The sequence below is a fragment of the Cinclus cinclus genome, chromosome 1, assembly GCF_963662255.1.
Source record: "Cinclus cinclus chromosome 1, bCinCin1.1, whole genome shotgun sequence".
In the NCBI taxonomy this organism is placed as follows: domain Eukaryota; kingdom Metazoa; phylum Chordata; class Aves; order Passeriformes; family Cinclidae; genus Cinclus; species Cinclus cinclus.
Genome location: NC_085046.1, coordinates 40,998,496 through 41,142,674, shown reverse-complemented (window position 1 = coordinate 41,142,674; position 144,179 = coordinate 40,998,496). Strand labels below are relative to the sequence as shown.

Below are 144,179 nucleotides of genomic sequence, written 5' to 3'. Positions count from 1 at the left end.
TTGAGATCAAATTGCATGATTAAACTTTCTAAGTCTGAAGTTGCACTCTATCTGGTACATTCTTAAGCAATGAGTGCTTTTGCTAATTTAGAAATGCAGGTTGTAGCTGTGCTGTGATATAGTGGAATGTAAGGTGACAGTTGTAGATACTCTGGAATGAGGTATGGGGAATATTAGTTGTTTTGTTTGTCCCTTTAAGAGAGAGATTCTTCTAAGGGAAGTATCATCCTGGAGAATCCTATCTTCCACAAGAAGTTGTTTAGGTGGGAGGAGCTGAGTTCTTTTGCATGTGTTTTTTGGTTTGGTTTTGGATGTTAGTGCTTATGTATTAAACATCCCTTCAAAACTTTCAGGATAGGATTTTGCTGGCTGAAACTATGGATACAGCATCTAGGTTATCAGAGGCGTATAGCTGATAGTTTTGGTTCTTTACAGACTGAATGAACAGGATAAAGAAATTCTACAAAATCCAGAAAATGTAAGCAATGAAATGAGTCAGAAAAGAATGCTACTCCAATTCGTTTTGTCTGTTTTGGTTTTCTGTCGTCTGGTCTAATTCTTACAGGTCTAAGTTGTCTGAACAGTGGTTATAACAGAGGCCCTGGACACAGTCCAGGTGTGACTGTAAGCTGGTTTTTGTTTTGATCCTGTTGTGAAGTGACTTCATACATTGCTAGGTGGGCAGGGGCTTGACACTGCCAAAAGGAGGAGGCAACATTGCTTGCCTGACTTTTGGCTATGAGATCCCACTAGATTCTTGTGTCAGGCTCAGTGTTCCTGAGAGCTGATTTAACTTGCTACTGGGACTCAAATCTACTGAGGATTTGTGTGTGTGGTTTTCTGGAGGCATGCTGCTGTGTTTGTCTTCAGTTCTAGCAGCTTAACTCCACTCAAAGACAGACCCTGGAGGACTAGAACTGGTACAAAAAGGCATTTGGGGATACATAGCAGCTGTGTGTGAAGGGTTGAAATAGCTCTTCCTCTTCACTGAATTAATCTGTGTTTAGTAAAATAGTGTTTCTAAGGAAGACCTGAGATAGTATTCCACAGCTTTGGAGCTGCGATATACTAAATTAATTTTCCTTTTTGCTGCTTTCCCTACTTACATAAAGACTAGTGCGTTATGATCACACGCTGGGAATTTTAGGAATCCACTGGAGGATTTATGCAGTGATCCCAGAACAGGATACTCTACAGGAAAGACACTGTAGAATGACAGGCATATTGTGGTGAGAGCTCTAGGTTTCACATATATTCAGTTAATCTCAGAAGCTCTTCGGACCAGACTTGAATTAGCAGCATTCCCTGAATTAGAGCTTGGGTTGACAGTTTGAGATGATAACCTGTGCACGTGCTTTTTGTTATTGTGCTGCTGAAAAATTGAATAATCTTGACCTAATATAATTTTTCCTCTAGGGTGTTGAAATAAGTCCTGCTTTGTTAATTGCACAGATGTTTTTCTATGTATGAACTCAGAGGGCTTCAGTCAGTTTAGTGAAAGTATCAGTGGATTAACACAGAAGTGAGGCTGTTCTGGTGTAGTTCACTGTGCATGATGCAGCTGATTTGCCTTGCTGCCTCACTTCTTGTGCTGAATCAGGATGTGCTACTCATGGAATAGTAGGCAGTGGTTTGGTTTGGCAGAGCCTTGTTTCTGCTGTGTGGAACAGGATATGTGATGTGGAAAATTACAGACATTTTGTGCCTCACATTGCATCCCTGACTATAGGAATAGTAAGTGACTGTGTAATTAGAGGCTTGGTATGTGCAGCAGAACATGACAAGGACTTGCACTGAGAATTAGAAAAAATGAAAGTTAGATTGTAACTTACCCTGCTTGCTACATTTTAAAGTAATGTCTGATAATTTTAAAGCATACCAAATGTTTAATATGCTATTAACTAGTTATAAAGCTAGTTTAAACTAGTGTTTATGTATTCTATTATTTTTTGTTTATACTATTGCTGAGTCACTGTAGAGAGAGTGAAATATGGAAAAAAGGGTCTGTAGGTGAAACCTGGTGTACAGTAGCAGCGAAGCAGTTTGTGTGAGGCTTAATTCTGTTTATTCTGACAAACTGTTCCATTAACTTTGCCAAGAAATGTGGAAGGAAACATGTCCTTTAGGAAGCAGATCAAACAGTAATCCCTAGTAGCAACTGCCTAGTGGTTTCACAATGATTAAAAAAAATTAATGTTGTCCTTATAGGCAGTTTTATCTGATCACATTCTTTTGGCTGCTGATCCAGCAGATCTCAGACTTGCTAGTTCTCCCTTGTGCTGCACAGAGCCAAGAGCTAGCTAGGTGCATGCTCTCTTTTTTCAACATCAAGATGCAGAAGTACTGTACAGTCAACAGTGCTAGAGATCAATGGCAGTGGAAATCATTGTTGAAATAATAAAGCAGCTGATGTTTTAATGTAACTTTTTTTACTTTCAGTGGTAAGAGACTTCCAGGAGTATATAGAACCAGGCGAGGATTTTCCAGCTTCTCCACAGAGACGAAATACTTCATTACAGGAAGACAAAGATGACAGTGTGATTTTACCCCTGGGTGCAGATACACTAACATGTAACTTAGGCATTCCAGTAGTAGTAGTTTGTACAAAGGTTTGTTTCATATTTTAGGTTTCTTGCATATTTTATTGAAGTAACTCTGTCAATTGTGGATTGGGGTGGGAAGCACATGGTTATTAAATTATTCTGAATACCTCACTTAAGAACTCTTTAAAAGTCTTTCATATTCAAGGTTGGTTATCTTCTAGAACCCATTCTTTACTGTTATTTTGGAATTAGCTTTTCCTTTAGTTCTTCCAGTTTTCAAGGTATTGAGAATACTTCAGACCTGGTTTTGCTCACAGAAATGAGCTAGACAATAAGCAGCTAGAATTCCCCTTGATTTCCACAGTCTTCCGTATTCTGAGAATTGTGAGGTTTTTTTAAAATGTTTCTGATATTTTTTGAAGATTAACTTATTTGGGAATTGTAGGGAGTGAAGTGCTGCACTTCTAACTTGTCTCAGTTCTTAGGGTGTTTATGTGATCTGTTTTGGTTTCTGTTGAATATGTAACCATATTAAAGAAAACAATGGCGTGGTTCTCCTGTGGCTATTTTTTATCTGGTTTTGTTGTTTTTTCCCCCCTTATTCTCAGTTCTCATTGGCATAAAGCATACTGCATCTGCAGCCTCTGCTGGCCCCCAGGGAAGGCATAAACCTTTTGATGCATGTGCTGTCCCTTCTCTGGAAGGCTAACCCTCTCATTTGAACAACTTTTTTTTTTCCCCACCTGCCAGTTTCCTTCTATTCTTTTCTCCACCCCCACATCTTTTTTTCTTTTTCTGCTTCCATATTCCTTGCTTTTGCCTCCCTTTGCAAAGAGCTAGTTAGTAATGGAATTAAAAACGCTGTCTTTTAATGCCACAGTGTGTAAAAAAACATTGGGTAAAAAATGATGATATCTAGTGGTAAGCTTTCAACAGAGATTTTGAGTGAGGAGTGCATTGGAGTGGGGAGGGAGAGTAAATGAAAAGTTCCAGTCACTTGAACTCCCAAGTTATGCTGACTCCAGTACATGTACATCCAGTTACATATTGTTAAAACCAAAATGGCTCAGATGTGCTTCCAAACTATCTTAGCAGGTTTTTGTTTTCCTCTGTGCTACCCCAGCCCACTCCATCTCCCTTTCCCCTTGTGAACTGGATGTGTAGCAGCAGTGCTATTCCTGCAGATGACTGAAAGCAGTATATTCATTTTGTGTTTATTTTGACAGTGTGATGCCATCAGTGTTCTGGAAAAAGAGCATGACTACAGAGATGAACACTTCGACTTCATTCAGTCACATATCAGACGGTTTTGCTTACAATGTATCCTTTAACACATTATAAAGATGATATAATTACTCAATGTTTATATTAATTATGACAAGCTTAAAAGAATATTTGTGTCTGTACCAAAAAATAATGCAACTCTTACTGTAGCTTGCAGTCTGCTTCAGCTACCCTGATGGGAAACAATGAATTAACTTTTCTGTTTTCTCGTATTTTTTCTTAACAGAGCTGCAAGATTTTCTATCATGGCCCCTTACCATGAATTTCCTTATTGCCTCCATTGCCATATTTAGGAAATCAGTTCTCAGAACAGCACATCTTAGCTGACAAGCTCCCTAAAATAACAAGATAATTCATTTTAAGTATGGTCTTGCTCCAGATGCACATAAGGCGTGTTATTAATTTTGTCCCAAATATGCAGTCTCCCCCATGCTCAGTAATTCCACAGAATGAGGTTAGGAAGGAAGGAAAGAAGTGTGAATTGCTGTAGGCAAAGTCCACTGACTTCCCTTGCATCAGTACAGAGACAATGTACCGAAATTGTTGTTGTGCTATTATTCTTTTTAAACTTCATTTTTTTAGAAGTGTATAAACTATGGTCTAGTGTTGTTTAGTCAGATAGACATGCTGAGATCTAGATTTTAGGTGCCAGTAACATGCCTACATTGTGGCATCATATGTGCTGTGCTAAAGGGAAGTTTAAATCCTATTGGATTTAGGTGATAAATGGAAAAAATAGTTCAAGAGCCAGAGACCTCAGCTGAAATGGCACTTCCTTCAAAGGGCTTCCAAGACCTAATTTTTCAAAATGGAATTATGTAGTAACTCTTGTGTGTGGTGGAAGAACATAAAATAGTAGGGATTAGCCTCCGTGATTGCATATGCCATGTACAACTTGAAATTCCATTCTAAATTTCACAGAGGAGGAGTTATACCCCATTATGTAACTTTCTTCTAGGATTTGAATTGCAGGCGTGTGGAAAATAAATAGGGAAATTGGTATTTTTATAATCCCAAAGTAAAAATTACTCCTTTATTAATCCTGTGCATAAAATGTGCTAATTTGATACTGAACCATGCTAGAATACTAAGCACTCTCCTGGTGTTTTAGTAACTGATATATAGTAAATACATTCGCCTTCATTTCCTTTAAAAGCTGATCACTCTATAATGTAAGAGTTTGTTCCCCTAATTAAAAAAACCCAGATGGGAAAGTGGAAGATCTTTGGTGTTTTTGAAGCTGCTAGTGTTAGTGCTGCAGTGATTGCAGGGTGGAATAATGAGAAGATATAAGGATATGGCATGAAAATATTTGCTCACTGAAAGCAGAAGACTGTTTTCAAGGCATTGTAATGAAACCATTGATACTGGGGGGCTTTGAAAGCAAGAAGAGCCTTTACTTGAAAATCAGTAGCTGTGTTGGCCTAAAACAAATGCAGAAAAAAAATATTTAAATTACTTAATAGCTTTTTGCAAAATGAAGTGTTGGAAGTTATTTGACCTGTTCTGCTTTGGTTATGTATTCCCTTTCAGAATTCTACAAAGTAGCTGACTCTTTTTTGATAGTTTAAAGGTTATTTTAGTTTGTCTTACTAGCTACTAAGCTAAGTTTTCTTTAACATGTTTATTCAGATGGGGCAGCACTTATTTACACTTCAGTAAAAGAAAACAAAAACATTGATTTAGTGTATAAATATATAGTCCAGAAGTTGTATGGATTTCCTTTCAATGTTCCAGCTGTTGTTGTGGAAAAAGATGCGGTATTTATGTAAGTCATCTGCACTATTATGTGTGTGTGACTGCAAAAATGAATCTCTGCATTACTGTAAAGCAGCACATTTAAAGCCTTTTTTTGGTTTATGCTTTTTAAAGTTACATGTAACCTTCTCATGAGTTGGAATTTGGTGAGTGCTGGTGGATGAAGATTACAAACACTCACTCATCCAAAGGGAAATGTTTAGCCTGAGATTTTCCTCTTCTCTGTTACAGTGAACCAGTTTCTACCTACTTGTACTGATCAATAATCAGCTTGCATAGGAGAATGGGCACTGTGACAGCTTTCCTGGCTTTCAGTTGTGTGCAGTTCAGGAGTGCATGCAAGAATAGCCTGAAGCAGCAATAGAATTTTAAGCCAAATAATCCTTTCTCTAGTCCTGCAGGTTGGGATAATGACAAGAAGATAGGAATATTGCATGAGAACTTTCAGACACTAAAAGCAGATGACAGTTTTGAAGATATCATAACAAAACCACCAGTCAGAAAGGTACGCTGGGATGCCTTCACATTTAACTGCTTTGCTATTTATTTGCCTGTCAGATTTTTTTCTCTTTTATTGAGGCTATTCTTCCAGCTTACCAAAAGTGTGATGTACTGGGGGGGGGGGGGGGGGGGGGAGAGGGGTGTCCTTATTTTTTTTTAATTAACAAAAAAGATCATGATGTGTTTTTGTTCTGTAGCTCTTCTTCAGCTTACACTTTTTTTCTGCCACTGTTACAATGTTGAAGGCTGCAAATACACTTGTTTTGCCTTTAAGACATATTTGGTATTGAAAAAATAAAAAAATACTAAATAATTATTTACCTGTTTCTCAGGTTCAGTTGGGTATTTTTTAAGAATGTTTCATTTTGCTCTGAGTTGTTTAACTTCATAATGCTTTATTTTTGAGTATTTAAAATAAAAGAAAGCTTGAGACAGTGTAAAATCAAAAATAAACATGTGCAAACAGCTTCTACATATATTCAGTGTATTTTCATATTTTTCTTGTACTAACAAAAGGCCTTGAGAGAATGACCTGTGTCATGTAAATATGTGTGAGGTTGTTGAACAAAATGCCTGCAGCAGTGTACTCCCATGCACTCAGAGTTTATCGAAGGCAAATATTTCTATGGCTTTTTTCTAACAAAGCTGTGATTTTGTGACTGATGTTATTTTCAATTGTGAATTATTTTAGTAGAGAAGACTAATACCATAACCTTTCTGAAATCTTTAGGGAAAATATCAAGACATGTTAAATAGGTATCCAAGGAAAATATACCTTGACAATATTTCCTTTTGCATGCTTATAAACTTCAGGCCTGGTTTATAAACTTGGATACTGATATTTGCCGTGCTTGCTTGGGCAAAATTTTTGATGAGCTTATTTGGAAGGAGAGTGTTTGTGATTTGATGCATAGGACTGGAATCTGAGATGTCTGTGTCCAGTTCCTACACCAGTGTGATGCAACACAGGTGAAGAGTGTGACATAATTACCTATAAATACTGAGGTGAGGCCTCAATGAATTAACAGAGACATGGGCTTTATGCAGACTGTGTGCGTGCATGAATGTTTCCTACTGATCCTTGAATGTGCCTTGTAGCCAGTTACTTAATTCCTTTTTACTGAACAATCAAATGAACTTTTTAGTGGGTTTCTCTACAAATGTATCTATACAGCTTTATGCCTGACAGGTCAAAGGAGTTAATGATAGTTCTATTTCATTTCTAATTAACTCGGCCTAGATGGAATCATGAGGCAGCAGTCTTGAATATGAAAAGCATGATATGCAGCAATCGTAGTATTTTATACAGGTACTTCATTATTGAATGTTTTGGTCATGTTCACGAGCAGATATAAAAGAAAATACCTTTTTTTTTTCCTTTCTTATAGTCAAATTTATTCTAATGTTTTTGTATTGCAGTTTGTTCATGAAAAAGAAATTGTAGCAGAGGATGACCAAGTGTTTCTTATGAAGCAGCAGGTAATTTTCTGACTATAAAACAAGCAACAGGAGTTTTATTTAACAACATTCCTGATACAAATTTGGGGTTATATTCTTAGTCACTGTAATATCTTAACACTTCTGTGTATGTTTGGTTTTTTGCAGTCACAGTTGGCGAAACAACCACCTACTGCTGCAGGAAGGCCAGTGGTTAGTAACAAAAATTTTAAATATCATCACATGAAAATCATTAACTTTATATATTTAGATGGTTGCATTTATCTGCACTGTCAAATATTGTTGGATCTAATTGTTTTAAACTACATAGTATTTAAAGACTCAGAGTGCTCTAAAATTGACATTCCACAGTAAGCCATGACAACTTGTATTGACAGCAGGGGCTAAAGGTCCTGGCTTTCCTTTTTGTATGTTAGAAAGTGTTTATGGTCAGAGGCACTACAGAATAACAGATGGATTTTCAGGTATCTCATGGGGATGAAATTAAAAGCTTCTCACTAAAGTTAGTAGTTTTAACAATGCTCTATGAGTGTGAAAAAACTTGTATGCAATCACCAAAATCTAATCCTGCGTCATTTCAGTTGCATGAGATACTACATTTAAAATACAAAAGTTTAGGAGCTGTAAGAAATAACAAAATGCTTCATTTAATCAATTCTTACACTTTGGGTTTGTTGGCTTGTTGTTTTTTGGTTTTGTTTTATTTTTTTCTTAATAGGATGCCTCACCAAGAGTTCCTGGGGGATCTCCTAGGACACCAAATAGATCTGTAACATCAAATGTTGCCAGTGTTACACCTATCCCCACTGGGTCAAAAAAGATTGATCCCAATATGAAAGGTATCTTTTCTTATGAGGGCACAAATGCAGCTGGAGAACTAAAATAGTTGTTTTTCCTGCTTGCTTTAATGTGCTTATTTAAACTTGTTAACCCACTAAATCAGTATTTACTTTAAAAAATCTGTGTTGGTTTTGTGTTGTGGTTTTTCTTTCTTTTTTCCCTTTGTAGCTGGAGCTACATCTGAAGGAGTCCTGGCTAACTTCTTCAATAGTCTCCTGAGCAAGAAAACTGGTTCTCCTGGTGGCCCTGGTGGTGTTGGTGGCAGTCCAGGAGGAGGTGGCACTGGAGGTGCTGGCAGCAACTTACCACCATCAGCAAAAAAGTCAGGTATGATTAATGGCAAAAGATTGACTCAATCTAAATTGAGGGATGGATTGTTCCTGTCAGTGTAGTTTATCAGATGTATGAATGCTATTATATTTAACTGAATGTTTATATATATATATATATATATATATATATATATGCTTTTGTATTATATGTGGCTTTTTGATTTTGTTTCCACAGCACTTTAGTATTGCCTTTTTGTGGCTTTCAGAGGAGCAAAGAAAAACTTTTCACGTGGTTGTTTAAGCATGAATCTTGTCTACATGAGTTCCTTGTTTTTTCCCTTTGTTTCCATCATCCCAATAAAATGGCTTATGGCATAAGTCTTATTTAAATAAGCTAGGACTGTATTTCAAGTTGATTCTTTTGGTAATACTGTCAATATTAAAATAGCTTTAAATTTTCTTTTGCTAGTGTTCTAGCTCTGATGTGATGAGCACTTTGAGTTTGGTGACAGCCTGTAAAAATACTTAAGTGTTTTCTTTTGACAGCTGTTTATATATGAGGTGATTAATAATTAGTATTATTAATCTAGAAATGTTTAATAGTGATTGTGCTAAAGCTAGATGCAGGACTATACTGGCATTCCTTGCTATTCCAATTTAAAATGTTTCTGTATTACTTAAGAGCATGGTGTACACAGACACCTTCCCTCCCTTCCTTCCCCAGAGGTTAATAATGCTGCACGTGGGGGAGCATGCTGGTGTTTCATCAGTACTTCACACTTCCCACTAACATTTTGTGTAGGTGAATCCAGAATGTTTTTTTCACCTGTGCACTTTTCTAAGTGCAAAGCTCAGTTGTCTAAGCAAAGTTTGAGTGCTTCCTGATGGAAGGTAAAGTCAGCAGTGCCAGTTTGAACAACATATGGAGATTGTTCAAACAAACGCAGCTGACGCAGTATGAGGCACAGAGAGCACCCACTGAAAAATCCTCTGGGGTGTGGCTGGCAGCAGGTTTGGGTGATGCCAAGCAAACAGAGGCAGCACTCCAGAAAAGTGTTCTGTCTGGGGCTGTGGCAGAAACTTCAAGGACAGAATTTATTTAAGGAGCAAAACAGTTCTCAGAAATTTCCTATTATGCAACAAATGCCAGTTTAACATCAGAAAGAACTATGTTTTGAAGGAATTACCATAAATACTAATAAATCTGGCTTAGATGTGGCCTCTTTGCCTTCCTCAGCGTTTGGTGTCTTGTATTTAGTAATATCTGTGGCACTCACTCTTGAAATCTGAAAACTCTCTGTTAAGACAGTAGTTTGGGATTTGAGAATTACTTTTTCCTCAGCAGCTTTGCGAAATTCCTCTGCTCATTAGTTGGAACATTATCTGCTTTGATTCCAATACAGTATTATCTTTTGTGAAATAATTTGAAGAGCTGCAAAGTACAACGGGCCAAAATTACCTTTATGGATGGTTCCTGTTAATTTGCATCTTGAGGAAGGATGCTGGGACTCTGCTACAACTGCACATGTGCCAGAACATTCTTTTACAGATTCTGTGCACACTTGTCATAGTGTTGGAGTCCTAATATTGCACTGCCTTTTCCCATATTGTCTCCTCCATTCTTGCTATAGAACATAGTGGGATAGAAACCTAGACTGAGGAGGAGTTAAAAGGGTGGGGGGAAATGGTGTGTTTTGAGCTTGAATCAGGTTAGAGTGTGGCTGCACAAATGCTTGTGCCATTCCAAATTAGGAAGGAGATAAGTGGGTGAGGAAAGAGATTTGCCATCTGCAGGTCTGTGTGCACCCATGAGCAGTGGTGTCAGGCTTATGCTGACCAAGTACACAAAACTGACATTGCTGGGCTTGGTGAAACCTCTGATTTTTATATTCAGCATTATTTCAAATATAAATTATACAGAAAATTGTATAAAAGTAGTCATAACTGCTAGTCTTACCAATTTTCTGTGTTTTATGCTTTAACTCTTCTCAAATACAGAAGGGTATGACTTTCTCTCTACTGTTTCCTTTTAGTTTCTTTTGGGCTTTGGCCTTATGCCTTAATTTTGCACCCAATGCATGCAGTAACAATTACTAGGATTTATCTGATTTGAGAATTGAAGATACTATAGGCTTTTCGTAAACATGACTGAATGATACACATTTATTTTGTAGGTCAGAAGCCAGTTTTAACAGATGTTCAGGCAGAATTGGACAGAATTTCACGAAAACCTGAAATGGTCTCTCCTACATCATCTACATCTCCCACAGAAGGTGAAGCATCTTGAAGACACCAAATAAAACCAATTGTTAAGTTTTCTGGGATAATTCAAACTTGCCTCTGCCTCTTCCTTCAGTGACTGGAACTAAAGAACTGAAATATCTTTCAGAACACAAACCATTGATGTCTGTCTTTCTTTTTTATGTGTTGCCCAACTTTACAAAAGGGAGCTGTATGGATGGAAAATGGTTATCACATTGTGTAGGAATACTGCTCACAGTGCAAAAACAGTAAATTAATTTCTTTTTTTCTGGGTTTTGTTGAAAAGTCAGTGTAATTCTGTAAAATTGCAAGTATGTCCACTTAAGTGATAGGGATTGCTTAGAGCAGGAAAACTGATACACACCACAGGCACTTAATTTATATTGATTTCCCAATCTGTTAGGTAAGTTTAATACTACCTTAAATAGATTAACCTCTACATGAGAGAACTACTGCTAATGTTTGAAAAAGAGAAATAATTGCACAAATCTATAATAGCAACAAACTCCACTTAAACACTTAATTGGGAATATGGTTAAAAAAATCTGTTTCGTCTCTACTCAAATTTACACTGCATTCAAAAACCCATGCAAAAATTCATTCTAGGTGTAAGACTAAATTAGTGGCCAGGGTTGGTTTATTTTCCCTCTGATTAAATGCAGACAATATGTATAAAGAAAAAAGCAGAGGTTAAATGTACAGAATATCAGTATCCAGATTTGTCTATATATATATGGCTCAGCCTTAATGTCCCCCACTATGTTTCCCACACTACTTATGGTTTAAAATTGGTCATCAAAACTGTACTCAGTTAATAAAGTATTCTCTGCATTCAAATTTAAATAACTTTCATTGAAGCCGTGGTGTTCTTCTTCATTTACAGTTACATCTAAGGATGTGGTGTAAAACATCTTAAAAACGTGCTTTTGTATTTTTACCTCTTGGTGCATAGCATCACTGCCATACTTAAACTTCCTTAAAACATTGTTTCTGGAAGGAAAGGGATAAGTCTGAAGTGTTTATTCCTAGGAGGGAAACTAGTTTATCTGACTTGGGTGGTTTGTGCTGCAGCATTTTCAAAGCACACTCGTTAGAGAAAGGATCCTGCTGTGTTGACTAAGTAGTAGTTGGCCAAGGTTAGGACTTGACTTAAGCTTTCAGAATACAAATATTGAACATCTTTTTCTCCTCTCTGAAATTTGAGGTTACTTTCTACTTACATCCTCAGACTAGAAAATGTAAAAGGTATATCCTGATCAAATGATTGCCAAGATAATTTAAAGATCCCACGTTTTCTAGGGTTTTTTTAATCAGTCTTGTATTAGTTTCTCTGATTAGCTAGAAATCTCTCTTGTTTTGTACACAGTGGTACTCTTCTTCCACAGTTCCTGCATTCTCTAGTGGTTCTAGGGAGTTCACTGAATGGGTCAGGTTGGAAGGGACCACAGTGGGATCACCTGGTCCAACCTCCCTGCTCAAGCAGGGCCATCCCAGAGCACATGACACAGGACTGTGTCCAGAGAGTCCTTGAATGTCTCCAGTGAGGGAGACTCAGCAATCTCTCAGGGCTGTCACTTCCAGTGCGTAGTCACCTGCACTGTGAAGTTCTTCCTTGTATTCATTCCAGTGGAGCTTCCTGTGCTTCCTTTCTGGCTGTTGCCTCTTGCCCTATTGCTGGGCACCATCAAGAAGAGGCCTGGCTCCATTGGTACCTCCCCTTTTGGATATTGGCAGACATTGATGAAGTGCCCTCTCAGTCACCTCTTCTGGAGGCTGAACAGGCCCTGGTCCCTTAGCCTTTCCATTTGAGAGAGATGTTTCCATCCCTTAATCATCTTTTTCTCCTCCATGGGACCTGATCAGGAGTTATATGTCTCTCTTGTTCTGAGGAGCCCAAAACTGGACACAGCACTCCAGGTGTGGCCTCACTAGGGCTGAGTAGAGGGGCAGGATCACCTCCCTTGACCTCAGTTACCTCCATATTTTACAAATACCTACATTTATTTAAGAACAACATATATTTAGCTGTGCACTTAAGTCCTTCAAGTTAAGCACACTTGTTAAAATAGAAGATTGAATTGTGGACTGAGAGGTTTCAGTGGATATTCTTAACTATGTCTTTAACTACAGTCCTTAAAATTTTGCTTATGTCAACAATTCAGTAAAGGTGACACATGGGAAAATGCATGACCTACTCATGAACATCTGTATAGAATAAATTGTCCAGAAGAAAAAAATCAGGCTCCTCATTATGGATGCATGGCACACATCAGTATAAGAACAGTTGTCTAGGTTCTGTATGTAAATTTGAAACTGATTTTGAAATGTGCTTGAGAGAAAGGATCCTCTGATGATGAAAGCAGGACCCATTCTCACACAGCTGTAGTGGTATGTGTCATTAGGATGAAACTGGATTTTAGGGCAACATTTTAAACTAGTGGATACTGTCCATATTTTTAAAAAACAACTCCTGCAGTCTCTAAGTTATTAATTTCACCATCTGTCAAAGCACAAAACCGTTTATGAAGCTGGAAAATTTGCCACATAATGCATTAGTAGCTATCATACCAGGTGCCCTTATTTGGGGAGGCTGGGACAGGGGAAAACCTTACAAATTACTCATTATAATTTCACTTCTTAGAACAGGTATCACTTCTGTGTATTTGAAGCTTCCAAATGTGTTTTTTCCCGAAGCCCCCATAGCTTTGGAGTTTTTTGGTGGTTTTGATTTTTAAATTAATATTTACAAATGCTTATTTACACAAAGACTGTTCCCTATCATGCCTTTTCATTCTAAAAGACTAAATTAGCCTGATTCCCTGCTTCAAATTCTCTTAATGTTGCTGTCACTTCCTATCTCCAGCCTACTCATGCTGTTTGGGGGGAAAATTTACCGCAAAGGAAAATATCTCAGAATATTTCTGTGTAACCTGATGTTTTTGGTTTCTTGTTTCCCTCTGATGAAACCAAGGCTCCTGGGCTGGTTGCTTTGTCTTCTTGAGCTGCAGTTCCCCCAACAACTGTTTTGCAGACACTAGACAATTAAGATGGGATTTACTACAACTATCAAGCAAAGCTAGTCTCTGACAGATGGCCCTTTCCACAAAAGGTAGTGCCAGTAAACCCTACTCCTGTTCTCCTTTCACCACCAAACTAAATAAATAGGGTAAAACACTGAAGATAATTTGGCAAGAATACTTCCTTGCTCTAGGCTGAGAATGGGTTAGGTTTAGGATTAGTCCAATTTTTAAAAGAGTAACAACAGAAATCATATTAATTTTGCACTCAATCACTCTTCTGTGCCTTCAGTGCTGTTGGGTAAAGTTTCAGACTAGCACATAAGATGCACAAATCAAAGAGGTAATACAAGAATGACAGGGTACAGTTTTAATAACAATACTTCTAAAATACTTTTCAGTATGATCACTGGAGAAATGCTACAATATAAATCAACTAAATTCCTTTAGACTTTCAGGGCTAGTTCAATGTAGACAAGCTGCTGATTAGACTGAAACGAAACTGTTTCAGGGGAATTTTGTAAATCTTCTCTTCCTCCTTCTCTACCCTGTTCCTACATCAGTTCTTTTGAGTATACTGTTCTAATAAAGCTGCTCTGCAAATTTTAAGCTTGAAATTTTTGAGTAAATGTCCACTTTATTTCCAGGCAGGTCATATTTTGCAGTTGAAAATTACAATCTCTGAAATGCGCACAGGGCTTTTAGGTTTTATGGACTAGCTACTATATAGACCTTACATTTCTAGTCATACTTCTGAAATGCAAGAATTGCTGTCTGTTGGGCTGCAGTCTCTTCTTGGGGAGCAGTTTGCAGTGGGACACCTGCAGCAGCAGAACTGTTGCCTATGAAATATCTCATTTGATACTTCATACCGCTTAATGCTTCTCTGTGGTGTGCAGATGCATGCAAAAAAACACTGAGAAGAGTTGGCCTGAGCTTGCATTTGGGAAGTGTGGGGATTTAATCTCTAATGCCATAAGGGATGCTTAGTAATAGCTGTTAAAAATGCTAATTCTTCATCTTCAGCTGTTTAAAAATCACACATTCGAGCCTGTTTAGTGTGGTGTCACAGTTTGTGAAGTTCAGCTGCAATACTGAGCAAAAAATAGAGCCTCAAGAGCTAAAGAAAGTTTAGCAGATGCAACACATTCAAGTATTTTCTGAGCTCATTGTTGCAGTACTTGGAATATTCCATTTGCTAGCTAATCATCCTGTATTTACTTCATGTAATACATGGGGATAGTCTTGAACAGAAGATGTTGAGATGCCCATGTAAGAACAAAAGAAATGAAGGAGGGAGATGTGCATCAGACAGGCTGTGTTCAGTGGAGCTCCTTGAATTGTGCAGTAACACACACTTCTTCCTCTTCCTCAACACTCTTCCAATGAAACAGTCTGTCTCCTTCAGTGGTTTGGGCTTCCAAGCTGCTTTCCCATTCCTCTACTTCCTTCTCCCTTACCTTCTGGCAAGTAAAGCAAAAAACCCTCTAACTGCGTGTATGAAAGTGCGCAAAGGAGAACATGAATTTGTGAGGCCAGTGCTGCCAGTTCCGAGTGTGAGGGACTCAGGCTTTTGTGTCATACTGTAACACAGCACACAGAGAGTGCCAAAGAGCCACTGGGGCTGGCTTGATGAAAACAGTGATGCAGCTGTGGCTTGATGCCCCCCTATTGCAATAGCTGGCATTTACCCAACTGCTTCAAGGAAGTCCAGGTCACCGTTTTTGAAATTATTTCAACATGGGGGCAAGAAGTGGACACTGTCATACAGCTATACTGTGTACCCTGCAATCTCCTCTAGATGGGGGGCTTTCTCTGTTGTTACTGCTTTTTGGTCACTATGGAGACTGTGTTGGAGGAGACATAATGAGGGAGAAAACTACGTCACTCATCCCTAATCTGCTTCCACTGATGTCCCTCTCTGTGCCTGGCTGACTGGAGATGTTACCACAGCTCAGCATCTAACTGTGGGGTTGTTTCTCTGCCACCATGTCCTGCCTTTAGCTCTGTTCCTGCCATTCCAGCAGAGGTTGTGGCAGGGTAAGAAAGACTTCTTTTTCTGGAAAACTATCAGGTGTAGCACATAACCAAAAGGAAATCAGTAGCTGTATACCTGGAATGGGATTTGTGATGGAAATCATCACATCACTGTCAGCCAGTTACTGTTATTTGCATTAAATCCTTTTGTTACTTACAGTAAGTACTTAGAGTACTTATAGTTTTTATTCCCTCTTTAAAGAAAAAATACCATATTGGAAAGTTAGTGCGATATAAAGAGTGAAGAACATCTGCTGTACCTCTGTGAAGAGCAGCATAATGTAATGCTTTAGTCTTTTCAAGATATCAACTCCTATGCTGTTATCTAGTTTTCATTCATTCTCTGTCACATGACCTTACAGGTCCCTAGCTTTGCTGTCATTTCACTTTTCCTGAGCCTCTCATAAACAAATAAATAAATTGACCTCAATAAGTTAGGCTTTAAATGGCAAGCTAACCTTTATCATACATGCATCATTGATCTGTATTTCCTGGAAAGGGCCTGAAGAGGAAAACCAGCTTAAAGGCAGTAGAAACTGGAAAGAGGTCACCATCTATTTTGTCTTTTCTAGTCTTGCTTTGTGTTTCTGTGACTCCTTGAAAAGCAGTCTGTCCTCAAGACAGTTGTCTTCAGTACTAAGATCTGTATTCATAATCCAGCAATGCTGCATGAAGGCATTCCAAAGACAAATAGGGGAAAGGCTACAAAATAACCTTAGATGCTACTGAACACCTTAAAAGAACTGATAGCTGCTTCTATCTCGGTAAAGTCTGTCTCTGTCAGACCACAGTATAGCCCAGATGCATGCTTTGTGGCTTTGGAATTATTCAGCCAGTTGTGAAATATTATCAAGGATGAAAAGAAAACGAGAAGGAAATTTCCTTCAGAAGAGAGAGGCCAGCCTCTGTAATGTAATCTAATTTATAATGTACTGTGAAAAAAGGTAGTGAAGGCACTGGGGTAACAGAAATAATATTAATAAGCAATAATAGTAATAAGCAAACAGCAAATGTTCCTGACTACACCTACCTGCTCTGTCCTGTAGTCTGGGATGCTGCCAACAGAGCCATGTAAAACTCATCCCAATCCCAGGCAGAAGCTAGGGCACACCCATGGTGATACCTCATTTGTTTTAGCGGAAATGCCCACGCCTTGGGAATCACAGGACTTGGCCTACTCTTTTACCTCCCAAGCCAATTGCTGCAGCCAAACGCTTATGGCAGAGACAGGTCTGTATGATCCTGCCTAGGGACACTGAGTATTCCCCTGGATTGTGTTTTCTTACCAGGAGGAGTTAGGCACATGGCCTGCTGGTACACACCCAGCAGGGAGCATGGCCCAGCTGCTTTGGTCTAGCCCATACTTCTGCATCTGCCCAGTTAAGAGAGTGTCCTGGCAGAGCTAAAACTAGCCCCAGCTTCATGGGGCTCTGTAACACACACACTCCCACTGCACTGTGTGGTTCCCAAAGAGAAGCAGTGTCCAAACAGCCTGATCTGTTCCCTAAGCAGGGAGTCTGTTCCTATACAGCTAATGTTAAGCAAGCAAGTCTCTTTTCCAACCTGCATAAATCTTCAATTTCCTTGAATTCAAACAAGTATTACTGAACTTGACTATGAAGGAGCATAATAGTTCTGTGGGTAATACATCAATAATATAGACACGAACATAACACACCTTTGCTTACATATAAAAGGTTCCATCTACTCTTAGTAGGCAACAAAAACTATAGTTTCTTTTAAAAGCTGATCTGGGCAAAGGTGTGGGAATATATTAGAAGACGCTTGGGGATATGAGTGTTTTCTCTCATTGACAACAAGGAATGTCTTCAAAGACAATGATTCTTTTCCTGTGCTCAGCAGTGGTGAGGCCATACCCTGGGTGCTCTGTGCAGTTCTGTGCTCTCAGTTCAGGAAGGACATTGAGGAGTGAGTCCAGAGAAGGGCAGTGGAGCTGGTGAAGGGTCTGGAGCCCGAGTCCTACCAGAGTGGCTCAGTGAGCTGCGGTGTTTAGCCTGGAGAAAAGGAGACCCAGGGGTAATCTTACTGATCTCTAGAACTACCTGAGAGGAGGTTGTAGGCAAGTGGGGGTCGGGATATTCCCTCAGACAACTCAGGACAGGACAAGAGAACACAGTCTCAAACAGTACCCAGGGGAGGTTTAGGTTGGCCACTAGGAGGAATTTCCTCACAGAAAGAGTGATTAGACACTGGAATGGGCTGTCCAGGGAGGTGGTGGAGTCACCTTTCCTGAAGGTGTTGAAGGCTGGACTGACTGCACTGGGTGCAATGGTGCTGGTGTACAGTCACAGGCCAGACTCGATGATCTCAGGGGATTTTTCCAAACTAACCGATTCTGTGAATGTAAGCAGGGAAAGCTTTGGCCTAAACCCCTCTTCTGATACCGTGATCTCGTGCGACAAGTGAATAATCTTGCACACTTTACTTACCAAGCCCCGCATAGCGAACCGAGCCCAGACCGGGCCTCAGGCGGCCCCGCGCTCCCTCACGGGCCGCTCCCGCCCGCGGCCGCCAGGGGGAGCGCCTTTGTCCCGCCGGGACCAACCGCCCGCGTAACCGCCACACCCCGGGCCTGCGGGGCCTGGCGGCCATGCCGGGCCTCCCGCCCCGCCCCGCCGCGCCCCGCCTACCGCCCTTTTGCTTTCGCTTTTTCCGAGCTGAGAGCCGACGGCCCGGCCCGGCCATGGAGAACGGCACCGTCTATAACGAGACCACGGAACCGGAGGCGAAGGCGCCCCGCCGCCGCCCTTTCGGCTTCACCCTGCGGCACCTGTGGGGATGGAAGCTGCCGGTCAAGGTGGTCCAGACGGTGAGTGCCCTCCTTCCCTCGTCGTGCGGGACGTGCCGGGCCTGACGCGGAGGGACCATCCCTGGTAGGTCCCGGGGAGAGAAGGAGAATATCCCGGGGTTGAGCCCGGCGGGGCGCGGTTGTCTCGCTCTGGGATGGAAACGAGCGTGTTGTGATGACCTTCGGCTTCAGGGCGGTCCCCCGCCGCTTAAAAGTTAAACTCGGTGATCCGGTGCAGGCTTGGGAGATGGCCGCACGCAGGCTTTGAGGGAATGGATTCTGCCGGTCGGAAAGGTGTCCTGACCGGGGACGTGACACTGGGGTCACTAAAGTTGTGCAGACCTGTAACTCAGGAGGCAAGCTGGCATAAAGGTGCCTTATAATGCAGGTTCAAAGTGGTTTATGGTGGGGAGGTGGCGGGAGTGCTCCTTCTTCACGTCCGAGCCGCAGCAGTGGGTGCGGACATGGGATGGGTGCCGGCGTCGTGCGCCCGAGGCTCGGAGCTGCAGCCGCCCTGCTCCAGCTGCTGCTGGCCTTAAACACCACCCGCCCTGGCTCAGAATCAGAGGGGAGCCTCGCAGGACGTTTAGGGCTGTCTTCCGAGCGCCAGATTGGAAGAAAACAGGAGGAAGAAGCCTTTGGTTGAACCTCACCATAGGGCAGTAAAACTGGGAAAGGCAGTGCTAGGTCATGAGCTCCAGATGTTCCTCTCTTGCTGCTTCTGCAGCCCGTTCTAAGCCTGACAGTCTGTGCTGTCCATGCTAAAATTAAGAAGCCTATTTCTCCCATGGTTTGTAGTAGAAAACTGCACCAGAAATCAGTAATCATGGTGGCCCATTGCATGAGGCTTCACTTCGTGTCAGGCAGGCCTGGGCCCAGCAGGAAATAAAAGGTTTATTTTCTGCTGGCTTTTTTACTACATATTGTTACTTCTGAATCAAGCAGTTGGGCTCCTGGTACAAGGTCCTGTTCATTAGTGACAGGCTCTTCCAAAAGGTACCAGTGTGACTGCTAATAAGGGTGTGAGGAGCATCATTCTTACATACTGGCAGAGAATGGGTGAAACCCATGGTGGTAAAGGGCAGCTGACTGCTAATGTGTGTCAGCATGTATTTTGCAGCCAACACAGTGGCTTTTTAGTCAGATTTGTCATGCTTATGTAGGGAATTGTAGGTGATTTCCAGCCCTTTCTCATTACTAAACCATTGCAGAAGAGAGGACATTTGAGTTTTAAGCTTTATCTCACACACAGTCAAAGTCCTCAATCAGAAATGTAATATTCTTTACTGTTCATAAAGTGGTAACACTGCCAAGTTTTCTAAGAGTGTTTAAAAAAAACACACTCAAGAATGCTTTAAATAAATATAATGGAACATAAACTTTTAATTCATCTGCTGGAGATTATTAAAACAAGATTTGGTGGGTTCTGCTCCATGACAAGCAGAATGTTTATGTAAGTAGGTTCATTGACTAAAATAAAGTAAGTGATTATGTAGGCAAATTCATTGATGTACCAAAGCCTTAAACTGTTTAATTATTTAAAATGCTTTCTAAGTAGAAAAAAAAAGTCATTTTCCTAAACAGGAAGAATAGCTGCTTGACATGTTCTTTAAAAAGTAGCAGTTTATGGTCTGCACCCATTTGTCAGTGAGAGGAAAAAGAAAATGGAGCTATAGTTGTTCACCCTCCTAATTTCGAACACTTTTCCCTCCTTTTTTGTGACCTATATCAAAATGCACAGATCTTGAAGTCTCAGTTAAAACACTTTAAACAAGCCCCAAAAAGTCCTGAAGGTGGAAGCCTCAGTCTCTACAATAAGAAGGTTCCTGTTCTGGGAAAGGCCAGTGATGGTCATTAACATCTGTTTGCCTTGTGTTACAGTAGTGGTTGTTACTGGGATTGTGCCCTGACAGGACTGCTAAACAGGCTGTTGCAATCAGAAATTGAGCTCTCTTCATTGCAGAGGTGATCAAGGGTTTTATAAAATACTCTGAAATCACCTGCAGAAAACTGGCTTCTAGACCTAAGAAATACTTTCCTTCAGATGAACAATGGCATACGCTGTAACCTTAGCCAGTTCTTTTGAGTAAATGAAACAAGGAAAATGTGACTGCCAAAAGTCACAAATGTGAGTGTCAAAAGTATGCTGGGAGGCATGTTATTGCACAGGTTTCTAGGATGTCGTTTTATTTAGTTGTTGGTTTGTTTGTTTTTTTTTAATAGGTGGAATGTTTTTGTTAATCCACGACTGGTTTAAATTCTGCACAAAGGTAAATGGCACAGTGTGTATTGTGCCAAGACTGATAGAGACTAATTCTTACCTAAAGTAGGACAAGTTGTCATCAACTATTGTTTAACTTTTGTCAAAATGCCCTAGCTGGAAAGGAAAATTGTAATTCAGGCCTAAAAATCAGCTCCTTTTTGAGCTGTAGTAGCCTGAATTGTGCAGACTTAATAGAGAATTAAAATGTGCACCCTTCTGACCTAGAAGATTTTGTACTGGGAATCTCACTGCTGAGCATCTTCACCTTCATCTTCTGGCTGGTTGGAAAGTTATTTTTTTATTTTTGTAGCAATTAACTTGTTAAATTCTTTTGTAGTAATTCACTTGTTAAGTCTTCTTTACAAAATTGACATTTGTTTAGGAACTTCCAACAGTAATGTCAGTATCAATGAATAATTTCTTGCTGGTAAGAGACAGGCGAAGATATTTAATTTCTGGTGTACATACAGACAGGGCTAATAACAAAATAAAATCCAAAACAACTGCTTTTCCAACAATGCTTTTGGTGTTTAAAACCATTATTTTCTTTTTGTGGTAGTAGGACAACAGAGGAATCCCTTTTTTTTTTCCTGACAGTGATATCAAAGAGCAAGTTAAGAAACCTAAGCAGAGCTCTCTGGCATCTTATAAATATGCTGTTGATACATTAACTTAATCAAAGCACTTATTCAAAGTTGTTCAAGCCAACTTTTTTAAAAAATTGATGTATTCTATTTTATTACACAACTTATTAATAAAAAAGATTGAGTATTGACTTGGACAAGTCCCACACAGGATTTTACTTGGTAAATCTCAGTTATTTGACACTGAAACCTTTGTAACTGCTCTTTAAGTGGGATTTTTTCCGACTTGTTTGTACACTCAGTGAAGAAGCTTTTTTCAGTTATTTAGATCATATTATGGTTATCTGGACATATACTTTCTTTTAAGGACAGGTTTATTTTCTTTCTGTTCTGTTTCAGCCCAGGTGAAAGGGATGGTGTTCAGTTTCCAGTGCTTATAAAAAGAGATAAGTTTTCATGTACCGTGCTATCTCACAGCCTGTGAAAAATGTGAAATTGAAAGTCACTGTTAGCACATGTTGAGAAATAATAATAAAAAAACAATCCAAACCATAAAAACTGGAAAGTCAGAGTTTAAAACATTCCTGGACTGACATTGTAGTTTACTGGTTTAGGTGCAGGGACTGCTGAGAAGTTTGTGTTGCCAGCCACTGTGGGAGAGAAGTGAAACATGTGGAGGCCTGATAGTAATACTGAAGTTTCCCAGCTCCCATTCTTCCCCTTTCTGAGCTCCTTTTTACTTTATATTTTTGCATTTCCAAAACATGGTTCTCTGAAATGCTCTTCTGAGACTGGGCTTAGTAAGGGGAATTTATGTTTCCTACTGCTAAATTGTTGTTCTGTTTTTACTGTGAGAAAACTGAAATTGAAGACTAGTGGTTATTTTCCAAGAACAATTCTGAATCTTAAATTTAGATTTTTTTTTTTTTAACCAAGAACTGTTAACCTCTTTATTGCCCACATAATCTTATTAAAAATATGATTGCCATTCTCATATCAATCTCAATTTTATTACCCAGTCTGATTCTTGCTCATGGTTTTAATTTGGTGAACTCCTTACTATGAAGATCTGTAATGCAATGCTGGGTTTATGGGATGAAGGAGACTAGCATGAAGTGGCCAAAACAAGCCCACAGTTATATAAAGCAGTATTTTTTCTTGTACAATGAAATAGTAGAAAATCCAGCAGTGGGGATATGGTGACTGTACAAGAACTGAGTCACATTCTTTTCTCAGAGAAACACTGTGGCAGAAAGGTGAAGATAAACCTCTGCATAGATTAAGCATTGTCCAGCATAGCTTGAACGTAGTCTAAGGTTTCAGGACCTACAAAGAGGGTTGAACTTCGATCATTACTGGGTCACAAGCATGAGTGTTGTGTTCCTGAACTTTCTCTGAAGTTTTATCAAGCGAGGTGGCATCAGTTTTGAATTTCTAGGGAGATAGCTGAAGGTGTCAGTGCTGTCCAGTTTCCCTTACTGCCCTGAACCCAAATGCATTCAGAACTGAGTGCAGCTGCATGTAGTAAGCAGTAGCATTTTTGCAGGATGTGTGTTCTCCACGCTGCCTTGTCTGCTTCCAACTGGAAATTGCATGAAACCACAAAACAGGAATCTTGTCTGTCTAATCAAGAAGCCTCTGTTTGCCTGTGTGCTCAGCTTACCTGAGTGTTCTTTATCAACAGCCTTTAGCAGCCAAGTGTAAACTGTGTCATTGTGTAATTATTTCTGTCTGTAAGAAAATACTGCAGAATCAAACTCTTTGTACATTGAGGATTTTTGTCATAGCTACCTTTATTAATCTTCAGATCAAAGATGTCTGTTTGTTGAAGATGTTAGAGACTTGATCCAACTCAAACATGTTATTTGTTTGCAGATTTTCTCTTTTGTGGCGGTTGTTTGTGAAGAAATTGTGGACAATTGCATTTCTTGTAGTGGACTTTATTTCTTTGAATTCATCAGCTGCAGTGCCTTTCTTTTGAGCCTCCTGATTCTGTGTGCATATTGCACTGATTTATATGAATCACTGGGGCAAGATAAAGTGCAGAAAGTGGTAAGAAAACTTTTTTTTTAAACAAACCATTTCTTCTAAGAGCATAAAGTCTGCTGTGTAGTGAAAAGCCTAATGCAAAATGAATCTACTTTCTTTCTCCATGTAAAAGGGAGATTAAAGTATCTTGTAGTTTACAAATGAGCAAACTTTGAGAGTTTATATTGGCATCTTTTTAAAAGTTGGCTACCAGCAGGATCTTAGGACTTGTGTGGAAAAGTAATTCTGCGTTAATGCTATTAATACTACAGCATAGCCATTGCATATGTGTATGTATATGGAATACAGTTTACTGCCATCATGATGCTTGCAATTTTTCAGTTTATCCTGTCTGTTTTCCTGCTGGGTGTAGATTACCTCCTTTTTGGCAATAATCATAACTCATTACAGTTTATGGCTTTATACTTCAGAAGATCCAGCAGTGCGAAAGTTGCTCTGTGAAGTCAGTAGGAACATTATTCTATCTCACAAATGTCCCTTCCTGTTTGCTGTCAGAGCAAACAGCAGGGTCTTTATGTGAGGGTACAGATAAGGGAGTGTAGTAAAAGGTTTGAATGAGCACATCTGCATACGGTGTTTTAATTTCCCGAAAAATTTTACACAGGGAATAGAGCTAACATGGTTATCCTGAGCTTGAATTTGATTGTGAAAAAAGATTAGATGAAATTAAGTACTTAAAAAATACAAAAACATGGCAGACTCCTTTAAATAGCTGCTAATGCTGTTTAAATAGCTGATAATGTTGAATGTCACTTGGAATGTAGTTGTAAAATATATTTTCTGAAGCTTCTACTAGCATCGAAGTATCAAAACAGAAATTCACAGGCAGGTTAACTCAGCTGTTGTTATGATGTTTTTTTCTTTTTAGGTAATCTGTATACAGTTAAATTACATATATTTTTTTTAATATGTATTTGCAGAATTTTTGGGCTGTGCCAGTCATAGGTGCATCATTTCTGCTAGCGTCAATAGTATTTTCTGCAACGTGCTCTGGCTCTGCTGTTGAAAGTGCTGCATGTGTAAGTCTTAAGATGGCAAGATTTTCTTTGTATTTATCTGGCATGTTAATTTTTCTGCCCTCTAAACTTCACTCGATTTGCAGAGAAGAAACGAGGCAGGGAATAGAACTCAGTGCATTGTGATGTTTCAGGAGGAATTAGCTTCTTTCAGACCTTCCAGAATCTTACCATAGGAAATCCAAGGAGCTGGCATTCTCAGGATTGCTGGAACACACTGTGTGCACTTGCAATTCCCCACCTTTTGCCTGCTGCCTCAGATTTGTATTATTTCCTGTCATCTCTTGCTGTTCAACATTATCATCTCTTGAAAGTTGCCCAGTTCTTTGATACCCTACTTCTGAAATTTCTGTTTTTCCTCAACTGTCCTTTCATATTGTCACCCCCTCATAAAGTCATCAAGAAATCCTCTCGCTTTTACAGAGCACATGTGGGCAACACTGACTTGCTGCAGTAAGAGAAGCAGCTTCCTCAGTGGCAGAAATAGTAGAGCAACAGGGCATTCATCTCCTAGAGAACACTGAGGAGGCTCAGGGCAAGACACTGAAGGGCTTTTGGGATGCTGTAGATGTCATAATTACTTAGTCATTTGAATACTTCTTTTGATTAACCTTGGAACTGTGAACATATGAGTCTAAAAGATCAAAGTCTTGAATGAGAAAAAATTACTTGGAAAAGAAAGCAAGATAATTCTGTTCAATGGGCAGCATCAGCTATTAGAGATACACTCTTTTGTATAGTCATCTTATGTGATGTAGATATATTTAGACCTAATTGTTTGGGCATAAATCAAGTTTCACCTTTGCTTTTTTTTTCTGGTGTAGGAAAAGTAGAAACTACTGTTATTTAATACTTATTAATGTCAAATTATTTTGGTCCAAACCAGCTGTGTAAAATTTACATAGAGTTAGAATAATGTATATGTTTGTTTCCTTGTTTGAAAAAAGCTTCCTTCTCTTTACCACTTCTCATCTTGCCATGACTAGTAACGAAATGTTGTTCACAAAATGTCATTTCATTCTCCCTTGCTCACCCAGGCTCTGCAGATCTCTTCCTTCATTTTCCACATGCTATTCTTCTTAATTTACTCTCATTAATCAGCAGCTCTCTCTTGGATAAATACTCTGCTATATGCTATGCTACTTTAATAGCTGATTTTGGCAATGAAACTAATATACTTTTACTATTGAAGGTTGATTAGAACACAGTATAAGGTTCACTCTTGATCAAAAGAATGAAAACTAAAAACTTCAGCAATGAATGTGCTAGAATTATGATTTCTGATCTGTGTCTAATTTAAATTGAACTGTCGATTTAAGGAGGACTGTCATCTTAATATATGTGTTATTAATGTATATTAAATGGTACAGCAGATCTTTCCAAATGTTAGATAGTATCCAACAGTTGGATACTATTACTGTTTATGCATTTAAAAATAATGTATTTCTGTCACTTTCACAGGTATTTGGATTTTTTGCAACTTTTGCATTTGCAGCTGAGTTTGGTGGAGAGCTCTTTCTCAGGCGAAAACAAAAACACACCAATGAACGCTCTGAAAATCCTGGTAACACTCCAAGTGCCACAGAAAATCAGCCATTGAATAAACAAAGCTAACTTTCTGGAATTGTTTTTTGTTTTGTTTTGGTTTTTTTTTTTTGTTTTGTTTGATTGGGTTTTGTTTGTTTGTTTGTTTTTTGCGTTTTTTGTTTGTTTTTTTAATGGGAGCAAACTAAAATGAACTGTCAGTGCACTGTAGGTAACAACTTCTGTTTTGTTGTTTTAATCAATTTTGTATGCAATGCTCATCACAAATTTCTTATGGATTCTTGGGTCAAGTAATGGCATCTTGAGCATCACATTCTAAGGAAACTGGTCCTGCCACCTGTTGGGATGACAGGCACTAAAAAACCTGGGGTCTAAACAGAATCACTTCAGGACAGCAGTGTGCTGATTTGATTTTGACAAAGGTGACTAATAAAGGTTAATGTCTGAGGCATGAATTCCTAGCTATAACCTAAAGATATTTCCTGGTTAAATGGACCAGATGCTTCTGTTGTGAGTTATAGATTAGCACAGCAGAATTTATTTTTGTACTTCAGTTTTGTACAAACTGAATGTAAAAGGGATACTTAACTGGAATCTTACAGGAATGTTTATCCTTAAGTAAGGGGTTTTGGGTTTTTTTTTTTACTACTTCTATGTCTCAGTTCTGTCTGGAGATCAGTTTAATGGTACAGTGACTGTAGGGGGCTTATGGGGAAGGTAATGTAAGTGTAAGTATTAAGGAGACAGTTTTGCACCCCATGATTGTCAAAGTTTGGACTTGTATGTCAGAATCTTCTTTCAGATGGTTTTGAGAGCTGTAACAGTTGCAGGAAGAATCTTGAAAAGCCAGCAGTGAGAGGAGTCAGATAAAGTATTTACATGAAGCAACTCCAGAAGTAGCAATCTGAATATCAACAGGAAAAACCTTACAGCACGTTGGTTCTACCCTGGTAAATATTACTTGCAAGGTTAATACTGTATGCATCTTGTTTATGTATAGATAATGCTAAGTTTTGCCAGAATGGTTTTGAACCTCACCATTTTCTGTGTTTATAAATATGGCAGTGGCTTGAGACTCCTTGTTGCTGACTAGCTCAGTTGGTAAACAGGTAAATAAGCACTTGTCCCCTAGATTTGTTTTGCAAGCGACAGTCGGTAGGACTGCAAGGAACACTACTGATGGGACACCTGTTGGACAAGTGATCCATGTGTCAGACCAGATGTTGATGGCTGTAAAAGAAATGAAGTGCTGCAAAAGCATTTTTCTGATGTCTGAGGTAAATGCAAGACTGCTACGCCTCTCTTAAGAGGAAAGCCTTCAAAAGCAGAACAAATTACTGTAAGCCAGGAGATGTTCCAAAATACCACAGCAAATGAGAAAAAGCTGATTATGCAAAAACAATTCTTGTTTGAGTGCTTGAGACATTTGCCATGTCTCCCAGGTATTAACTGCATTTCATCAATATCCCAATTCGGGGTGTTCCCAGTCCTGTAACCTGTTATGGCAACATTGAGAACAAGCCCTCCAGAAACTGGCTAAGCTGTGTTTGGGAAAGGAAGAGGAAGCTGTTTTAAGACAAAGGACTATAATAGCAAGTCAAAGTTGGGTTTTTTTTTCCATTGCTGCCACTTTCTGATAAGTGTGAGTTTGTGCTGTTCTCTCTCTCTATGTCCTGAGACTTAAGCCTAACACAACACTTTGCTTGGAGGATGTAAAGTTTTGCCGGGTGGTGTGAAGCACTAAGTTAAAGCCGTAGCTTGGTTTTAGAGCTATGTTGTAAAGAAGAAATGCTCTTTGGACTGTCCTTTTTTTTTTTTTTTTTTTTTTTTTTGTCTTTTATTTATTAGTGTCTGTTTGCACTAACACCTGATTTCAGTCAGCACTCTGATAACTGGGTGGATTAGAGATGTTTGGTTTACAAGCGGTGTTACCGGTGATACAGAGTATCCATAATGAGAAATATTTCCTCTGTGATCTGCAAAGTCCTACTCTGGGGACTGTGCCCATATAAGTAACATTCCCACAGTCTTGTTTTGGTTTATTTTTATTGCCCAGAGTCCTACTGAATTTTTTTCACACCAAAATGTCTACAGTCTTTAAATCTTCATCTGTAATTGGTAGCTGTAAATATAGTGCAAGAGCAACACGGTGCTGCTAAGTATTTATTAAGCAATGCGGCACCATGAATACCCTTTTATCTTGAGGTAATTTTTTTTCTGTTATTTTTCTCAGCCTGAAGAGAAGTTAATTGAGGTCTGAGTTTTGGTTGCTTTTGTTCTAGGCTTTTCACCACCTAAGTGATATATTACTGATGTCTATTTCTGCAGATACAGAAAGGGATCTCTAAAGTCATCTCCTGGCCTTGGCAGTTTACCTGGCAATAGTCTGTCGCATAGTAGTTAAATACTAGGAGCAAGTCACATAACGGTTATAGGTTTAAGGCAGTTGCCTAAAATGTTGCTTCCAAACCAGTTGTTGGCTAACATATATGATGGTGCTGTTAATCCTTACACCTCATAAGGTGTTTTTGCTCTGTTTTAAAATAGTTGAGAAGCAGATTTGCATGTGTATGCATTTTCTGCTTCTGTGAGGTTATTTTTTTAACTGCTGTATCAGCTTCCTATATCCTAGCTTCCCTTATCACTCTGAGCTCCTCTGCCCTCCCAGTCTAGGTGGGGGAAAGGCTTCCTTGGTGCAGTGACTGAGCAGTCTTGCCATGCCCCTTTGATGCCTCTGGTGTCAGGTACTGGCTTTAAATGTCTGTCTCTTAATTAGACTGATCCTAGAGAATGCTGTTGGAGCTGGATTAAATGTCTGGTTCTGCAGGAGCTCTGTGTGTATGACTGGATGCCTCTTATCCCTCATGCTCTGTCAGTAAAGCCCTTTGCTTGTTTCCCAGCCTGCTTCTGATGAAATCAGCCAACCTTTTTTAAACCATCTATTTATATTGCTTCCATTTAGGTGGTTGATTTTATCTGAAGTGGATTAGGGATTGTTCAGGAGAATGATGGGAGCTCTGGCAGATGTGCTGTTAGATATAACTGCCTCGGTTTTCTTCTGTTGGCAAAGTGAACATCTCTGTACATCATAACTGGTAGTAAAGCCTGTTGGAAAGAAGCAGCTGGCCCAGTACATCTGTCTGGAGATTGTCTTCTTCATTCTTCACCACAGTGCTTGGCAGTGGTGTTGAAGCCTGCTTGGACACTCAGCTTTGGTGTTTTCCAGGTGAACCTGTCAAACTTAAGGCGCTGCCGCTATTTTCAAGGCTTTTTTGCAGTGCCCTGAGGATCGGTGGAGAGGATTTTTCAGGATATGTGAGGACTTGTCCAGTGGGCTGTGAGCTTCTGCTGTGAAGATCTGTATTGGGCATTGTGTAGATTGTGAATGTTAATTTTTGTTTGGCATTTAGCCCACATAAAATCACAGTGCTACCAGTGCCCTTTGGTTTTGAGTATGGGAAGGAATTGTGCCTTACTGCCTGTACCCTGTGCTTTAAAAGAGCAGGGAAGGGTCTGTTACAGGTGAGTTCTACCTTTGCACCTTCCAACCTGAAAGAGCAGTGAGCAATCTCACGCAATTCTCAGAGCTCAGCACAAGATGGTTTTGCATAATGGCTGTCACAGTCATCCTCGTTCAAATTTGTGCAATAAAATACCAAGCTTTATACACAGAGGGGAAATTCTTAGTGAAATTTTTCAAAGGTTCCATAAAATTGTAGCAAATCAAGATGCTGATAGTGCCTTTAAGATGGAAATTCATCTCTTTTTTTAGTCTATTGCTGTAAACATATTAAATGTTTTTCTGGACAGAGCTATAATATCACTTTTAATACCATTAAGAATTTAAGTGATTTTTAATTATTATTAGATCAGGATGACAATACATTAATTTTATATATATAAAGTAAGAATTTTATAGTTTTGTTTCCAGTGTTGCCTTGAATTTCCATTTAAATAATTTTTAAATGTTTAAATGTTTTTTAGAATTCTAAACCTGTGATCTTTTTTAATGTGTTATGTTTTCTCGCTCTAAGGAATTTGATAAAATATTTTGTAATCATTTTTTAAAATAAAGGTTTAGTAAATAAGTGTTTCTTGTTTCTGTTATGATTTGGTGCTGCTATGTAGTTTTCCCAAAGCCAGCCATAGGAAATAACATCATTCTTTGTTCCTGGTTTGGAGGAAAGAACTTGCATTGTGTTCGCCTGTTCTTGGGGAAGAGGGTCCAACTGGCTGGATATTCTCACTGGAAGTTCCCAGGAAAAAAGATCTGATAAGGTTAGTATTGCTCCTGACCTCAGGGTCCAGCCAAAGTAGTTTTCAGTAGCCTTTACATATGGTAAGTTACTGTGAGGAGCAGAATCCAGATGCTGCTTCATATTGTCTTGATTACGTGGAACTGAAAAAAATAAAGGGGCAGATTTGCTAAAGGAAGGAGTGCAACCTAGCAAAAGGTGTTGAGAGCAAATAATTTATTCTGGTGTAGAAAAATGCAGGTCACTGACTTTCTTGGCTGAGGGAGAGCCACTTGATCTTTAAAAAATTCTTTGGCTGATTGTCAGTGGTAGGGGGTGAGGAAAAGGAATCAAACTTGCGTGTTTTGCTTTTTGGCAGGGAAGCACTTTTTTGTTTCATAATCCTACAGATTACTTATTACCTGGTGGCCATCTTGCACACAGGAGGAGAATGATGCTTCCTTCATTATTGGCATAGAAACTGGAATGCCACAGTATGCTTTTCTTTATTTTGTAGCATGAAAAGACAAAATAATTCTAAAGATTGTCTCTTCGATGAAGTTGCCAGAGATGAGTGTAATCATAAGGAATCAAAAGGTCTCAAATACTTTCAACTACATAGATGCAAGAAAACAATCAAGGCAAAATGTTGTATTAGAAAGGTACGTCAGTGGTGGATTTTACACCATGAGAAAATAACTCAGAAATACTAGATTTAATAATTTGAAGCATCACCACAGTTTAAATCATGTTATTGCTTCACTGTAAATGACCAGAGTGTAGTGCAGCAGGGCAGAATATGGGCTGGTAGCATGCAGCTTTCCTTTGTGAGTGCACAGGAAACACCTGGTCATTCTGTTTGTCCATCCCTCGGTCAAGGCACAGATGTGTTTCCTTGTTTTGGGATGGCTTTTCTCCTTACATCGAGGAGCAGGACCAGCCACCTGCTTTCTCACATAGCTGCTGTCATGCAGGAGCCAAGCAAGGGTCACTGCTTGGCTGGGCTTTGGTGTGGCTGCCCCTTGGATTCGGAATGGCTATTCTTAGCCCACTGAAGGAAGCACAGGGAAGGGCAGAAATGTATTTTGCATTGCTCCTGCCGTCTGCACAGGAACCTGTCGCGAAGCTGCAGGAGGGAAGGTTGTCCACAAGAGGGCAAAGATGATCCTGTGATTGAAATTATTTAGTCTGAAGGACTCAGTCTTCTTCCCACCTGTGTTTCCTCTTGGGATTGAAGCACCCATGTCCCTCTGTTGCCAGTGTGGCTATAAATTCAACTGTGTGTTTTAGGGATACTCTTTCCATTAATTTTCTTATTTTTCAATATGTAGTTTGAAGGATTTTTGGCAATATAATCTCATCAGTGTTGTCTCAAGGAGATACTTTATCTGAGCAGTTTGAGAGGGTTTTACTTGCATTATTTGTATTTTGTAACCTGCCAATAAATCCAAGTTGAGCTTCAGCTGCATGACAACACCTGCACTTAAAACACTGCACTGCAGTCTTTGAGAACTTTGTGGTCTGTACTTTGCTGTGGTTTTCAATGAAGGTCTGTGGATCACAGGTGGGAGAGGAATGGAGTGAGACGTACCTGTGCATTTCCCGGACTCCTGAGAAGTTAAATGAGGGAAGCTTATTATCCAAAAATGCAAATTATGCATGCTGGAAAAAAAATCAGGGCTTACAAACAGAAATGTTGGCAACCATAGCTGTAAAGTGTGCCAGCCGGGACTTCTTGCAATTCCAGTCCTCTCCAGGCATCTCAGTGAAACTTGCTTTGACCAGCCCACATGCCCTGATCACTTACTCAGTTTGTTTCTTATGACCCATTATCTCTTGGCTGAATTATTGGTGGGAAAAGAAACCAGACTTGGCTGTTTTGAAGTTGGCAAGTCCTGAGGTGAGAGTCAGGCTTCATGAGGAGGTGACAGCACAAACACATTCTTCTGCAGCATGATGCATATGCAGCCAGATGGGGACAGCAAATCCCCAGTCAGGTATGCACTGCTAGATGTGCTGCACAGAAGCAGGCACTATTCTGCAGTGCTAAGATTGGGATGTATCTTTTTAATCCTCAGTTGGACTTATAGGAAGCATAACATGGTAAGACAAAAAGGATGACAAGTTTTCTGTTACCATATGCTCTATCCTTGCTTAGAGAATGGAGCAACGTTGCTCAAAATAATGCCAGGTCTGTCTGCACTACAGCCCTCCTTTTAGCTATTTCCTTTGCACCAGCTGTTCTCCCAGAAATATCAGTACAGACAGGTTTCTGAAATCCTTGCTCATGTTAAGCTCTAGGTGAGGAAGGGACAGTTACTTAATTGTTCTGTGGTCTCTGCACTCCACTAACAAAGGTGTGGAGCTGCTATCCTGATGTGAGCATCAAGGTATCCTCAGCAAGGGGATCACTCCTATTTTTATTAACATCCATTTTCAGTCTCCTTTGCCTGCCTGCTCAGTTTCAAATGCTTCAGAGCACTGGGTTTTGATGCTTACATTGCTAAAGCCCTGCTTCCCATTCCTGTACCTCAAAGTAAACCTCCCTATAGTGCAACTTATAGCAACAAGAACTTTGGCTCAATCTCTGCCTGCTAATTTCTCAAAACAGCTGGGATAAAGAGGCTGTGGAGGTCTTTCTTAGGGTACAGTACAGCTCTAGAAACAACTGGCTTGTTAATGTAAGCCTGTTTTCTGCCTCATCATCCTTTTTCTCAGAAAGGCTTGTTTTATGAATGAACCAATGTTGTCCTTGACTTGATACAGGTTTTGTATTTTTTTTAATTGTAAATGCTTGTTTCTGACAATTGTGCCTCTTATTTGAGGGTAACAAGGGCATAATTATTCAGCTCTCATGCATCACAAACTGCTGAGCATGAGGTATTAATGGAGTGCTTTGCTGCCACCATAGCTTAATAGCTACAGCTGCAGCATTGTGTTCTTGTTTGGCAGGGGTTCATGGAAAAGGGGGATGCAGATCATTAAGCTTTATGTTAAGAGTGATTTACACAAGCAGCAATAACAGTAGACTATGCTGGGCAGACAAAGCACTTCTGATGTAAAAGGAGCTATTACACCAGCAGAACTGTAATTCATACTAGTGGTGGTACAAAGACCCCAGCACCAGTCCACCCCCAATAATGATAATAAAGGAGAGTTGTGTTAGTGTAACTGTGAGTGTGCTGGAGGGGGGAGGAGGGGCATCATACCCTACCATCATAGCTGGCTTGCAGATGTAATAGAAGGAAGCTGCAAACGGGTGCTTTTGGCTAGCTACAGGCTTTGAGATTATATAAAACCTCTAGCCTGGTCTCTTCCCGTCCACCCCACTACAGCACCAGCTCTGTTATGTGCTGAGATACAAATGCTAGCATTAAAAGGTGAGTGTTGCCCCAGCACATGGGAAGGTAAAAGCAGTGTCTCCTCAGCACTACCCTGAGATGTTCCAGCTGAGAGGCCAAGCTGCCCGGTAGCTGATGGGGGAAGAGGCACATCTAGAGGGTGAATCAGAGGGGAAGGGTAACTCCTGCACTCTGACTCACTGCTATGATTCACTCTTGCCCTTCTCTTCCTTCATCAGATGTGCAGGGGAGAGTGGCTGACTATGAAGGCTAGTCCAATGCAAATAGTCTCCAAAATACATGCTTTTTCCTGGGAAAATGATATTTATTCTCTTTGAGCTGTAGAAGTAGTGCAGAATGAGTGCTGTCTCTAATTTCCTAGTCTGACCTTTGATGCTGAAGGGTTATATGCCTCAAGTCTTATACCTGTGGAGTTTTTTTCCCCACATTTCAATTATTTCTTGTTATAATTCCTCTTCTGCTAAGAAGATTGCCTGTCTGTGTTGCTCTTCCTACACAAGTGCAAACATGTAAGAAAAGAACAAGTGGTTCAGACATACTTAATTTAGAAGTGACTCTCCATTAGTGGCCTGGGGCTATTCCCCTCTGCAGGAAGAAATGCCCGACCACCCTGTGTAGCTGCCATGTCATTCACACACGTGCCAGCTCTGCCTCAAGAACTGGTGTGTTCTCCTTGTCTTTCTGGAAGCCCCTTCAGTGCCTACAGAAACACACAGGTGCTTCCTTCACCCCCACACAGGAGTGATTTTCTACGCATAGCACACACACAAGCACAGAGCACTCAGCCTGATCCTTTTCCTCTGTGCTATTCCCTCCTTCCCAGGTGATTGGCTTGCTGCACAGTTGCCTGCCCACCTTTGCATAGCCCCAGCTGTCTGGAGTCCCCTGGGAGAATGGCTCTGAAGTGACAGATGTGACAAAGCCTCTGTGCACCAGGCAGGGCCAAAACCATTGTAGGGCCAGGCAGAGTAACCTGGGAGCTTTGCAGCACCAAGTGTTGGCACCAGGACACCTGGGCATTCCTGGGTTACATCGCACTGCAGGCAGGACTGCTGCTCTTTGGCTTAGGCTTTAGAGGTTGCAGTTTATTCCTTTTGAATGGTTGCTTTGTGTATTGCTCTTATTCTATGTCTGTAATCATCTAAAGAGCAATACATGAAATTTACACTATTTTGGGCACTCTGAATTCAACTCTGACTCAACTCAGTCCAAGCCAGGATTATAAAAATTAATTTTAATTGAAGAATATTTATCTATGCCCTAATCCTTTTTTTTTCTGTTTCAAAAGTTCAGGCCCTTATGGCTGGCTAGTGCTCTGAAGGACATACTTCAAACACATCTCACCTGAAAGCCAGAATTTACCTAGTGACAAAACTGCTTTTGAAAATACTAATGTGCTTTTCTGTAAGGCTGCAGTTCAGCAATATGGAAAAACCAGGTGCTGCTGGAGGAGGTGTTATGCTCAGGAAGCAATATAAAAATATTAATCCAAGGAACTGTTCTGAGCTGTTCCCTCAGGAAAGTTCGGGTAGTGCTGCTACTCTGCAGTGACCCCTTGCCTTTAGCTCCTTCATCTGCCCTCATTCCTCACCATCACCACGCAAAAAGCCAAGGTCCCTCACAGCTTCCTTTTCATGAGCCCTCCCTGTCATACTGCTGTCCCCTGCAGCACATTACAAGCAGCCACAGTCACACTGGGCCTTTGACTATTCAGTGCTGGAATCTTAAAGCCAAGCTTTCACAGCACTAAGTCAGAACAATGCCAAGAATTTTGGTACCTAAATTCTGCCTCCCTATAAAACTGAAAGCTCATCTTAGCAGCCACCTCATCCCTGAGGCAGGAAACGCCTGTGATGCTGCAACTCTTTTAATCATTGTTTTCTTCTTGTTCCCCCGCTTCCCTCCACCCCCCTAAATTTCAGTCTTTCTACCTGTGAAGTGCTGCTTCTGGGCATGGCCAGACAGCTTCACTTTCACTGTTAGCACCCGCTCAGGCAGAGGTTTGGTAAAGGGCAAAAAGCAGAGGGGTTTTTTTGTTTGTTCTTTCTTTTTTTTTTTTTTTCCCAACTGCCCCAAGACAGAGGGACTGGTTCAGGCAGGTGATGAGAGCTTGTTTGATCCTTAATAAATTGGCAAGTCATTTACACAGTAGAACAGTGCAGATATGAGATAAAAAGAGGATAAACCATCAGTTAATTAGAAATATGGCCCCTTTATTTTATGAAAGCTCTGGGATGGTGGGAACCTGCTGTATGTTGATCAGTCCCTAGTTACAAACACAGATGTGTACTTGTCATATTGGCTGTGAGAAACCAGTGTGCTGATCCACAGGACCAGGTGAGGCTGGTGGACTGGGATCAGGGACAGGCAGAACAGAAATAAACTCTGGAGTAGCCTGCTGTGGGTAATCAGTGACTTTTAAAAAGGACATAATTCTTTTCCTGTTTTCCAGCTGCTGTTGTGCTGGAAAAAAGTAATTGTCCTTCTCCAGGAGAGGATAACAAGCACTAGTGCCACTTTCTGACCTGCTCCCATGTAGCAGGGTTAAACAAGCCTTGGGACCAGGGACTGGAACCAAGAGCCACCTGTTCCCAACAGGATGGTTTCCCAAGTGTGCAGCTCTGTGTGTCTGAAGAGGAAAGGTAAGCCAAGGGCATGGCACTTGCACTTGCTCTAGTGCGAAACTTGAAACAGCTCAAACAGGTGGGTTACTTTAGAGCACCCTAGAGCTTTGTGGTGAGGGTTCTCTCCTGCCACCTGGGTGTAAATCTCTGCAGGCAGAAAGAACAGGATGTAGGCTTCCCTTTCTCTGGTACCCACTTCTCCCTGGCTCACACAACCAGCAGCACCTCCAGGATGCCCAGCAGGGCTCAGTGATAGATAAATCCAGCTTTCCTCGGCTTTCTGATGGCACTCAGTCTAAAAGCATATCCATACTTTGCCCAAGCTGCAGGAATGGCCAAGGCCCCTGGTCAGCACACAGCCTCAGCAGCACCACGTGGCTCCAGGCTGTCTCTAAGCACAGTGGAGCCCACAGCAATTTTAAATTAAACAGGGCAGAGCATATGGCAACTTGATGCCACATTCCACAGCCTGTTGTCAGGTCTTGTGCACCCCCCGCCCCCAGCTTTAGCAGAACAGGAAAATCCCAGATACAAGGTATAAAGTACAGGAAAGCAGTAAAAAGATTTTGCTGTCACTCCAGGCAGATGTGCCTTTTAATAACCAGCACAGCCAGAAACTGTTAATATCTGCCACCACTTCTGTTAGCGCACAAGGCATTCACATTAGTTCCTCCCCTCATAAACTTTCTATTGATTTTTCCACCTGATCTTCCTTCTCTCCTGCTTGTTTTTGTCCTAGTAAGCTCCTAGTCCTCTTCCATGGAGTAGCACTCAACAGCCCACCACCACACACACACACTTCCTTACAAGTTATCATTATCCTGATGTCCTGCTACCCCCTTTAAACCCCACATAGTGAACTGTTTCCAAACAGTGCAAACAATTCTCAGCATAAGTGTGCAAGTTATGCAGGTCACATAACCTGCAGTGTCTCCATCCAGCACAGTGGAAGCCACTCTTCCTCTTTTTTAAAATGTTTCATTTCCCCTTCTCATTTTCCCGGTTTCTACCTGACAAAAGCACTATTCACTCTCTAAGTTTATCTCAAGCCCCCAGAGCTCAAACATTAGGTTTTGTTTTTTTTCACAGTATGAAACAGGTTGTACTACCAATTTTCTTCTCCCAACATTTACATTTTAATTTTTCAATAAAAACTGAACCCCAAATTCTGTGTTAGCTCAAAGGATAAACTACACTCATCTTGGAGCTGAAGAGGATGGACAACTTTTGGGTGGGATAGTTGGAAACCAGCACATCCAAATACAACAGCAGGGAACAAGTTTTTCTGTGGCTCTTACCTATTGTCCTCCAGTTGCAGGATGTATTCTGATACTCCCCTGAGAGGAAGCCACTGCTGTAGTAGAGGAAGAAAAAAAATGACCCAGACAACAGTCCAAATTTCACCCAAATAGCTAACAGAGTTTATTTCTAAAACAGCTGGAATCCCATATTTGACAAAGTTGCAGACAGATGGAGCTTTCAGAACCAGGTTGACACTGAAGGAAACTTAAAACACTTTCGCTGGCAGAGGTACAGCAGAGAGGTGTCAAATTTCCTGCCAGACGGAGCTGTCATTCAAAGACCCCCCGGTGGAGCTGGTGATAACAGAAAATCTGTGCTTTTCTTGGTAGATATGCTTCACAAGGAAAATCTGGGGAAAGCAAGGAAACTTTGGCAGCAGAGATGTCAGTCTTCCAGCCTGAGAGCATTCTGATTAGGAGCATCTGGTGAGTCTATGGACCCAGCACTGTCACAACAGCCAAAGCTGCAAGAATATGTGCCCCGTCAGTAGGCACAAAACCCAAAAGGGAACTAGTAACTTACATCTCTTGATCGAGTATAAGTAAGTGCACTTAGAGCAAAACATATTCTTTGGATGATCACAGAACATAGTTCAGAAATTCTTTGGTTGTTAGACTGCATTAAATTCCCCTTGACTTTTTTTTTCTCCATATGGTGACAAGTGACAGAGTGATGTGAGAGGCTGAAAAAAAAAGCATAGTATAGTGCCAGGAGATGTGGGCATGGTTCCAGGAGAAAGTGGAAGCAGCCTTTTTTGCAGAGCAAGCTCAGGCTCCAGCCCCAGTCCTTAGCAGGTGCTTCTCCCCACTTCCACTGCAGCACTGAGGTCTCAGCTGCATTCACACTGTCTGCAGCAGAACACTGGCTTGCCACAGGATTGCCAAGTGGGCTTAAAGCTTGTGGGAAGGTTCCTACTGTCAGTCTGAGGTGATACCTCAGGAGGTGAAGGAGAAATAACACAGTCTTTTTCTTCTAGGGAAACAGGAGAGGTTGTATCCTTAAACATCTGTCATATCAGTCCAAATTAAACTCAGAGCACTGATTTTCGAAAACTGTAAATTCAGTCTTGGCAGGAGGGCTGGTGATCAAGCACCCCTGTTGCAAAAAATTAGACACACACACACGTGTGTGTGTGTGTTTGTGTGTGAGAGTACCTTCTTCTGCAGGTATTTTAACTCAAAGTGCCCAGAACAAAGTCCCTTGTCACATAAAGCCATTTGACTGGTCCTGTGCTGGCAGCGCAAGGAAGGTTGAGCTATCACTGACACTGCTGACAATGGAGTCCCAGTTGAGAATGTTTGTTCTCTTAAGCCAGAGAGCCTTTGAGCCATGCTCAGTTCTGGTTGTTAAAAAGAAGAAGGCTCATTCCTGGCTGAACAAAAAACATATAATCTGAAGGTAGGGGGCAGAAGTTGAACATTGTAGAAAAATACGAAATAGCCAATATGAAACTAGTAACAATATACCTGCCTGTTATATGGTTTATTTGAATAAACCTCTGTATTAATGTTGAACTTTATCTTGGAGCAAATGTATGTACCTTCATCCACTAAAAACAGAATTTTGTGCTTTCAAATTGTTTCCTGCTCTGTGTTGCTCTAAATAGGGCACATTTGAAAAGGAATAGCAAAAAGAACCACAGAAACTGTGCACCATGAGGGGGTTTCTTACCTCTCCAAGTTATCTGCTCAGTTATTTCCATTTACTTACTCAAAATCTTTGACACTTTAGCAGTTGGCCAATTTTCTGTTGTCAGAGTTAAAAATAAATTCCAAGTAAAGATACATATATTAGAATGGGAAAAAAAAAAAGGTGGCAACAAATAGCAATGTATGTTGACCTGCCATGAGGCACAAAACGAATTTTCTGAGAGAACCATTATATTACTTAGCAGTATTGATGAAGAATTTCAGACAAATAGAAAAATATATAGCAGGCCAGAAAATGCTTTTTTTCCAGACTGTTTTCCCTGGTAAACTGTATAAACCCAACTTCTGCTGCACCATCATGAAGTTATCTTGACAGAATAAACCAAGTTCTGTTTCACAGCTAGGCATGAAAGGAGAAGCACCATGGAGGAAGACAGGCCCACGCTTCCATTTTTCCTGCAAAGAATTCCCAACTCACCAGAGATGGATTGCAAAAGGAAAGACAAAGGTGCCAAGAAGGCATTGTCTCAGCACTGAAGTTATATAGAATTTCATGATGATACCAGGTTAGACAAAACTGAACTGTTCTGTCTGTCCAGGCTCTGGGCAGAGTCCCCAGGAGCACAGATTCCAGCTGAGGCAGAGGAAGTGACAAAACCACATGTAAGAGAGAGAAAGAAGCACATTGCTCTGTTCACAATGGGCTTTTATAAACGCTGTTAGATTACAAAGTGAATAATTTATAGCAAAAGCTTAGAAATTTTCTACAGAAGTGGTCTTACTATGAAAAGGAGAAAAAAAAAAAGACCCCATAAAATATTAAATATATGTTCTTGGGTACATATTTTCCTGTATTTGGCAAGGGAATTTTTTAAGAATAATCTTTGATTGCTAAAAATTCATGGAGAAAATCCCCAGTTTCCTCGTGTACTGTGGGGGCTAGGAGGAAGTGTTTGCAGTGATGTTTTCAAGTTGCAGTTCATAATTTTTGATGCTGGCTGAGCTGATGTTAGAAAAAGTCCACAGCTGTGATAGAAAGAGGTAACAAAGACTTGGGTCAGCTTATCCAGGCACAAATTAGTTTGTAACTGTTCCTTTGTTAAACATATAATCCTTGGAAGTTAAGAATCAGGTAGGAATTTGCAGGATTTCCCTTGTGTAAACAGATGGAGGAAATCTGAAGGAATTTTTCCATCTCTCTGAAAGGAGAACCAAAAGACTGTCCAAATGAGTTTTAAATACACTTATTGCAAATAGCTGGAAATGGCCACAGCCCAGCTTGAGAGACCGAAGTTATCTTTCTCAGAAACAAGCAGGTTCTCCATTATAAACTTCTTTTGGTGGGGGGAGGTGGGGGCAGAAAAAAAACACTTTGGTTCACAACATTGTTTTGCATAGGCATTCAAGTAGATCTTCCAAAGGCTACCAGCTTGTCCAGGCTAGTAACAAAATACCCTCGGCTCTCTCCTCAGTAGTGGACGCTCCTCTTTGGTATCCTGTTTTGTAAGGCAGACGTCTTGCACAGGTGATGGAGTCACACAGATGCACCTTTGAGAAGGAACACAGTGTCACTTGTGTTGCCACAAACAAATTAATCCAATTTATTAAGCAACACACTGGAAACCTTTTGGTAAGGGGTGGGGGAGGGAGAAAAGAAAGCGTTGCTATGTTCAGTATTTGCTAGAATCAAGTTATTTTGCTCTTATAGTTATTTGTTAACAGCTATCAGTAGCTGTGATAACATCTGTGATGACAGAAAATTGGGAATTATTGCTTTTTGAGTAATTTTGGGTCACAACAACGAGGGCGTTAATAAATCCTTCCAGGTAGACACAGCCCTGTGTCAGAAAATACAAATATTAATTTTGGGAAGCATTCTGGTGGTTACTAAGCACGATACCTACTTGTTGACTGTGTGATACATGAAACCTTGTAGGATGACCACATGCTTATAACACAAAGTATTGTAGCCAGGAACCCGAAAGTCTGGATGAGAAAACAAACAAACCACAAATATTTATGGAGCTTTAGATGACACATAGTCCATGCATGTATGGGCACTTTTATATATTCACCTACACATTTTATGGGATTAACAGACCCAAAAAGAAGTGGGTTTTTTTCACTCCATTCTGTCAAAAGACTAAAAAACCCCAACTTTTCTGTGGTATAATAACAGCTTATATCTTGTCAAAACTGAAAGATGACTGAAAGTCATACACACAGGGAGGGAGAAGAAGATGAACAGCAGCATGGAGTGTCAATTTCTAAACCTCTCACTAGGATTCTGCAACAAAGAAAAGACTGTTTCTAGCACCTCTGATTACTGCTCTTTTACTGCCCCATTCAAACAAGTCTTTCCCTGCTGTCTGCCAAATAAACAAGTCAGGTAGGTCTACTAGTCTGTTTGCATCATCAGGACTACATTTCTGAGAGTAATTCTTTATTCTGGAGGAGTTGTATTTCAGGTCCTGCTGCTGTGAAAATACTGTCACCCACACTTGGAGGTCATGCCTTTCTCTGTAAAGCCTTCCAGCCAAGAGAGACAGAGAGGACCTGTGAGAAGTGCTCAGAACCCCAGTGGGTTTTAGCTCAGGAGAAATTATTTTGATTAGGGCTCTGTTCAGAAGCAGGAAGCATTGAAAGACAAACAGGGGGGTGAAATCCTTTAGGTAACTTCCAGCTGCTACAACAATCTTTTGTCAAAAAATATTTGTCTTAATTCTTCACCTAAACACATTAGTTCCTATGAGTTAAAGCAGAAGCCTTTGGTTTCAACGCTCTGGCAGGACAAGTACCAACTTTAGTGGTGAGTCCAGCATCTGACAACAAAATATTTTTGTTGGCACTGTGTTACAGAACATTCACTGAAATGTGCTAGAAGGTCGTTCACCCAACCAAGACACAAATAAGGCAAGTCTGTAAGAAAACAGAGGTACAAGTGATAGATTTCCAATGCCCTACTTAATATATATTGCAATTTTTAAAAGGTCAACACTAATAAACATAGTCTTACCGCTCCAGCCACAAGTCCAGTTATATTGTAACTCTTGGCTGCTGCTACAATAGATCCAATAAGAAGCAGAATTGTACCAATTAAGTAATGAAGAAACTCCTGAAAAGACAAGCACAGCATGCATCAGAAGGGAAACTTATCTGGAAAGCATTTTGATGTCTCAGAAAGAAAATAAGTTGGCAGAGATGACTCAAACCCTCAAACTCATAAGACAAAAGACAGTCAAAAAGAAAAAAAAAAGCAAAACAAAACAAAAATCAAAACCCGAAACCCAGGAACTCACCTTGTGAGTGATTTTTATAGCAAACCTCAGTTTCTGTTCCAAAAAGACTAGTTTGGGTCTACTAATGTTACTGGAATAGGATTTACTTACTGAGTATGGATATAATCCTTTCAATTCAGCATGGTACATTACTTCATGGCACCTTGATTTAAGAGACGGTTCTGAAGGAAGGAAGGAGCCTCAAAGATAGACTTCTCTAGCCTATATGAAATGGCATAAGTGGAAAATCAAATGCTCCTACTTCTGATAATCTAGAAAGTAAGCACTGGATCTACTGCTGCATTTACTAAAAACTTTCATCAACTGAGACTGGAAACCACAGGGAAGGGAAGGAAGCCATGAAAAGCTCAGCTGCAGTAAAACATGGCCATGGGGTTTTCTGAGAGAGGACCAAGGCACCACATTTAAACTCTTCTCTGGTGTGATAAGTATCAATCCAGGAGTTAATTTTACCTTGTTACAAGCAGGCGGTATCTGTGGATTTCAATGTTGAATCCTTACAAAACCTATGACAAGCAGAACAGTTGTTTGCACACTGAACATGGGTTGTTTCTTATGCATGGTGGGGTGGGGGAGGTGGATATCTGCTTATTTTATCTGCATTGCACTACCAACATGAACCAACCAAATACAAAGGAGAGGAGAGATTCTGTCTCAAACCAGAGATAGAATATAATTGCAAAAGGAAATTGTCCAAGGAAAGCCGAGAAGATGAACAGCCTACCATACCAGTTTCATTCTGCTCAGGTGTTAAAAAGAGCTGAGGAGGATTTTTCCTGTAAAGCAGGCTCTGAGACCACAAGTTACTTTCCTAATTTATAAACTTGTTTCGGGTAATCAAAATCCCAACCCTCACATTTGCCAGAATAAATTAGATGCATAAGGAGGCTTCTCTGACTAGCCCATGACGCAGCAGGCAAATGGGACATGCCATTGCCTCCTTAGAGACATCAAATAAAGCAGTGTACACAGGCTTCTACTTTAGAGGAATCCAAGGGATGGGCAAAGCTGCAGCAGAGTCATCAAATGCCACATTAGGTGGAGAACCAACCCCTGGCAAGGCTGGAAGAGTGCCCCTCTGGAGAAATACTTCCAAGCTTTAAAAGCTGTCAGCAATGAACAACCTCTTGAACCACTTCAGCTTTACTGGCTGCAAATCACGCCCCTGATTGCAATGTAAAGATCCTGCCAGGAAACTAATCCAAATGTTAGCTGTAGTTTCCCAGACTCTTTCACATGTCTTCCTCTTCTGTTCTAAAGATACTTAAATGTGACTGAAAATGAGGTTGCTTGTTTTGTAACAGAGCAGCAATGTTCAAGCATCACATCCTGTAAAGCTTTCTGAAACTGAGCAGCCACAAACTTCTGCCTTAAACTCCTGAACGTTGAGGAATAATTAAACAGACAAAACAAAAAACAAACAAACAAACAAAACAAAACAAACAAACAAACAAAAAAACACAACCAAAAGCAGCCCACGCAGAGGCAAAAACAGCATAGTCCTGTTACAACAATGCACACGTTAAATGCTTCTCTGCAAAACTGCCATTTATTAGCTTACTTCACTCCTTTATTTCAATCCCTGCATCTATATTATCTCCAGATAAGTAAGTACCTTTAGAAACAGATAGTGGTGGAACACATTTTAAAAAAAAGTCTAACCATATTCTTCAGGTAAAAAGAAAATTAAATTTTTCTCTCTGGTTATAAGTGGATGGATGGACAAACTGTTATCTTAGATCTGTAAATTACTGACATAGCTTCCATTAACCACCACCCAACCACTTCTTGGGATTCAGAATTCCTCTCTATCTCTCCAGTTGGCTTTCCCTACTTCTTCAGTCCTTCTTCAGTGGAACTAACACATAGAAGAGAGGTATGTTCTAGGAGGTTGTTAAAATCCATCATCCCACACTAGGATGCAGAACTCTTCTGTTAGCTGACCTGAGGCAGAGCTACTGAGGAAGTTCAGGTCTCACATTTTTGGTGCTGCCTGTTGGTTCTCTGCCAGATTATGAGAGATGGATGTGTATGGGAAATGCAGGAATGAGGCAGGAACATCCTGCAGGATATCCCAGGAATGGCCAGGCTATGGCAGTGAGGTTGAGGCTCCTATTTTTTGCTATTGTTTAAGTTATCTAAAACCATACTATAAAGAGGCATATCTGATTTAAATAGCACTCACAGACTTTATTTTGGGACAGGATGTAGTACATGAATTGTAATGCTATGATTTGGTACTTTAGCAATCCCTTAACTGCTATAAATGACCTGAGCTAAGATCCATCTGCTGAAGGCCTGATGATCAGTAGCTTCCTTTTGATTGTCTCTTAATAAAATTATTGCCTTCCACATAGTAAATCTAGATTTATGTCTGTGTACAGGAGGGCAGATCAACTGGAAATCTTTACAGAATCTGCTGAACAGAATGCAAGTAACAAAAGGATTTGCATATGAGGCAAAGAAGAATTGAGTGAAAGACAGCCTAGTTTTGTGAGGCAGCACAAGGGAATGGACTGAGAAAGTGAGACTTCAACCCCCAGTAGAGGAGAGGAACCCAGGCTTACCGCGAGTGGCCAGCTAACACAAGTCAGCTTCCTGTAGACTCTGAAAATGTGCATGATGTAGAAGAACAAAATCATAACCAAGTCGCACATGGTGACAATCTGAAAGAAGCTGTATGCACTGTAATCTGTCCATGGAGAATTATTTACGCTGATGAATCCAATCAGCAGTGAGATCTGGAAGACAAAAAAAAAAGGCACATTCAAGGTTTTCACTATGGTGCTCAGAGGGTCATGGAGATGATTTTAAGCACAACAAAATGGCACTTAGAAGACAATATCTAACGTTAAGTGGGATGGTCCCAACAGAGTAATAAAAATTATAATAAGGTTTTATTATTGGCTGATGAATGAGCTGAAGCAACCATTAGGACTGGGGAAAGGGGCAATGGCCAGAAGGAAAGCAGCAGTTTTAGTCTGAAGAATTCAACTTGAAGATGTCTCTGTGTACAACAGAAGAGGTCACAAACAGAGGAATGGAACTGAATGGCTGGAGCTGCACCACTGACTGAAGCATCTGAACCCCAAAGACTTTCAGAAGGAGGTCACTGAAAGCTGAAAAGTGAAAATGGAGGTGTCCATTAACACATGCACCTTCACTTTCATTTAGTGACATTTCTCATATGCAAAATCAGAGGACCTGAGCTAACAGTTTTACTCTTCCTTTTTTGCCACCTATAGAGCAGAAGTACTAGCAGACTGTAAGGCAGTAAAGGAGTAAACAATATAAACATTTGGAGGAACTGATTCAATTCACCTCACCCCCAAAACCTTTTTAAGTTAACACTGCCACATAAAACTGTAAAGCATTATTTGACAACTTCTTTCAGCTGTACGCCTGCTAAGGACAAAAGCGATTTCCTTTTTTTTTTAATCTAAAGCCACTTCTTTATTTTACTAATCTTGCTGCTTCCACCAGCCTGGCTAACCTGGGTGATCAAAATAAATCTACAGAGAATATAGTAAAATATTTTTTAAAAACAGACTCAGTCAATGCATGCTTTCAGCCACTGTAATTTTTAGTTCATCCCAAGTCAGCCAGAAGCTGTAATGATTCACATTTTAAGTGTTTCTCCGAGACATTAAAAAACTATCTGAGGAAGCCAGCACTTCAAGACTGCACCATCCTTTCCTGCACACTCATCTTCCAAACTCCTAACCAACTGCATTCATTATCAGAATAATTTCTGTAAGATTAAAAGAGAAAAAAATAAACAACCCAACACCCAAACATCATAGCTTAGATTCTCCTCAAGTGTTAGCCAAGTTCCACCTGCTCAGTTCTAAGTGGACAGGCTAAATATATGCATGTACAAGGGCAACCAAAAGGTCTGTATGTAAAACCTTCACAAGGACCTGTTACCATCACCAAAATCCATCAAAACAGTCACATCAATGTCTTGACAGTGAACCACCTCAAAATGGTGGCTTCAAAGAAAAAAGTCAGTTTCTTTCCCACACAAGTGGTTAAGCTGCTGTCAGACCTGGTCCAGCTCCATTGCTTTTATTGTGACAGTCCAAGGATTTGCTGTTAACCCTGTAAGTGATGCCCAGCTCTCTGAATCTTAATGTCAGTTAAGCAGAGTCATCTGACTTAGCCACTGAATAACCTGAACAATCAGAAGATCATTTACCCTATAGTCTAGGAGAACACTCTAAGTGATGCAAGACACAGCTATTATTTCCATAATTTAAAACTGAATTTAATGAATTTTATTCTATAGGAAGACTCAACAACAAGTCAGAGCAAGCACTGAGTCTTGCTCTTGGATAAAGGTGGGATGATGACAACATTCTCTAGCCACCAAAGGCCAGAAGAAGTTTCCCTTACTCAGGTGTCTTCACAATAATCAGTTCCCAGTTTCAATTACACTGTAAAAATCAAGAAGGAAACGTTAATTCACAGAAATATTACATCTGCCTACCAGCTCATTTCATGCATGAACAATTAACTAGAGCAGGTTTTTTTACAGTGTACAAAGGAAGACTGGACTCTTGAAGTACAACCACCATCCAAATAATAAAAAGCACTGGAAAAAAAACCTTTGTTTAAGCTAGACCCAGTTCTTTCAATTTCATGGAAGCATAGCAGTATTTTTCTTTTCAGTTAAAAGGTACAAAAAATTGAGAAGCATAAAGAAGAATATGAGTCATCTAGGGACAGAAAATACATCTGAGGTGTCATAATCCTCAGAAATGAGAAGATACATGGTACCAATGAAGAATCTGCTCAGCTCCTGACAGGGTAGAACCATGGATTTGAACAAACATGCTTTCCATTCCAACAATTCTTCCTGATTATAACAACTCCAAATCCAATTAGTAAAGATTCTCCCTTCTTTGATTTTAGATGTGCCTCAGCACAAGGATTGGAAGAAACCACTGCTTGGCAAGAGATATTTCTTTCAAAGATTTACTTTCTTAGCATAAATCTTGCAACATGAGATTTACCTGCCATTTCTAAAGAAGATCCTCAGTTCATAGGCACGTGATTCTGTTTCATAGGACAAGTGCAAAGGGACCCTCTCAACAACTTTATATAAAGCTGTAACACATCTGCCTGCAGGTACATTCAGAGTTTAAAACCCACCTGCTGAAAAAAGAATGCTAACAAATACAGATAATAGAGTCACCCAATATCACTTGTTCTTTGAAACTGACAAATATTTAAGTTCTGTGAAGTTCCTTCACCAGATACTGGTTTATCATGATATACAGGGTGATGACTGTACCTCTTTCCCCCTGGGATTCTGGTTTCTAGGGAACTGAGTGATACAGTGATAAATATGTAACTGTCTGGGATGCAGTTGAACATCCATCTCAGAAGTCAGTTTGTGGCACAGAGAGAGAGAGAAATGAATGGTAAAGCACTGAAGTGATCAAATGTTATGAGTGTTCTTTATGCATCTGTGCTCAGGGGAGCAGGTTTATACACCCTGAAAATAAAAAACTGGAGGCACAAAAAAAATCCAGGGCACTGGTATTTCCATCTCAATATAGCATTTCACAGGTCAGAGTAACATAGATGTAACCCATAGCCAGCAAGTCAGTGTGACCAGAAGTACAGGTCAAGTGATGGTCAGTCTCAGAAGATTTCAGTGTGCTCCACAATACACATCTGGACTCCAGACCTGCATTACAAAAAGGGGTGAGGGACACATGTCAGGACATTATTATTTAAGTGCTTTCTGGTTTCTGAGAAGCAAAATAAAGACCGTATGTATTAATCAGCCCCAAGGAAGGATTTCTGGATTTAAATAAAGTTCCATATTTATTCTGTTTCATAGAAGTCAATCTGTTTCAACTAATCCACTTCTTGACTCTCCTTTGGAACAGATCTTTGAAGTGAGTAATGAAGTACATTTATGGACTCTGATATATATAAGGAACTATCTTGCAGTCAAGTCAATGTGAGCTAAAGGCAGTCAGCACTTAGCAGACAGAAAAGACATAACAGAGCCTGAAAACTTTTAGAGAACCTGCATTTTCTTCCCTGCTTGGAGCTGAAGATGAGGTAACCACATCCTCTGCAATGTGACCGCAAAATGCTGCCTCTTGAATGTCACTAACATACCTTCCCAAGTCTAAACCCCATTCTGACTTGAAGTTAACTCAGATCTATCAAAAAAAATGAAACACAATTTGTTCTTTCCTGATGTGGTCTTCTTCCTAAAGGAACCCAGGAAGCTGCTGGCCACCATCACCACAAAAGAACATTGGTGGTTCATGGTCAGCGTGTTGTCCCCCAAGATCCCAAGGTCTTCTCTGGAGAACTGCTTTCCAACCTCCAGCCTGTACTGGTGCAGGTTCTCACCCTCAAATGTCTCCAGATACAGGACTTGGCACTTGCCTGAGCTTATCTTTAAGAGACTCCTCTCTGTCCAGACTGCCAAGGTCCCTCTCCATGGCAGCACACAACCCCCTGGCACATCAACCACTCCTCCCAGGTTCTTCATTAAGAGATGTGGAACAGTGCCAGCCCCAGTATAATCCCCTGGGGTACACCACCAGTGACTGGCCTCCAACTGGACTTTGTACCACTGATCACAACCCTCTGGGCTGGGTTGTTCAGTTTTAGATCCATCTCACTGCCCACTTGTTTAATCCATACCCTGTCAGCTTGTCTGTGAGGATGTTAGGGAAGACTAAAACCGTACCAAGATCAAGGTAAACCACATCCATCACACTTCCCTTGTCCACCAAGCAAGTCACCTCATTACAGAAAGCAGTAAGGCTGGTCATTTCCCCTTTGTAAATTCATGTTGACTACTCCTGATCACTTTCTTGTCCTTCATGTGCTTGGAAATGCTTTCTAAGAGGATTTTCTTCATCATCTCCTAAGGGACTGAGGTGAAGCTGACAAACCTGTAATTCCCTGGATCTTCCTTCCTGCCCATAGATATTATATCAATCTGTTCAGAATGGCACACTTCACTTTTGTACCTCCCAGACTAGAGAAGATAAGGAAGGACTGGACAAGAGGGATACATTCTCCTCTCCTGTGCTGTAAAATGCTTCTGGAAGCGTTCCCTGGAAATGCTGTTTCTTTTGAAAAACCAGCTGGTTTTCCCCTTGTTTCTTCTTGTCCCTGACAAAGAATGAGCATCTGAAATCCACTGGTCATTATCGCACTCAGTAAAAAACAAGGAAAATGTGTATCAAGACTTCAAGTAAATGTATCTTCCACTGCAGGAAAATTCAGCACCTTCTTAGCAAAAAGAAGATGTAGGAAGAAGATACAACTTCCAATCACTCCTAAAGAAAATGCATACTGGAGAAAAGGCCCATGGCATTAGACCCAGATGCTGCTGTACTCCTGATTTCAGATGGTTTGAATTCGACCTTTAACTCCCCGTGCTCACTCTTGGGTGGCTATAGTCCCACAAATGCAATTAGGTTACAGAGAAAGCTTGGCTCCAAACACCCTGTCAACAATAGGAGTGGGCTGGGCATGATGCTGAGAGCCAGAGCCAGCCAAACAACCCTCATCCTCTCTGCTGGCTGGATCCTCCTGTGGCTTCCAGTCCTGCCACCAGTCACAGGGGCCACCAGTAAAACTGCTCAAGAGCTGCCTGCCCCTCAGGACTAATGGGCTGGGCTGACCTGCGCTCACACATGGTGCTGGAGTGCACCAACACACATGGAAAAGCCCAGGCCAAGCCAGGAAGTTCAAAGAAGTTTAAGAGCTTCTTAAGAGCTTCTTCACCTGCTCCAAGGAAGGGGCAGGCAGGAGTGCATGCCCACCAGTCCAGAGATTACACGTACAATTTTCTTCACTAGTGCCCTGGGGATAACAAAGGAAAGGACTTGTTTTGCTCTGCATGTACCTACAAGCCAGCTGGCACCACAAAGCATTTTCTGCTCATGTGGTAGAAGATTGTAGTTTATCTGACCACAGAACAATTTTATAACCCAGAAATCATTCTGTGCGAGTGCTCTGTATCTTTTTTCTACTGTCCTGCTATAATGGATGTCATAAATAAAGCTCTGGCTTTTATTGCCAATACCTAATTCTTCTGTAACATTTGGAGAGAACTAAATTTTCCACAGACACAGCTACCTACACAAACATAAAACCTGCATGATCTCCAATACTGACAAGAACCTACTCTTAAAGAAAGCCTAATGTTCTGAGGATGAGAGGCCCATTTCCACAGGCAAACACTGACACAACAAGGGAGGAATTGTAAGTCACTGACTCTTGAATCCTGACCCCAGTTTTGTAACCCTATTTCTGTCTAAATTTTAGTAAATCATGTATTTCACCACTTCAGCTCCTCCAGTCACCAAATGAGAACTAATAAAGACTTCACATGCATTGCGCTAAAGTTTTGCACCTTCAAAACACTTCAGACATGTAAAATAAAGGCAAAGATTAAGGACTACTAATAATTGTCTAGGGCAAGATGACTTATTTTCCTTCACAGAGTGAACGAAAATGCTCACCAAAAATACCCCAACAAAGAAACAAAAAAGACAAGACAAAATCCCCCAAAAAACATACCAAAATACCCATATCCTTTTCCTCCCTGCTCCCCTCTAGCCCAAATGGATAATCAACAGATCACAGATGTAACAGGCAAGCAGGTGTGCAAATCATCCAAAGTGGAAGCCACACCACAAGCAAAAGGAGGAAAAGGTTCACTTCTGAGAGTTGCTTTGAGTTGCTACCTCAGCATATAAGATAAACAAAAATGAGAGTCCTAGCTCACTGTAAAATGGAAATTGGTATTTATTTCCTGTCTGTCATTTACTTATAAATGACTGTGAGCTGTGATTCAAAAAGCACGCCATGCACAAGACATTGAAAATAAACTATTCTCTAATCTTTAATGCTAGGACTACTTTACTACTCATCCTCTTGACCATCCCTGACTGTTCAGAACTGCACATTTTCAGTCACCCCTGTGCAGCAAAGTCACAGTCACTACTCTGCTAGTGACTGTGGAGCACAGGTTACCCTTTCCCACTGTGGCTGTGCAAGCCTCTGCACAGTGGTGATGTTCTGGTGTGGATGTGACACAAGCTGCCTTCACAGCAGCTCACAGGAGCTGGGCTTTCTGTGGTTAAAACATGTTGATAACGTATCAGGGTTTCAGATGCTGCTGAACTGGGCTCACACAGCAACAAGGCTTTCTGCCTCTCTTCTCCCTCCCCTCATCCCAAAGCAGGTTCACAAGTGGGAAAGACATTGGCAATGGCAGCTGGCTCCAGCTGACCAATGGGATTTCCCATCCCATATGATGTTGTGTTCAGTGATAAAAAGCTCAAGACAAGGAGGTTTAAAGGGGAATATTTTAGGTTATGGCATTTCTTTTCCCAAGCAACCACTACATACAGAATCATAGACTCACAGGATGTTTCGGGCTGGAAGGGACCTTATAGACCATCTATTCCCAATCTCCTGCCATGGGAAGAGACACCTTCAACTAGACCACCTATCCAGCCTGGCCTTGAATGGAGTAGTAGAAAAAATTACAGCTTTGTTTGTGTGTGCAGCTTTTGCTTTCCTTATAAAACTGTCATTACCTTGATCCATGGGTCTTTCTCCTTTCTTTCTATTTTCTCCCCATCCTGCAGTGGAGGGCAGTGAGTGAGAGGCTGGCTGGGTGTTTGGCTGCTGGCTGGGTTTAACTCACTGCATGTAGCCTACCCCTTATCTGGATTTCTAGCTGCTGTGGTAGTATAAAGAACAATATTAAAGCACTTCATTACAGAAAGACACGGACTATGGTTTTTACAAATCCCAAGATGATGTACTGAATTGCCAGGCTGAAATTGCTATCTTACCATGTAACTTTAAGCTACATGGATAATAATTTTCATTGTGTATATAGAAATAAGATGTGAAATGCTAACCTAACTGCAGGACAAAAGATAGCATTAATAAGAAGAAAAATTGCCTCAAGGTGCCCAGTTACAGAGAAACACTATAACTCTTATCTCAAAGTTTTACCATAATACCATGACATACACTTCCTTGTATAATCCACCCAGCTCTGTGTTATCTTTTCATTTAATTACTTTGCCATGCAATGGACAACCACATCCTTGTGTTTCTCAGAGTACTTTTTTCTTGACTTTCCCCCTCTACTACATCCTCCCCTAAGCAGAAATAATTTTTTGTCTCCAGTGTTTCCTTTACTTTTTTTTCCTGCTCCTTATTCCCCATTCCTCTTGTTTCCTTCCATTACACTCCATATTTCTTCTCCTTTTGTATCTCTCATTCTCTCCCATCCAAATTTCCCTCTATACATGACAATGACAATGCACCCCAATTCCCTCTTTTAATGTTTCTTATCTATCTTCCATCAGGGCATGTACTGAAACTAGCTAACCAAAAATTAGCACCATTCACGGGAAAAATGTCAGGGGACAGGATTCAGCATACTGCTACACCTGTAGCATCTGCACAAACACAGTAGGCAGCAGCTCTGGCTCACCAGAGCTATTAGTAATCCTGTTATTATAGTATAGTTATGTATGTTATTATAGTATATATTCATAATACTTTAAGGTGCTTTTCTTTCTCATCCACTGTACTTGCTGGAGAACTGATGAGCCTTTGTGCTGCTTTAATGTCCCTCCTCCTGAATCTGAAAAGAGAAGGACCCTGAGAACTATTCATAAAATTGATAAAACCAGTTTGATTTCAACTATCTTAAAACTTACCCAAGTTTTAATGCAAATAATTGTACAGAAACTGTGTCTGCAAATTTGGAGCAAGGGACAGCACTGTCTGTCATGCAGTTTCATCACAGCCTTTTTTTTAAAAAAAATAAGAAGAACTAAATGCTTTTTGTATTTGAACAAAAAAAAAGAAGTCAAAGTTTCCAGGTTGTGACACCAGCCAAGATAGTAAATGGAATTTTCCATCCCTATGAGAGCCAATCAGGATAACTGTGCCCTAGAGAAATGTCACTGACTACAGCTGTACATTTCCAAATGTTAACACCTCAGCACAGTGAAGCTACATATTATTAAGCACATATTCCTCTATGGAGTAAAATAATTTTTAACAGCTTCCCAAATCAGAAAGATGAGCAAAGCACAGACCAAGGTTACAACTGCAGCTCATGCAAGACTGGTTCAGCTAATTTAAGCAGCAATGTTGACTGCTGCTGTAATCAAGATTTCCTTCGTCCAGGGCAGTGTTGGAAATGTGAGCTGTAAAGCCCTACTAGAAAAAGAAGATAAAAGGCACAGTTCATTTGAAACTTCATTAATGACAGATGAAATCAGCTGCCTGCAAGTGCATGGTTCTGTGAAGCAGTCAGTCTTTGGTTGCACAATCATCTCTCAGCCCCTGCGTCTGGGCAGATTTCCTTCTTGTCTGGCTGCTTTGCTAAAATAAGGAGGCTGCCTGGCCTCTGATAAGTCACTTCTCTTGTGCACCACCATCCACAGGCTATTTATTGAAGATAAAAATGGTGGGAGGGTGAGAAAAGGCAAAATAATCTTATTCAGACCTTCTACAAAACAGATAAGAGGACAATCCTAAGTACAAGCAAGTGGTGTTCTATATCTATGAATAAGAAGTTATCTATCTGCTCAGGCCCAGGCTGCAGTGGCAGAAAAGGGTGTGGGGTAATCCAAGAACCAGCATATGAAGGACATTATTAAAGAGCCCTTGTTGCAGGGTGTTAGCCATGATCATTAAAAAGTCAATTCTTCGTAATGACTACCTGCAATTAAATCCTGCCTGCCACTGATCACAGTGCATGTTTCCATCCTGCTCCTGCCAGGTGAACTAGCTCCCTGCCTCAATCCCACAGCTGCCTGCACACACTGAAAGGCACCATACAATCCTGCATGTTATCTACTGAAAGCTGAGGACTTTATAGTTACATGGCAAACAATATGCTACATTCTTGACAGGTGGTGAATTAGTTAAAAAAAGAAAAGCTTGTTACCCAAAACAACCTGGTAATTTTACTTCTTCTCTCCAATTTGTTTAAAAATAAACTTGAATTTAAAACATTCCAACTGTAAGTTTTTTCAATCTACACAGAAAGCTGCACACACAACCCTCAAAGTATTGCAGCAACTGAGTAACATTGCACAAGTGGCATAATGCAAGTTACAAAAAATTCCCCAAACACACAAAATCCACTGCAAAACACTATTAATGGCACAGCTGACTGTTAGCATGTCTGCAAAGGATAGGAGCAGAATTTTTAATACAGCAAATGCCCTAGAAAGGTTCCAACTCTTGGAAACACAGCTGCTTTCTCTCTAACTTTCAAAGAGGTGCCACCTGCAACAACTGAAAATACTACTGTGGACATAGCCAGGAGAACCCTGTACTTTGTAGCTGGTTCTTTTATTAATAAGGAATTAATTCACTGTGCAGGCAACAGCCCCCATGTAACAGCTAGCCGGCCACCCACTCCAGTGGTCTCTCCTACCACGTAATAATCCCCAAATTATGGACGAGCCTGATCTTTCAGGTAAGAGCAGAGACACACCCTCTGCATAACTGTGTTATTCTTCTGTAGATGCAAAGATACAATCACTCAGCCTCTGCTCTCTGCCCTCCTCCCAGTCGTGGCGCTTGTTGGGAACCTGCGTCACACACAGACGAGCCCATTTAGAAGAATACTACCTTACTGCTGCAAAAAAACACATATATGCACGTGCCTCCTGCTGTAGTTCACCCCACTGCAGAAGATCATTTACCTTGCATAGAAGGCAGAATCTCTAAATCACATCTCAAAAGACTACGGGAAGTAAAAAACATTGTAAGGGGCTTGAATCTCCAGACTTCCCTAGGAGAAATTGCAGTATCTGGTGATAGCAACCAAAAATGAGAGGAATTAGTATAACCAAATCTCTTCAGATTCAAAAATTGCACAGCAAGCTGTGATTGATACTTTTCTGCAAGTCATGCACTCCCAACACCTAGATACTCCTGGAGAGCCATGTCAACCTTTCTCTCCATCTGGTAAACCTGAAAGTCAGACAGAATGACAGTGGAAGACAGTCCAGTGTGAGTAGGTTTGTATAAATGAAGAATGACTGCAGGAGACTGCCCACCTCACCTGCCATACTTCCTTCTACCTGGCTGGGAAGATAAACTGCTTGCAGGAGCCAGGCACTCCGAGACTGCCACTCTGAACCATTCTTGGATATATTGTTTGGCTTTTTTGTATTGCTTGCCCACTAAAAAGCCAGTGAAGTCCCATATTACCAGTGATATACAACATAGAAAGAGCTTAATCCATACTTGTGAGCTATAGAGCTCTTATAGATAAATTTCATGGCCATCTAAAAATGGATCCACCAACCATACATGGCAACACCACCTACAGAGGAGGAGCCCACATTGGCTAGCCAACCAAGCCTGGTTCAGACTGGCTGGCTTCTAGAAGCCCAGGGTACCTTGTGTATTTACAGGCAGCAAAGTTTCCATCATGTTCTGGGTATCCAGTATGTATCTAGCAGCACAGAGCCAGTTAAAACTAAGACAAGAACATACAACACAAAAACCAGCCACCCCAGGCTGACAATCATTCTTGTTAAGATATCAAATTAGAAGAATGAAAAAATAAAAAGCAATCTCATCTTGCTGGAAGTTGTTGCTGAGATCAAGGGATACCATGTGAACTGCTCAGTGATGTCTCATGCCTCCGCCTGCCAACCCTCAGCGAGCGATCTGCTCATCACCAGCCCCTGCGGATGCTGCTCACAACACAACCCCTTCTCACTGTGAGGCATTTAGCGCTTGACTGATTCAGATCTTCAGTTGACACCTGCCATATCTCTCCCTGCCTCAGAGATCACCACACTGACATCTGGCAATCACAAAGACAGCAGTTGAGAAGTTCTTATATCCAGCAAGGGCTTTGCTAAGCTATGGAAACAGAGCCTTGAGCAAGGCCTCCTTGAATAAGAGGAGGATTCATTTACATCACCCAAGTCCACATTGTTAGCTGGCATATAGTGATTTTCATCAGGAAAACATAGGTGAGAGTTCCTGAAAACATCATGACAATCCCCAGATGAACTGTAATTATCACAGCCTGGATGCTGGATCAGGGTGGGTCTTTGCACACCTTTTCTGAGTGTGAATACTCCATGCTTAGCAAGGTGCCAGAGAAAGGAAAGGCACATGAAAGGGGGGAAAAATGAGAATAGATGAGATCCCCGTGGCAGTGTTGCGGCTGACAGCTTTCAGTGAGCACCCGGAGACTGACAGGCTGTCCCAACAGGCTTGGACAGCACTCCTGTGTATGCTAGGAGGTTGGATACTCAAGCAATTGCCAAAAGGCTCAACAAGCCAGCAGGTGAGCAGCAACAAAGTGGGGAGTGTGCTTTTCCCAAACAAAGAAAAGAGCTCTTGCAGAGCATGATTACAGACTCAAGGAAAATAGGCCAAGTCAGTCTGCAGTTCTGCAGCTGCTGATGGTCATCTCACTTCTTGCCCAGCTGTCAGCACTTGTGTCTTGAACTCATTAGTGGTACTCCTAAAAAATAAAGAAAACAACACAACAAACTGCCGAAAATATTATAAGAAAATTCCCCCTGAAGCAGCTTCTCAATTCTGTCATCATCACACTTCCATTTTCCTTAAGGGAAGCTGTGAGCAGATGAGGAAGCTCTAAGCATTGCAGCTGCTGCTGTAGGAACAGCAGCCAAGTTTGTTTTGGCTTTGAAAGCTGCAGACACCTAGCCTTGACCAGGCAGGCACATCTGTCCTTGCCATTACATTCATCAAATGACCATCATCACAGTGCAGGGAGGTGTTTCAGCCACAATGACCCCCTTAAGAATCTCAGTTATGCAAAGGAGAGGAAGCTCACAGGTGGGTGAAGGGAAATCACAGCAACTTCAGAGCCTGAACTCTGTGTACAGAAAACAGCAATTTCTGCCTCCTGTATACTTTACATATCACCACAAAATAGGAGGACAAAGCCACAGCACATATGATGTGACAATAACACAAAGGGGACAGCTCAGCCACAGGACTGAGTGAATACCTCAAAGGGACTCCCCAGGGAGGGGAGAGGAGGAAACACTTACTCATAGAAGGAAACACTGTCTGGCTTTGGGGGACAATACCCCAGTAATGCACAGCAGGTACCAGAGCCTCAGGGTCAGGTGTGATTCTCTCACTGATGGCTTCTACTGGATCACAGTGAGACACAACAAATTGTTCTAGCCACTGCAATCCTGGAACCCAGTGAAGGATGCTTGGCAAGATGCTCTTTGTCGTATACAGGCTCTGAGCAGATGGAGACTGAACTTACAAACAAGGGATCCACTGGTTTCTGTCACTCTATGGCAGGAGAGGAGGACGTTCAAAGGGACACCATCCCCAAAGTGAAGGACAGGGAACACACTGCTCTTGTACCTCTTAAAATGAAGTCACAGAGCAGTAAGAATCCACACTTTTCACCACATCTAATTATCCACAGACACCATGTGACCTAATATTTTTAAACAGTGCCTTAAAATTTAACTTCCCATAAAACAAATATGCCAGGAAAACACTGCCAATACTTCATTCTGCTCTTTCAGGCATACTAAACATATCTCAGGTGATGTGGTAAATTTCTATGCTTCATTTCCCTTTTTTTTTTTTTTTATTATTTCAGAAAATGTATTTGTTGACCCCTGTTCAATCGACTCTACAGAAAGGATTACCTCTACATGCACAGAGATTGCTAACGAATGTATTGCAACAAATCCTAATGGATGCACCACATGAGCAATGAAAGATGGCTCCAACTTTGAGCTTTTAGAAAGCCTCTTTTAATAAGTAACAAATAGAACATTCACTGACCAATTCAGAGCAGAGATATTCTATTGTTTAATAATGACCATAATTGCCTTTTTACAAAATATACTGGAGTTGATTTTTTTAGCCCTCTAGAGCAGTTTGAACATCAGAAAATTGCAAGTTTCTTTTTTTTTCCCTGAAAGAGGTAGAAAGAAATTAAAACAGATGGTACAAAACCTTCCCATGCCCAAGAGAAAGAGCAAAAGGACTACATTCTCATCTGTGGCTTGAAACACATGGAACCACTTCAAGCTTATGTATTTTCTGCCCTTCCATGCCAGACACTTGTTCTTGCCCACAGTAGCCTCTATGGCTGCACTGTTCCGTAAAAACACTGATGGAAAAAGAAAACCAGAGAGCTGAAGTAAAGCTCCATTAGTTCCCTGGTACTGTATAACCTGATGGACATCTGCATCGCTGCAGCTGAGAACAGCTGCATGGAGACAAGACTGCAGGGGAAAATTCCTTAAAATGGTGTTGCTTGTGAAATTTCACCTCATCATATAAAAGTGTGTCAGCCTACTAGCAAGCACTCCTTGCTTAACATGCAGAGAACACAGTGTTTGCTTCCAGCTCTTACTCAAACACCTGGACAGAGAAAATGGCCACCCAGAGCAGTGGCATGGAAAAAACATCACTGGCTGAGGCAGCCGGCTTTGGTGTTCTCAGAGGGGAAATAACAGGACCTCCCAGTCCCATCGGGCTTAATTACTAAGCTTGGATGTTCCTTACTCGAGTGCTCCAGCTTACTTTGGAGCCATCTAAGATAATTTTTTGTTTTCTCTTAGTTCAGAATGCCCAGCAAGGTCCTTTTACTGCAGTTTCCAGCAGAGCAACAAAAATAATGAGCAGCTACAACAGCTCTGACCTTGGCCTCAGAAAATGCGTCTCATTGCTTAGCCAGTAGTTTATCTTGCGTATTTTTGGGGTGATTTTCCTCAACCCCTCAGAAAGCACAGTTTATAGAGGACTCACAGACAGGCTTACAGTTTCAGCACCTCTCGCATCACCGGAATGCCTCTCTTCTGACTGAGCAGCTTTATTACCACAGAGGCAAAATCATGTCACCGACACACTGCTGCACAGAATTAGATGTTTTACTTCAATCACCCCCATGGACAGAAAGATGTTTCAGCATCAAGATCAAGATAAAAGATTGAGTAGCTCACAAATAACTCCAAGCAGCACTTGCCTTTGTGAATCTTTTTTTCTTGCATCAATGATTTTGATTAGGAATTGTTTCCCTGCACTAACAGATTTTTCTTTCTTTTCATATTTTAACTTCTTCTGAATATAGCTCCCCAGTAAATTTGTCTGATATAATACAGCACACTGAGAAATGGAACTTGGCTTCAGCAACCTAACTACCAGCATTCTCTAGCCTTCAGTGTTAGATGAATGAATATTCTCTTGAATATTACTATGCAACTATATGTTAATATACAAATAACCCAGAGAGGTTTCAGCACACTTCAAAGCTGCTCAGAATTACAGACTGTCTTGTTGGCCATTCACTTGTCAAGTATGTCATTGCTTTTGTCAAGGCATACTTTGGAAATTAAATAGATAGTCTGCAGAGAAGCTTTAGATACTGCCTTAGCATTTTAAGAAGCTAAAATGACATTGTTAAGTCAATCTTATTGAGTTTATCCTTTTTTTACATTACAATTGCTTGTAAATCTTTTCTTCAGCCTTGAGAAGGTAATTTTGATTTTTTAGTTTTCTGTCTTGTGAAACTGATGGCTCATATTGAGCTGACAGAATCAGCAGTGGTTTTAGCTTAAAACACCCTGTTCTGAGGCTGTGCTTACTCTGACAGATCTGTAATACTGGTGTCACTGTGGGAACGATGGCCTTCAGTCTGAACTGTGACCGGAGTCAGCTCGGCCCAACCTGGGGGAGGCAAGAGAGAGGCAAAGAAGGCCATGGGTCACTCTGCACCTCTCAGGAAAAAGAAGTGGTTGGAGAACAGCCTGAGAACCCTGAAAGACCTGCACAAGCATGTGCTGTGCCTTGATGACTCTCCTGCACGTGAGCTCTCAGTTCTTCTTTTCTGTCCTCACTCTGTACGGTCACACTCCTGCAAAGCTCTGCACCAGGCACTTTGGACAGGTGATATAATCACTCCTACCAAGTGCCTAAGAGAGGAGACACCTACACCTACACCTGTCTAACATGGGCTGTGCTGAAAGTAGGACCTCGTCCAACACAGCGTCAATGGCATCCTCCAGACTTCAGCTGTAAAAATATAAAAAGCACATGAGGGATCCAGGACTAATTCAGGGAAACAAACTTGTTTCACTCTATCAACGCTGACACTTGAGTCACCCTGGTGACAATACAAGTGCACATTCACACCACTGACCATAATGGCAGAGGATTCCTCAAAAAACTCCCAAGAATCCTTCCACTGAGAACTTGCGAAGCTAAGCCACAGAGGTTCCCACAAAATAAAACAACCCAGCAGTAGAATGGACACAAAGCAAATGTGCCTCAACCAAACCAGCACAGCTCATGCAGAATGCTGAAGAGTGCCACCTGTGTCAATTTTGGCAAGCTGGCTAAAATTCAAATCATTCAGGTCAGTTTCTCTGGTCTAAGTGTATTTTGCACACTGATACACACACCCACTCACACACTTGCTTAGTACAGTGCTGCTCCAGAACCAAGGTGGCCATAGCAGGATCCTGCACGTATCCCTACGAGATCTTGGCAAAACAGCAAATACCATGAAAAAGAGAAGGAAAGGAAAGAAAAAGCAAAAGCTGTATTAACAACATCAAGTTAAACAAGCTGGAGTAAGTTAGATACTGAAATACTTTGTAATTTCCTGTTAAAATCGGAGTGTCAGTTCAGACTGGATTTTGAAAAGAGCCCCATCTAAGGTTAGTAACAGTCACACATGGAAAAGCAGCTTTCAAATTATCTTACTGCCACACAAAATACACAAGTCTGCATTACTGTGTTTTCTCCTCTATTTTATTTTCAACATATTTATAGACTACTCCCTAGGCCATGAAGTCAGTGCATAAAATACACTGTCTTTTCAAAGCCATAACCATTCTGCAAGGTTAAAGAAATTCTCTAGCAAAAAAAAAGTAAAGGAATTTGTGTAGGCTTACAGGCAAGAAACACTTTTTTCTTCTTAATTTCGTTCTCTGCTAGACAACACAGCACCCAGAATTTCAAGAGAAAGTACTGGTAACACCCAAAATTTGCAACAATTCAGGATGCACAATCTCTTCAATACTCCTGAGTTTCAGTCCTTTTGTCTTTCAGCAGGACAGCTGTAACATTATCTTCTATTTCCTTCTTATGATTTCCATAGCATGCTGTTGTCATCTATTAGGTTCGTAACTCACACATACATACAATCATTGGGTTTTTTTAGCTTGGAAGCACAGCAAACAGCCCTAAACATTACAGTAAATGATCAAATGTTTCTTTCTTCCTCTCTGTCACATCCTCTACTTCTTGGTAAGGAGGACTGAGGAAGAAAGAGAACAAAACTTGTAACATTTCCTCTTCACAACCACAACCACTCAGAGGTCCAGTACACAATTTAGTGTGATATCTATCTAACCCAAGTGACCTTGCCTTTACCCTTTGCCAGCACAAGGGTTCTTCTCAGTAAGACTACAGCCACCAGCCACACCAGCACTAGCGCAGGAATGTTTACAGATTTAGCATAAAGAAATCTTTACCAAAAGAAGTTACTGCCAACATTTTGTACTAGGAGAACTTAATGCTCACACAAATGGACCTGTGGGTATAAATACTGTCTGAGAAGAGATAATAGAGAATTGTAAAAATATTTAGCTCTCCCTATTTTATTTGGTGCAGGAGTAAATCTAGAACTAATGTATCATAGTTATTTCTACATGCTACAGCACAAACATTTGGTTTTCTTATGGAATTATTTGAGAAGAAATTTGTGATATGTGATACTGCAAGAAGTTAATTTGCCCAAAGTTCCTTGAATACCTGAGCTAACTCCTACTGATGATTACAGGCAAGATGAAAAGCAGAAAAATATAAGAAGGTGAAGCTGAAAGAGTGCAAAGAAAAAATAATTTAGATTATTTTAACTTCTGTTAAAGTCACCACAGAAAGCCACTTGCTTAAATTTGGATGAATTTTAGATTGAATGGCATTGATAAAATATGATTTTATGCAAAGTATGTGAAACATTACATAAAATTAATAGATTTACATCCAGCACATGAAAATATGAAAAGCATGTAAAGAATGCACTCAATACATGCACCAGAAACTGACATTACAGCACAAATAACCACGCTGTGGTAGCTTTAGGAGTCACACCTCAGAGCTGTAGAGACACCACAGCAGGATGGAGGGCAGAGAGGATTAGTTATTTCTAGTCCATAAAAGGAACTGTTCTCTCCACAGTGGTGAAAGCAAACAGACTTTCATCTCATCAGCAGAGCACAAGTTTACTGTTTTAGGGCTACAGGTTCAGTTGCAATGTAGACACACGCTCACTCCTGAAAATATTCCACTCAACGGTTTGGGAACAACCCAATCCAGAAGAAGGAGCAGACAACTCTTTGAGCTCCTACTGTACAGAATTCATCGTAAGGGACAGCTCCAGGGTCTCGGGGTGCAGGACAGATGTTCAGCAGGTGGAGGCAGCCATGACCAGTCACAGTCAGCTTCACCTCTTGCTACTGAGGGTCATTTCTAAGGGCAGCCAACAGCTAATAAAATACTCGAAGAAACTGGGCAGCTTTCAAGGAGAAATTTGAGGATTCTATATTACTACTCAGTAACTTAGAGCATAATGAATCCTAACTTCGAAAGTCACTTTAGAAATCTGGGTGCTAATAACCTACACAACTTTAAAAAAATGACTGGACGAATACAGGCAGAGGGGATAGAAGGCACTGAGAGCTTACAAAAGATGAAGGCAACAACTCCAGGATAAAACACTATCAAGGCACGAGTTTTTCCAGGATGAAAACATAAGTGTGGAGGTATCTGTACATGATGTCTTTCATGATCTTTCCTGGGCATCATCCCTGCCACTACTGTAATTAAGCTGACAAATCACCCCACAGATAATTACGGGCCATAAAAATGAGAAAGAGCTTATCCATCTGTTAATCTTCTCCACATCTACATGGAGCTGAATTTCACGGCTGACTTACGGCATCAGCTCAAATCCTGGCAGCGTTCCACCATCGACTGCTGAATTTCAGCCGTACATCTCCCACATCCCTCCCTGTGTCACCGGGTCACTGCTGGAGGTCTGTGGCAGACAGGACACGGAGCCAGCTGGAGCTACAGCCTCAGCTGTGGTGCCCACCCGGACCAGACCGCTGTGGGCACTGGCACTCGGCCCCGCTGTCTCCTAAAAAACTTACCCACGCCACGGAACGAGGTGCTGCACTACAGCACGATGTGCCATCGGATCACGGTGCCCTCGCTGTTAATGCCAAAAAAGTTACCACTGCTACTTTGGGCCCGTACACATCCGTCTGGTCAGAAGTGCTCATCGCTGCTTTAGGAAGGGGCAAAGGCAGCGTCCGACAGACGGCAGAGGAACGCGGGCTTTCCGTCCTGCTGGGAGCTACGAGAGCTGAGGGGCCAAACCCTCACGGAGCCGCGGCCCCAGCGCTGCCCGACGGCGCTCCCGGACCGTCCGGCAGGGATGAGCGCGATTCCCGCGGGCTCCGAGGGTCCCAGCAGGAGCCCCGGCAGCGTCCCCCGCCCCGCTCGCCCCTTACCATCTGGGCCACCTTCAGCATGCCGGCGCAGGAGCGGAAATAGCCGCCGTCCATGAGCTCCGCGTCCGAGCCCGCCGAGGAGGAGGCGACGGTGACGGGCGGCGGGGCCGCGGGGCCCCCGCTGCTCACCCCGGTGCGGATCACTCGCGCTCCGTGAGACATGGCTGCGTCCGCGCTGCCCTCGCCCGGCACGGGGAACGGAACGGGACGGGATGGGACGGGACGGGATGGGTTGGGACGGGACGGGACGGGACGGGGCGGGGCGGGGCGGGGCGGGGCGGGCAGCGGCGCCCCGGGGCTGGCAGGGCCGGGCGGAGCGCGGCGCTTCCCCGCCCGCCCGGGCTGTTCCCGCCCGGTCCCGGCCCAAGCCCCGGTCCCGGCCCAAGCCCCGGCCCCGGCCGGGCGGGGGAGCCGAGGGGGTTTCCCTGCCGCGGGGGAGACGCCGCCGCACCCAGCCGGGCAGCGGGGTCCAGGACAGCCCGGAGCGGGACGCCCGCCCTGCGCAGCTGGATTACATGGACGCAGGCCGGAGGGAGGCTTTCCAGCAGGGAGCGGGACGCCAGGCGGGAGGGAGCTCCGCACGGGCCGGCCGGGAGCAGCTTTGGCGGGGACAGTGACAAACTCCGCAGCGCCTCAAAGTTTGTCGGCGGAGCGCTGGGAGGGGAGCGACTGCGGTGCTTTGCTGCGGAGGTACAGCTGCAAACGGCGTCTTCACACACGGCACTCACTCTTGCCAAACCCCCCCTCCCCCCGATCCTCTGATTATCGATCTCGTAAAAGATGGAAACCATTTGCGTTAAATGGGCAGCAATGAGCAAAGCTCTAATGACTGTCCAGATGTCTCAGGCCCAGTGTTTGAGTTAAATCATACAGCGATACTAACGAAAGGCAGCAAAGGAAGCGAACGTATTTCCTCAGGTTTAAAAATAACTTGTTCTGCTTTCTGGCAAGTGAGGTAACAGTGGGACTCTGAGCTGGGCATATGCCACTTTTGTACTCGTTGGAGTAGCAGCCCCGTCTCCTGCTGCTTTGTTCTGCAGTTATGATGCAGATTATGTTCATATTTAATATTTAATAAGCTCCTTCAGCAACTAAAATTGTCCTAAGAGGGAAGACATATAAACCCAGATGACCCCCAACACATACAAGGCCCCACGGTAAGCAATTTACTTGAACAAAATGTGTTTGCCAATGTGGGCAATGGTCCTTACTAGATTAAACAGTACGTAGTTCTGGACTGCTATTAAGCCAGTCTGTAGTTGCAATAAAAGCTATTACCTGTCCCACCGCATTTTATCTCATGTCATTAGATATCAAAGCTACAACACTGGCTGCCAGCACAATAGTAAAATGCTAGCTGCTGATTAAAAAAAAAAAAGTTCCACTTTTAAACAGCCGATTTTTTTCCCCTCTTCTCTTCACAGTTCCCACTCAGAAGCATGCATGGCTGTTTCTATAAGCCCTGTGGAGGAAGGTTCTTCTTCACTTCCTATTTAGAAATACAGGGCTTTTACCTGCTGGTTCAGCTTCTTCTTAACTTCTTTTGAAAGTGCATGTGTATGACTGAGGCCCTGCTGATCTGAGTTCAGGCCAGTGAAACAAACAACTTTAAATTAATACAAGTAGAATAACAGATGTACTTTCTACCCAGCAATACGGGCGTCTTGTGTGAGGCACTGGGACGAAGTCAGTCTAACTCTACTGCATTTGAAGTTTTTATTACAGTTCTCATGCTATTTATTTTGTCTTGTTAAGGGCATCGTGAATGACGATAAAAAAGGGACTGGCAACTCCTTAATAAATGAAAATTAATGGCCATAAGTTAATGTTAAGTACCCTTATGTGTGACTTATTTTTCAGAGACTTTTTGTCTGAAACAAGTTATTTATAAGCCAAATACCTTCATTTTACAAGTTGATTAGCAGTTTGTTTATTCTTCTAAGTATCTGTATTAAGAATTTTACTAATGACTTCATCACTTACCAGTTGTTCTTTTAAGGCTTCTTTCAATCTTATGACTACTAACCTACAGCAGATACGAACCTTGTTTTAGTTGTTATATGATAACCACAGCTAGCTTATCTTCTTTATCAATGCTAGAATATACAAATACATCAACTCATAGTTTGCAAATCAGTATTTAAGAGTAGTGAACTGGAAGATAACCTTTTTGGGTGCTTATGCCTTTCTTCAGGCCTGAAATTGGAGGAGCAAATTCCAAAAGGAATGCTCAGCTTGTGCTGATTCCTCCAATTTTAACTAGATATTCAAAACATTTGAAAGACAAGACAGTTGGTATCTGGGCTGGGCAAGAGATGAGAAATGAGAGAGATGAAAAAGAGGATGGGAAATAAGATAATTATCTTTCTGAAAGGAAAGGGCAAGGCAGGTAAGTTATGGTTTGTGAAGGAAAAAAAAACACCAAGTGCAAAGCAAATTTTTGCCTAATATGTATTTTTTTTAATTCAGCATTAAGGATTTAACTCACAGATTTGTCTTTGGAAGTCATTCTGCAGATCTTCCCTTGAGGATCAGCACTGAGGATTCAGAAAGCACTTAGATATTTTGCCAGAATAATTCCTTATCTGGTTTTATCTTACATTAAAGGGCTGACTCTGACATGTAACATGCAGTTGCCATGGCAATTTTAGGTAAACTTGATGAAATAGAACTTCCTCTTAGCTCTACTCCCTCTTACTACCTCTATTCACAAATGAGGTCTGGGTTATGAGTTTAGAGCAGACCTCTGCAGTTTCTACAATATCTTGAAATGTTTGTGCAAACATAGTCACATCCTTTGGAGTTCAAATAGATATGTCAAATATCAATTGAGAAAGAATTTCTATTACTACTGAAGCTTTTTTTACTGATGAGAAATCACTGATGAAATTTTAATTCTTGCTATATTTCTAGTCACACTTTATCAGCTGGCACTTGGATCATTTCAATGCCTTTGATTCTTTTTTTTTTCCCCAGTGATTGAAAAGAACATACGGGTTTTAATGACACATTTTATCTTCGTAGATAAAATGCAGAGTTGGTAGCCATTCTTCCTTCTCACAACTGGATAAATTTAGCAAGCAACAGACAGTCTGACCTGTGTAGTGTAGGCCAAATGCAATTTGCAGACAAGTATAGGTTTTTAAATAATATCTTGGCTTCCCTTGCACTGAAATCTCATGACTGACAGATAATCAAGAATAAAACCATGTGATCAAGCAGGGAATTAGCTGTCTGCTGATAAATCTTCTGCAAGGCACATATGTAAGTAACCACACACCATTTAGTTACAGGGAGAAATAAGGTCTTCTTAAGCAGTAAGGTTTCTCTACTACCATGTATTATCAATCAAATAAGCTTTTGAAGACTAGAAGGGAGTCCAAATCTTCATAATCCAAGAATAAAAGGTTCACCAGTAGTTTTAAATGAGGAAAACTTTAAATAACATCATAAAATAATCACAAATTTTCACTCACCATGTAATTAGTGGAAAAAAATCCTTAGGTAATTTGTATTTGAAAGTAATTTTCAAAGGTATCTGTTTTGAAAGTCATATTCTGTCATACTTCTGCTTGTTTCAAAGTTATTTGAATAGGAGCATCAACTTCATTTGTTAAACTAACAAGTTGCAGATGATGCCAGTAGACAGGAAAGGAGGCAGGAAATCCTTACTTTCAGCACTGATGTCTTGACAATTCTTCTGTGGATTTAATCTTTATATCATTTAATAGGATTTAGAAGCCCAGATTTTAATAAGAGAGATTAACGGCCTAATCTGAGGAGGAGAAAACCCAAACCACCAGAGTCCACTGAGAAGCAGGAAGTGTCACCTGTAGCCAGAAGTTTGTGAAACCCTCAGTAGGTTGAGCACTGAGCACTCAGGGGGTGCTGTCTGGGCTCGTGCTTTGGAGCCTGTTGGATCTGAGAAACCTGCTAAGATAACGTGTTCCAGGCACAACATTTCTTCAGCTTCGGACCTGAGCTTTCAGACCTACAGTTGCAGGTTCCAAATGCAACCTCGTGATGTGAGAAGCTGCCAGAAAATGCACACTGACAGGATCATCAGAATTCTTGGTAGTATATATTACACTCTGAAAAAGAAATTTAAAAAGCAACCTTCTACTCCCAGTTTACAAAACATGTACAGTTGGATTATTTATTTATTTATTTTTTAAACTTTCAGGTGTTTCTTCCTGCACAATGTCACTTTTCATACATAATAATGATACAACATCAATCTTAATTTTGGTAGCATTCAGTATCAAAAGCATACCTATGACATTTAAAAAGTTACATTTACAAAGGTGGCACATTGAGTAAGATTTATTAAAGGTATAGTAGTAACAACTATACAATGTCTAGAAAAATACCATGTTAAGTTTAAAAGAAGCAGTATGCAATTTTATTATATAGTACAAAGTCAGGTTAAAAATGTCTCTAAAGACAGCATTATTATAAATAATCATTTGATTTTGGTTTATGTTGTGTCAATTCTAAGAAAAATGTTCAAAAATACCTCACCCCTCTTCCAAGCTTTTATCAAAAGTGAATAATCCACTACAGAATTCATTTTAACGAAGTATTTACTGCAAAGTTCGTGATCGCCAGGATATAAAGCTAAAATACGTATTTCCAGCATAGCAGGAGGTAACCACGAAGGCAAAGAACTGTTGAGAGAGAGAAAAACATAGATTAGGAAATAAATACATTTGAGAGCACCATAATTTTTAAGGACAAAAAAAAAAAAGTTATGGGACTTGGGGAAGAGGAAAACAGCAAGCTGACAAAAATAGCACACTCTCACCTCCTTGTGCTCATGTGGTCATAGCAGTCAACACTGTGTAAAAATAAGCTGTGTATAGAAATATGGGCTTGAGCAGACAAAATATGACATATTTTAACATTTTTTAATAAATTCCTCATTATACTGCCTCAGTATGGATCTTACAGATTGGACTGCCACCAGTCTAAACACTTGCTGCTTCTAGAGGCTGAGGAATTGTCTGTGGGACAATGTGAGCTCAAGCCAACACTCCTGCCCTGCTGCTGTGTCCCAGATGTTGCCTACAGCCCACCTGTACCTCAGCATTGCTCACAGCGCATCTGTGTGCTTACAGAGAAAGCCTGGATTCAAATGCAGGCCCAGACATGATCTCAAACAGCACTGCTGATGAGGTTACCAATTGCAGAGGTCCTCTACTGATGAATAAAGATATTCCTCAGTGACAGCAACCTGCACTGCCATATTACTACTTTGTCAGAAATTGACAACAGAATAAGCCTCCTATAGCAGACTAGATTTATTTCACTTGTACTGATAAAGTCCAATTCAGCACTACTCCTGTTAATCACTGCATGTTGTTCAAAACAGACAATACTCAACACGGTTTTAACAACAATACCAGAATGTTTTGTGCTAGTAACTGAAGCAAGTAAAGCTCTCACTGCAGTAAGATGAACACCACTTTCCTAAGAGGTGAGCAATGATAGGACAAGAAGGAACAAACACAAGTTACAGGACAGGAAATTTCAATTAGATATTAGGGGAAAAAAAATTATCACCGTGTGAGTAATCAAACAGGCACAGGCATTGTGGGATAGCCATATTTGGAAATACTCAAATTCAAGTGGACAAAGCTCTGGTAGCCTGATATGAGTTAGTCCTGCTGTGGGAGTGGAGAGAGTGGGACCAGATGACCTCCAAGAAGTCCCTTCCAGCCTAAAAATATTTTATGATTTTACAGTTTTTCCTGGCTTACATGCCATCCTTGGCATGGGTAAGCACTGCTGAGCATTCACCCAGGCAGTAAATCTAAGCCTTTCAACAGAGGGCTCTTGGTGAGCATTGTCTAATGCAAATTTAATCTGTAGCACCAAAAAACTACAGATGATGATTTAAAATTTTATTACAATAAAAAACTGTAGCATTCTCCTTTTCCCAATTATTTTGTTTCTTATTAAATAAAAGCTCCATCTACAATCTTTCTAACAGAATTACTATTGGGGATAGATGATTTGCTAAATCCTCTATCCATTAAACCCTTAATAGATTTTGAAAGCAAGAATCCACATTTAATAGTTTATTTAGACACTGTGTTAGATAAACATTATTAGGAAGTATTAGAAGAGAATCCAAACCTCCCATGAGACACTGAACATTCACACATTTTGCATAAAACCTGAATCAGCATGGAAGCTTATCTAGCAGCAAGCAAGATCCTGTCAGCTGCAGTGGCTGAATAACAGATCTGTAGTTACAAACTGCCAAGAGAAGAAGACCCTGAACACCACTGAAATGACAGGGATTTAATGATCCAAATCCCAGGACAGAAACAGAGCAGGTGTTAAGGTTCCTGTGTTCATGGCTATATAAAATAAGCTTCACACAGGATTAGTGAATAGTCAGGAGGACAACTGCAGAAGCATGAACACTCAATAATTTGGAATTCCTGTATACAATTCAATTTGACTCCTGTTGCCACAACATGAAAAAAGTTCTTTTACAACTCCTTCACCTTTGCTAGTGAATGCTTTCACCTAACTCAAAAGGTGACAAGGCTCTTTTCTGTTCCTTTTTTGTTTCATTTTTAATTTTTTTTAATCCACTTTGGCTGTTTTGGATTTCTAAATCTAAGTACTAAGATAGTAATGTCAGACTAGTGATTTCATCACGTTACATGATTTTTCACATGTTGCCCTTGCAACTCAAAGGAAAGACCATCAAAAGTTGAAGCCATAACAGATCATTGTGGAACAGCAATAGCATTCCAGGGCTTTCCCCAAGGTACTGTGTGGGCAATGTAGACAATGGCTCAGCCCACAGAAAGAGTGCATCTTATCCATAAGTATGCAAAAAGTTGGCAGAGTTTAGTTTAAACTGCTTTTCAAATTGTTCAGGTGCATTGACGTGACTCGATGCTCACACAATCTTTTTCTGTCTGCTCTGATGTGCAGGCTCTGCCCTCAGCCAGAGAGCTGGTAATAAATGGGGGCAAGGGAGGAGGAAATCAGTGTGATCTTAAAAACATTACTGCCTTTTCTGCTGTGATTGTCATCTCCTGGTGGAATTTCTAGTCATCTCTAAAAATTATGAACTAAATTGCAACTACTTTGAGGTTTTGTGTGTGACCTCTATCACTCTGCAGCTTTCCAAAATATATAACACCTACAAATTCAACCCACACTTCCAACGAGCCTTCATTTGCTCACATAACTTTATTGGACATAGAACTGATTTAAACAAAAAATGAACTCACTGAAGAAGCTGCCCAGCTGTTGTAATTGTGATTGTCCAGATCTTTGGTAACTGAAGATGCATCTACAATGGCAGCAATGAGATATAAAACAAAGGCACTTCCATTAAAACACAGACCCTGTTGAAAAGAGAAACACACATCATTAATATGCACAGGCATTTGTTTTCCAACATTACAAAACCCTCTTTTGAAATACACTGAACATATGCGGTGTACACTAGAAATGTCATTCTTAACTATTTTTGCCTTCTTCATGTTTCTGTCTGTAAGACTAAAATTTAACTGCTTTGAAAATCCATGAACATTGAACCAGATTTTGGACAAACTGTTCTCTCCATCACACTAAATCCAGAAAAGTCTAAAGTTGGTGTGCTGTGATCTTCCAAAAGTGAAAAGAAGGACTCCATTTGGTTACCACAATCTAAGGGTTAGGCAGTAAGAATATGACACTACGTGATAAAAAAACATTAAAAAAGAAACAACAACACTGCACTTTGATTGCATGTCTAATCTACACAAAAATAGGAATCAACAGCTCCTGGCATACAGAGAATATTTATAAAGCTACCAAAACTTTGTTTTCTACACTACTGAAGGAGATAAAGAGAGCGATTTTTTTTTTCCCCTCAGTTGTATTCTTCCATCTCTCAGTACCTTTCCCTTCTGCCTGTTTTAAGAGGAGAAAGAAACAGGTAAATCCATTGAGGAGAACAGTCTGAATGGACTACATGGGTCATCAAGATCCATGGCAGATGCTGCATTTTCTCTTTCAGGAAGCAAAGTTAATGTCTCAGGGTACTTTTATTTATTACTAAGAAAGAAACAAAGCAGGTAACAGTGACCTCACATAACACTACAGAGAGCAAACAAAAAGTTTGTTTGGTTTTTGCATGTGAGAAAGAACAGCAAAGGAAGAGAGAACAGATGTCTAAGAAGATGAAAGAGAAAAATGTATGAGGGTTTTTTTTTAAAGTACATGATTTTTAAAGCTTTGTCCTTTACTTTCTCACTACTTGGTCATGGAAGTTTCTTCTTATTAAAAAAAAAAAAAAATCCCCTCAAACTCCACTCTTCTACTTGTCTAAGGCATACAAATTTGGTGCCATGTTTAAGTGAAATGCCTGTGACATGCTTTGCATCTAGTTACAATTGCAGGAACTGGTAACCCAATATAGACCTGGTCCTCATGTTGTACATAATCAGCTCCCTCCAGCTTCTGAGTTTTGCACTCAGTGTCACACAAACACAACCTTTAACTTTGTTGCTCTAGTTGTCTAGATGTTGCCATACTGGTGCAGCTCCAACTTACTAATTCACACCATGTGACCCAGTGGATGCTAAGAATTTATGCCAATTTCCCACAATGTAATTCACTTTTCACCAACTTTGTCAAAATCTAAAAAAAAAAAAGCTGCAACTCAAGAAGTTCAGAAGGAACAGTGGAAAATATCCACTTACCCTTCCACAGGGAACTGGGCTGGGCAGTGTCTCAGCACTCAGATGGAATCCAAGGTTTGCACTTAAGATTTGATCACACACTTACAAATGAGTGGGGGCTCATCTCACCTATATCAGTTTGTCTAATAAAAGGTACTATCTCTATCCACAGATGTCATCCCTTGTTTTATCTGGGCATTACAGCAAGAAAATATCAAACTGTCAGTTTTAGGATGTGATGCCAACAATTGGCAGGTTCAGGTGAATTTCTGTAAAGCACTTATTTAGAAACTCCTGATTTGATTACCTAGAATACTCATTTTTATTTTCAGATTTCACATTCCAAAAAGACTCAATTACCCTGGAAATCTACAAATCCCTGCAATATCTTGTCATGTAGAAAAGAAAAAAGCACATAATTTCTGAGAAGTGCTGCTCTGGGAAATAACACTGTTGGGGAAGAATGGAATGCAGTGCAAACTGATTGGGCCTTTACTGCCAATATATTACTCAAACCAAATGGTTCATGCTAAATTACCATCTGCTTCTTAAATTCAAATTCACCAGATTTTAAAAGCTTCCATTGATTGTTTTAGCAAAAAAACTTGCACTATGAAGGAGAGTCAGTTTTGAAGCACGTCTTTTGGGTTAATTTGCAGTAAAAGTAACTGCATCTTAAGCAATTTGGTAATGTGCTTAACCTGCAAAAAGTGAATTTATGACAGAGAGGTCCAGATGTAATTTTGGATACTGCATATAACAGGAACAGTTTGAGCTAACTGTTACCTAAGGAGGCAGAGCAATAACTGGCAGATATTGAAACTCAGGATTCTTCAGAGAATAGGGTAAAGGTGGGTGTAAACTCACACAAAAAGGTGTGTGTCATGCTCTTTCCAAAAATGAGTTTAAAAGCACCTCTCTGAAAAAAGACTCAGTGCTCCTCTTGGCCATACAGGAGCAGCAGAGGACCAATTCAAGGGCTGTTCCCAAAAGCTCTTTTAATATCTTAGGGCAAAACAAGCTGTAATGCAAGCATCTTTTATTTATTTTGTATTTATTTTCTCTTTATATGACCCTTTTATATAAAAGGAGACTACTTTTGGACTTAACACTTATGTACATCCACAATGTATTTGGAAGTCAGAGCAAGAAATACACTCGATATGAAATGGAAACAAATCAAATATTCCAGTTTGTCTGCCACATAGATCATGGGCAACTCATTTATGTACAGTTGTCTCATAATAGCATTCAACTGATGAAAGAAGGGCAAAGACCAAAGCTTTATTCAAATGGATGCTTTCGTCCTGAATGTACTTTACTTACATGTAATGCAATGGGGGAAAAAAAACAACCCCACACCTTTAAATGTACCCAGACACATTACTGCTGTAATTGAAATAATCCAACATTTCTATAGCAGTGTTACAGCCTTAATGGTAATTGCTGGCTATGAAACTTGAAAATAGAGAAGCTATCTGAACATAATCCTGGTTGTTCTTATTAGTAATTGCTATAGCTGGCTATTTATTGCAGCAGCAAATGGGAACACTAAAAGAGAAGAGTATTCTAGTATTCAATTTTAGTCACATATACAATATAGCTGATAACAAGCTGTTAGCACCACAGAAGTCAAGCACATTTCATCATAAAAATAACAGAATTCTAGTCAATAATATTTAGCTGTTTGAAAAAAACAAAAAAACCCAGTATCTTGCTGTAACCAACAAGTGCGAAAATAAAATTTTAGTGATTCTTAGATGGATCACAAATAGCCAGTTGGCTGAAATGACAATGACTTTTAGGATCTACTACCCTGAAGACCAGCCTGTTATGCAAATGAGATAAAAATATACTGTTGGGAGTTAGAGCTGGCCAGGTTTGCTCAAACCATAAAAGCTGGACCTGCATTTTAAGTGCCTGTGAAATTTTTCTGTAATTACAGTAGCTGTTTATCTGATTTGCTTTAACTCTTGAGCTCAAAGAAAAGGATTACATGGTACATATTTTACATATATACAATTTTCAGCACCATTTTCACAGTAGAAGTATGGATTGTCAGAGTGTTGCTACCTCTGAACTATCCTGGCTTTAACTTTAGCAGAGGAAGAGTCATATTTTAAGAGCCCAAGTGCTGCTTCTAATGCATGATGTTGATTCCAGTAGGGATTTCTGCTGTTTAAGCCATATAGCCAGACCTGTTAGCTCAGAGACAGCAACAGACTCATTCTTCATGGGATGTAACCACTACAGAAAGAAAAAGAGGTCACTGTGCATAAGTATCAGTCACACATTAGAAAAAGAGGTCACTGTGCGTAAGTATCAGTCACACACACATTAAAAATCAAGTCACTACATCAACTGCTGAACAAAATGGTGAAACATCATAGAAAAAGTGTTTTGAAAGTGGCTGGGTAGTATGAAAATTAAACACTGCAGGTATGCAGCCACACAGTAATTAGGGAAAAATCTGGAAAGAGTACAAGTAGAGTTGGTTAAATATATACATAGAATGCACCAATATTTTATTGTTTTCAAAACCCAGCAAACCTGAAAGAACAAAGAATGAGTATATTTACCACCATGGTCCATGGCACCTGAGGGATCCTGGTGTAGGTCATTGTCATGTAGATGATCAGAAAGAAGACGGTGAGAACCCAGTAAAACACAGCTACAAACATCACCCAGCCAAAGGCTGGATATAGAAAGTATTCTGTTCCAGCAATCAGGGTCCACACCAGCAGCCCCAATACCTGCAAAAGTTAGGGAGAAGAAGTAGAACAGTTACACAGTTCTAGACCTCATACACTAGTTTGAGGTCAAGGATCTCAAGGTCAAGGAGCCACTGCTGTTCACATGAACCATTCAATGACCTGAATTGGGATGCTTCACTGGCAAAACACCTGTCTAACAAAAAAGAACATATAAAACTGGTTTTACTGTGGCAGGGTGTCACAAAGGGAAAGGCATCTTATCTGTTGATTTAGCTCAACCTTTAACTACTTTGGAGCCATACCTGCAGTGGCTTTACAGATAGCTACCAAAATGATTGATTATTGTAGCTTACTTGCTGATGTGCATAAAGGCAAATACTGCTGTTTAGAAACAACAGCCTGTGAAAGATCACTGGGATCTTCAGGTTCTATCTGCCACAGTCACAGGTAACTTACCAGCTGGAGTCAAGCTCAGAATGGTCCACACCTGCTCTGTGGATTGGCAGGCACCACAGACACAGAACAACTCCTAGACTTACTATAAAAGCTTGCGGTAAAATATCAACATCACTACAACATAGAACTGTAATGTGAGAAGAGGAGGTCAGATTGGGAATGTCATTATATTCCACAGTTCTTAAAACATCTCCCAAGTGACTTGGCCTTAAGTAGTAGACAAGGACTCACACTCAAGCAAAGTTCTTAAGCACACTAGTCCAGGGGAAAAACCTCCCTCCTGATGTGGCAATCTGTTCAGATCTAAGACATGAAGAAATAGGTGAACCAGAGGTTTTAACATACTCTCTCCAGTTTTCTCCACTGTTAGGTGGTCTCCAGTGCATTAAAAGGAACGAGGAACAAGGCAAAAAAAATGCCAAGTCATATGCCACAGGAAAAAAAAGTTGTGTGTTTTGCAAGTTGTCCAGCAATTAGAAAAATCTTAACCATAAAAAGAAAATTATATTCTATACCTTAAACAAACAAACAAAGAATCAAAGCCCACCCCACACATTTTCAGACAGACATGGGAACTAAAATTCCTATATTTGCAACAAGGCTTATTCCTTTCTGCTATCTAGTGAAATTGCCTAGCAGTAAGAAATTGAAGGATTATAAAATTAAAGCAAATAGCAATACATTTAACACATAACAGCCATGGCTGGACAGTCTAAAGAACTTTCCACCCCAATATTCTATCTCCAGCTAGTACCAGACATCTGAGGAAATACATTAAAGAGTAGACCATGCAACAGTAATGTTTCCTTGGACTACCTTCCCCAGTTTTCAGGAATGTGCAGAGAAGGGACTTCCTGAGCTCGTGGTGACATCTTTGTAATCAGCAGACCCTGACAGGAGACGATAGTTTTGCTACAGCTTCATTTGCACAGCTGATCCTATTTCCATGCAAGCTGCTGGCTGTGGTCACATTTACTTCTCTTTTGCAGAGCTGAACATATATATAATGTGTAGAGATTCACCATTCACGTTTACAAGACAAAACTATACTGTTAAAGAAAAGTTTATTGAAATTGGTCCTCCTACCACCTGGAATCTGTTTATTTTGTCTTCAGTTCATCCTCCAAATTGCCACACAAACTTAATTCAGCACTCTACCATGTACTGACAGTAGATTCAATGTATATTATTTGTACACTCATCTACATCTGCATCATGCATACAAAAAAAGCACAGTACAAATGTCTGTTTTGTGGTCTGTTTGGAGTTTTCTTTCTCTCTTAACAGAGAAAGTGTATGGTCTGTTTAAGAGCATTTTCCCCCCACCGTTTTCACCAATCCACCAATTTCTCTTCAACAGGAAGCTCTAGAACTGGCTCGGGGATAAAAATTCCTGCCTTTCACAGCATACCAGGGGAGGGCAGCATTGCCTCGTAAGAACTGTTCAAACAGTGTTAAGTGGATCCTTTAAAACACACAATTTACAATGCAAAGTTATCGGTTCAGCAATGCTTCATAGTTCATTTTAATTTTACTTCCAACAACATTTTACTAATAGTAGCAATTCAGTTAATAGCACCTCAAATTGCATGAACTACCCTCAATCAGATAAAAAACAACTCGATTTTAGTGTAACAAGTGTTTTAAGGCTAAACAATTTTGATAGGCTGTTTAGCTAACATAAGACAATTTTCTTAGGATGCGAAGTTGTTTTTCATTACATCCATCCACTTTAATTCACATTTAAATTTATCATCCAGAAATTATACTGATAAACAATTGATCTTGTGCTTGATAAATAATTATTAAAGGCAGATTTGTCCTAGATCTGAGTATCTTATAAAATACCAAGAAGAGAAATTTCAAAGGTAAGAAAAAGAAGTTAAGCATCATTAAATACTCTGCTTATATGTGTTGGGTTTTGGAACACTTTTAAATACAGATCTTTCATGAAATACACAAGCCTATGAAAAATTTTTACTACTAAATGCAATAAGATTGATAAGGATACCTCAGCTTATATAATGGATTATTCTTATTCGAAAGAGCAAAATCTGCACAAGCAGAAAATTATTAAAATTAAAAAGGAAAATTCTGAGGTTACATGAGACAATCTTATATTATCACACGCTAAAGCTAGCAAGATTTTTCCTAGAGCATGAGGATTCATGCTGGGCCCTGTTTTTTCCAGTAGTATTCTAACCTGGAGTTACCATCCCACTTCAAGATCATTTTAATAATTAGGTGGCTGTACACCTCTCATGTACTCCAAAGAGTTAATTCTAATCCATGTTTTTAGCTAGCTTGTATCAATGGCAGAACAACTCACCCAGGCAATTGAGATGCACCACAGATATTACAGATTTATATTCTTAACTGGTTCCTGCATCGTAACTTTGATGGGTTGCATATTAGAGCACATTTGACATTTTCAGCTAGTTCTAGATACTCTTACAGCATATTACTGCAGCTGACAGGCTAAAATAATATTTCAGATTTCTTGATTAGACCTGAAAAGGTCAGATCAGCTCATGGTCAACAATTCACTCAGTGTAGTTAAATGATATGGCAAATGGTTTCACTGCATATGTAAACATACACAATAAATTGATTTAAAGTTCACATTGGCCATCAACATCTGCAAAATACCTCAGGAGCCAAAGGAATACAGACATCTAGACAAGCCTTCCATGATTAGCCTGTATTCTCAGCATGTTAAATACTGAGATTGCTTCTACAGTGTTAAATGCCCGTCTCCTAATTTTCTGACTGTCCCTTACATGACAGGTTTGCTGTTCAACAGATCAGTACAAACTGGGTGACACTCCTGCATCTGCTGGAGCTGAGAATGCCACTTCTCTCACTGGTTTGGCATCACACCTCCCCACCGGGAAAAACTGGACGACATTCAAATGTCATCTCAATGAACATCCAGTGTACAGAATCTGGCAAGTGACTGATAGGTCAGCAATACTGGAAAGCCAAGATCAGCAACAGCTGGGAGTGCCTGCAGTAATTCAGTGAGCACAGACAGTGCTCAGAAGGTGCACAGCCACCTTCACTGCTCCAGTCAGCTCAAAGGCAAGGGAGAAAGCTCCGCCCAGGGACTGGGAACCGTCTGTATCTCATTAGGACCAGCTAGGCTGGAGTGTATTAGTAACAGCCAAATATTTGATTTCAATTTACAAGCAAGTCAGAATATGCTTAATTAGAATTACAGGAACATACTACTATGCTGGAAAAAATGAGCCCAAGAAAGGGAAAAGGATCAAGAAGGTCCAAGAAAATAATGCATGTGGTAATGGATGGGAAGAGATGCTGGGTCCTAAGACTTTGCTCCACCAACAAGGTCCAGTTTTTCAAGTCAGACGGGAATAGGGATTTCAGTGCAGGATAGAGGCAAGCAGTTTTCTGTTGTTTATGGCAGATCCTGATTTTAACTCAGACATTTTATTCTGTGGCCATTTGGCTGCTGCTTGATCAGGTACCTCCATTCCTAGAACACATTAACATGTCAAATACACTAATGCATACTTCAGCACTTGGCAAATACCATAAAAAGGAAGTAACTTGCTAGCAAAGCCCAACATTATTGAGTGTGCAGGCTTAAAATTAGATGCTTAATTGCATATTCAAACCATTAAATAAATGCCATAACTCTTCTGCAGTGTTGAGAACTTCAAAAGTATCAGATTTTTTAGTCACTTAAAAAAATAAAAAAAAGGGCTTTGTTGTAAGTATACGAGACACATCTTGTCTCATGTCACAAATCAGCAGGTATAAAAGCAGGTGTGAGCTTGAATCTGTGTATCCAGTTTTGCTTTTTAAAGTAGCTTAAGCGCTGCATAAGAAAAATTTTACTTGCAGCCTGCATTTAAAAATGCTACGATGTAACAACTCCTCTCCAGTGATGCCAGGGTTTGGAATTCTGCAGCTTTTCTCCTGAGTGGTTAATTCAGCAACACGGTTAAAAATGTGTATAGATCCTTTCCACAATAAAAGAAGTCTCATTGTAGCAGAACTGACAGGAAGAAAAACCCGTGGCTCATCTACTGAAAAAAAAAAAAAAATGGCATGTTTGCCAGAAGCTTTTTCTATCCTTTATCCAAGAGATGCTTCCTGCGACCATAAGCACTGCAGGATTTATATGGAGTTGCTACTGGCACAGATGAAAAGGATGGCAGATGGATATGAGAAGAGCTGTGCATTTGCAGCACGAATTGCCTCCTGTATGCAAAGCCACCTAAACATGGACACTATCCAGCAAGGAGAAAGCAAGACATCATGCCTGTTCTTCCTAGCAAAGGAGATTTATGACTGGAAGACAGAGAGACCATTCAAAATTATTGCACATCATTATTTCACCACTAAATCACAAGTTAGGAGCTACCTTAGCAGCAGCACAAGCAGTCTGACAATGGCTCAACCTCCATCCTTTTCTCCCTTGGCTACATTTCAGGGTGGTGGTGCGGGTGTGCTTTTTAAGGAGGGGGGAAAAAGAAAAAAGTAAGAAAAAGAGAATTAAGAGAATTCTCACACTACTGTTCCTGCAAAACATGTCCAGGACAGTCAGTCATAGGAACAGGCAGATTTAATTGCATTATTTGCAGCTGTTTTTATTTTACAGATTTATTGATTTTTTGAAGATTATTTACAGATACAGAATAACTTAAAAAAAATGTTTTTCCAGCTCAGGCTAAATTGAGTAAATGTTTTCACTGCACTTGAAGGTATCTTTAAATCAGAATTTTTGTGCTCTCATACATCGTCCATGAAGTAACATACAGCAATTCTGCCTTTCTGCCTTCTGCCACTAGAGTGAGCACAATCATTGCTTTTTTCTTTAGGAAAGGGGCACTTTGCCCAGCAGTAACATGAGGGCAATTTCTATACAATGCAACCCCTGCAAATTGAAAAGACACACTCAAAATAAGTAAGACATATATATACGGGGGGGGTGGGGGGAGGTGGGGTATGTGTGTATATATATATTTATATGTATTTATATATACACAAGTCTTTCACAAGGGTAATTCCAAGTTTGAGTGTCTTCACAAAGCTAATTTAACAGGTTCACTTCCATACCACGTACAACAGCAACATCAACTGTAGGTTTATCCACAAACTAGTCAAAAGAAGAACACTTGATGTATTTCACTTTAAAAATAAAGTACAAGAAAAAATAAGGTGAAAGCCTGCTGGATAAATCAAACATCAATCCAGACTAAAATACAAAATATAAGAATCTTGTTTCTGCTGCAGTCAGAGAAAAGGTGATGAGCATGTTTTTAAATGGAAAGATTTAAATTTAAAATATTTCTATTAACACTGATTAAAGATGCAAAGATGATGAAATTCAAAAATGCTTTTCAGGTCTAGTTTTTAGAGATACAAGAACCTCACTTAACTGTCTTTGAAATTTCAAGGGCCATGTGAATGTGCTCTGCAATAATCTAATCAATACATTGCCTTACCCTACTGCTTCTCTTTCGCAGTCTCAAACATGTTTTTTTTAAACACCAAATGTTACAGTGAGTTGACATCATCCACTCACTACTGTCCCCTCCTCATTAGATTTTTCAGGGCTTTGCCTTGCTAGGAAAAAAAAAAATCCACAGTGCTTGCCAAGGCACACCAGTGGTCACAGTGGACATACCAATTTTATAATTTGCACAGTACAACCCTTAGCATCAAACTTAAGCAGCAGCTACAGGTCTCAAGTCTCTCCTGTCTTTGAAAGCACTTCTGCCTAATTAAAGTCCAAAATTCAGTCTATTCTACTTCCCCAGAATTTCTAAAAATTGTCTGAATATCCGTTTAATTACTTTCAAGCAACAAGTCCCAGTGTTGAATCTTCCCACCAGTCTTCAAAATGTTTGTCATGCTCTTGGCTCTGTGGCAGCACCAGAACACACCCCTCACTACAGGTTAAATGGGCTTGAAATAATGGCAGTACTGACCATCTCTTCAGAGAACCACCCCCACCCCAGAGTTGTTGTTTAGGATAGATTTCCTAAGAAAGAAGACTGTTGGAAGCAGCACATGCCAAAATATGTCCTGGAAGTGTGTCTTCATCTAAGACTGAACTCTCTTAATCCAGAGTTTAGTCCAAATCCTATGACATGTCAGAAAACCTCCTGACCCAGGACTGAAATGGGTCAAAGCCTTCTGGCAGACACCTCATTCAATAGGGAACACACCTATTCCGGAATGAGACTTCAGACAAAGCCCTTCAAGAGCTGACAGACCTCTGCTGCCTTTCCCACAGCTCCACAAAGCAGGGAAGTCCTCCCACACCTACCCCAAACCCCCCAGAAAGAGTCCAGGAGCACCTCTGCCTAAAAAACTGTGGACCAGACCTCCTCATGTGTGAGCCAGTAAACAAAGTCTAGTCCTGGCGTTCAGATCGCAATGCTCATTATCCAGACCAGCCATGCAGTGAGGATGCACTGAATTGGCCACACCATGTGTAAATAAGGGTATCAGCTTGCACTTCCAAAAGGAGTCACACTGGGACGCAGAGCCAGAACTTAGGAGCACCCAAGAAACTCTGGAGTCTCATTGGAAAGAGTGGAGAGAGGAAGGTCTGCAACTGAGAAATATTTTTTTCTGATCAGAATGGGCACTGCCCAGGCATAAGACAACAGCACCTGGGCAAAATGCAGCAGCACACCCAATTTCATGTCTCCTTAGTAATCTACCACCTACTGAGAAGGTGTAAATCATAAAGGTACTCCTTCTCTACTGCAGTCCACGCATCAGGAGTCTTCTGTGATACAGTTCTCCAGCTCACTGTATCTGGCATTCCAGAAAAAGAACTCAGGGGTGGGAGTCAGTAAGGAAATTGTGCTGTCCATGCCAGCAGCGTATTACAGGTTGCTTCACCTGAGAAATATGCATGGAATGTGTGAGACCAGAGCTGACACCAGTAACACAGTAAATTTAAGGAGGTAGCTTACATTAAAAAAGCAAGAGATGTTTTCTGGAAAACACAGACATACCACATTAAAATTATGAAATCACTACAACAGATTTCCTACAGTTTCTCAGGAAGTTCTATTAATAAGTAGAGGCAGAGTAGTGGATATTCAGAAGGAAAATAAGAAATAAAGAGTTTGTTCAGGTTATAAATTTTATTCATGTCATCAAAAATGTTACAATGGAAGATTAGAAACTCTTAGGAAAAATATAAAAGTAATAAAAACCTCTACCAAAGAGAAAATATCAGAGTGCTTTATAAATCAATGGTGTACCCAGACATTGGGTATGTTCTGCTCATTCCTCCCTTCCACTGACAAAATGATTCAGTTGGATTATTCAAGGCTCAGACAACAGCTCCTACAATAAAAGAAAGTTAAAGCTGGAAAAAAAAAAGAAAAAGATCCAATTTTCTGCTGAAGACTGAGGGAGGATATGACAGAAGTCTGCAGAATGTCAGGTGGCATAAAGAGGGGAGCTAGGAGTAGATTTGGACTTGTGACACAAGAAGCATCCTGCTAAATTATCACACAAAAATATGAAAAGCAACCAGAATGAAATGGTCTTTAAAAGCAAAACAGAAAGAAGAAAAAAACCCACAAAACATAACCAAGTCGTATGAGAATGCCATGGGAAACATCATACACTCTCCGGGTCAGCCCTGTCTCTATGTATTATATACATACATGTCAGGATAGTCAGCAATTTTCGGCACTGGAAATCCTAAATGTGCAGTTTGCTAGAAGTTAGAAAACCATAACAGAGAAGAAAAGCTTGCAGTACATGCTCATTCTTACACTCCTCTCTAAGTTTTCAGTATCAGTGACTATTAGAGACTGAACTAAACAGACCACTGACCAGATCCATTACTTCTGGTTTTAACTTGCCTTCCTTTTCTGCAAAAAAACCTGGCAACCAAGGACTGGAAGATGTAAAAGTGTTAATAGAATAGGGTGAGATGATTACATGCCACATCAATATATCATTTGTTTCTAAAGTAGAATTACAAGAAACAATCTCAAGCATCTCTGAAGAATCTGGTTTGAATTACATCATCATGAAATTTATCTTCTCAGTAGAGTGGAGGTTGATCATTAACAGGCCATTAAAATGTGTACAAAGCATAAAGATTGGTCCTTGTCCCAGGGCACTTTCCACATTAAATGCTCTGGAGTTTGAAGGCTGCATTCAGGAGCCCAGCACTGCTTATCCATGCCTGTAAATTCTGACTCAGTCTTGTGTTTTGCCTGGGGATCTGTGCACACAGTCATTCATATAGGTTACTGTACACTATGCATACATTAACTTGGTGTCACAGTGCTACAGTCACAGTGCTAGTGTCATTTCATCTACAAAGAGGCAGCAGAAGACAGCCTTGTCTGTGCCCATCATGTTCTATAGTCTGAAAGAAGTACCTTGATGCAGAATACAGCGAGATGGGCAGCCAGGACAAAGATCTGCAAGCTCAGAGCTGCTGCAGCTGACTGGGACCACACTGGTTACTGCTATCAGTGGCTCCATCAGGGCCACAGTGTAATGTGACAATAAAGAGGGGTGGTACAAAACGCTACTGGGAGACAAGCAGCCTGGCCTAAGCAGCACTTACTCACCTCTCTGGAAGGGCACTTGGTGACACAGTGCAAAGCAATGACCTCCACAGTGCTCAATCTCTAAAGGTCGACAAGTGCATCTAAACACCAAGGAGAGGAGACTGCCTGGCCTCTTATCTAACAATCCCGAGGGATGCTACTGAAAGGAATGCTGCTGCCACTCCCTCTTCCTTCCACTCCAGCAAGGCCTGGCCATGGCAGGGGTTTCTCCCACCACCTAGAATTTCCTAGAGAGAAACACTGTGATATTGTGTACAAATGCTTGTTGATTCCAAATTCACTGCTTCCTCCCAGCCCTGCCAGGAAATTGTGAAGGGGTACTGCAACAGCAGACACTGCAGTATTATGGAGCTGGGAATTACTCACTGGAATTGCTGCTACATTTTGCCCTTCAGCAGCAGATAAAGGAGAAATGTAAAGTAATAGCACATTAGAATCAAATACAAAATAATCTGCCTTTTCAGTTACTTTCTGAGAAAAATTTTCATTTAACCACGCCTCAAGTATGAATTTTAAAGCAGACAATTACAAAACAAAATAGTCATACAGAGATACACAAGGCATAGGATATGTATTTCTTTGTTTCCTAGTGGCTGCTTTTGTGCAGCCTCTGGAAGTGATGGCTTTTGTGAGGAAAAACTTTATGATTCAGTACAAACACCTTCAGATTCAAAAGTAGCAATTCCATATTCCTTCCTTCTCAATTTTTCCTTCTCAAACACCTGCCTATAAATCAAGATTGGTGAAACTACAAGGCTGAATGATTTTTTATTTAACATTCAAATATTAATACATTTTGGACTTCTGAGCAGAAGCTGATTTCTTTGAGAATTAACACTCAAGTTAGTCCTCTAAAAAGTCCTGTCCCCATACAAGCAGTAGAGAAATAAAAATAAGTCCTATGTGACCCACATGAGATGCAGGGGCAATTTAATGAGTTAATTTGTGAAGAGAACTATCATCACACTCATGTAGTGCCATATGATTTAATTAATTTATATTTCCTATCTTCATACTGTAAAATTTTGTAGATTGGAGAGCCCACATTAGTCAGGAACATCAGCTACTTGGTGGAAGGACTTAAAAGAGCTTGCAGTGCTTCTTTGAGACAAATTAAATTAAAAAAAAATAAAGGAAAACTACATTGGCTGGCTTTTTTGAATTCTTGTTCTGAGACATGGAACTGAGACATGGACAAAGGAAGAAGCTTCCTCATACTCACCAAGAATGTCAGCTGATGATGAATTTCACACCTCTTCTCAAGACAGAGGACTTCCAGAGTGCAGCTGCAGTTTAATTCTGGGATAGGGTTGCCCCCTTCCAGCTCAGGAGCTTGGGTGGGGTAGACAAAAAGCTTAACATATCCCTTTTCCTTTACACAAATGCAGTGACTGGCTCTCAAACACATGAGAGCTTTCCTGAGAAGGACCACAGGCTTTCAAGCCAAGTACTAGAGGCGTATTTCTGGAGGTGATGATCACAGTACACTCCTTGAGTTCTGAATACTATTTCTCCTTTATAAAGCACTTATACAAATTAAATGTGCAGGCTTTACCTGCTGTGTTCACTGAATACAATGTTTGTTTCTTAAACTTGAGAAGTCCACTGTGAGGAAATTATTGTCCTGGTACAGAAAAACTGGAAAAAAAATGAAGTAATCTCTGTCTGTAATCTCATTTTACTTTTTCTTTTTTTTTTCCTATTACTACAACTACTACTGTTTCTTAATAGAGCACGATGGCAGGAAGGATTTGTTTCGTTTTTTTTTTTTTATCTAATAAAATCACATACATGAAAAGTCTTCCTCAACCTTGATATTGCCTCTTCTATTGACATACAAACTCTTCATTTGAAAAAAGCTTTGCAACACTCTAACTTCCTTCCTCCCATCTTCCCTGAAGGGATATAGTTCCTAAGAGTAGAAAAATAAAAGCTTCTCAATAAATGGCAATGATTTTGTAAGTTACTTTTAACGTTTGGTGCATGTGTGCACCAAACACACCCACACCAACACACCACACACCCACAAAAAAAAATAAAAAATTTTGCCATCATTTGTACATTAATAAAGTGAACTATTTTAAAAAGAGAATTACTAACAATGGTTACTCATGAATTATGACTGATTATTTATGCAGTTCACTTTGTTTAAATGGTGTCTACATTCTTCAAGAGAACAATGCTGTATACAGCTGCTTTATTAATAATGTCACTGGCTCTTTGTTGCTATTTTTACATCTCCATCTTCCTCTTAGGCCATGTAAATAGAGATGCCTATAATTAGTGGGCACGCAGCATTGTTTCACAAGTCTTAGCTGCTACATTAAAATAGGAAGCTTATTACTTCTTTGGGAATAACTTTTATTTTGCCCTGTAGTTAAGATACAAAGTCATAAAGCCAGATATGATGAAATGGAAAATTCAAAGGGAGCATCTGCTATAAAAAGCTATTGCTGCATTCTTCATCCATTTAAACAGGAGGAGACCCTCAACTGCTTATTCAAAAAAACCTTTAGATTGAAAGTATCTTTTAATTTCCACAGCTGAAAACCACAAAAATTGATTTTGTATAATACAGAATTTTTTCTTGCTGTGAGACAGAATCTTCTAGTCATCAAAAGTTGAAACAATTCCCCTTGCCTAACAAACAGAGGAGAAAATAAGATGTTAAAGAGATAAGAAGTCTGCATTTAGATCTGTGTTGTCTGCCTATTTAGAGATTTATTGTATCTCTTGAATACTTCTATATTAAGTCCCAGGTATAATAATCTAACCCTAGGACTATGAATCACATTTTTAGGTAAAAAGTAAGAATTTTATGAAGACTGATCCACATGTTGTAGAAGCAACTCAATGAAAAATCGTTTTCCTTCTCTGGCAAAATTGCTTTCTTTCCCGAGTACACTATGCAATAACAACACAGAACTGCATGCCTATAAATATTTAAAACTTGCATATGCTGTTCTGGAGGCATTTGTGCTCGAAGACTTCACTGTCAGAAAGGACCATTCTGGCCATGTTGCCAATGGCATAAAGATTTCAACTTACAACATGCTTTTTGGAAAGAGATGACACCTTGGCACAGACGTTGCAATGATAAAATTCATCTTGTCTCTAAAAAAAGCTGCTGTAATGTCTACTGCTTTCATTGGTGAAAAATCCCAGCCCCACCTCACATCTGATTTTTTCTGAAGTCAGTTTCAAGTCATGTCCTTTTCCAAAATGTTCACCTGTCACCAATATATCAAAGACAACTTTGAACTAAGAGCCATATTCAAAATTATTGACAAGACACGACTGAACAAGAGATAATCACAAATACTAGCATTGCTTCTGTCAACAAGCTACATTGGGTTCTTTAATTGTGCTTTATCTTTATTCTTTTTGTGGTAGTAGTAGAAAGGGTTGACTTTGAAGAAATCAAGAACAAATCCAGAATTAAGTTTTCAACAGAGGCCTCTTTAAGTCTTGTTACCGCTGTCACTTTGCAGAGGTGTTTAGGGGTACTAAAGATACTTTAGGATGAAGAATTACATGCAAGTGAAAATATTAATGCCAAATGGAAAAAAAAAAAAATTGGCCAAACGAGTAAAACAACTCTACACATCAGTAATGCTTTTAGAGAACACCATTTTCTCAAGCTCCATAGCTATATTTTCAAGGTTCTGAAGAAAAAAGTCCACAAGCCTGAAGGACTTCCCACAGCCTGTCTGCTCTCCATAATAAATACTCGAGCAATGCAGCATAAAAGAACAAAGTAAAAAGGTCTGTGGGATACCTGACACTCGAAATTCAAATTACCAAAGTCATAAATTAAGTATACATGCCTGTGTGTGAGGCAGGGTATAATGTTCTCCAACTGCTTCAATGGGCCTTACATAAACAAAGAACAGAACAACTGGTGACAAATGTCAGCTTTCTATGGCAATGAAAAAAAGTCTCCAATCATGGAAAAAAAACAAAACCCTCAATCCATTGGCTTATCCAGATTTAAATATGTGAGCAGAAATTATTTAATGTCCCTCAGATGCTTGCTCTGCTGTTGTGCCAGAGGCTGCTGCACTGCAAGGGTGACTGCAGACAAAGCTGCTCCTCAATTACTGCACTCTAATGCTCCGTGTATTTGAGGTAAACAAATCATTGGTTTGTGGTATCACCATAGGCTGGAATGTGGACTGCAGCGAACAGCAAGGCATGGAGACCTTGTCAGCTATCTGCATTTATGAGCTACCTGCCCAAAACCAGGAACTTCTGAGCTTGCCTTGCGTATTGTGCATAAACACAGAAATGCCAAGAGCTGCTGCTCTCACCGCATTCACTCATGCTTCACTTCCCCACAATACAGCTGCTACATTTTGTGTTTGAGTTTTTAAGAATTTTTGATTCCATTTCTCCTCTAAATCTGATTTCCCAATACAGCTCTCAGATGTCAGAATGGCTACGAACTACAGGGTTTACTATGGATTAGTCAATCTCACATGCCTGAAAGTGTTTAGAGCAATTAAACCTTTTAGTGGAAAGGTATTTCCCACATATTCTCCTTCCAGCTGCTCTGTCAGCAGGGCAGCTTCCTATGGGAGACAAGCATGTTGTTGGACTGAAAGCTGGTACAACCCCCAAAACTATCTAGCAAAGTGTGCCCACAGTCCTAGCCCAGGCTAGAACTTGGTTCTAAATTTCAGGGAAATCTCAGCACGACATCAAACTACTGGACTGAGAAAGCACTGCTTGCTCTCCATGCCATCCAACCTCCACCCATCCCCTGCACTACTGAGGCTAGGTGAGCAGAGCAGGACACCAGCTCTGTCTCAGGGCACAGTTTCATGCACAGACTAAGTTCTGAGAAGGGAGGACAAGGCTCCCACAGCAACAATCACTGGATGATGAGAAAGGCAGATAGATGGAGGGCAGTCTCCTTGTCAGACTCCACCACCAAACAGTTTACCAGTCAACCACCTCTGCTGTGCTCAGGTCACAGCTCCTCACAGCTTGAACTGTGACTGGGTCAGCTGCTGGGTCAGTGCAGGCAGCTCAAAGTACCAATATCTAAAAACGCAGTCAATGGCTTTGTCAAAGGCTGTCTGCATCTGAGCTGGGATTAATGAGCAGCAAGTGATGCAGCACACACACCAAGGTTATGAGGAGGAGAGCTCTAGACAAGGTAGAAACAGCCAAGTTGCTGAGGGGTTACAGGCAGAGTGAGGGTGTGCTCTGCACTTGCTTTGGGGGAAAAATGTATCTTTGACTGCATTGACAAGCTTTGACAAGCTTTTTGAATAAAAGTCTCCAGATCACTATGCAACTTTACAGCTTTTCCTTCCCACCCAAATAGTTCTGTAAAAACCCAAGCCTTCTCCTGTAGTGCTGTTTATATTATAGCATCCCAATATAAACAATCAAGTAAATTATATTTACTAGCTAACTTCCACACCTTTTCCCCTTTCTATTTCCTCAGATTGGGATCACAGCTTTCTTCTGCTCAATATTTTCTTCCCTAGAATGACAATAGTGCAGATACAATAAAGAGGTGTTACCAGCCTTTTGTTCAAGTGCTCTTTGTTGAGTATTTCAGCTATTTACTGCCCTCTCAGGAGTTCCTGCTTTCCCACTGAGGGGGAAGGGAAAGCCTGTATAATGACATGGCAGCTTTTTGTTCAAAAAGTCTGTATGCAGTCAGAGGCACTTAGCACATTTTCCCTGCAAAGCCTGATATTACTAGATTCAAATCAAAAAGGGAGAAATCCTAGAATAACTTAAAAAATATATACAAATATATATAAAGTAGTACTAATAAAGTAGTACTTTGCAAATACCCCTTCATTCAACCTATGAATTATTGCTATATCAAAATGCCCACATACATACACACACACTGAAAACTCAGCCCACTATGATGAAAGGTCCACAAACACAGAGGCATAAAGTGTAATTTTCTACTGCCAACAATATTACAGGTCTTAGCACATAACACCAAGAAACCAAAAAGGAATTAGGGCATTGAAAGACATCAGAAGCTGGGAGCTTTGCTAGTTCACACAACGGGAAAAGGAAGAACACAACACACATTTGTCTTTGATACAGGAAAAGGCATATATCATTTGATAATCCAGTGATAAGGCAGGGCAGCTACGGGACAAACCCATTTGTTGTATTGAATAAACACATTTAGACTGATACTTGTGATGCTGAGCTCTTTTGATACATAGGGTTTAATAGAATCACGATATGGATGTAAAAAAATTAACAGTGTTCTGTTACAAAATAAGGTATCTCCTGGTACTCTGGGATACGTGACTATAGGCAGCTTTGAAGAAAAACATAAATTAGACAACTAATAAATGGGTTATAAAAGAGCATGTCCAAGCAATGGATCTGAACAGCTTCCACTTTCATCATCTATCAGCTAGATGTTCAAGCCAAAGAAACTGTGCACAAGAAACAGATAGTATGACAGGGCTTTTAGGAATTTTTGGGGTAATTTTGGCACCAAGTGAGTTATCTGTGCCTTTTATTTTCCCAAAGTCAATTTTAGCACAACAGGTCAGCACAAAAATGGTAAAAGCTGTTAATTAAGCACCTCCTAATCTGAACCTAATTTGACAGTGAGTGCTCCACACAGGGGTATTGGAGAGGAAAGGTCTTAAGGGAGGCGATATCATTCATCAGACTAATCCGTGGCCCTGGCAGAAGAAAGCAGTTGGGAAAATTTCTGGGCATGCCCTTTTCTTCAGCGCTGAACGGAAACAACACCAGAGCCGCCCTTTACCAAACGCTAACAAGTGGATAGGAAACGACTCTCGGGAAGGAGCTGCTGGTCCTTAGGAGTCTGACAAACAATGCCAGCGCTGATTAGAGCACACAGACTTCACGGAAGGTTGGCTTTCACGTTCTTCTGATTTCGTGTGCAGATACATTGGGATGGCTGAAGTCAATGGGAAATTCACAACGGGTTTTAATAGCATCAAGAACTGATTCATTATAACCTTCTCTTCATAACAGTATTGTTTGTGTACATTAGGTCTTAATCTGATTTTGTTCCTATCAGCTCATCCGGACTGCATTAGTACCAGTTCTCAGGGTCATCTTGCTTGTGTACATTGTCCATGTAATCTGTAAATCTACAGAAACAGCAATCAACTCAAGTCAAAATTAAGCGTTCTTTTAAAATTCACTTCTCCACCATTTTTTTAAACTGAAAACTAAATTGAAGAGGCATTTTGAAATGAAGCTCAGTTTTTAGAGTGAAAATTACTTCACACATAGTACAGGGTGGGCTGGGTTTTTCTGGGGGGAGAGGGATTTTTTGTTTGGTTTGTGTTCCCCCCTCCCCCCCCCCCCCAAGACTAGCATTCCACTGTACAGTTTAATAAGAAAGTGAAAATTAGATGTAACCAAGCTTAGAGAATTCCTTCTTATTTAGCACCGTGTACTCAGTTTAATTTTAACTTGAGCTGGTAAAACACTTTACAAGAGACCCCATCTCACCTTTAACACATTATCTTGACTTGCTTACTTCAGGCAAACATTTGTTAGATAGTTGTCTGTTACCGTATAAAGAGAATGTCAAGTTCTTTGTACAAGTGTCTGGTCACGTATCATGATTGCCAAAGTCTAGGAAGAAATCCAGTTCGAAAAAACTGCTTGGAAACCCTCATTCTCCTGGCTAGGACTCCTACCAATTTTGCTGAGAAGTTAAACAGAAAATCCTTTCAATATACCAAATGGAACAATGAAGTTTTATCTAGTAACATACAAGCTATTTATCACTGTTTCACTCATGGCAATTTTCATCATTAAATTGCCATCTCTTCAAGTAGGTCAATGCTTTGCTCTAGCACACTGCCTTTTAACGTTAAGTCCCAGCAATACAGGAATTTACTCAAAAGAGTACTTTTTGAGTCTTTACTCAAGAGTAAAATAAGGATTGTGGGCTTCCAAAACTAAATATAGTAGTTTCCCAATGACAACTGTCTTTCTGTCAAGTATGCATTTTATTTGGCATCCAAGCTCATTCCCATGCATTAGGAGAAATAAGAACACCAATTAATGTATTGATTCATACTGTGGTATATCTTAGTAACAGCATGGGGAAGGGGAAATATTTTCAGTTTGGAGGTCAACTGGCAATCTACAATAACTGTTGTGACTGTATTGCACAGTTCAATGAACATGGCTTATGCATATAGACAGTCTTTGAAGCATCAATCAGAAATTCCAACAGAGATCCTGCTTTTCCATGTATCCTGAATCTCTTATGTTGTAGATCTTTTCAGCCTTTTTCATCTTTCACTGAGATCACCACAAGATTGTGGTTGATCTCAAAAAATCCAGCCCTGTCCAGCCTGTTTTATGCCTTTTGCTTTAAAAAAGTTGCATTCTGGATGAATGCAAGAACTAAATAGGTCATAGTATTCACCAACAACCTCCTAAATCACTGTATCACTATCAGTATTTCTAATACTGTTCTAAAACACTATGGTATTTTTCACAGTTTTGTCCACCTACAGCTTTTTGAAACCATTAAAGATGGATGTCTCATACTGAGCAGAGCCCATTCTTTCAGTTGCCCAACACCTCCTCTCTTAAAACAACATTTTGTCAAATTCTTAGTGTAGGAGCTGCATTGTCTATGTCAATTTTCTCTGTCAAGCCTGAAGAAGAGCAGATGTAAATCATGCAAAGCAGGCCTTTGGCAAGTTGCCCTGAGGTGCTGGACAAGAGAGCTTAAAGAAATGAGGTGGGGTGACAACAAAAACCAAACTCACCACAGAAGAGAGAGGGAAAATTAGGACTTGGGACAGAGGCAGAGGGGTGGACGAGAGAGAGACAAACATGTTGAAATACTTGCAGCTAAGTATGCAACACTTCCAGAAATGAGTTCTTCACACATCTTAATTCTATCCTTGGTTAAGTATACATTATGGCATAGTCTATAATTTTCTGACCACATACTTTCCCCTTCTCCACAGCTTCACCTGCATGCAGCAACAGAATGGAAAGCCTCCTTCAGAACTAATGCCTTCCCTTATTTTGCTTTCTGCCTGTTTACTTGCACAGCCTGCAGAACTGCAACTCAGAGCTTTGCATCTCCTTGGGCTGTTGAAAAACACTGTGTTATCTGTATTGTCCCACAAGTCAATCAATAAACTATTAAACACATCTTTGTGGGATAGAGTAGTATGCTATCCCAATTTTAGACAGTTCACTAAAATTAGGGTCAAAAGCCAATTCTTGCCAAATTTCTGGAGAACTCTTTTCCCATGGCGTTTATTATGGCACTGCATTTTGCATCTTTAGAACACAGAGCTCCTACTGACTTTCAGACACATCTGAGAATAATTGTTTTTTTCTGCAACTCAGACCCAAAGCTGGAGACTCAGAAAAAAAGGGGTAGAGTGAACACAATGAAATGTAGGGCTTACTTGCCTTGTCTAGCATCCCATAGGAACATTGTGGTGCAAGCAGAAGATAAAAATCAAATTTTCCAAGGAAGCAATTAGCCAGGAGACCATCCTCTCCCTTTGAAAAATCCCTTTCCTTACTCACAACATGACTTCCTCCAATGCTGTGTGCACAATATCCCAGTCATGCCTAGAAAAGCTCTTCTATGCAACAACCATGACAGAAGTTTCTTGATAAAAAAATCATGGTCAAGCAGGTTTTGACTGGATTCCAGTACTTGCACACAATTCAATATGAAGCCAACACTGCCAGGGTGAAACTAATTTTGATGCTTCTTAATTTCCAATGCTTCTTAATAACATAATAATGTTTTAAAATTGTTTTTTAAGTGTCTATACACATGCAAGCTCTTCGAAACAGCACATGGGCTTCCTGATAGCAAGGTACATCACAGTTTACAAATTAAACTACAACCAAATCAGCACAAATGCTGTCATTTTTCAGTCTTTTTTTTCCCCACTAAGGATTGAATTATAGTACCACTCTGCCCAGTATGCATCATAGTAATATTCTGAGCCTATAAAGGACAATAGTGCATTTGTTTATACTTTCCAAATCACAGTAGTAATAACAGGCATCCACCACAGACTCACCTCCTCACCTGATCCTTGTCAGTCTGCCCTACAGTGGCTATCTCTGGCTGGGCACAACCAAAGCTGATGTTATCAGTTGAAGTGTCATTTTAAAGACACATTGTAGAGGTTTTCCTTCTGTTAGAGGCCTTTTTGTTTTAATCTCTTCCCCTGTCCCCCAGTGCTGAATTCCTGCCTGCAACACTCTGTCTCTATTTTTAAGTTTCACCTACTAGTTCCTCATACTTGTCTCAAAACTGTGCTGCCTCATTCAGCTATTACCTGTCATAGGAGCTGAAGCCTTTGGAATACCATTATTGTTGAATGCAGAGAACATATGCTAAAATACATATTAAAGGGACAGACACAAAAAAAAAAAAAAGAAAGGAAAATAGAAGAAAAAAAAGGGAGCTTATTAGCAGCTGCACAACTTCAAGGCTAAATAAATGGATCTGTGGAAAAGCAATGTCACCTTGAATATATTTAAATTCAGGCCTGAACACAGCAGCCACATTTAAAGCTGATGATACAAACCGTTCTTGTTTTTGAGTATGAAGCAGAGGTTCTTGACAGATTTCCTTTCAAGTTGTGCACATGAGGCTACTAGTTAAACACAAGAAGTGATTACCAGAGTATGATCAGAGAGGCTGCTTTCCCCATGTGGCCTCTTTCCAGGGTCCTGCTTGGGGTATTCTCAATTTATTCTTCATAACTAGATTATGATAAATCCAGAGACAGACACCTTACTGATTATTTACCATGCCTACTTACTTTGTCTCAAAACCTGATTTTAGCACATCTTAAATCAGACCAGAACCATTGTGGCTGCAAAAACTACCTGGGCAGACTGCATGCCCCTAACAGTACCAATTTGTTGAAACTGGCTTTGTTTTGCTCTAAATATCTTTCTCTCAGCAAACCTGTGGTTGCATTAGTGTCATCTGCACACCCATACCTTGCAAAAAGGGTCAGTGTAAACACTCAATATTGTGCTCTAGCTTGGCAAAAATGCAGTCACACCCAGGACTGATCCAAGCCTGTGCAGTGAAGAGGTCTGGCAAAGCCTGGATACTGTATTAATGTGTGTAGAGTCAAAAGCTCAGCCTCTTTAAGTTCATTAACATAAGCCTAACACCAAACTTCCCTTGGACCAATCCCCAGGTGCCACTGAAAGCAGTGACTTGATTCTTTCCTTACTCAGTCCCTCCTTCACTGGAGTTTTAAGAGCTTTATATCTGATCTGCCCCTTTCAGAGGCAGGTGAATTAGTGCCAGCAGCTTCCATGGGGAACTGGCTCAGGCCACAGGAACAGAACCACCTTGTCAAAGGCCTGATGGATGCTAAAAGCTATTTGCTGTTTGACCCTAGGAAAAAAAAAGGGCTAGGTCCTCTCTGCAAGGACACACTTTCTGCTGTTTTTCTGGAATTCCAAGGGGGAAAAGTGCAGAAATATCACACAATACAATGTGTGTTTTATCCAAAATAAAATGAAGCTAAAACCTATTATATATATATATATATATATATATATATATATATATATATATATATATGTATATATACACATACATATGTATGTGTATATATATATGTATATATACACATACATATGTATGTGTTTATATGCATGTGTATATATATACACACACACACATATATGCATATTTACCTACATGACCATTATAAACTGAATATATGGCACTGTCATTCCCAGAAGAGAACAGGAAAGAACAGTAGGCTGAATGAGAAGGCAATCAAACAGGAAAAACACACCATCATTCCTTCCACACTGCCCATTCTGAAGGGCTCAGAGTCCCCAAGAGAATTTTTCTGTGGTTTTGAGAATTCAACTTTTAACAAGAATCTTTGAGGCGCGGCTGCTCCAACCCTGCCTGTTGGTGCTACACAGGTGATTCAGCACACAGAACAGAGCAGACACATCAGCGGGCTCCCCAGGTACACAGGAGTGCTCCCATCCAAAGGGCAGGGAGTGTAAGGCATCTGCTTTTTCTCTAGAAGTAGCATTTTGTTAATGGACTCAGAAACCCGGGGGGCACTAATGGTTTTGCAAGAATTCGATGTGACTATAGACAACTTCTTTCTGTGTCCTTTTCCTGCTCGCATTCTTATTCCACTGCCAACAAATACACCTCTTCATCATTCACTGCATGGAAGGCAGGGTTTTTTTAAACAGGCATACACTACTTCAAGATCCTCTAATCTGAGGTCCTAACAGTGTATAATAAATAATTCCAAACAGAAATCAGGAATGACAGTGCAGAAAGAGGGAAAAAAATCCCAACTGATCAACAAATAACCACAAAGAAAAGAGACACAGACAAGTTCTAAGATCTGAATTCATTTTAGGAAAAAAATGCACCATCAGGTGTCTCCATCATTACCAGGTATCTCACAGTACCACTGTCTTCCCATAGTATGATAACCAGAGATCTGTGACTCCTGTGCATATCTGGAAAAAGGCAATTTTCAGAAATGCAGTCACAGTCTCTTTGCAACTACATCAGCAGCCTTTGTCCTCAGACCATGATGGTCACCTCAGCATTTACCCTCATGACTCACATCCAGTGATAGCATCATGCTAAAGCTAAGCACCTGGGAAGCTCTGCCTATTCCATTAGGAATAATGGGAGGACTGCACATTTCACTACCATACAGACACTGGCCACTGAAGCCCAAAAAGATTATTTAGAATTAAGTTTGTGCACATAAGAATTTTTGCAGGCACAAAAGGAGAAAAAAAAAATAATTCTAGAGTTCGGGAGGTGAGGAGGTAGAAGGATTTATATTATATTCACTATCCACCCAACAACAAAGAAGATGTTTATGTATGACTTTAAAGCATTCTTCTCATGAAGAGATAATGACATTTTATACATGCTGTACCTTGACTCTGACATATTGAGAATATTTTGCATTTTTGACCTTTGGTAAAATATCTTTGTTCAGTTTAAGAGGCATCTTCACCCTTTTACCACTTTAGCCCTAACACTGTTTCTATCATCACTTGGAGCATGTTCAAAAGGTTCTGTTTTCTTGTGTCCCCCAAACAGTTCTCTCTTCCCAAGGAAACACCCTGATCTTGTCCAGGAAGCCAAAAACCTTACAGGAAACAGAACTTTAAATAACTATATGATCCTAGAGGAAGATGGAAATCATATAGATGTGTGTATTCAGTACACTAAGGATAGCTAGGGATTAGCAGTGGAACAACATCACCTAAAAAAGGCAGAACTGAAACCTGACTTCAGCAAGAGTTTTGTCTGATCATGACCAAAGGAGAGAGCTGAGATTTTATACTGTGTGTTTTCTTATTCATGCATAGGAACATGAAGCAGCTGAATGAAGTAACTGACTAGTCACTACAGGACTTAGTTTTTTTCCATTTAGTAATTCTAAGTGAATAATATTAAGATCATGCTTGTGTACATCTCCTCTAGGCAAAGCACTTGTTCAACATGTCAGGAGGTAGCTCAGTGCTGTCAGCTACTTGCAAGCAGACACACTATGACTGGAGTAAAAAAAAAAAAAAAAAATCACATTATAAGAAAAAAGAAAAAAATCTCTGCTGTTCCTGAAAGAAGAGAAAGTCTTGCTGCTCCTCAGGAAAGCAAAGGGGCTCTTTGGAACTCCCTCCAAGCTTCTGAGCTATTCCAAGAAATGGGAGGGCAGAATAAGGATGATATATGTACATAAAACTTTGAACTGCAGTCAGAGAGGGCATAAGACTAAAAGAAAAAGCTAAATGCAAAGAGAGTTTTAAGTACAACTTTTATATTTAAGCTTTCTCACAGTAGATCATCCCCCTGTACTACTTCTATTTTTCTTAACATTCATATTACTTTATTGCTGACTTAATTCAACACTTGAATATCTGTAGATGAGTTTGATGCATCTCTCAGGAAAAAGGTGAAAAGTCTATTGAACAAATACTTGCACATTTCCAGTTGTTCTGGTTTTGACAGCCTCAATATCTTAGATCTGACATAACTTTCGAGATCTATTTAATATTCTGAGAGTTACCTGTCTACTAGAATAAACAAAGTCAACAATATTTCCTTTATTAATTAAACTTTGAAAGGTCTAACATTTGAAGAAGAATAATGAACCAGTGATCAAAATTATTTTTATTGTCCAGAAACATAAATTTGAATGCAATTCTATTTCAAGTATTTATTTTATTCTGGGCATTTCAAAGAATATGTGCATAGAACAGCATAAAGAAATGCAACTATAATTACAAATTACTAAAATTTATACCATAACAAGATCTCATGTGCAGCAGCAGCAGCATAACAACCTTCTAAACCTTTCCAAGCTATATAAGTATTTGTTTTTCTCAAGGTCAAATAGCCATCACAAGCCTTAAAAACAGTAGTGCAAGTTTTACAAGAGACTCCAACCAGCAACACACTGGTGTGAAGCACCAATCTTAAGAAATCAATGTCATCCTGCTAGAGAGTAAATATTTTTATAACTACATCCATAGCAACCACAAAACTCTCCACTTCCCCAAAGTGATCCATAATGCTTGACTTGAGAAGTTGATTTAAAGCTCTGAGAAGGTATCACTGGCCATCATTTTTCTTGGCCATAAAAGTCCCAGGGAGATAAACGTAGCTTTTCTAGGCCATAATTTTACAGAAAAAAAACACTCAAAAGATATCTCTAGAAATTGCTATACTTGCTCATTTTGAAACTGTAAATCCTCCAGGGGGATTGGTGGTGCTACACTGCAGGAATCGGTATCAATTCTTTTATATTATGTATTTTTACTTCAGTGTCAACCCAGGCAATTGACATCTTATTTTCTCATTTAAAGACATTCTGTAACACCACTTACATCTTCTATACTACTTTACACCAATGGATCTCAGTGCCTTACAGAGATTTGTAGATATAGTCCATGAATGGATGAGAATGCTGAGAAGTTAGAGAGATGCAGATAAATTAACTTGGAGTAGTCAATGGCCAACTAAGGCCAGTAAATTCAAGTTTCCAGAGTCAGAAGCCCCTGCCCAGCAAGCACCACTACTTCTGTGTAGAAACGCTTGGGACACTTCCATGCACCAAAGTTATGTTTCACTCCAGTTTCAAAAGACTTCTCAGAAACTCAGTAGCATTTTCTGTTTTGCTCCTTCAACTGAAATAAACTGACCCCAGTTCTTTCCAAGAGAGTGGCAGGAAGCCTTGAACCTGCTTTGGTCATGGAGGCAGATTTAAGACAGTGGAAATCTGTCAGCACCAGGTAATTTAGCCTACACTTCAGGCTGCATTTCTGAGTTCATTCATGCTAGATGTGTGCAGTGCTAGACCAAAAGGCATTACAGAATTAAGCCGAACCAGGTTTGGGTACATAATTCTATTACTGCCAAATAGGCACAGTCAGCCTCATTCCACATTTACACAGGCTCTAAAGCAGCTACATAAAGGACAGATAATACCTGATCCATCATAAAACCTGTCTTTATAAAGCTAACTCATTCTGAACAAATTTGAAACAGCAGACTGAGTTAATAGCAGACCAGTGCTTCACAGGACTACAAAGAATCTCTTAGCAGGAACTGTTCAGCTGAATTTACTGTTCCATTAAACCACAGTCTCAGTACAGATGTAGGCTGGTTACCAGGACACATGGAACTCCACATAGCAGTTAATTCATCTTCACAATATGCAAATTAGAGAAGCAGGAGCAAAATCTGCTTAATTTCATTAAAGATCCTTCATTTAAGGGGCTGGAATATTTCATTTATGTGGCAACTTTCTGCTTTTCCATTCTCTTTGGTCAAAGAATAACAGAGATTTGCCCTTTGCCTACACAGAGAAGAGAGCTCCAGTTTCAGAGTCAGGAGACACAGACTGCACCCTCTTGATGCATGCACATTGCTGACTGACAGAAGCAATAATCAAATATTTATGCAGCCCCACAGTGCAAACTCTCAGAGCATTTAGCACCATTGTTTAATGCCCCTAGCTCAGCTTTAACACGGACATGGGATCTGGCAGATGAGTAGCTGCACTGACAGCAGATATTACTAAAAAAAGTCTTTTTCCCTATCCATGTCACAGGTGTCCCACAGAAGGGGCACCAGAAACAAAGAGATGCTCCTACCACAGCAGCTGTTCTTTAGAGCTCAGTACTTAGACTGGAAAAGATCTACCAGGCTGCAAACTCCTGAGACTGAATTATATGCTGGTCTTATTTACAGGTTTGCAAATCCTTAGCAGAAGCATCACACTATAACCTGGGGGATCAGTACTGAGGGTCAGAAATATCCTGAAGGGTCAACTGGTGCAGGCAAGGCACAACAATAAGACCAGGCTGATTTAGGGTACACAACTGCAATACTGCTGAATATGCACAGCAAGTTTTGAAATAGAGATCTTGGGGTCTCTAGTCATGTTCTGTTAAAGCACATTACCTTACAGAAAAAAAAAAAACCAAAAAACAAACAACAACAACAAACCCCCCCCAAAAAAAACAAACCAACCGCCCCCCCCAAAAAAAATTACCAAACTGATAGATAACCAAATCCCAATGCCAAATATATATATATATTTTCCATATAAAGGTCTTCACTAATATGTTTTTTTTAAATTTCACAGAAGAAAAAGCTATTCTAGTTGCTTTAAAATAAGTGGAGTTAAGAACCAGAAGTATTTCCTTAAAGGCACTATCTATCAGTACTCTACTTCTGTAGGACCTGCGCTACAACTTTCCATTTTATATCAGAACTGTACTCTGTTCTCTCAAATATACCATCACAAATCAGTAAAAGATAATCTGCATTAAAGACTTCTATTAGCTCCTTTAAGTTGGCCTGCTCATTGTCACATTTTACAATTATTCCAGGAGTTAGGAACAGCTGAGAGGAAACAAAATTACCGTAAAAAGCCTCATCACTGTTTAGAAAGGTAAGCTGCACACCACCACGTGTCAACACAAACTAGAAGGCACCTTTCCAACAAAGAGTAAGCAAGAGCCTGTCCATGCCCTGTGGCCATGCAGCTCAACATGAGTGCAGCTGATCCAGTATTCACAGCCAGGATGAATATATGACATTCCAGCAGGGCTCCAGAAAAGCCTTGGGCACCTCTCTAACAATCTACAGTGGGATCACTCTTCAGATAAAGTTTGAGAAAGGTACATAACTCTGTTGTAATTACTAACTGAAAAAGAGTGGGAAAGAAAGCAGCTATTCTTTCAAAAACTTGTTTATTCACAAATCTACCATAGCTTTGACAGTGAAGCATCTCCTGTGTTTAACAGACAAAACAAGCCTACAATCACCTATCTGCTAGAGATCAACAGAATTCCCAAGGACACTGGCACACAGGGTACCAGCTGGTAGCAGGCTCTGACTTCACAGCCTCATCACTATTGGCCTGCACAGGAATCTGCAGTGTGCAATCTCTTTACATCAATGTACATCCACTTTCCAATGGCACTGCTCCTGCCAGAGGTCCTACATCACACATCAGCCTGAAGCTTGGCCTGGTTATTTTAACTTTGAAGTCAGCAAAACCAACAGTCATTCCACTGCTCTGGTGAAGCACGATGTTTTCAAGCCCTGAAAACAAATGTGGTCTGATAAGTTAATCCTTGAAGCTTCAACACAACGAAAAACCTTACACAGGAAACCCAAAGAGTTAGCTGGGGCAGCCAGCTTTTTAAGACCCTTAATTATTAGTAGTGTAGATAAGTGGAATTAAACACAGCATCTTTAAGGGGAGATGCTGAGTATCTGTTGCTCAACACACTGAGGGCACACAGGCATGCAGAGGGATCCTCGCGTTGTGCTGTTCACCACCTACCAAGGCAAGTGACCGAATTTAGCACTGTCTGGCCCTCTGTATGCTCGTTTGCACCTTATGGACTACCTGCAAAAAACAAATTCACTACCAAACCCAAAAGGTGTCAGTTCATCTTCCACTCTGCACAGGTGTATCTAAGCACTAAGAGCGTAAGGAAATATTTTTTATTGACTTAAGAAACAAAGATAAGTTGTTTAATCAACTTTCACATCATGACTATTCTTGCGCTATAGAGTGCGAAGCATACACAACCAACGTGATTACAGAAAAGTCTCCAAAACTCAGTTCCCGGTCTGCCAAAATTCCTCTTTCCGCTACGGGACGGGAAGATCCCGCAGACACCGCGGGAGGCTGAATAGACCGCGTGTGCCCTGCGCTACTTTTCCAGCTGTCGACAGTTCCCAGGCGGGACTTCGGTGTCCCCGCCGTAGAGCCGCTCTTGCTTCCGTGGGCTCGCCCTTAAACCCCGCTCTTCACCGGCGGGCGCGGACCCTCGGCAGCCGCTCCGGGCGGTGCGCGGAGGGGAGAGCCCCAACCCCTCCTCACCCCAGGGCCGGCCGAGCCTCCCCCGCCCCTCCGCGCCCCCCGCCCCGGGGCACTCACAATCTCGGTCACCATGAGGAGCCCGGGCACGGTGCGCAGGAACTCCCTGTCGTAGGCGAGGGTGCTGGAGCTGGCCGACAGGTTGGCGGTGAAGGAGCTGCTGGTGGTGGTGACCGTGTGCGAGCGCGGGCGCGGCGGCTGCTCCTGAGGCGGCGCGGGCGGCTCCATGGCCGGCGCGGCTGTCGCCGGACGGGCGGCGGGGAGGCTCGGCCGCTCGCCGCTTTGTGTGGCCCCGGCGCCGCGGGCAGCCCCCGCCTGGGCTCGGGGGAGGAGGAGGAGGAGGGCGCTCGGCGGCCGGGCACGGGCGGGGAGGGGAGGCGGGTCCGGAGCGGGGCCGCCCGCCCCGCAGACCGCCCGGCCCTCCCGCCGCTGCCCCCGGGGTGGGGGGTGGAGGGAACCCGGCGCTGCTGGAGCGAGACATAAGCGGATCCCCTCTCAAAGCCGTCTCCCGACCTGCCGGACTTTTATACACTTGGGATCCCGTCTGCCTCCAGTGCAGCCGAGGAGCCGAGCCGAGCCACCGCTGTCAGTGCCACAGCCCCAAGGGCGAGCAGGGTTTGGGGGCGTTCATCCGTCCAGGCTGTCACCCCCGGCTCCACGGGCAGCATACGCTGGCAGGAGCCGTGCTGGTGCTGCAGGTGGCCGTCCCCACCGGCTGCCATCCCCTGGGGGAGGAACCACCGCCAAGTGCCGCGAGCCGGGAACAAGAGTCAAGGAGATAGCACAGCCCTCTGCCGAATAACCAAGAGACCGAGCAACGCAAAAGCCGTACAAGTCGCTGGAAATGTAAAATATGTAGTCGTTATTGGCCTACTACCTGGCAGTGTTGAGCTGTAACTTAACCTGTATTTTCCAGTACTCCAGTCTGAAGTGTCATCTTCAAAAACAAACAAACAAACAAAAAAAAACAAATCCAAACATTTCTCAATCTTTTAGTTTCAACAATAAGCAAGCAGGTTATAGTTATTTTCAATGTTCAGGAACTCCAATTAGCAAAGGATTTGCATGTGGCCGTTCAGTAAAAATAAAGTGTTTTCCATATGTCTGGTGGCTATTGTCCTCAAATTGTTTACTGCTGCTCTCCTACTGGATAACAAAGGCTGGGTTTTGTGGTATTACCTTTCAGCAAGGGATTGAAGCAGCTGGGGATGGAGGAGGAGGAGTATGGGAGAGTCTCTCCCAGAAATACAGGAAACATGAATTACCCAAAGGAACTGTTCTTATGCATTATTGTGCCTCTGCTCACAGTGTAAATGTGTCACAATACAGGCTCCATGGGCTTCTTGGAATGCCTATCTTGGCTCAGGCTCTGTAGAGCCTTCATACCCTCTAAACTCTGACTAGGAAAAGAAGTAAACTCTGATTAGGAAAAAATATGCAATTTGGTGAAGCCTTTCAATGTAAATGTTTTAGAGACAGGGACACGGGTGACTTTTTATTTAAGATAGCAGAAGAAATGTGGCAGAGTTTTGCAAACATGAACTGCAGGTCATCAGAACACGATGCCTGTCACTTGACACGATAAGATATACAGATAGCTTTTCTTTTTTTAAGCCACAATTTTTTTGTGCTCATATTTTATCCCTTCCTATTAAATAAGAGTTGATATTTTAAAGGAACTGAACACACCTGTGGACTGGTTTGTTTGGAGGCCTGCTTCAACTGGCTTGCAAGTAAAAAGTACTTTATCTGATTGTTCAGCACTGCCAAGGCTCTCTCCAATGCTGGAGCTACTTTGCCATGCCCCTGTTGCTGTTTGTGAGGATCCATTGTAACAACACTGATTTTCCCCTCTGAGAGATTCCTGTCTTTTTAGTTTTGCACCTAGAAGATCAGTAGGTAAAAGTAAGGAAATGTGGGGCTAAAATTCATGCCACTATCAAAATTAACACTAATTTCAAAGTTGTTTGAGCCATTCACATCACTTTCCCTTTGAGAGCTGGTTTATTTTATGCTGGGTGTATATTCTCACCATGTTTCCAGGATATTATTCAGTGGTCACAGTGTTCATGCATAATTCCAAAGCTCTTTATCTATTTTGCTCCCTAAACTCTTGAGGGTCAGTGTTGGTTTTCTTTCAACCATCAGAATCAGAGCAATAAATTCCATTGTTTTTGGTCTGCACATGTATTGTTTGAGCATCCCAGCTCCTGTAGGGGAGGAAGAAACGTAAAGTAAAAACACAGGGAACCAATTGTTTTCTGCTTCAGCTATATTAATATATTGTACGCTTTCAATGTCTGTTGTAGACGTCTAGTATCATGATTAATTCAACAAGAACTGGAGGGCTACACTTGTGGGCAATTTCTCTGAACACTGGCTGCCACTCTCACTTCCCTAGTTAGCTTATTTTTCTCCAGCAAAGATATTCAAAGAATGAGTTTCACTAAAAAAACGGGTAAACACTCCAGAAGCTTTTCTGTATCTGATATTCCTGGAAGCAAATTTCATTCTTTAACTTGACAACATAATACTTGACATTTTGAATGTTAATTGTGAGGCTCTAATTTTTTGTTTTGCATCCTTGCATTGGGGGCTAGAAGTGGAAAGCCTTCAGGGACCAGCTAAGCCTAGCTAGATTTTTTTACATGTAGATAGCATCAGAAACAGAATAATTGAATGCTGCTGCTTGAACAATCAACCTTTTATTACAGAACTACCAAGAGAGAATAAGGTGACCCATTTTCTTTATTTTAAATTAACCTTTCAAGGGAAGGATTGGCAAAGCTTTTAAACACCAGTCAAGATTGTAATGTCTTGTTTGTCAACTACTATGAGGAAGTAAATTCTGATTAGGAAAAAACATGCAATTTGGTGAATGTAAATGTTTTAGTAAAATCAGAATAGTGGATAAAAGTATTATCAGGTTTCTCAGTAAAGGGATTAGTCCTGAATGTCTCATTATCTAATTAACAGAGTCTTCCATTTAAGCTGGTTTTGTTCTCAAAGCCTGAGGTATCAACATTTTTGACATTACTGATCGAGCTCTCTAGAACTACTTTTTTAGCAACAATCTGGACAGCTGGAAGTGCTAATTAAAGTAGACTCACAGGCCCAAGGAGTGGAGCTGACTGGAATTTCCTGAACTGTTTTTCTGGTTTTGAAATACAGCTTCCCTTCCCCCTTCCCAAATCCTAGAATTTTCAAATGTCAAACTCATACAGACTTTTATTTAGGTAAGTAAAACATGTTAACATATAAAAGATGAACGAGATTTCTCAGTGGTTATTGGCAGGTTTCAGTCCAAACAAAAAACTTACTGTATTTAAACCACCTAGAAATGAGCTAAGAAAGCTAAGGGAACTTACTCTGAAGAGAGCAAGAAAGGAACTGTGCTTTCTGTGAAACCCAGGTCTCGCACAAGGAACGGGGATTTATGTCGGATGTCCAGGAGAAATGTTCTCACCCTTGACATCCTACTGTGATAATCTGAGAATGAGATATTTTCAGTTAGCATTAAATCAAGAAATGATTGGAAATTTCCTAATGGTTTCTCAGAATTACCAAAGTGTAGGCTTTGAGCTACAAAAGTATTCAAGTAAATAATTCATAACATATTTTGCCCTTTGGCAGCTTACAACCATATGGAACAGCTGATTTATACTAACCCAAACCTGAAATACTTGATTTTTACTTTGGTAATAACATGTGCCATAGGCACATGATCAATTAAGGCAAGTGTCTCTGTGTAGGAATCCATATTTCACAAAATAAAAATGGTTTTCATGACTGAGGTACTTGGATCTTCAAATGTTGCTGCAACAGAGAAAGAATAGATGAGATGCCCATATTTTCAAAATGGACATTATTTGGTAAATCCATAGAGAATCTTTGTTTGTACATGGGGTTACTGAACACAAGGCTTACTCTCTTTTGCATCTTGGGCACCTAGAATTAATGAACATAAAATCAATACCAATTCAAAAAACAATCAAAGTAATGACAGTGCATGGGATTTTATCACCAGAAGCTTGTTACTGCCCTAATGCTGGAAAAGGCAGGATTTAGCTGTACATGTTCTGTACTCCTCTTATCACAAATATTTCTTTCTTTACATGAAGTTTCCTTGAATTATATGGACAAAGTCCTGACTGTAGACACAGTCATTGTACCTGCCAGAAAGCTGTCTTACAACATATTTCATCATACAGATAATTAACTCTATGCTGGGAACAGTAATATACTGACTTTAAATTTTATTTTTCAGTTTTAAAACCCATGACACTAAGTAAACTGTGTGGTGATAGAGACTGTGCTAAGAAAAGAAAGCACAGAGTACACAAGCCATGTATTTTCTTTGCATTAGGCTTTCACCAGCTGTTTTATCTGCTCTGGGAATCTAAAGATCCCTCCCAGCCCTGCAACACAACTATGTCACTATACTGTACTAAGAAAAAACCGCTTACTTCTTTCAGAGCTGACCTCTACTTAGAACACACTGTCCCTGTACACTGAATATATACACTTAACTTCAGGGCAGAGAGCACAGCTACTCAAATTAAAGAGTTTGGAGTGACAAGTGTGAAGTCTACGTACAAATCTTCTCAGAACAAGAGTTTTAGTTTTCATGCTTTGGGGCAGGGACATCAGCTCTGCAGTGCACCTGCAAGAGCATGTCTGCATTTTATTTCCCAGGCTGCTTCCCAGCTGTTTTCAGCCATCTTGCTCTCCAGTGAGCCTGCAAGCACAGCTCTAAGCACAGCTGGTGGCTGTGCCTTTGCACACCTGCAAATCAGAGGCCTCCCAAATACTCAAGAGTGTCTGGTGTCCTGCTGTGTGAGGAAGGAGCTTATTCTGCCCCTGAGCATGTCCAGGCAGGCTGTCCCTGAGGCACACTCATAAAGACTTTCATTAGGGTCAGCAGTCCACCACAGGCCTTTAAATATTATTATGGAGCAAATACATATTAGTGATTACATCATTGAGAATATAAACTTTTCCACTGAAGACGTGCACTTTCTACTTGCTAAGGGTGGTGCTTGCCTAAGTGTTTATGTAAATCGTAGCAGGTAATGTTTATACAGCAGCCAAGCCAGTGCAAAACAGCTGGAGGAAAATATCACCTTCAATGATTATCAATGCCACGTTTGTTTTTAGATAATTAATGAAAGACTGTATAACTCTACCATGGTTTCATCACAGCACCATCCAAGTTTAAGGAGAGAGTTCACAGCCAACTCGGTTTGCTTGCAGGCTTAAATAAAATAATAAACAGTCAGCTATGTTGCTCTGCTGTGGTTGGTACAACACCATGACACAGGCCTGAGACTTAAAGTGTGCCTTATATTATCCCAAATTATGAGGAGGTGACTTGAGCTTGCTGTGTGTGTATATACACTTAGAGAAGACACGGCTGGTAGGTAAAAACCTAACCAAATACTATTGCTAGTAGTTGAAACTAGACAAATTCAGACAGAAAATAAAGTGGCTTTGTTGTTGGGGCATTTTAATTTTTTTTTTAACATAGCATGATTAGCTATTTGAAGGATTTATTAAATAAAACAGTAGACTCTCAATCATTTTAAATCTCTAATTCTAAGCTATAGGTTTATTTGAAATGTACTCTTTACCAGACTTACATTGACAAATGTTGTGGTCTTTACCATACGAAACATGACAAGAGATGACCCAAATGATTTGAGAAACCAGAGAAATTAATTTCAATTATTTCCATAAAGTGACAGTCTTGTTAACACTCTAGTCACCCAGCTGTACAGTACACATGCAGTACCAACACCTGACACATCTGGAGTGGCAGCAGAATAAAGGATCTCATGAATCTCGCTAGGTCTGAAAACTGGTAATGAAACTGCTTTACAGGGAGAATCAATTTTATGCAGAAGGACTGCAAGGTTTAAGGGTAGAAAAATTCTCATCCAGAGCAAGTTAAAAAGCCAGTGGTCTGACTGCTGAATCTGCAGAGAAAGGTGCCAGCTGACTGGGGCAAGATGCAAGAGTGTACATGCTCTGTCATAGGGGGCTGAAGTGCAGGAGAAGAGAACTGAGCCTGGCAGGGCAGTGATCTAAATCCTGGGGAACACAACAGTGGAAGGAGAAGGAAGAGAAGTGCATGCAGATGTTTTACTGCCCCTCACACTGGTTGACACAGCCTTTCTGTTAGTATGGAATAAGGACATTTGACATCTATCCATTAACAAGAGAGAAAAAATTCAACAGAAGCCACAGTACACCACACAGTGGCCTGAAATCTCCAAGCAGCTAAGCAACATAGTATTGGTATTTTCAAATCAGCAGTTTATCTTTGCATCTAGACAAGTGTCAAAAAACTTCTGTGCAACAAAGAACAAAATTACCCTGATGTTTGTATTCACAGAGCAGTCTTAGCCCTGAAACAAAACAAAACCAAAGAAACAATTCTCCCTAGTACAAAACACAGTCAAGTTCAACTCAAAGCAGGACACAGAGGTGCAGGCACCACTGTTTTAGGATATACAGAATACTACTCATGACTGTAAATCATTGGACGCTTTCATAGCATTAGTGTTACAGATATGCAAAGAACCAGCATGCAAAACTCCTAATACCTGGTAGGTCTTGTGTCAGTGCATGAAAAAATACCTGCAGTGATGCAAGGCATTTAGTGCACCCTCCAGTTCTAGCTTCACAAAAAACATCCTTTGCAAGAGGAGTTCGAAGAAACAGGAGTGAGAGAATAATGTTTGTTATGACTGCATGTATTTATGGGGAACAGAGTGTGTTTTCTGTTGCTAGCCTAATAAAACTTGGGATTTTCAAATCAGAAAGGCAAATTTATTAAATTTCTCAATTCACTTAGTTTTCTACAAGAATTGCAGGCTTTGGTCTTTGTGAGAACAGTGCCTGGTGTGAGACTATAGAACAGTCAGGGGGTGGATGATGGGCTGCCTTTTGGAGGGATTGGGATTTCCTCAGAACAATGGCTTACTCCATTTATGCCATGTCTTGAGAAAGCTTATCCTGTCAAGTCATTTATCACCCTGCTAACTAGCTACTGAGCATGGATTATGCTTCTTCCCTAGATTAGTGAGGGGAAAGAGAATTTTAGAAGAAAGGAAGGTTTTCATTTGTGGATTTGAGGAGACTGGGAGAAGAGCTGATAGGAGTTAGGATATCTAAGCTCTTTGAATGATGAGAAAAACATACCAGAAAGGATTTTTCTAACAGCTCATAGTGCAGTTAAAATAGTCTTTCTGCTGAGGGCATCCCAGGTATTTAAACTATGTGAACTGGCACAGGCCTATGGTTTGCAGTACTAGATTTGGAGTAAGTAGAGGATGCTCTCTGATAGGTATGGCTCTAATTACTGATATTGAGGTGAATGAAGTCATCATATATTTGCAAACACCTGGCTTAATGCTGTGAGACAATTACAATGCGAGATTTTTAATTATACAGATGTCCCCATACATCCCTACAATGACAAAGCTTCTTTTCCTATAAACTATGAGGTTGGCTCACTTTAATAATCAAGAGAAGTTCAGACTCCATTGGTTGTGCTGACTGCGGTGGGGGTATTTGTAAGAGCAATCTATTCCATGTAGCAATCTATTCTCTACAGAGAGAGTATTCCTCAGTCACCACGTTCTTGGCACTTACAAGAATTTGGTATCTTCTGGTAAACTTCCTTTTTGTCATGTTCACCTGGAATTGACCAATCAGTTAAGACTGTGAAGATGAGGACAGGTAGCGTGACAGCTTGACCTTCATCTCCTCAGCACATCAGAAATCTGATTTTTTATATATATATATATATACACACACACATACATACACACAGACAGGCAAGAGCATGCCTCATAGATCCTGACAACTATAAAAAAACAAGTGGTCACTAAATATATCAAATCTATGATGTTGCAAGAGCAGTGTGATTCTCTGAATATACCAATCAAATAATTACTCACTTGCCATCCTCACAGGGATTCAATCAGAGGCCCAGGAAACAAGCTGTATCAGTGTGTGCAAATGAAGGTCATTCATCAAACTACTGGGGTTTCTTTTTGCTATGATTGCTATGTCAGTGAAGGAGTAATCAGGGAGGTCATAATTTCATGATTCATTGTTCCAGCAGGCAGTGCAAGGAAAAATATTGAAGTTAACAATGATATATTTAAACCAGGTGTTACTTTGATGAAATCTCATTGGTTCCAAAGGAGGTTAAGATTTGATATTAGAAAAAATTTCTTCACTGAAAGGGTGGTCATGCATTGGAACAAACTGCCCTGGGAAATGGTGGAATCACCGTCTTAGGAAGTGTTCAAAAAACCATGCAGGTACGGCACTTCAGGACACAATTTTGTGGTGAAGATGTCGGTGCTGGGTTAACAGGTGGACTCAATGATCTTAGAGGTCTTTTCCAACCTAAATGATTCTATGATTTCTTGCATGCAAGCATTCTTCTTGCGCTAGAATACTTTTTTATGGGCTGTCTGAAATCACTAGTGAAGGTTTACTTGATGTAATTCACAAGTAAGGGAACTATTAGTAAGTGGATTACTTCAGTTCATCAGTGCTGAAATGCAGGATTTAATAAATTATCTTCATCAATAGCAATGAACAACACTGGGATACCTCAATGGGTATTTCAAGGCATCTAGCAGCAGCTGATTTATAGGTGATGTCCTCCAGCCTGCAAAAATACTCCAATGTAAAGCATGTATACTCAAAAATACTCGAATGTAAAGTAACACAGTGTAAGGCAACCAGTGATAATAAAAAAATGCATATAGAAAAGGAAAAAAAAAGCTGGTGAAAGCAACTCTACTACAAGAACAAGTATCCCATCTAGTGTTTATAAGAGCACAGAAAGGGAGCCATGAAAGGGGGCCTGTCTGAGAGGGGAACAGAGGGTTTGCAGATCCCCAGTCTCCCTCATGTGAGTGTGAGTGATATAGTTCAAGTACACCTCTGAATTTGGGGATGTGACAAAGAGGCAGGACTTGAATGACTACACCCCCAACATACCTCCTCTCTCTGTATCCCTGCCTTGAAAAAGAAACCATTATTTTCCAGTCCTTCATTAATGTGATTGAAAATAATTTTTTTAAGATGAGTGACAAAGAGAGGCACAGACTCTCCATGATCACTACACAAAGAAACTACTTTTACCCTGTGTGTGTGGTAGTGAATCCCCTGACACAAGTTGTTCTAAAAAAACCCACCAATTCATTACAATCAGTCAAGAATGATAGACTAAATCAGATGTAATAAGTTGTGCTCATTCAAAGGCAGCACAGAAAATAAAAAATTTGCCAACCCAAATCACCATCAACTCCAAACACTGAATCCATATTAAACTGAAGATCAGCTATTTCTTGAGATTTGCCAACTGGATTTCAATATATTTTACTAATCATCTCGAAACAGATAATTCCTTTGAAAGCAAAATAATCTTTCTAAATCTGTCTAGCTACACAAAGACTTGGAAATAGGTATGCCCAAGAAAACCACATTGAATAGAGATAAATCACATGTTAAGACTAATACTTCAGAACTGAAAGCAGACTTGAAAATTAAACATTTTTCCTGTTGAAGTGTCATCTGTGAATGCATTTCCTTTTTAAAAATGTGAATTTAACACACAGAAGCAGGTAGACAGCAAGCAGTCCTAGGGAATTCTGTCACTGGTTCCTTAAGGTATGTCCAGCAAGGTCAGCAATCTGAGGAATTGCCTTCTAACAGTCCAGTTGAAATGCTTGTCTCCTGACTCAAGCAGGCTGCCTTGAATAGTTTAGGTTCCCTGCTCATTCGTCATATATCATTATTATTACCATATATTATGATTACCATATAACTCCTGTAACAATACATCACATTCTCATTTTTAGTGATGTATTCAAGAAGGACTCATGTGAAGCCTGGTTACCTGCTGCAGAGTTCCCAGTCATTTTAACATAATGACTTTTAAATCAGTCTAGTCAAGCTCAGTAATTGACACCAGATACCTTGAGCTGAGCTTCTCAAGTGTTCCCATTCCATTTCCTAAAATCTGTCTGTCCATGCTCTCTGGGCCTAATTACTGTCCCAACATCACAAGAACAGAGATGTTCAAACCTTCCAATATTTGTTCACTGTTCCTTGGATGCTCTCCTGATCCAGCCCACATGCTGACATGACACACAAATGCCTCTTCAAAAGTCATGTAACCACATCCACTACTCTTCACTTTGGAAGGATTGATTACAGTAGCAATTAAAAAACAAACAAAAAAAAAACCCCAACCAAACAAACAAAAAACCCATCTACAACAGCAACAACAACAACAACGACAAAACAAACAAAAAACCAACCAACCAAAAAAAAAACCCCAAAACAATGCTGCTGGCTTTCTGACAGGGAAGAGAGCTTGGGTACAACATGCAAGTTCTCAGATGGAAGCAACCAGGAAGATTTCCAGCCCACCTATTTTAGATTAATAAAATCACATCTGGAGTCAGATGCGCCCCTGGAGTGCTCTTGCTCAATTATTTTCATTTAACCTCAACGTCTGGTGACAACAAGGCAGAGCTCCTGGCAGCATTATACTTATTTGTTTTTAAGATCACATAAAAATGTTAATAGCAAGGGTAATGGCTCCCTTGCCATTACCTAGGGCTCCTGCTTCTAGCTCTGAATCTGCAATTGCAAAAGAGGAGGAAGATAATTCCCTCAGAAATTCAAGAAGAGCATGTTGAGGAGCTTTGCTTTGAGGGCTCATCTCTGACTACTTAGTCAGACCTAATCCTGCTTAACCTAGCTCTAAGAAAAATCACAAACTGATGAGGAGGTAATCAACACTTCTGATTACTTCTCACTCATTAAACACAGTATGTGCAACCCCAAGGAAGCTGCAGCTATTTCTCTTGCCAGCCTTTCTCATGACCATCATCACACTATCATGAACTCTCATGTTGCCACAGAAAAGTGAGTGCAGTGCATATTTCCTCTGTGTAAGTTGTCTAGAATGCATGAACAGTTTATTTTTCTCATCTTCAATTTCCTTTCCTTGCCTGTAAAAACAATACATGGAATGGAAAGGGAACTTGAACAGCAATGGTTTTATCTCTATGCATTTTGATAGCACCAAGTGTGCTTGTGAAATCTCTCTTCTACTTCAGCAACCCCTAAGTTCTCTGAGGAGACATTTTTCTAGGTTTTAGTTTCAAAAGGAATGCTGCTGCACTAAGCTGTCACCATGAAGCCATGCCCGGTACAGACTGACAGGCCAAAAGGGGCTTCAATCAACCCTCAACAGCTTTGTCTTCACTCTTTCTGTATTTCAGGGCATGTTCTTGCATTACCATCTCTTGCACTGATTAAAACTGACTTGGGCTCATTCTTTATGCTCCAACAAATGCAATACTCTGCATTCTGTCCCCTCTCTTCTCCACACATAGTACATGCAAGTTAACACTTAAAACAATTTAGCTGTAGGGTTTGCAGTGCAATCCCATTCCACTCTAAGCTGATTGCTTTCAGGAAGCTAATTGTGCCTGCTAGCAAACACCTCTGCTGCTCTAGCCTTGCCCAGCCTTGTCAAGCCATCCACATTGTATTTTGGAAGAAAAGCCACACCTAGAAATTGTCATACCTGGAAACTGCACATTCCTCTGTTAAATTGTTTCAAGGAGCTGAATTACCAGTTTTTGAATGCACCTGTGAATAATGTACAGTCATTCATAAGATGGAAATAAAATTTCTGAGGGGGAAAAATTATGTAAGTGCATATAGTAACTAGGTAGACTACACCTAAGTGTAGAATACTACAGCTCCAGAGCAGGAATACATTAGAATCAACATAAGCAGCTTTTGTTACAAACCTTAAGCAGTGATGGGTTAAAGACCATTGCTAGCTACCAAAATCTTGGTGTGATCACCTGCTCTAGAGACTTAAAGCAGCCTGAGCAACTGCACCAGGAAACACTGCTAAGAAACAACTTGAGCTTCTGCTACTTTAAAACAGTCAATATATGAATAAAGATGGGAGTGGCATAAGGATTAAACACAAGAGTATGAAAGTTTGGAAGACCTTATTCCACTTAACCTCTCTGCTGGACATCAGACTTTAAGACAACATGTGCTAAATGCACATGGCAGTATGCTGATCCTTTTTTCCACACTGGCTAAAGCTCTGGGTATTATGAAAGGTATTCTTTATCTATAGTTCCCTACAGCCTGAAAAAAATGCAGATGAAGAAAACAGGAGGGTAAGACTAAACAAAGACAAGGGAAGACTGGCATGACTAAATGCTACTGCAATTATCACCTAGCTTGAAGCTTGAATAAAATGCTATTGATGACACCTACATTAAATTTATAAAAGCCCAGAAAGAACAAAATACCCAAAGCATCTCTGTCACATTCCATTGCAAATCTACACAGTAAATGGGAGTTAGAAAAAAATATAGGGAGTTAGAAAAAAATATAAATTTGATTTAAAAATACTGCTAAAAATACCTCTATAAAACCTGGGCTTTAATCCAAAGCACAATCACAGCCAGGGCTTGTTCTGCTTAGCTATCACAGTACAGAGCAGCTTGCTTTGTGCTCACTTTGCTTTCAAGTATTTAGAGCCTCCTAAAGCATGAATCACAATACATGTAGGTTTATTTCTTGATGCAACAATACAGGGAGTGGGTACCACAAAAAAAGAACACCATGTTTAAAAAAAAATATATATAAAAAAGCCTCACAGTCCCAAGCAGCTGCTGTGATGCTTGACTTTGCATTTCAAATACTAGTATTTAAAATGATGTAGATCAGGAACCCAGCCAGTGCTTGCTAACAGATTTGGCTTGCTTTCCAGGTGTCTCCAGCCTTTAAATAGCAAAAGAGCAAACTAAAAATCCCCAAGGCTGTACTTTCTGAGCTTACCACATACCTGTTCAGTAATCATCAAACTGAAAGATACTCACCAAGTCCTCAAAAACAAAAACCATACAGAAAAAATCTACCACACTGAGAGCTGAAGTATGTTCCTATGACAAGAACTGGGTTTATAATAAACCTGTATTTGGTGAAAGAAAGGGCAAAGTAGTTCAATTAATGTCACTATTATTTTCACCTGAACATGAAATACACACTGTTCTTTGCAAAGGTGGCATTTCAGAGCTTCAGAAACCGGCAGCCTGGATGTGATACTGTTTCCTTGAAACAGTAGCAATGTTTTCAATTATCCCAACCTGACTTATTGCCCTCCCAGGCACTGAGGACAGGCTGGAAGAAATCTGTGTACTAGCTTCACAGCCAGACAGCTTTAAATGGATAGACAGACATTAGCTAGTGCAAAGGCAGCTGAACATTAATCCTCTTGGTAGCCTTGCTAAAATCCTGTGCAAAATTCCCAGCACCTTACAATGCTTATTTGTGCACACAAACATTCAAAAGCAAGGTAAGTAGGGATTCACCTGTGTAGATAAGCATGTGTGAGCATGGTTCACTACAACACAGCACATGTGGTGCAGCTACACAAAGATGAGAAGGAAGCTGGAATAGGCATGAAGAAAAGCTGTAGGGTAAAGGACACTACATGACTCTCATTCAGGTGAGAAAAGGAAACATGCAGTGTAGCAACAAACAGCAACACTAACATCAGAGTGCAATGTGGATTTGACTGAACAGACTCCGGCAGCTACATCCACCTAAACAATCAGGACTGCTCACACAGGTCAGAGCGGTACTTTATCATTCACTGATTGCTTCAGAATAACTTACAGGAAAAGCATACTTTTAAAATCAGTTATTCATACAGTTTCTAGTAACTTACAGAAATAATCAACAAATAGTTCCCAATGTCCCAAAAATTACCCTTCATTAAACCTAAAACAGATACTGTAAGTAACAGGTAAATATAATAAATAGGTAAATTCAATTTAGACATAGGGAACTCTGACAGAGATACTATTATGCTGGGTGTCACCCTATTATTCTCTTAAAATCTAGTTCTGCAGTTGTTTTCAGTAAGAGCAGTATTAGACTGAAAGATCAAGAGTTATCTCAAAGTCCTTACCCAAAGCAGGGATCTAAAATCAAGTTAGAATAGACTGAGAGAGAACCATGTCTCATTTAACCTAAATGCCAAACAGTTCTCCTTTGCATATGTTGGGATTGAAGGCAGATGCTCTTCTCATCCATTATTCAAAATGGAAGTGTTACCTTTCAGTGCTCAGATTTCTATCAGCTCATGGCAAATCACAGGAGAAAAATCCAGGCAACCAGGAGACAGGCAGAAAATAAATATTATTACACTTTCTAATAACATGATGTGCCACGTGTTCCAGGACATTTTATTTCAGCATTATCCAATTTCACTGCTGTGAAATCCACGTAATTCATTCATGTTACTCCAGGCTTACAATGAAGTCCATGTTGGGAACAATATGAAGAACCATCAGCACAGGCCATTGGACACTGAATTCTTGTCTGCCATATTTCTTGTACAGCCTGACTGTTACTTGCAGTCAGACAATGAGAGACACCCAGCCTGTTTGCACTGATTTAGTGAGAAAGCACCACTCCTTCAGAAGATACATAAAACAAAGGTCTCCATCATAATTCTCTTGTGATGGATTTTACTTTGCTGTTGACTCAGGCTAATTAGAATTTAAGCCCTTTTGAATGGATGTTTGAGATACTTACATATTTATTCTATTGGTTGATTTCATGCACTCTTAAAATAAATATAATTTTGAGGTAAAAGTATGACAAGAAATGACCTAATGGCTAAAATTCCATCTTAAAATTAGGAATAAAATACATCCAGGCACGTATTTGCTGGGCAACCATCTTTACTCCTCTCAGTATCTCTATGTGCAAATGATGGATTAGGACACTGCTCTTTTCATTAACTGCTCTGAAACTTTTAGTAGACGATGCGTTATTCTGGTCACCAAGAAAACCATACTTGTTTTACAGTATGATGCCTCACACTAAGTAGCAGACCCTCCTTTCCCTGGATAAACACCTGTGACACCTCTCACCCCTTTGGTTGATGTACAGACTGACAAAACTGAGCACAATGAGCTCTTGTTACTTCCTAAAGTCTTTCAACTCCAACGCTCAGCAGAAACAAACATTGTTGGATACACAGTACAGGAATCCCAGTGATACTGAAAGATCTCACTGACCATATTGTCCAACAGCTGAGGTAGTGGCTGTTGCCCTGTACTTGGGAGGGTCTTAGATGACAGGCAAGGCAAACTTGACCCCTGGGTGGAGGTTATATGTTGGGCATTTTATACCAAGCTCCTTCCCTCAATTCCAGTGGATCTACAACACATTAATCTGGTGCTGAACTATAACTATCTTCTAAATACAAGGAACCCACTGTAAGACAGGGGCATACAGAAACCTCGGGAAAGTCAGAAACGGTCAAAGAAGTAACTCCAGAGCAGGTGGAATCAGCCACTTACCGACCAGTGCCCTCCAGTGGCTCCCACAGCAACTGAAGGAACTGAGGACAAGAACCTGATTTCAGAGGTAAGAAACCACAATTGTATCACTAATAGAAAGAAAGAAAATGCTGGACACCAAATAGCTCTTTTAAAAACTTATGTTCTTGCATGGCAACCTAATATCTGCTATCATTACATATCACAACCAGAAAAACCTACATTCCATCAAGTGAATAAAATATTTATCGCAAGCCTTGTAAAATGAGACAACAGAAACCAAAATGATTCCCAAGACAAAAAATGTTTATTTGTACTAACTCTTCAAACAGGTATACATTCAACATCTCTAAACAAAATCAGTACATATGATGAGGGCAAGTTGAGTATCATTCGAATGTAATGCCTTCCTTAGTAAAGTTCATAAACCAAGAATTAGTTATCAAGAATTATTAATTTAAATTTATAAATTTATGACCCCCTTACACAGGGATTAATGTTTTCAGTAAGACTATCCCAGCACTAGGCAAAACAGAGTGTTTGCAGAGCAGACTTCTAATAATTCAGTTCCATGTCACAGTCCAGTACCATGTCACAGTGTTTTAATGAGCATTAAATATTAGTGGGGGAAAAATACCTAGTGCCAAGCCAAGTGTTCTCTAGCACTGAAAAGCAAATGCAAATAGTGAACTATCAACAGAAATTTAAATAAACTATTTTAGTTATTTTAGTTACTGAAACCTCACTTTTTTTCTGAAAAAAAGAAAATCGTAACAGACTGGAGGAAAGAATTCCATAAAAACCTTTTCTCTGGATTTGCCTTAGAATACAGGCTTCTCTACAAAACAAGAACAATTAAGATTTGAGAGTTTCAGTGGTAGAAGAAGTACTGGAATAATAAAGAAATAATTTAAAAATATATATTAATTTACCACATTTAGCTCATATAGCCCTTTATGTATCTTACAAAATGCTACTGTCCTACATACTGCATGTAAAAAAAAAGTTGACATATATATATATATATATATATATATATATATATATATATAAAATGTATATGTACACATACAAAGAAAAAGCCACCAATTTGGTATTAAAAAAACAGAACAAAACAAAGCATAAACAAACACACTGAAAGTTATGCAGTAATGAGGAGTGTATGCTCCATGTGTGCGTTAGCATAACAGTGCTTCCAACCTTAAAACATCCTCTCAAACACCTAAGCAGAGTGCTTGCGCTAAGTCAGCTCTACCAGTGATGTTCTCAATTGCCACAAATGTCTGATGTCACTTAACTTTGGTCATCTTTTATATTTAGCACTAAATCAGAAGTAAGGCAAAATAACTTTTCACATCCCTGAATATCTGAGGACATTCATGAGATCTTCCAAATATTAATTTAAAACAATACAAGAGCACAAAAAAAGTGGAAGGGTCTTCCTGTCTGCACAAAGCTGCCCCAAAGCCTCCCTATTTCAGAGTAATCTGTATGTAAGCATGACAACTATTCCCAGGCATCCTCTTTGTTTCAGCAAATTCTGAATGACAACCTAAAGTTTCAGGATGGGTGTGTGCTCATGATTTCTGCTTTCAAACCACCACTGAGAATAGTGAACAACAGTGAACAACAGAACAACTGCTTAGATGTTGGACATGGATATTCAGAGCAGATGGGCAGTCTTGTTCTATAAATTCTAATGCCAACCCTTGTCTCCCAGTTGGAAGAAGGAGTCCACTCTTAATGCACCTAGCATATATTTCACAAAAAACCTCCCATACTTTAGTATACAAGAAAAGCAAAAGAAATTTTACTTATCTTCTCTTGCATGAATCTTAAAAAAAATCTAAAAAGACCAGCCAAACCAACCCCCCTTTAAATTCCATAAAATCACAGATTTTCCAATAAAAAATAAAATTAACCTCCCTGATAAAACAAAGGTTCCTGAAAAAAAACTAGTTGATCTCCCTGGGGAATAAAAGAAATGGATGCCTTTGAGAAGCTTTCTGGGAGATTAGTTGTAAAGGATTTGATTCAGCACCCATACAAGTTTTGTCCAGTGAGAGTAACTCCAGAACTGGGAAGGCTGGATCAGGACTACAGCCCAGTGGACATGCCAGTCACTGGCAGGCACTGAAATGAATGCAGTCATCATACTGGCACACAACCCTTCTGACAACACAAGCGTGTGTTGTACCAGGGAACTCCCCTGACATTCCTTGGAGTGTTGTGGGGTGCCCAACACTTTGCAGATAAACTAAAAACACAGCAGAACAACCCGGAGCAGTGGATACCCAAGGGTATTCTTCACCACCCAACCAACAATACCAGTGAAGAACAACCACAGGTAAAACAAGAAAATGGACTGTAGGCTCTAGGGTTCAGAACTCCCAGGTCAACATCTCTGGATTGCTTTGGGGAATGGGATTCTACAAGAGCCTAACACTGAAGAATAGTAAGGGAGAAAACAGAGAAATACAAAAATGCAAGGATTAAAAAACAGAAGGGGAGACAATAATCCCCCTCTAGAATATTCCCTTTAAAACAGTGTAATTAAAAACTTTAAATTCACTTACAAATTGGTTTCAAAGTAGCCTGACAATTTCAATGACTGTCAAAAATCAAAATATTCTTCACTAGAGTTCATTGAAATATCCCTGCAGCCCCCTGAATAACTGCTACAACTTGTTTTGCATTAACATTGCTTAAATTAATATAGCCATAAGCATGCAAGATGCTAACATTTAATTGTTTAGACAGAATAAAACAAAGTTCTAACGATAGATTCATAATAATTCAAAGTTACAGGCTTGATTCTGATCAAAACCAGTGGGACTCTTCCCACAGCGTCCAGTGGATTTTGGACTAGGCTTTAATAAGAGACAACAAAGCATTGTGTTTTATGGTGTAGGAGCAAACTCAAAGTACACTTGTGTATATATACCAGGCATGTAGTGCAACTTTTGTACTGTGTACCTCAAAACAGCTGCATTTTAGCCAGTAAAAGGACAATCACCAAGCCAACATCACATGCTGTGTCAAAACAGGCCGGGTAACAAACAGCGATACCCACTCAGGGACATTCATGTTGTTCTTGTTGCCTACGAGCAGCTTTGAACAAAGCTTAATGATAGCTACATCCACTTGAACCCACATATGAATTTGAAAGGCAGAAAACTGCATTAGTACAACAGCCTGATGGATTTTACTTGTGCTCTGGATGACTTTGAAGGCAGGATATTATCTCTTTAACAGGTCTCCCCTCATAGCAGATTTGATACACAGCCGTGAAGAGTGGAAACCTGAGGAAAGAGGGTGGGAAAGTTAACACAGTGTAAATTTATTCTGTAACATTTTCTTAAATGAAGGAAGGATAAAGGGGTGAGGAGAGGGAGGAGGAAAAGGGAGAGGTGGAAAAAAAGATTTTTTTCTATTTGTCAGGAGCAAATGTTGGGCTGAAAAGTGGGGTATAACTACAGAACCTGCATGCATCTCTTGAGAGTGACTCTCAGAAGCCTAGCTAGCTATAATGGAGCCTGAGACATTCATTATGTATGGCATAAACAATAAAGTGATCTAAAAAGTAGACTTAAAACATTTTTCCTGGCTGTTCTTACAGCAGTACCCATTTGTGGTTAAAAAGGATGACTGACACATCTGTTATACAGTATTTCTGTATCAAGTAATAACTTGATAATACAGAATATGACAAAAAAATGACCCAAGAAGACACTGAAGGTCAAGTTTTTAGTAAGACTCCAAAATTAAACCTGGATTTTGAAATACAAAATTCCACACCTACTTATTTTTCTTTTTTTTCTTTCTCTTTTTTTATATAGGCCACATCCCCAACAACCTCCAAATTATTCACGCTTCTCTGATAATTTTATCTTCTATAAAGCCAGGATACTTTACAGAAATTTGTATTTGCTTTCTGTCCATCTGAGACAGTAACAGACAGACAAATTCCTTTTTCAATTGAAGCCTGATGAATTTTAGGGGTTGATCTGTTCACCAAGTACATATAACATTTCAGCATGGCCTTTTACATTGATTAATTTTGACCAATAGAAATAAAAAATAAGGGTCATTTGAGATGGTGAAATAGTTAATTTATGAGTGATTCAGAATACATCTGGACTAGGACTTTCTCCTCAGGAATGGTGTGCCTCCAGTCCCGCTAAAGCTTTATCTGTAATGCACATTTCAGTGCTGAGCAGTACTGAGCACCATATATGATGGCCTACACATTCTGCTGTCACCTATTACATTGCAGTAACTCTGCTGTCAGCACATCCCCCTGAATTAGACCAACTTGAGTTTTGTTTCTACTTCATTGGTGGAAAATAAAAATATAATAAAAAAAAATAAAATGGCCACACAGCTGCTCTCTCAAAGCCAATGCTAAACTGCTTAGATTGCAAAACCCTTACTAGGAAATGTACAGAAAAAAAATTACACAATGACTTCTGCATTCCTTACAAACCTCACTTATCACTCACTTTATATGATGCACTGGGATGAAGGGGGCTTAAATTTGCTGTTACCATAAAAGCTCACATGTAGGTACTAATAAAATTTGCTATGCCTATGTGAGAGGTGACCACAAAACAGGTGAACCTTCTGAACAAAAAGCAGGTTTCCCACAGGTTTAGGTTTCTCACAGTACTGGCACTTACTCTTCAGTGAAGAATGCACCACTACTACAAACTAAAGCCTGATATCTAAGTCCTTCTGCTTATCCCAGAGAACATTACTGTGCACAGGTCTGCCACACTTCACATGGAGAAACCTGAAACAAGGCTGACTGCAGGCTTGGGGCCAGCAAACTCCAAAAGCATCTTAGGCCTGAGCACATCAAGAGAGCAAGGACTACAACTGTTAAAAAGAAGTAATTGCACCACGAGTATCAATAAACATCAACCCTGCTACCAAGGCTCTTCTGCTGAACTTTGACATTTGCACACTTTTACATAGCCTTGGGACTAATCTTGCAGGACCAGAATATGAAATTCTACCCTTACAAGATTCTTACCTCATCACTTTGAAACCATGTCTGCTCCATTGTGTTTTATGTCTTAAAGCTACAGTTTTTGAAAAACACTTTGAAAGTTGCTTTCAAAAGTCTTGTTGAATGAGACCTTTTATGAAGAACTGATATATATATGTTGGCATACCAAAAGGAAATTAGCAACACTGCTTTCATGTCTTTCATCAAAAAGACAACCCAAAATCATCTATAATGTACTCAATTTGTTGTAAGATAGAACAGAATACAAAACCACCTTCAAACACAGCATTCTGTTTCATTTGGGGAGTCATAAACACCAAAGAACTAAGCCAACCTTTTAATTAATTTTTCTGCAGTTAGCTTAATTACTGTACACTGAGGAGACAGACTTAAGTGTCTTACATCCAAAGATAATACTAAAACATTCATCATTTAGTGCAGCTGATCCATTGAAACTAGACTTTAAAAATGCTTTTGATAAAAACAAAGTGACAAGGCCTGGTCTTTTTACTGGCAGTTTTTAAATTTCTCATTTTTCTTCTTTTACAAACAGGAACAAATAAATGCATCCCTTAATCTTGTAAGGAGACAACTCTGTGTGTGGCTGTAGGAATAATTTATGTTCTGACTTAAATACAAGTGAACCAAGCCAGGGCAATCTGCTTGATTTCATACCACAAAAAAACACCCCCTGACCTACAGAGGCAGATGGGAGGTTTTAACCTACAGCACGCTGGAAGTCACATTAAGAAGGAGAACTGCAGTATCTAAGCTAGAATCCATGCGGTGGAGGCAGGCACTCTATTCAGATGATCACCATGCTCCTCTCCTTGGAGGTAAGTAATGAATTTCCTACTAGGAAATGAGATGTAGTGACTTTTCACAGTCTGTTTAGGAAGCTCTACTTCTACTTTCATGCAATTTTTTCTTTTCACATATTAAAACACACTTGCTATGCTTTTCTGTAGTAGCAGAAGGCAATAATACACTCTGCAAACACAAGGACATTCACAAATTCAACATCACACTGATAGCTCTATTTAGACCAATATTATTTTCAGGATCTATTCGCTTCTCTCTGTGATTTTAACTTTTAATCTACTGGTATTATAGTGATTTTGGCCATTACTTTTATGAAGATATCAAAACTAAATATGCAGAATTATGGAGATAAAAAAGTAGTATGTGGAAGTTGTTTTATCTGTTCTTACTCACTTGTCGAGCATTCCTTTCTGCTTCAGAATACGATAAACTTCTGCAGAAGTCTGTGGTCCTTGGAGTTTCTGACCATTCAACATTTCATTCTCTAATTCTTCAATGGACTAAGCAACAGAGGGGAAAAAAAGAAAGTAAAGGAAAGCTATGATAAACTTTTCAGAATCCTGACAACATAATCTGGATAAAAAAATAGAAGTTACTGCGAGTTTTTTCTTTTTCAAAAGTGATCTTGAGTGAGCATATAGAATATTCTCCTATGTTCTTGTTTATCAGTATCCTTAAATTTGCATCTCACAATGTCTTACCTCTCAAGCTTTTAAAAAAAAATCACTCCCCCCCTTAAAATTCCTTTACACTCATTCTAGCCAACAGACTCAGAAAACAAGAGGAAAGAGAAGGGTATGCACTCAGTGAGCTACCCTAACTGAGATAATTCTACTATTACTGCAGCAAATGAGGAGAGGAAGTCCTTATAGGAACAGATTTCACCCAGTACCTTTCCAGTTTTAACGAATGCTTCTGCTACACGTCGATTCCGGCCACCGTAACATGTTGTGATGAGATCAGCAATGCCACAGCTCTCCAGGAAAGTGGCAGTAGAAACCTGTCCTTTGCAAAAAAATTTGGCAAAGGCGATCATCTCCATTAGGCCAAGGCGAATAACAGCAGCTTTGGTATTGTCACCGTAGCAAAGGCCATCACAGAAACCAGCTCCTACTGCTACTATATTCTGATAGGAAGAGAAATGGGAAATGTCTCAATTACTGTTTAAAGATGTCCTTAAGATATGCAAACACTTCACTAATGAAAGACTAGGTTGTTAGTTTGGGTTATTTTGGTTTGGGGATTTTGATGTATATGGGATAACCTAAAAAAAAAAAAAAAGAAAAAAAAAAAGAAAATGTATGCAAAGTCTTACCTTTCCAAGGATAGAAGCATAGTTAAATCTCTGACATAAGTTGCCCCTGAGACTGTGGAGCTATTATTATTGACCATCTTTAAAAAAAACCAGGTTGCACTACACCCAAACAAGGTTTTAGTTACATTGAGGTATTCCTGCCCTGAGGTAGGGGTGAAGTTAGACTGACATCCTACAGTCCTTTTATCCAGATTTTCTTTATGATTAAAGCAACAGTACAGCTAAAAAGCATTTAATGACTTCTGTGATGACATGGTAAGGGACCAAATTCAGCCAAGCCAAAAGTATCCAGCCCTTTTAAGCATGCAGAATTTCTATAACCATAATAGTTAATAAAGGATTCCCAAAAGGTTAGCAAAAAAAGTGTGTGCTTTTTCCTTAGACCTGGTGACAGCCTTCTATAAAGAATGCACTGTCAGAATTCAGCTATACGGTCCCCACTTTGGTTACAGGACATAGATATTTGATGAGACACATTTGAGTGAAGTGACTACAAAAACTATTTTCTGGCTTAGGAGACAGAGCAAACACTAGCCATGGTTCCACTATCCCCACTAAAAAAGTCCATCCAACACAACAAACCCTACCAAAACCCTCCAAAAAAAGATGGCATTGTGACATATTGATAAAGCAAACCGGGAAGTAATGAATGTTAACATCTTCCTGCATGCAACAGCAGCAGCAGGGACCTCAACAGAAAGCAGAGGAGAACCAAAATTATGACTCCTCATGTAGCACCCAAAGCAGGGAAAAAATAAAATTTAAAAATCAACTATAACTGTTGATGAAGAACAAGAATCAGAAGATGTTACTGAAAACAACCAGCTGGTTTGGTATGGATTGAAAGAACCACAAATGCCAGCCAGCTGCAGAGCTATGTGGCCAGTCATGGCTACATTCATTCAGCTACTCTGAATCATGGCTATGTGCCCTGAAATTAGGCCAGGGGACCAGTAATTGCTTTTTGAGTAGCTAGCTGAGGTCAAAAGGTGATCCTAAAAATTGCAGATAGACATGCCAACATTAGACCTGAAGCAGCCCAAGACAACTTTAAAATTTGGTTGTTTTTAAATCATCTTGGCTTAGATCTTGGCTGCGGTGATTCAGTCAAGCCACGTTTTTCCTCAGGCACCTCTTTCAGAGCAACCTCTAATATTTTTTCATTTGATGCCAAAGCAAGAGGAAGTCAAACAGATGTTTATAAAGTTTTCAGATGGGATAACCCATTCAAATGGATTTGTATGTGAAGTCTCTAAGTACTTAACACTCAGCTAAAAACACAAACATGAACAACCTTTGAGCTTTTTCCATATACTTCCTGAACACTTCCATACTAAAGCTTCCCATTCCCTCCAGCTTTATCTGCTTGACTTTCCAGTTTGAAGCAGTCTACTTGATCATAATTTACAATATGATTTGGCCTACAGTATTTTGTTGTCTACTTGTACCTTTAGCAGTGTTTGTCTTTGCAGCAACAAAAATACTCTTAAGTAAGTCATACTAAGACTAGTTACTTCTGAGGAAATGGGTTAGGGAACAGAGGGAGTTGTGAGTCCAACTCTGAAACACTGAGCTCATTGTTTCTACAATATTCCCACTGTATGTTCCTACACAGTTTGCAAATAATAAGGAAACAAGACAACAGAACACACCCCCATGCCTAGGAGACTGTTATATTCTGGTATACATATCTCACAGGCCACGACTATTAATTTACAAGGTCTACCATCTGGTTTTGTTTAAATTCTTCAAGAATCTCTGACAACTGCCTTGTGCCTAATTATACCTTGCTCAAAGATGAGGCACTCTTTAAAAACAACAACGACAAAAAAACTCACAAAACTTAAAACTGAGTTATCCTTCAGTCCCAAACAAGACCAAAACAATTTGTTACTTGAAATCTCTGGCTGTAGGCACTAAGCTGAGCTTGCTTCAGGAAGATGCACAAGCAAAACACAGATCAACACACAAGAGCTGGTGGCACTATCACTACTGTGATCCTCTGAAAAGTACACAAGGCAGGAATGGTGATTGACATGGCAAGAACATCTTCCTGCACCTCATATGGTTGATTTTGAATGCTGCCATGGACTAAAACTACACCCAGGTGTCCTGGTTTCAGCTAACTTCCTCCTTAGTAGCTGGTACAGTGTTGTAGTCTGAGTTCAGTATGAGAATGATGTTAATGCACTGATGTTTTGGTTGTTTGGTAAGTAGTGGTTACTTTAAGAAAGGAACTTCTTCGTGTCTCATGCTCTGCCAGTGAGGAAGTGAACAAGAACCTGGGGAGGTGGGAACACAGCCAGGACAGTTGATCTGAACTGGCCAAAGGGCTATTCCATACCATAGAATGCCATGCCCAGTATATAGACCGGAGGCATCAGTTGCTGCTTGGGGACAGGCTGGGCATTGGTCAGTGGGTAGTAAGCAACTGTAGTGCACATCACTTGTTCTTCTTGGGTTTTCACTCCGTCCTTCATTACAATTACTACTACTGCTGCTCTTCATTACTGTATTTTCGTTTATTTCCATTATTAAACTGTTTGTATTTCAACTCATGGGTTTTACTTTTTTTTACTTATTCTCCTTCCCATCCCTGATGGGTAGAGGATTAGTAAGTAAGCAGCTGCATGATATGTAGTTGTCAGCTAGGATTAAACCACAACATGAAGTTACAGGAATTCCTGCAAATGCAGTGGGTATGTATTTGTGCGAGAGGAGAGAGTCCACATTTCTGTGAGATTAGAAACTGACTGTATATGCATGCATACATGGGAGTCTGAGAGCCCAATAAGCAAGTGCCTGCTGACAAACATGTTCCACAGGTTCAAAGATACTGTCACAATGACCCCAAAAGGACTACAATACAATGTTCCTCTTAGCCTGAGACATTCAGAGCTCTCAAAATCACTACATACTTCAGCAAACACACTTGCCCCGTCTTGGCATTAACAGCTTTTTACATGAAAGCACACATCCTGTAATCATGATGCACAATGTGTTTTTATATTGCATGTGGTTTTAAGCTACTAAAATACTTTACCCTATTCTGTTCTGGCATCCTGAAGCTGGCGTTAGTCCTAGTCCTAGTTATTCTAGAACATGAGCAAGGAATGGATTTAGTTATTTTATCTCTGGGATAGTGAAGCTATGCTCCAGAAAACAAATGCTGATGCCAGGCAGTGCTCATAGCATGTGGCAGAACAAATGAGAGAACATGTCCTTTACTTGCACGCGACCTGCTGCAAACATGCAAGAGGTCACAAATGCAAAGTCAACAGATGACCAAGAAAAGAAGGACAAGAAGTCTGCAGACTCTGCTGACAGATTGTCCTCCTACAGAGTCAGTGCTCAGAAGTATCCAATATCCAGTGCACAGCACATTTGTGGAGTGCTCATGAAGACAGCTTCAGCAGTCATTTCTGAGGCAACCATTACTTCTCCATAACTAAATGGATCAATAAGAGAACTAAGCAGAAATGTTATTTCACCTTCCTTGAGGCACAAGGAAGAGCTGTCACAGCTTAGCACAGCCTGCCTTCCCTCTGTTTACGCATGAACTTGGAGAAGCTCACTGCTTCCCCTGATGGCTGACAACAGGTCAAATGAAAAGAATCAAAAAATCAAAGACAGTATCAGCATGACTTTCAGAGGGGTTAAGTATAAACTGTTTGCTTCCTCCTGGCAAACTTGAATTTGATTTCCACTTAATCTCAGGAAAAAGGAAAAAAACTCTCACAATCAACTTCAACAGTAACCTAGACTGACTATCCAACAGTAACTGCCCTAAACACACTTTACAAGTAACAATGCTGAGTTACATAACCTGGTAAACATTAAATCATCACTATACTTCTTCATTTAAGGCTTAGTTGGAGCCAGAAAGTTTAGAGGAGCCTGAAGCAACCTTAATGGCAACCGCAGCTGCTGCTGCTTCTCCTTCCTACAGTAATTCATACCTGTCTTGGTCCTTAGCTCCTGCCACTTGAGGGCTTTTAAATGTCCAGAATCCTGACCATCAGAAGCTGGAGCATGGCTGTTTTGCCATATCCAGAGGTCAGGTTCTCAATCTTCCTCTCAGCCACCCTGGCACTGCTGCAGTGGGTAAGTGAGGCAAATTGGGGTACAGTTTAATTTCAACTTAATCAATTTCTTCTTCTCAACCCTTAGAAAAGGTCATTAGATAAATGTGAAATGCTCATCAGTCCTCAAAAGAAAAAAATATCCTCACAAAGAACACGCCAAGCACTTTTTGTTCCAGCAGCCAGGTTATGGTAGAAAGCTGTTCCTCTTCAGTACCATCAGATTTTGAAAAGTCACTGCAACTGTCTATTCAGCCAGTCTCCAAGCTGACACAAGACTGCATTTTCACAGCACTGATTTCTGCACTTCACTATATCTCTACCAGCCCATTGTCACAAATCAAGATACAGTGAATGAAGTGGATATTCTATACATATCCACATATAAATAGCAATCAAGTGCATGGTCTCTTATGATCACCCAGCTGCACTACCTAATATTACAGTCTGAACTCAAATAGGCTTCCAAAAACAAATTTCAAACCTGTAATTACCATTGTAAGGGAAAACTATGCTCAGAGCATTCTTTGTTACTGTTCTGTATTTTTTCCCAAGCTCTAGGCAACCACCAACACTGAAAATCTTCCCTGCTTAGAAAGGTTTTTCAGAAATAAAAAGTGAGGTAGAGTATAGGCTTTTAACAGCAAGTCAATTATGCCAGTAATACCAGGAAAGTCTCCTTTTCCTAAAATGGTATTTCCAGAAAAGTGCAGAAGCTGGGAAAATATACTGTTTTCCACAAGTGTAGTGCTTCTCATCCTTTAAATACCAACAAAGGAATTGCTTTCAGTATTGCCACATCCAAAAAGACAATCTGGAGTGACATGTTTGCCCATTCACCCCTGTCCTCCTTGCTGTAGTCTGTAGTGCCACTACTGACATTTTGAGCTGGGATTGTCATAGAAAGAGAGTAGAGCCTCTCTTTTTATGCTTGTCTCTCCATGCAACATGGCACTGTCACCTTCTGAAATTGGAATTTCCTCCTTCCAGAAGTAAAACAAGCTGATTTTTACTATTTTTTTATGAAATAACTTTCCAAGTTTAACAAACTGTGAACAAGCTGACTGAAGCTACACATTGGATTTTACTCTAAAAAAATACAAAAAGACAAATTTTTATTGCAAAGACTATCAGATGAATGATAAAACAGTGAAACTCTAGTTGATACCCTTAGCAAACAATTTTCCTAATAGAAAATACGTACAGCTTCTAAGAAAAAACACTATTCATATCTGAATTTTGCATTTTGCTTTGCACTATGGCAATAAAACCTTATCCATACGCTTAATTTTAGCTTCTTTATTTTCTTTCAGACCCAGACATGCTCCCAATGCATTAATAAAATTTTGCAGTCTTTAAGAGTAAAACAGCTCAGGACATTACTCACATGCTGCCAGCACATGATTTAGGATCAACTAGAAAGGGTTTAAAATTAAAAACTGCTTTAAAAATACAATTTTATTAATATTTTCTTTTATATTTTGACAGTGTGGTATGTTTAAAGACATCATCTACACTCAAATGACAGATCTATGCCACTTTATACCAGTTTTGCCTTTAAATTATGCAAGAAATCCACAGTATCTTTAAACCAGTTAATCTATCCCTAATTCACTTTTTGTTTAGACCTTATACCACACATTTTTTTGGAAATCTCAACTCAATTAACAAAATATACTGCAATCAATATGAAATTACTAGAGCACACAGAACATAAACAGCTTTTTAGAAGTACAACTAGACAGTTCAGTCTGCAGGATGCATGATGAATAAATGAAGCAAGAAAGAAAGGTTACAAAAAAACCTGACAAGTTTCATCTTAGTATCTTTCCAGGTCAAGAACAACAATCTACTTAAATTCTACTGCAACACCAAAGAAATATTGGTATCTTGCATGAGTTAGACCTCTGTGGTGGAGTTTTAAGTGTCTGCTGACCACCTGCCCAGTTTGATGGGCGTGCTCATCTCTAATGCCCTTTCATGAGATTTGTCTGAATGAAAATTTCCTGGGACAGAACTCCTCTATCAGACAATAATTTAGGCTAGTCATAAAACATCGTGCTAAGGAGATTTCAAAGAAAAATAAAACTGCAAAACTTTTTCAAGGGTCTATACACAGGGATTTCTGTTCTGGTAACTCCCACATCACCAGAGCATGTTAAAGCAATGCTGTGGAGCTGCTTCACAAGCTCCATAATCTCAAGAAATTGCTATCTATACGGTAACTCCAAAGCATGTTGCCTCAACACCTAATCCCATCAGTGCACAGACCCATGAACTCCTCTTTCTCAGGCCTTCCAGTATGACAGCTGTCAAGACTAAATTAAGGAAATTAATATGACAAAAAATATGCTATTATAGATGAGCTATGCTATGATAGGTTTCACTAAGCAGGAATCAGAATTCCTTATCTTAAGACATCATTGCTTGGTGTGGTAGCTTTGCAAACTAATTAAATTTACACAAAATTTCAACAGCAAAACCAAAGGCAGACAAAATTATTACCCAAAACACAAAAAAATAAATAAGACAAATTAATTATTAAACCACTACACCCACCCATCAGAAATCATTCAGGATAGGTATAATGTGAACTATGGTACTGTTTGCTAGGGTGCCAAACAACTAATGCTTCCTCTTCACAAATGGCCTGTAAATTGACCTGAAAAATTTGTCATTAAACAGTGTTTAAGTTCCTGTCAGCATCAATTTTACTATGAAAAAAAAATTGGATGAGTAACTGTCCAAAGTAACTTTTTTTCCTATTCAGGTCATTTCTGTATGTGGTTACCAACACAAATTTTATGTAGTATATGTCCGTCCACAAAATATAAAACATGAATGCTCACATTGCTTCAGTCAATTAAGAGGGGGATAGTTTTGTTAACAGATACAAAGCATTAATACCAAATTCTTTCTCCTTTTCATTTGGTGAACACACTGCTGCAAAAAGAAACAGGGACCTAAAACAGATTTAGAAATATTTCAGCCATTTAGATGAAATCAATACTTGCTTCATGACTGTGTGTGAGGTTAGTGGAAGACATAGAAAGAGAACTTGGCAGATGGTGAGACACAGATCTAAAAGCCAGCTCTCAGAAAATGCTGCTCCCTCATTTCCCATCTGCTTTTTCTGGAAATGTTATGTGGCAGTTTTACATACTATATAAAATACAATGAACTTATTTTTTCAAATGGAAATACTCCCTTTTTTTGTACAAGGATCACTATTTCGACTGTGTATCACCTGCAGCCTGTTAATCTTACCTTCAGCGCACCACACAGCTCAACTGCATCTGCATCGTCTACTACAGTTATTCGGAAGTTTGGAGTCTGCAGGAGTTCTTTGAAGAGAAGGCCATTTTCCAAGATTTTGCAGCCTATTGAGAGAGACAAAGGAAAGATTAAAAAAAATTGCATAGTTTATTTGTATGTTAATTAGCCTTTCCTGCCTAAAAGCAGAGATAACGTTGGTCTATCTTAATCCTAAACAAAATCGTACTCTAAGGGATCATTCACATGCTGAGATTGCACTTAAAAGCTCTACACTGAGTTATTCAGGACTTTTCCACAATTTACTGTCTGCTCAGCAACAGGTTCTAAATAACAATCCCATTAATTCTCTATACACTGTCCATTTTTTGATCACAGTCTTTAAAAAGAACAGCTAATAATAAAACAGAGATGAATTAAGAATATGGTAGGAGCAATCCTTCCAATTATTTCAAAGTCTGCATTCCAGAAAAATACTTACTGATTAAACAAGCATGCTGCCTCTGACAATTGTTTCTAAGCACTAAGATGTTGTTCAACCATCCAAAATTAAGTTCAATGCAAAGTCAGCAGTGCACAAAACCATAAAAATTAACACTGAAAAAAAACCAAATATGAACTCTGTGCTATCAAGTATGAGTACCTGCATGCATATGCACACACACATATGCCTTTCTAGAAACTGTAAATTCCAAGACTAGGCACATCCTCATGCTGCAAAGGTGTGCAGACACCAACACAGAACTAAAACAAATTCTAGTTTTTGTGAACGAAGTATTTTGAGAAATTAAAACAAGATACCTTAAAAAAAAAAACCCCAAAAAGGTCAAACCAAAACAAACATGTGTGAAGGTACCATCTTTGACCATAGCACCTGAGCTGGAGTACAGAATTTATAACTGTTTATCCATGTAAAGCCATTCAGACCTAAGAAAAATCTTAAACACCATAATAAAAATGAAGGAGTTTGTTATATGAAGGGTGATTTAAAAACATGCTTGTATTTCACATGCTAAGGTTATAACTCTAGTAAGAATAGGTAAAACGGTGGTCTTCTCTCTTCCTCTATTCCCAGTATTGTCCTAGTACTTTGGGAAGTGCAAACATTCTAGGAAATTCAACCAACAGCTCCTGCTAACAGTCAGATAATGCTGAAAACAGTGAAATTTGAGCTATTTGGTGTGCACCTGTGAGGACAGGTGCATGTTTTAAATATTCTTACAACTTGGAACAGTACCTATTGTGGTTTCACAGAATTTGTCTGCTGCCACCTCACTGGCAATGTTAGCTCCCATCAGCACACTGATGTCTATTCCCATCTTCTCTCGAATAATGTCAGAGATCAGTTTGAGTCCCTCCGGGCCTTCATCTATTCCCTGCAGCCAACATTAAATGGAATTACTTAAAAGTCATTCATTAGGCAAGCACAATAGAGATGCAAGCAGAACACAATTAGTCTTGTCCACAGGTGAGAAGTGAAACAAGGCCTATTCAGACAGAGACTAAAGTTGACAGGGGTACTACCACAGACACTTCTGCTATTTTGACCTCCCTAAGATGTCTTAGAATTGTAGGAGGAAGCACCTTAAGATTTAGGACTAAACTTCAGATGATGAAACCAGTTTTTATTCCATCCTCAAAGACCTGATTCTAAGAAGTGCTGAACATTCTGCTTGGTTTGCTCAGAAATCAGGCACTTATTATCAGTGTATCCTTAATCAGTGAAGCATAACCAATTCATCAGTTATGAACCAGACCTGAACTTAGATTTGAAATTGCACTGAAAATCTCAAAATGCCATCTGAATAATTTGTTTTGTGAAGAGATACCTGATATCCAAAGTATCAGACGCAGGTTCCCCAGTGTATAACACCAACAATTTACGAGTAGAAATACAAATGAAAGAGCCATTCATAGATATGTAGAAAGCTGAACAACTGAGAATAATTTTACTTCTAAGGGTATTTTAAATCTGTATTTATAATGCACTCTTTACAAAGTGTGAAAAAAGGGCAGAATAGGCCTTAGAAAAGATCACCCCACATTTTAATGATGCAGAGAAGAATCTGGTACTCTGAATTGCCTGAACTAGAACTCCAAATGAGACCACTTTCTCTCCATAAAACTTTGGGAGGCTTTTCTCCCAGCCTGCTAAATGCAGAATCCTTTTCAGCTTAAATTACAGGGTACGGCAGACTAGCTATTGAAATAATTTTTCCTTCCCACAGTATATCACCTTTTATACAATACTCTTTTTTAATGCTGAGGATTTGATATTTTCGGGAATTGGTGATTTTAAATTATGATTTATAGGCAAAAAGTGTGATCCTGTGTTGCTTCCATATATACAAATACATACACACTTTGTAGGCTGCCAGTAGTGACATTTCAGGCAGGCAGTAATTTGCCCTTCCACAGGTTAAAGGTGCTGCTCCTTAAATAACATGGTGCAATCAAGAGACATACAGAAACGTCTGTATAAAATGCCTGTATAAAACCTGCCAATTAAATTAGTGCTTGCATTTCTACATTATTTTTCAATTGGTACTGCTTAATGCACAGCTCTGCTTTCTCATCTTTAATGAGCCATACAGAGACGACCTGAAAGCAAGCATACAATACATGTTGCATTTTTCCCTCAGAGTGCCAAAAATGTCCCCACAAAATAACTGCAAGGCCCCTCTTCCTAAGCAGTCAATAATAAATGGAATAATAAACAGAAAAGCATGCACACATTGGAAACAACTGCAAAAACGTGAGTGCCTTCACAACAATTATTCATGCAAGTGAAAGGAGACCAGAAAGGCTTAGGTGCCAGATTCTGCTCCATAGTGAAACAAATGCAACTCCTGACAAAGTCAAGGAGAGCTGTATCTGTTTCTTGTAGAGTTAAGTCCAGTACTGAATGACAGAATAAAATCCAAACACCCCTTTCCCCCTGCAAAAACAAGGCTCCAGCATGGGCACTTTCACTGGGCAGCAATAGTCTGAAGGAAATGCAAGTGACTTTATGGCTTGCATCCTAATATGCCTGGGGCCTGTAATAGGGAAATGAAAATAAGGTTGATATTGAGGTTGGCTGAAGAGTATTTTGAATGACTTTCAGCTACCCTGCTTCCTGTGCTCACGGCTGTACTGCACTCTAAGTTTTATATGGCTCTTCTCCCCACAGCCACACAGCCACTTGTTAGGTTTTCACAGACACAGAGCTAATGTAAAGCAACACAGATGCAAATGTTTCAATGGAAATGCATATTAACCAGCAGACAAACATATTTATTTCCCAAAGACTGAGTTTTATTGTCAGACATCAGGATCTGCTTGAAGACTAGACTGTCGGAAAGAAAAAAAAAACAAGAAAAAATGACTAAATTATGACAGACTGCTAACTTGATAACCAATTTAGAAAGCACAGAAACGAGATGTCCCACAAATAATATTTTTCAGAACAGAACTGCATTTTAACTATCAAGCCACTTGAACATTTTAACAGGATTAGCATTGAGCATGAGACCCAAAAACAATGACACTGATGAAAACAGCATGCCTAAACAATACGCAAAAGTAGAGGAAATAATAAATTGTGTTAAATCTCTACCCTTTCTTCTCAAATGATACTTTTAATGATGCACAGTTATGCCTTTTCATAAAAACTGACATATACTTTGCATTCTCCTGCAAAATATTAAAGGGCCTCACAGCATTTCTTCGGAAAGGCTGCCTACGGATGCAGAGTTGCAATGAGACAGTGGGAAGATGCCCAGTAAACAACTCTGCATGGCAAGTCTCACAATTTCACTTCCAACACTACACTAAGCATGGACATTCTGTTTTGTTTTGTTTTTGGTCAGGGTTTCTGTCTGTTTAGAATTTGGCTTTTTTTTTTTCTTTTTTTTTTAACAACAGTATTTCTTCCCCTTCCCTCTTTTTTCTTTTTGGTAAAATATAGCTATTAATCAACACTCCATTAGAGCACTGGTAATTAGTACCCACAACAGTAATTCCAAGGGAATATAGGCCTAAGACCCTAACTTCACATATGCTGACATAAATCCTCATTTAGTCCATCAATTTCATTAGTTACTCCTATCACTAGGAGAATATAAATCACATTTAGCAAATTAAAGGAGAATAAAGTTCATCTTGAGCACTTTTCACAGTGTCTTGTTTTACCCTTCTATGATATCAGGAGTTTTCCTACAATTTGGAGCAAGAACACTTCGGAAGCATTACTTTTTCATACATCTCAGCAATACACCAGTCAGCACTGACAAAACAATAGATTTGATGGGCTTTGTTAGCCAAACTAAAGAGACAAGCTTGCAGTACACAGTGAGAGGGGTTTTTTGTTCTTTATTGAGCACAGATCCATAAATGTATCATTTTCCAGAAATGACAGGAAACAAGGGAATGTGTGCTGAGAAAATGGCCTACAAAGCAACAAGAAGCCAGAATCCTCCAAACCTTGTGGGAACAGACCATTATTTCCAGCTAAATATACAGAGGGAAAAAGCACACCTACCCAAAAATAATCCCAAGAATAAGCTAATCCATATTTTTAAATTTTTCTGCCAGCAAAACTACAAACACTCCAGTGAAATGCCTCCTGCACCTCTGCCCCCTCCTATTTCCTGTGCTCAAACTGTCTTTGGGCAACGCTGAACACACTTTGCTGTTGCACATAACATCTGACATGAACAAGAACACTATCCTCTCAGTCACATGAAATTCTCTCAGCAGTTCTTGAAATAATCAACTCAGCATGTGAGATGTGCATTAACAATCAAACCATTATGCTTGTTCTCTGTTCTTCATCTAATGATGCTTTTGGAAACAACAAATAAAAGACTGGAAAGCTTAGCAGTGCAAAACATGTTGACTCCCTCTTTCTTTCTGAAAGTCTTGTGAAGAGCCTCATTTTCCTCTTCCTGCAAGTGCTGAGTAACAATCCACTAATGACAGAGACAAATTCTAATCTTACACCTAGAAAGATCTAATGGCCCAATCAAGTGAATAGTGCATGGAGACTGCACATCAAAATATCAAATTGCCTTGTCTTAGAAGATTCCACAACACAAGCTCAGTTATTAATGCATGGTATTTATCGTACCTTTATGAGAGTTATGCCAAGTGCTTTCCTGTGTACTTGTCCTGTGATTTCATCGCAGACTTTATGGATGAACTGATGAGGAATGACAAAAACCAGCAAGTCTGCATCCTGCACCGCTTCACGAAGGTTTGGGATAGCAACCTGCATAGTTTTGGGAGAGAAAGGCAGCATAACTTTTCAAAATTAACACTACACACAAGTGTTATAAAAGCAGAATCACAGAATGAGTGAGTTTGGAAAAGACCTCTGAGATCATTGAGTCCAAACTTGGAACGAACACCACCCAGTCCACTGGATCATGGCACCGAGTGCCACATCCAGTCTTTTCTCAAACACCACTTCCCTGAGCATCCCACTCTAATCTTTCATCACTCTTTCTGTGAAAAAACTCCTCCTAATGTCCAAACTGAATCTCCCCAGTTTGATCTTAAACTTGAACCCCAGCAGTTTGGCCTTATGCTGAATGCTACAAACTACTGTATTTCATCACTGAAAAGGAACAGTAGCATAAACTTCCCAGACCAACAGCTCCAATCCAAGGTTGAGGACAATGTTGTTTTTTTTTTAAATGGGTATAGTCAAAGCTGTTAATCATGCTTTTGTTTTCAAATTTGCTTTCTAATACAGAAATTAGAATAACATAAAGAAAATAGCGACACCAAAGAAGAAAGAGTGCACTGGATTTATTTAACTGCATAATTACATAATTATACTTGTTCAAATTTCTGATGTCATCAGTAAAATAGCATAGTCTGAAGTATTATAAACCCTAGAGGTGCTAACAAAACAAATTTCTAACTCCATTTACAGCACAAGCAATATTCCCTCTGCTCCATTACTATAATTTAGCTTCTGAGCCTTACCACATTATCTGGCAGCTTGCATCCAGGGAGATACTTTACATTTTCATGGTCATTATTTATGATATCTGTCAGTTTTCTCCCATTAATATTCTCCTCAAAGACCCACATTTTCACTGTAGAAGCAAACTTCTGCAATTTTTTTACATTATTACCTATTATTTTGGCAACTGCAGAACCCCTGCACAAAAGAAAACAAAAACAGTCTTTAAAAAATATGATTTTGCTGTAGAAAAAAAAGATATTGTCGTTAAAACAATCACAATTTCACAGATTATTTGATCAGTTACCATACAGCATTTTGATCTAGTAAAATAAGTGGAAAAACACACTAGTCACACCTGCTACTTTCTCTCAACTACAGTTACAGTAGGTTGGACTGAAGCATTTACTGAAACATCCTTCCTTATTTTGTTTTCTTATAGGCTGAGAGTTTAGGTTACTGCATTTCCCCAAATCAAATTCATTGTATCTTCAAAGCTGAAGTAAAAGTGACATACTAAATTTTATTAAATGTGTCTTTTTCACCTTTAAGAGATGAGTAGCTTCTTTGCTAAGATGACTGACTTGTAAGCTGTACAATACTGATAGGCACTGAAAGCCAAGAATCATTTATACATTGCAGAAATTATAAGCTTCATGGCTGTGCAGCTAATCTCACAGAATTTAACTATTGTAACAGCATCCTCTGAAACTGCAGGCAGTTACCCTCATATTGTCCCCAAGAACAGCACAGAATGAGACCTATATGACAGTGATCAATTTTACTTCTCAAATCTCTAAGCAATAAAGAAATTAATCACAATTACAAGAGGAGGAACAAACATGATCTTCCCTTCATCATTCCATTAAACCTGTTAACCTAAGTTCCTTTCCTGGGACAGGAGGTAGTTTCATAATTACTGATAACCTACTAAGGAGACACAAAAATTTTTAAGATGTGAAAAAAATACAGAATCATTGATCTGAGTCTTTCGTGTGTGTGGGTGTGGGTAAACTGCACACTTTATCAGGAGGTAAGAACACTTTCCCAGTCTAGTTACACAATCCCCTAAATTTATATTGGATGTTGCTTGTAATAAACTCACAGCTGGCAATTGAACAAAATGGGCTCGTTCTGCTTCAAGAGCTTTTGATATGGCACAATTCATTGTTCTGTATTAAAGATGTGTGCTAGCACATGACTAAGGCCACTTTCTAAGTAGCAGCAGAAAAAAATGTAGTACCCTAAGTAGATATTTTATAGTTAAACCATAAAACTGTGTGTCTTAAAAGATTGGAATTTACTTCTCTAATAGCACTTCACACACTAAAAATGACCCTGGGTTCAGGGGTCTCTTACTATCTCATCTTACTACCATCTCTTACTAAGCTTGTCCAGCAGTTTCTGTTGTGCTGGTATACAGCTCACCAGCTCAGGCTCCAAATGCCAGATCCACACAAAGGGCAGACCTCACATTCAACACAGCACAAGTATGTGTTCCTCAGACAGTGCTATGAGTTCCTTGAACAAAAGCACATTTACTCCTACACATTTATACACAAATCAGGATCCTGGTAAACCCACTGCCTTCTGTTTTGAACTTCACTACACATTCTCTGTGCTTGCTGGTGACAGAGCAAGACAGAAATAACTGATTCAGCAACTCTGAGTGGGATTTTCAGTCTGCCAGCAGAAAATCTGGCAGTGTGTACTACTTAAGTGAGACATTAATTCCATACTATTTAACATTTAAATGCCTAAGCTGTCTTTTAGGGTTTTTTTCACCCTTTGAATGCAGTCGTAAGAAAAGTGAAGATTTGCCTAGTCTTAGTTTCTGAATTCAAGAAGATTCTCCTGACTGGCTTCTCTGGTTCATAATTTCCCACGATGCAACCACTCTTTTCAGGCCACTTCACAGTCGGTCTGCTTTCTCCCCATCAGTTTTTAACTAAAGCACAAACCCAAAAAGCTCCTTAATTTACCCTGATAACAGCAGCAGTGGAAGTCACAACACGCAAGTGCAAATGATATCATTATCTAGCTGTACCATTGTCCCTGTAAAACCACCTCAGCTTGGCCACAGTTCCTCACAGTTTTCTACAAGTTCCTAGCTTTATAAACCCCTCGGTCCAGTAACTTCCTATCTCTTCCCAAATTTTACAGTTTCTGTTCAAGTTTGGCAATCAGGTTAATTAACAACTGGTTCAAAGAAAACAGTGAGGGATAAATCCTGGCTGTGCACATCTCATTCATCTGCCCTCAAAGTGTTACCAGAACAGGCTTGCAGTGCTGTACATTACTCTGGGCACTGTCCTGGATCCCAGGGCTCCAAGGCATATTCCCAAGGTGTACCTTTCCACACTCCAGACATCTTACTTTATGCTCTGTCTTAAAAGATCCTAACACAACCATTTATTCACCAGCTGAGCAACCCTAAAAGGGCAAGGCTAGCAGACAGCACAGTTCCTGCTCTTCCATGCTGAGCCATCTGTCCAGTCCCATGATCTTCCATCAGGTGTCAAGTGACCCCTGCCAAGTCAACTTCATTGTTAAGGTGACCTTCATCAAGCAAACCAACCAAACGAGTCTGACTGGAAGCAGTTAATCAACCAAGGTGACAGGCTTAACCCTTCTAAAGCTATTGTCCTGCCAAGTTCCTTTAGGATTTTTTTTCATCCCAGATAGAAGTAAAAGGGCTATGAGGACGCAAAGATTTGTCTGATGGAATCATCTCACACAGAAATCCCAAACCCACCGTCTCCAACCTGCTCATGATGCCAAACCCCACTCAGATCAACTAGTTAGAATGCCTACAGTTTAGGCACCACCAAACTCACACTTCTGTAACTCAGGCTTCAAAAGTATATAATCCCCAAGTATCAATGATCAGACGTTTATATATGCTTCAATTTATTTCTAGCTACCCGCTTTAATGCATTAAATACTAATACTTTAACAAAATATTTTAGGACCGCAGACCCCAGCTCAAAAGACACAAGGCATACAAATTTAATCCAATTTAGTCCAATGGTTACACATAATACTGAATCACCATGCTCTTTGCAGCCAGGGTTTGGTGCCTGTTATCCTGCAGCCTTTGAGGAAGAAACCAACTACGTCTCCAAGAATTACTATTTTCAATTTTTGATTACTTTGGTTTCTGCTTTCCTGACATGAAAAACTCTGCCACTACATATGAAAGAAGCCTTAAGTTATTTAAATACATTTATCCCCAAAATAAAGAGAGAATGCTACTACCAGGCATCAGCTTTTTTCTTTTTCTCAGCACAGGAGATACGGGCATTTTGCCACCAACTCATCCTATTAGGCTTAACCCTTCTAAAGCTATTGTCCTGCCAAGTTTATTTATTAAACTCATCCAGTGAGGTGCAAACAAAATACATTTACATATGGTTACTGCTAGAAGGAAATATCTACAAATCCTTTTGCTTCTGTAACTGTTTAACAGTGAATCAAATACAAATGGAGTCAAACTTCCTGTAAAACTTTATCTAGACTTCAACTATGGAACAACAGCCACAACATTCCTAAAAGATGAGGTCTAACTGCATAATTTCCTAGTGATATAGAGTGCAATGCACACATTCTACAAGCTAGTGCAAGGAAAGCAACATCAGACATTCCCTCAAGAAGGGGATCACAAAGAAAAATAAAATTTGGCAGCTGCTGGTATTCTTAACAGCAGCAAAATCCAACTGCATGGAGTGGGCAACAAGTCTAAGATCATCCTGACAAAAGACTGGCAAGTTTAATAAAGCACAATGCCTTGCTCTACATGGAATTCCTCTGAGTTTAATGTCTTAAAACCCAATGCAACGTGAATAATGTGTGCTTAGCATTTGTAATTGGAAGTGACAAACTGTGAAGACCTACTTCTATAACACATTGTACTTAATTTATTCAATGGAAAGAGGGATCTGGTGTAAGAAAAAGAAATAACTAAAGAAGACAAAGGGTTATTAACACGATACTCCTCTTGAAGAATGATGTCAAGTAAGTCTATTGCTTTCAGAGGATGAAGAAGCAAGTTTATTTAAGTCTAATTATAACTAGAGATAAAGACATCAATAAAACCTTGTCTCAAGCTCTAAGTGTGCCTCAGCATAATCAATTTGGGAAAAAAATAAGGTATTTCAAATAATCTAGCGTCTCGCAATTCTTTTTTGAACTGTGTTTGAAAATAGGCACATAGGAACAAAGAAAACCCCGAAAACACTTTAGTAGACAAGTGAGGTTGTTAGTGAAGCTCTACAGACAGGGCGCAGTTGGAAAAAAAATGTTCAAAATGTACAGCATCTTTAATGTCCACATCATCTGATATCGGACAAAGCACACAACAAATACCAGGTTAAAAATATCCTAGAACAACTTCTTCGCAGGACACGCGGGTGTTCACAAGCACTAAAACTGCGTGCTCAATTCTACCGCTTGTTCCTCGGAGCACATCCCGGCAGCACCTCCGTTCCGAGGGAGCCGGGGGCAGGACGAGACCTCCGACATGTCAGGACGAGACCCCCGGCACGGAACAAGCACGACCCAGAGCCCGCCACGGCCCGGCGACACCGCGTTCCACCGCCGGCACCGGGTGGCCTCACGGCCGCCACCCCTGAGGGGAGCGCGGCCGCTGCGCCGAGCGGGAACCGACAGCAAGGCCCGGGCGGGCACAGCCTCCGGGAAGGCCGGGCCGCGGCGGCCGCCGAGGCGCCTGCCCTGCCAGGGGCCGCCGCACTCACCAGTTGCCCGAGCCCACGACGCAGACCTTGAGGGGGGCGGCGGAGAGCGCCATGGCAGCGCCGCCCGCGCCCCGCCACAGCGGCCGCGGCGAAGAGCTCCGTGAGGCGACCGCCCCCCGCTCCCGCCTCCGCCGTCAGGGCATCGCCCGCTCTCCCTCCGCCCCTGCGGCGTGACGGGAACTGTAGTCCCGCACCTCGCCCGCCGGCTCTGCGGAGGGAGCGACGGCTCCCGGGGAGGGCGAGGATAAATGGGGGCCTCGAACAAAGCAGGAGATCTCGCGGGTGCTCTGGTATACCACAGAACCACAGAAGCATTTAGGTTCGAAAAGGCTGCCGAGAGCATCGAATCCACCCTATGGCCGAGCACCAAAACTCGAG

The 144,179-nt window shown here is 40.2% G+C and overlaps 5 protein-coding genes across 5 annotated transcripts in view; 2 read left to right on the top strand and 3 right to left on the bottom strand.

Annotated features, from left to right (window-relative positions):
• The window catches only part of DYNC1LI1 (dynein cytoplasmic 1 light intermediate chain 1), a 25,656-nt gene extending 13,903 nt beyond the window's left edge, over positions 1–11,753 (top strand). The window contains exons 5-13 of the mRNA XM_062508933.1: positions 2,440–2,609; positions 3,770–3,863; positions 5,460–5,595; positions 5,979–6,090; positions 7,506–7,565; positions 7,692–7,736; positions 8,263–8,383; positions 8,553–8,711; positions 10,831–11,753. Coding sequence (XP_062364917.1) covers positions 2,440–2,609; positions 3,770–3,863; positions 5,460–5,595; positions 5,979–6,090; positions 7,506–7,565; positions 7,692–7,736; positions 8,263–8,383; positions 8,553–8,711; positions 10,831–10,943 — 1,010 coding nt within the window. The 3' untranslated portion in view covers positions 10,944–11,753. The remainder of the gene's footprint in view (positions 1–2,439; positions 2,610–3,769; positions 3,864–5,459; positions 5,596–5,978; positions 6,091–7,505; positions 7,566–7,691; positions 7,737–8,262; positions 8,384–8,552; positions 8,712–10,830) is intronic.
• Positions 11,754–18,645: 6,892 nt separating this feature from the next.
• Positions 18,646–26,312, top strand: CMTM6 (CKLF like MARVEL transmembrane domain containing 6). The gene is made up of 4 exons (XM_062508917.1): positions 18,646–18,802; positions 23,504–23,680; positions 24,598–24,696; positions 26,155–26,312. Exons 1-4 carry the CDS (start codon positions 18,677–18,679, stop codon positions 26,305–26,307), a joined length of 555 nt encoding a protein of 184 aa, XP_062364901.1. The 5' UTR covers positions 18,646–18,676; the 3' UTR covers positions 26,308–26,312.
• A 14,985-nt stretch (positions 26,313–41,297) lies between these two features.
• Positions 41,298–64,464, bottom strand: CMTM7 (CKLF like MARVEL transmembrane domain containing 7). Its single transcript, XM_062502908.1, has 4 exons — positions 64,303–64,464; positions 45,277–45,450; positions 42,427–42,525; positions 41,298–41,396 (listed from the first exon to the last, which is right to left on the bottom strand). Exons 1-4 carry the CDS (start codon positions 64,462–64,464, stop codon positions 41,298–41,300), a joined length of 534 nt encoding a protein of 177 aa, XP_062358892.1.
• Positions 64,465–68,885: 4,421 nt separating this feature from the next.
• Positions 68,886–103,391, bottom strand: CMTM8 (CKLF like MARVEL transmembrane domain containing 8). The gene is made up of 4 exons (XM_062496576.1): positions 103,224–103,391; positions 75,575–75,748; positions 71,559–71,675; positions 68,886–68,969 (listed from the first exon to the last, which is right to left on the bottom strand). Exons 1-4 carry the CDS (start codon positions 103,389–103,391, stop codon positions 68,886–68,888), a joined length of 543 nt encoding a protein of 180 aa, XP_062352560.1.
• Positions 103,392–121,796: 18,405 nt separating this feature from the next.
• On the bottom strand, positions 121,797–143,854 carry GPD1L (glycerol-3-phosphate dehydrogenase 1 like). Its single transcript, XM_062496564.1, has 8 exons — positions 143,802–143,854; positions 139,068–139,245; positions 138,205–138,345; positions 134,332–134,470; positions 133,089–133,201; positions 125,317–125,550; positions 124,818–124,924; positions 121,797–121,893 (listed from the first exon to the last, which is right to left on the bottom strand). Exons 1-8 carry the CDS (start codon positions 143,852–143,854, stop codon positions 121,797–121,799), a joined length of 1,062 nt encoding a protein of 353 aa, XP_062352548.1.
• Positions 143,855–144,179: the final 325 nt, after the last annotated feature.

Excerpts from the sequence above, each read along its gene's own strand:
- CMTM8 (XM_062496576.1), bottom strand. The coding sequence starts at position 103,391 with ATGGAGCCGCCCGCGCCGCCTCAGGAGCAGCCGCCGCGCCCGCGCTCG. Across the intron at positions 75,749-103,223 it reads TCCTCATGGTGACCGAGATT|GTATTGGGGCTGCTGGTGTG; the intron begins GTGAGTGCCCCG and ends TAACTTTTGCAG. Across the intron at positions 68,970-71,558 it reads ACAGCTGGGCAGCTTCTTCA|TTCTTTGCCTTCGTGGTTAC; the intron begins GTGAGTTCATTT and ends CTCTCTCAACAG.
- CMTM6 (XM_062508917.1), top strand. The coding sequence starts at position 18,677 with ATGGAGAACGGCACCGTCTATAACGAGACCACGGAACCGGAGGCGAAG. Across the intron at positions 18,803-23,503 it reads CGGTCAAGGTGGTCCAGACG|ATTTTCTCTTTTGTGGCGGT; the intron begins GTGAGTGCCCTC and ends ATTTGTTTGCAG. Across the intron at positions 24,697-26,154 it reads CTGTTGAAAGTGCTGCATGT|GTATTTGGATTTTTTGCAAC; the intron begins GTAAGTCTTAAG and ends TCACTTTCACAG.
- CMTM7 (XM_062502908.1), bottom strand. The coding sequence starts at position 64,464 with ATGTCTCACGGAGCGCGAGTGATCCGCACCGGGGTGAGCAGCGGGGGC. Across the intron at positions 42,526-45,276 it reads GTGTTAGCTGGCCACTCGCG|GAGTTTCTTCATTACTTAAT; the intron begins GTAAGCCTGGGT and ends TTGTCTTTTCAG. Across the intron at positions 41,397-42,426 it reads CTGGACTTGTGGCTGGAGCG|ACTTTCGGGTTCCTGGCTAC; the intron begins GTAAGACTATGT and ends TTTCTCATCCAG.
- GPD1L (XM_062496564.1), bottom strand. The coding sequence starts at position 143,854 with ATGGCGCTCTCCGCCGCCCCCCTCAAGGTCTGCGTCGTGGGCTCGGGC. Across the intron at positions 138,346-139,067 it reads GCAAGCTGCCAGATAATGTG|GTTGCTATCCCAAACCTTCG; the intron begins GTAAGGCTCAGA and ends AAAACTATGCAG. Across the intron at positions 125,551-133,088 it reads AGCTGTGTGGTGCGCTGAAG|AATATAGTAGCAGTAGGAGC; the intron begins GTAAGATTAACA and ends TCTTCCTATCAG.